At 41.5% G+C, this 144179-nt stretch overlaps 2 protein-coding genes across 7 annotated transcripts in view; both read right to left on the bottom strand.

The window, feature by feature from the left end:
- Positions 1-44024, bottom strand: part of LOC128572417 (zinc finger protein 267-like) — a 50084-nt gene extending 6060 nt beyond the window's left edge. The window contains exons 1-3 of one of the 3 annotated variants that reach the window (XM_053572398.1): positions 42231-44024; positions 8919-9045; positions 8333-8431 (exon numbers count right to left, since the gene is read on the bottom strand). In XM_053572398.1, the coding sequence (XP_053428373.1) occupies positions 8333-8431; positions 8919-8952 (133 nt within the window). In that variant the 5' untranslated portion in view covers positions 8953-9045; positions 42231-44024. Of the gene's footprint in view, positions 1-8332; positions 8432-8918; positions 9046-29623; positions 29800-42230 lie in introns of those variants that run through there. The other 2 variants (XM_053572396.1, XM_053572397.1) reach the window with 2 other exon arrangements.
- A 7013-nt stretch (positions 44025-51037) lies between these two features.
- Positions 51038-91868, bottom strand: LOC128572416 (zinc finger protein 678-like). Of its 4 annotated transcripts, none has more exons than XM_053572391.1 (4): positions 91691-91868; positions 81042-81168; positions 79241-79336; positions 51038-56227 (listed from the first exon to the last, which is right to left on the bottom strand). In XM_053572391.1, exons 1-4 carry the CDS (start codon positions 91691-91693, stop codon positions 53922-53924), a joined length of 2532 nt encoding a protein of 843 aa, XP_053428366.1. In that variant the 5' UTR covers positions 91694-91868; the 3' UTR covers positions 51038-53921. The 4 variants fall into 4 exon arrangements, with proteins under 4 accessions (XP_053428366.1, XP_053428367.1, XP_053428370.1 ...); XM_053572392.1 differs by lacking the exon at positions 91691-91868 and adding an exon at positions 80725-80796 and having other exon boundaries at positions 81042-81085; XM_053572395.1 differs by lacking the exon at positions 91691-91868 and adding an exon at positions 77610-77679 and having other exon boundaries at positions 81042-81069.
- Between the last annotated feature and the right edge of the window lie 52311 nt (positions 91869-144179).

Genomic DNA, 144179 nt, shown 5'->3' with positions numbered 1-144179 from the left:
TCCTAGCACTCTGGGAGGCTGAGGCAGGTGGATTGCCTAAGCTCACAGGTTCAAGATCAGTGTGATAAAGAGTGAGATCCCCATCATCCTTAATCATCAGGGAAATGCAAATCAAAACTACTTTGAGATATCATCTAACTCCAGTAACAGTAGCCCACATCGTAAAATCCCAAAACCAGAGATGTTGGTGTGGATGTGGAGAAAAGGGAACATTTCTACACTGCTGGTGGGAATGCAAACTAATACGTTCCTTTTGGAAAGATGTTTGGAGAACACTTAGGGATCTAAAACTAGACCTGCCATTCAATCCTACAATTCCTCTACTAGGTATATATCCAGAAGACCAAAAATCACTTTGTAACAAAGATATCCGCACCAGAATCTTTATTGCAGCCCAACTCTTAATTGCTAAGTCATGGAAGAAGCCCAAGTGCCCATCGACCCACTAATGGATCAATAAATTGTGGTATATGTACACCATGGAATATTATGCAGCCTTAAAGAAAGATGGAGACTTTAACTCTTTCATATTTACATGGATGGAGCTGGAACATATTCTTCTTAGCCAAGTATCTCAAGAATGGAAGAAAAAGTATCCAATGTACTCAGCCCTACTATGAAACCAATTTATAGCTTTTTATGAAAGCTATAATCCAATTATAGCCCAAGAAGAAGGGGAAACGGGAGGGGGGGAGGGGAGGAAGGAGGATGGGTGGAGGGAGGGTAATTGGTGGAACCATACCTATGGTGCATTTTACAAGAGTACATGTAAAATTTACTAAGTGTAGAATATAAATGTCTTAACACAATAACTAAGAAAATGCAGTGGAGGCTATGTTAAACCAGTTTGATGAAAATATTTCAAATTGTGTATAAAACCAGCACATTATATACCCCACGATTGCATTAATGTGCACAGCTATGATTTAATAAAAATAAATAAATAAATAAAAAAGTGAGATGCTTTCTCTTAACAACGACAACAACAACAACAACAAAAAGCTGGGCGTTGTGTCTGGCACCCATAGTCCCAGCTACTTAGGAGGCTAGGCAAGAGGATCACTTGAGCCCAAGAGTTTGAGGTTGCTGTGAGCTATGACACCACAGCACTCTCCTGAGGGTTACAAAGTGAGACTGTCTCAACAACAACAACAACAAAAAATCAACTAAACAGCCAGATGTGGTGGTTCACACCTGTAATCCTAGCACTCTGGGAGGCCAATGTGGATGGATTGCTTGAGCTCAGGAGTTCAAGACCAGCTTGAGCAAAAGTGAGACCCTGTCTCTAAACACAGAAAAACTATCTGGGCATTGTGGTGGGCAACTGTAGTCCAAGCAGCTTAGGAGTCTGAGGTAAGACCATTGCTTGAGCCCAGGAGTTTGAGGTTGCTATGAACTATGACCCATGGCACACAACCATAGGGCGAATGAGTGAGACTCTGTCTTAAAAAAATAATAATTATGGGCGGCACCTGTGGCTCAGTTAGTAGGGCACTGGCTCCATATACCGAGGGTGGTGCGTTCAAACATGGCCCTGGCCAAACTGCAACAAAAAAATAGCTGGGCGTTGTGGCGGGCGCCTGTAGTCCCAGCTACTCGGGAGGCTGAGGCAAGAAAATCACCTAAGCCCAAGAGCTGGATGTTGCTGTGAGCTGTGACATAACAGCACTCTACAGAGGGTAACAAAGTGAGACTCTTATCTCTCTAAAAAAAAAAAATTATATAGAATCAGTGAACTTGAGAAAAAACAATTATTATAAATTTAATTAATTAAAAATAAAGAATTTCTAAAATCAAACAAAAACCTTAATAAATTTATATCCAAAATACATACCCTACATGAAATGCCAAAGAGTCAGTTCTTCACACTGAAAAGTAAAATATGACCTACATAGTTAAGGTAAATATATAAAGTTCCATGGTAAAGACGATTATATCCGGCCGAGCTTGGTGGTTCCCACCTGTAATCCTAGCATTCTGGGTAGCCAAGGTGGATGGATTAATTGAGCTCAGGAGTTGGAGACCAGCCTGAGCAAGAGCAAGACCCGATATCTACAATCTACTAATACAGAAAAATTATAGCAGGGCATTGTGGCAGGTACCTGTAGTCCTAGTACTCAGGAAACTGAGGCAAGAGGATCTCTTGAGCCTAAGAGACTGAGGTTGCTATGAGCTATGACACCACAGCCCTCTCCCCAGGATGACAGTGAGACTGTCTCAAAAAAGAAAAGATGACTATCTCCATACATACACTATACTCTGTGTTATCACAATGATACATAAAATACTTTCAGTTCTGCTGTATATTTGAAAAGACAAACTTTAATTAACCATACATTTCTGTTTATGAATATATTATTCAAAAAGATGTACTTTCTGCCATCAAAGTATGTACTGGGGATGTACAAAGGCAGGGCTTTGTATAAAATTAAAGTTCTCAGCTTAAAATAGTTGGTTATAACTTTTAGATGTTTTACGCAGTATCTATGCTAACCACAAAGAAAATATCTATAGTAGATAAATATCCCAATGCCCCTGGCATTTGTAAGATAAAAATTAATAAAAAATATAGTAGATACACAAAAGAAATGAGAAAAAAATCAAAACATCACTATAAAAACCAACAAAATACAAAGGAAAATTAAAAAAGAAAATTAACAATAAAAACAAAATACCCAGAAGATCTATAGACATAAATAAAATGCAATAATGAATTATTCTTTTTAGTAATTATTTTCTATGTAAATAAATTCAATCCAAAAAAATTTTTGGAATTAATGCAACAAATAAGATCTAACTACACCTTCCACAAAAGACCACTTTAGAAATAAGAACACAACAGGGGCTGAAAGTAAAAGAAGAAAATTTATTGAATTCAATGTCAAATAATCTCACATTGACAAAGTAAATATTACATGAGAAATTGTCAAGAGGGGCAACAAAGACTATTCCACAATGATAAAATGGTTCATTAGTCACGCAGCTATATAAGTATTAATACACATAGACCTACTACTGTATCACCCAGATACTTGAGTGTGAAGCCACCTTCCACAGATCTGAAGCACGAGGCAGACAGTACAGTAATAGTGGAAGAATTTGATACCCCACATTCAATATTGAAATGAAAGAAACAGAAGACTTGGACAACACTATATATTATATACACCTAAAAGTCATGTTCTGAAGTTGCCACCCAAGAACGCGAGTATACACATTATTCTTTTTTTTAGGGATAGAGTCTCACTTTGTTGCCCTTGGTAGAGTGCTGTTGCATCACAGCTCACAACAACCTCCAGCTCCTGGGCTTAGGCGACTCTCTTGCCTCAGCCTCCAGAGTAGCTGGGACTACAGGCGCCTACCCCAACGCCTGGCTATTTTTTTGTCGCAGTTTGGCTGGGGCCAGGTTCGAACCCGCCACCGTCAGTATATGGGGCCAGTACCCTACTCACTGAGCCACAGGTGCCGCCGGAATAAACACACTATTCTTAAGCACACATAGCACATTGTGCAAGACAGAAAACATGTTAAGGCACAAAATGAGTCTCAACAAATTTAAGGAAGTAAAAATCACACAAAGTATATTTCAGACTACAATAAAATAAAATTAAACTAAAACCAAAAAAAAAAAAAGTGATACATCTAGAATGTTGTGAAAATTAAGCAAAAACTACTGAAAATACTCTTGTTCAAGAGTTAAGACTCTACCTGGCCTGGGCTTGCTAAACAACAATGACAACAACAAAAACATTGGCATTGTGGCAGGAACCTACCTATATAGTCCCAGCTACTTGGGAGGCTGAGGCAAGAGAACCACTTGAGCCCAAGAGTTAGAAGCTTGCTCTGAGTTGTGAATGTGGCCAAGACCAGTATTTCTCAATCTGAGATAGGTCTGGGAACACACTTCTATATCCATGGAGGCAGACCTGCTAACATGACCCTCACAGTGAATCTTAAAATTACCCTGTTACCAAGCAGGGTCCTGTCAGCCAGGGTCGGGAACAGTGCTACTGACCTCAAAGACCTCAAGGGAGAAATGCTGTGAACCCAGACACAGACATGAAGACTTTTCTCCTAGCTGTGTATCCTGTAGCAGGCATATACATCAGTTCCAGCCCCTCTCAAGCATAATCAGGGGTCAGTCCCACCCATCCAACGACCTGTCCAATAACTGAGAGCATTCCAGAGACCCAGAAAGAGCCACACCTGTCCACAACCATTGTAACTGTGCTTGAGAATAAGTAGAAACACCACAGTGAAAGCTTCTGGGATAAAATGAAAGCAGCATTAAGATAAGTTTATAATGATAAGTTTTTGACATTTAGAGGAAAAAGAAAGATCTTAAATAAACCTAACTTCAATCCCCAAGGAACTTAAAAAGAAAGGACAAAATAATCCCAATATTTTCATAATGAATAAGTAATAAATGTTAGATTTAAAAACTTAAATAAAGGATAGAAAGACAAGAGGAAAGAGCAAAGTAACTAAAAGTTGAGTTTTTTTTCCTTGTTTGTTTGTTTTTGAGACAGAGCCTCAAGCTATCACCCTGGGTAGAGTGCTGTGGCATCACAGCTCACAGCAATCTCCAACTCCTGGGCTCAAGCGAGTCTCCTGCCTCCACCTCCCAAGTAGCTGGGACTACAGGCGCCTGCCACAACACCTGGCTATTTTTTGGTTGCAGTCGTCATTGTTGTTTGGTGGATTCGAACCTGCCAGCTCAGGTGTATGTGGCTGGCGCCTTAGCTGCTTGAGCCACGGGTGCAGAGCCAAAAGTTGAATTTTTAATTTTCTTTTTTGTGCATTTTTTGTTTTGTTTTGTTTTGTTTTGCAGTTTTTGGCCAGGGCTGGGTTTGAACCCACCATCTCTGGGATATGAGGCTGGCGCCCTACTCCTTTCAGCCACAGGCACCGCCCCGCCAAAAGTTGAGTTTTTAAAAGAAAACAAAATTGAGAAACATCTCACTAGAATAACCAAGGAAAAAATAAAAAGAGAAGACTGAAAGAAATTATAAATGAATGGCTCATGCCTGTAATCCTAGCACTTTGGGGAGCCTAGATGGGCGGATTACTTGAGCTCAGGATTTCCAGACCAGTCTGAGCAAGAGTGAGATCTTGTCTCTAAAAATAGCTGGGTGTTGTGGCAACTTGGGAGGCTGAGACCAGTGAATTGCTTAAGCCCAGGAGTTTGAGATTGCTGTGAGCTATGAAGCCACAGCACTCTACCCAGGACAAGATAGTGAGACTCTGTCTCAAAAAAAAAGAAAAGAAATTATAAATGAAGGGAAGACATTAAAACCAAGATCACAGAAATACAAAAGATGATAAGGCACTACTGTAAACAAACATATGATAATAAATCAGATGTATCAGAAAAAATAAATTCCTCAAAACAAACACAACAAAAACTCCAGCAAGATTAAATCACGAAGAATCAGAAATACTGAACAGACCAATGATGAGCACGGACGACTTCACAGGTGAATTCGATTAACCACTTAAAGAAGAATGTCAATCCTTTTCAAACTCTTTCAAAAAACTGAAAGGGGCAGACCCTTCAAAACTCATGTTACAAGGCCATCATTATCCTCATACTGAAGACAAATAAGGCCACTATAAGAAAGAAAACCAAGGCTGGGCAGGGTGGCTCACCCCTGCAATCCTAGCACTCTGAGAGGCCAAGGCAGGTGAATCACTTGAGCTTTGAGTTCGAGACTAGCCTGAGCAAGAGTGAGACCCTGTCTCTGCTAAAAATAAAAAATTGAGGGGCGGCACCTGTGGCTCAAGGGAGTAGGGTGCCGGCCCCATATCCAGAGGTGGCGAGTTCAAACCCACCCTGGCCAGAAACTGCAAAAAAAAAAAAAAAAAAGAAAGAAAAATTGGGGCAAGGGAATCATCCAATCCCCCAAGAGTTTGAGGTTGCTGTGAGCGATGATGACATCGTACTCTACGGAGAGTGACAAAATGAGACGGAAGGGAGGGTTGGAGGGAGAGAGGGAAGAAGGAATGAAGGAAGGAAGGAAACCAAAAACTATTACTCAGACAAAGATACATGCAGAAATTCTCAACAAAATACTAGAAAGCAAATTCATAAACACATAAGGATTATACACCATGAACAAGCAGGAATTCTACTTGGGATGCAGGGATGCTGCACTGTACAAATCAATAACACAATAAACTACAATAACTGTATAAAAGATATCCATCACATGATCATCTTAAAAGATCTGTTTGAAGCATATGATGACATTTAATACACTTTTTTTTTTCTGTCTCATTTTGTCGCCCTTGGTAGAGTGCTGTGCCATCACAGCTCACAGCAACCTCTAGCTCTTGGGCTTAGGCAATTCTTTTGCCTCAGCCTCCCAAGTAGCTGGGACTACAGGCACCCAACACAATGCCCGGCTATTTTTTTGCTGCAATTTGGCCGGGGCCGGGTTCAAGCCCGCCACCTTCAGTATATAGGACTAGCATCCTACTCACTGAGCCATGGCGCCACCCAACATTTAATACACTTTGATAATAAAAACTTGAAACAATGTATGTACAAAGATAATGATGATCATGTATAACAAGTCCTCGGTTATCATTATATTCACCAGTAAAATGATAAAGGTTTTTTCTCTAGCACCAACAACAAAACAAAGATGCTCCATCTTGCCACTTCCATTCAGCATAACACCGTAAAATCAAGACAGAGTAATTAAGAAAAAGAAACAAAAAGTATTCAAAATTGAAACAAAGGAGTTAAAGTGATGTGAGCTATGACAACACAGTACTGTACCCAGGGTGACTGAGACTCTGTCTCAAAAACAAAACAAAACAAACAAACAAAAAGGATTAACAGTAAATGTAATACCAGAAACTATATAACTTCAAAGTGATAGCTTAGGGAACAATCCCTTTGACATTAGCCTTGGAAATAATTTTGTCGATCACACCAAAATAGCATAAGCAACAAAACAAAAAACAAGTCAGGCACAGTGGCTCACTCCTATAATACTAGCACTCTAGGAGGGCAAGGCAGGTAGAGACCAGCCTGAGCAAGAGCAAGAACCCCGTCTCTAAAAAATATTAGGACATTGTGGAAAGTGCCTGTAGTCTCAGCTACTGGGGAGGCAAGAGGATTGCTTGAGCCCACAAGTTTGAGGTTGTTGTGAGCTAAGATGCCAGGGCCCTCTACTGAGGGCGACAAAGCTATACTCTGTCTCAAAAAAATAAAATAAAAACTCTGTATGGAAAGTAGTACATTGAACTATTTTACACATGTACAAACTATGCAGGTACAATCTAAATTTCTTTTTTTGTTTTTAATTTCAGGTTAATGTTGAGGGTGCAATTTTTTTTTACAATCTAAATTTCTGATCTTAGTTCAAGCTAGGGAAAAAAATGAAGTAAAATACATAATTACATCTTTACAATAAATATTTTTAAATTAAATACATATATCTAATATGTCATATGTAATTTAGTATTTAATTAAAAAAGGATTTCAGCCAGGCATGGTGGCTCCTGCCTGTAGTCCCAGCTATTCAGGAGGCTGAGGCATAAGGATCCCCTGAGCCTAAGAGTTGGAGGTTGCTGTCTTACTCTACCCAGGGCAAGTGTTAGATTTTGTCTCAAAGGAAAAAAAAAAAGAGAGAGAGAATTTGTACTCCATTAAAATTACAGAGTCTCAATTTCTGTAAAAAGAATTGCCTCTGAAACATCCATAAGATTGGAAATTAATAAAACAAAAAATATTTGACATCTATCTATCTACAGTATTTCTGAAATTTCTGAACAAATATCATTATGTTCACTCCTACATCCACACACTTCTGGCATGAGACAAAAACAAAACTTAGTAAGTGGTGGAACATAGAGGTAGTCAGAAATATGCACAGAATTTCTCCCAACCCCCAAAGGAAAGGAAGAGCAGGCAGATCACACAAGCCCTCAAGGCCAAGGGCAGGACTTTAGCTCTCACTGTGAATTTGACTGAAGATCACTAAAGCATAAAGGGAATCCTCAGATAATTTTTTTCACAATCTTAAGAAGAATCAGTCCTCAGATAATTTAAGAGCATAAGAAAGATGTCCTTCTATGACAGCAACACAAATAAACCTTGACTTACCAAAATAAGCTTCGGGGCAGTGCCTGTGGCTCAAAGGAATAGGGCGCTGGCCCTATATGTTGGAGGTGGCGGGTACAACCCAGCCCCGGCCAAAAAAAAAAAAGAATGTATAGCTTCGTATCACAAGAGCTTCTCAACCCACATTTTAAGGTCTGGCTTTCTCCTTGATCTTTAGACATCTCACCTGCATTATCTGCTTCATTCGCTCCCACCTACCTGAGTGTCTGGCTACTGTCTCCTCTCTCTTCACATTCCAGGGCTCTTCAATTTGTGTCAAAAAGGTTACCAGGTCCAGCTTAGAGATGGCAAGTTCTACTTTATTAGAAAAAGACACATGAACATTGCTTGTTCTTCAATTTCTAACTTAGTATTATACTCAGAAAAGGACATATTATAGAAGATTCTAGAAAACTATTTTCCAAAATACTATTTCTTGACAGCCCCAGTAGAATATTTAGAAGGCATTTTAATTTTGTGGATACAGTACTTCACTTTTAAGTATGACTGAATCAAACATAAAAAGAAGGCTTTAGATTTTAAGGTGTAGACAATAATATTTTATGTCACTGAATATCCAGAATCACCACTAAACTAGAGTAAAACTTGCAAAACACCACCAAAAAGAAGGTAAATATCAAGGTCAAACAGAAGATTTCTTTTGTACATCAACAAACCCCCAATTTTTTTGAAAGCAGGAATATAAAATTCATACAAAGCACAAGCTCCCATGAGACAGTCTACAAAGGAAACACTGTAAAACACTTTTGGTATAGCAAATATTATGGAGATCAGTTATTCTCACCCAGAGAGACCAGGTTTCTGTAGTTCTCTAACATCACATCCCTATACAAATTCTGCTGAGCAGGGTCCAGGTATTCCCACTCCTCTGGAGAGAATTCTATGGCCACATCCCTGAATGTCAACAGTCCCTGAAATGAAAATAAATACATAAATAACACATTGACCACATGGCCTTGGGCAGAGTTCTTAGAGTCTAGGTATTCTCACTCCTCTAGAGAGAAACATATGGCCACATCACTAAATGTGAACTGTCCCTGAAAAAATAAATAAGTATTGGCCTTGTGACCAAGGGCAGAGCACTTAATTTGATCTAGAATAATATGAGAGGTTTAAGAATCCTTGCACAGAGACATGAGTGACCTGAATTACATAAGTAGATACATTCTAACACACTGATATTCCTTGAGATAGTCTCCACTTCTGTGGAAATAATATATCATCCACAAAATTAATACAGATACCATGCTTATATAGAATATAAAATACATCTAATATTAAAGCATCAACACAGAAATATCCATCTGTGAGAGCTATATGTACATCATACAGAATCAGTTGTGTATATTCCTTAGATGGAAAAGTCATAATGAGTTAGAAGCATGATGTCAAATTTTATTGTGTACAACAATAAACTGGAGATCTTGGGGGATTTTTTTTTTGTTTGTTGGTGTTTTTTGTTTTTTTTGCAGTTTTTGCCCGGGGCTGGGTTTGAACCCACTACCTCCAACATATGGGGCCGGCGCCCTACCCCTTTGAGCCACAGGCACCACTCGGTGTTTTTTTGTTTGTTTGTTTGTTTTTTAAGACAGAGTCTCACTTTATCACCCTGAATAGAGTGCCGTGTTGTCACAGCTCACAGCAACCTCAAACTCTTGGGCTCAAGAGATCCTCTTGCCACAGTTATCACTGAAGCAATGAAAAGTGCTTGCTCAGCGTGGTCTTAAACTTCTGAGCTCAAGCGATCCATGTGCCTCGGCCTCCCAGAGTGCTAGTGTTACAGGCATGAGCCACCATGCCCAGCCTCCACCTCAAATTCTGAAGATGCCAGGAGCACTGACAGAAAGAGCTGAAATGACTGACTTGAGGTCCTGTGAAGTTACTTTTTATAGAAATCTGCTCTAAATGTTCTAAAAGAGACTGTGGATCCCAAATAGGCAGAGAGACAATTCTGTCTTCAGAATTTGAGGCATCAAATAATATGGGATCTGGAACAGCTGCTCACTCCTAAAAGAGCATTTGAACTTTATGAGAAAGGCTGAGTGTGGTCAGGCATGCAACCATTACTGTGAATAAGTTGATTTAATATAGTTAGATTAAATATCTTTTAAATTTCAATCTATTCCATGGTTCTGATCTAAAATAATTATTTTGCTTAATTTAAACTATTAGATCTTTATAAATAAACCTCTTTCAGAATAAAAAAAAAAAAAAGAAGAAGCACTTTGCTACACAACTGTGGGCTGTGAGTGGAAGCCCCAGAGGAAAAGATCCCTCCAAAGTAGTTAATCTTCAACTGGGATGTGGTGTGAAATTTATTTTTATTTTTTTATTTTTTGAGACAGAGTCTCACTTTGTTGCCCTAGGTAGAGTGCTGTGGCATCATAGTGGCTTGAAAATTTTTAAAGATCATTAATTAGGGCCGGGAACTGTGGCTCACACCTGTAATCCTAGCATTCTAGGAGGCCAAGGTGGGTGGACTGCATGAGCTCACAAGTTCCAGACCTAGCCTAAGCCACAGCAAGATGCCATCTCTAAAAATAGTCAGACACTGTGGCAGATGCCTGTCGTCCCAGCTACTCGGGAGGCTAAGGCAAGAGAATCACTTGAGCCCAAGAGTTTGAGGTTGCTGTGAGCTATGACACCATAGCACTCTACTGAGGAGACAAAAAGAGAGACTCTGTCTCAAAAAATAAAATTAAAAATAAATAAAGATTATCAATTAAATTCTTTTCGAAAGAAGTTCAAAGCACAGTAAGTATATTCTTTTTTTACCCTTTTTTTCTGATCAACATAATTTAAGTATGCCACAGTTTACCTATCATGGCTCTAAAGTGAAGCCTGGCAGGAAACTTATGTTTATATCCCTATATATAAACTCTGGACAGTACTTCAGAAATAAAAACGAGAAAATTACCTCCAGTCCCCTGAAAACTGTAAAACTATCCACATTGTAAGAAAGAAGACTGTTTTATCACATAACTAAACCAGAATGTGATGTACATCATAGGCAATGTGCTAAGAGATTGGGAAATAGGAAAAAAGTCACCATAATTACTCTTCAAGCAGCACTTGTCATATGTATAATAAATCTTGAATTCATCTGGTAATTGGAGAGCTCTTTCTGTTTTGGCTATTTTGAAAAGAAATTTGAATTTGCTATATTCAAAGAGAAAATACACTTCTCTTGTCTTTATGACAAGATGTGGATTTGCCACTTGGAGCTGGGTGCCTACTGAAGGTGGGCTCCTACTTTCGTACAAGAACTGTTGGATAGGGCTCTATCTTCCTGGCTATTTAAATTTCAAGGCATGAGATCCCAGATTCTAGGAAAAGATACTCCTGAATCAAAAGAATGACAAAATCCCTATTTATGTGCTAAAATAATTTGCATATATTTTGAAGAGGCATAGAAAGAATTTTAGTCAGAGAGGAGCAAAATTCCTTCTCACATTTTTAGTTTTCAGAATTAAGTCTCAGATTTTTTTTTGAGACAGTCTTACTTAGTTGCCCTGGGTCGAGTGCCACAGTGTCATCATAGCTCACAGCAACCTCAAACTCTTGGGGTCAAGTTATCTCCTTGCTTCAGCCTCCCAAGTCGCTGGAGCTATAAATGCAGGCCACAATGCCTACCTAGTTTTTCTATTTTTAGTAGAGACAAGTCTCGCTCTTGTTTAGGTTGGTCTCAAACTTCTGAGCTCAAGCAATCAACCCACCTCAGCCTCCCAGAGTGCAAGGATTACAGGGGTGAACCACCGTGCCCAGCAAGCCCAAATGTTTTTTTCATTTTTTAATTTTTTTGTAGAGACAGAGTCTCACTTTACCACTCTCGGTAGAGTGCCGTGGTGTCACACGACTCACAGCAACCTCCAACTCCTGTGCTTACGCAATTCTCTTGCCTCGGCCTCCCCAGCACCTGGGACTACAGGCGCCTGCCACAACGCCTGGCTTTTTTGTTGTTGTTGTTGTTGTTGTTGCAGTTTGGCCGGGGCCGGGTTCGAACCCACCGTCCTGGGTATATGGGGCCGGCACCCTACTCACTGAGCCACAGGTGCTGCCCAAGCCCAAATGTTTTTGAAGTTTATGTGACTTGAGAAAACCTTTCTGAAAATATGACTAGTTTAATATTATTGGTTTAATAAAAGCAATGTCTTCTGAATGATCAGCAAAATAATTAAGCCTAGGTAGAGTGCCATGGCGTTATAGCTCACAACCTCCAACTCTTAGACTCAAGCAATCCTCTTGCCTCAGTTCCTTCTATTTTTTTAGTAGAAATGAGGTCTTACTTTTTGCTCAGGCTGGTCTTGAATTGGAGCTATCCACCCACCTTGGCCTTCCAGAGTGCTAGGATTACATGTGTGAGCCACCATGCCAGGCTGGGATAATTTCTGAATAACATCTAACGCAAAAACATTAATTACTAAGAATGAGTTTGTTTATTTATTTATTTATTCATTTATTTAGAGACAGGGTCTAACTATGTCGCCCTTGGTAGAATGCCATGGCGTCACAGCTCACAGTAACCTTCAACTCTTATGCTTCGCAATTCTCTTGCCTCGGCCTCCCAAGTACTTAGGACCACAGGCGCCAGCCACAACACCGGCTATTTTTTTGTTGCTATTTTTTTGTTGTCAATGTTGTTTAGCAGGCCCAGCCAGGTCTGAACCCGCCAGCCCAGTGTATGTGGCTGGCGCCCTAACCACTGAGCTATGGGCACCAAGCCTGAGTTTAATCTTATATACTTCTGGCATCTTATTTCTGAGAAAAAATAGTTAGATTTATTAATAAATACGTCTTGTTGCACACTGAAAATTAGTTCCATTAGAGTGCCTATGTTTCTAAAAATTACAAACATGGATTCATAAATTCTTACTGTGTAACAGATGGTTAAAGTTTTTTAGTTCTTAGATTTTTCACCATGAATTAAGGTTACTCAGACTTAGGATTCTGACTAACATATGGTAACTAAACCGAGAAACAATTCTATAAACAGAATGTATGAAGAAAAAAATGTGGGTTTTGGTGAAAAAAGTTATAAAAATAGACATTCGGATGTCTGACATACAACTCACAAATGGAGGCTATCACAGGCAATAACTAAAAATGTAGTTGTTCCAACTTACAAACACGTAAGAACAAACCTGCAGAACCTATCTTGTTTGTAACTCGGAACTACCTGTACATGAATAGTTTCTGTGACACAGAAACTAATCTAAGAAAAATTAGGAGAGAAGCCACTTACTTGGTTAAAAGGTTCTAAAGATGAACATGGATTTAATTTTCTTTATGATGTTTTAAGTTGGCTCTTTAATGGAATAGGGATTTTTGTTGTTCTGGCATACAAGTTCTCTTTTTATAATTTTTTTTTAATAATTTTTTATTTATTTATTTATTTTTGTAGTTTTTGGCTGGGGCTGGGTTTGAACCCACCACCTACAACATATGGGGCCAGTGCCTTATTCCTTTGAGCCACAGGCGCTGCCCTCTTTTTATAATCTTTATGTGCACTATATTTCTACTATTAGAATTATTAATGCCATGTGTCTCTCTTGTCTCACTTCTTCAAAGAAAATTAAAGTCATGATATTATGAAGACTAAAGATAATATATGACAAGTGATGGCAGCCAGGTAAACCAATAACTTAAGTCTCATTTTTGCCACTCTGTAATACCATTCTGATGTAGCTTTGGGGCACTCAAAATTCCTCACTTAGGACATCTCCCCTCTCCCCGTCACCCCAAATGGGACAGGACTGTGTGAGAAAAAGCCCGCTCAGTAACAGTGGACACCTTGACACTCAGGCAGTAATCATCAGTGCTTTCAAAAAGAATTTTGGTCAAAATGGGAAAATTGAAAGAAAATGAACCTTTTTATTTGAGAAATACACACCTCCTCTAAATTATCAGGCCCAGAGAGTCACTGGAATGAGGCAGCAGTCCTGTCCCACTCCATCCCTTGACCCTCAAGCTAAGTAACCATGTCTTGAAACTGCTTACTATGTGGACTCTAGACTTACTGACACCAGAGGTAACAATGCCATACCCTGGACACCGTAACTTATACCCTATAGGTCAATCAGTAATCAATGTTTGAGTAAATCAATGAGAATTCTGGACAAACTTTTATCAGCCCAATCCTTTTCTCTTTTTTCTTTTTCTTTTTTGAGACAGTTTTACCTTCGCCCTCAGTAGAGTGCTGTAGCATCACAGCTCACAGCAACCTCAAACTCTTGGGCGTAAGTGATTCTCTTGCCTCAGCCTCCCAAGTAGCTGGGACTACAGACACCCTCCAGAATGCCCGGCTATTTTTTTGTTACAGTTGTCATTGTTATTTAGCTGGCCCAGGCCAGGTTCAAACCTGCCAGCTTCTGTGTATGTGGCTGGTGCTGTAACAACTGTGCTACGGGCGCCGAGCCTCCTTTTCTCTTTTTTGCCTTAAAAACAGGCTTGTAAAAAAAAAAAAAAAAATGGAGCTCATATCCAGGATTACTTGGGTCTCAGTATTCCAGGCAGCTGTCCTAAACTTAGCTCAAGTAAACTCTTTAAAATTTCATTTTGTGCCTAAGTTTCTTCTTTAGGTTGATGGAATTTATGAAGTGATAGGACTTGAAAACAAACAGGAATGATATTGTCAACAATATCATAAAATAAACTTGAAATCACATCTCCAAGTAAACTGGGGAGTAAACTGGGTGACCAACAGATTCAGACAGCAGTGTGTGCCCCACAGACTAAGGCCAGAAAACATGAAAAACATTTTGAACATAAATTTAACAGTATATTAATGGTAACTTAAGTTAATAAAAACTTAAAAAAGGAAAAACCCAGGAATACTCCGCTGCATGACAAATAGATGGTTGAGCCACAAAGAACAATAAAAAGATGTTTGGTCACCTCTAAGGCAATACACCAGAATTGACTACAGCTTATTTCTTCATGTGGATGGTGAGTCTATTAGAGATTATGTTACCTTTTTTTTTTTTTTTTTGAGACAGAGCCTCAAGCTGTCACCCTGGGTAGAGTGCCGTAGCATCACAGCTCACAGCAACCCCCAACTCCTGGCTCAAGCGATTCTCCTGCCTCTGCCTCCCAAGTAGCTGGGATTACAGGCATCCGCCACAACGCCCAGCTATTTTTTGGTTGCAGCCATCATTGATGTTTGGAGGGTCCAGGCTGGATTTGAAACAGCCAGCTCAGGTGTATGTGGCTGGTGCCTTAGCCACTTGAGCCATAGGCACCAAGCCGATGATGTTACTTTTTAAATTCAGCAAATAGCAAGGCATTTTGGCATGCTCCTGTAGTCCCAGCTACTCAAGAGGCTGAGGAGGCAAGAGGATCGTTTGAGCCCAATTCTTTGAGGTTGCTGTGAGCTAAGACACCTTGGCATTCCACCCAGGACGACAGAGAGACTCTGTCTCAAAAAAGAAAGAAAGAAACAAACAAACAAAAATAACAACCCAGCATAAAACAACCAACATACTTCAAAAATCATCTCCACTTCTTCAGACCATAACACTCAAGCTACTCATATACAGGGTGGTCATAAAGTTCTTAAATTGCACACAAACTTTATGGCCACCCTGTATTTGTTTTTTTGAGACAGAGTCTCAATATGTCACTCTTGGTAGAGTGCCGTTGCATCAGTGCTTACAGCAACCTCAAATTCTCAGGTTAGCTGGGACTTTAGGTGCCCACCACAATGCCCGGTCATTTTTTGGTTGCAGTTGTCATTGTTCTTTAGCAGGCCCGGACCGGGTTCTAACACGCCACCCTCTGTGTATGTGGCCAGCACCTTGCCAACTGAGTTATGGAGTCTCCCCCCACCCCCTCTTTCTTTTTTTGTTGTTGTTAGTTTTTGGCAGGGGCTGGGTTTGAACCCGCCACCTCCGGCATATGGGGCCGGTGCCCTACTCCTTTGAGCCACAGGTGCCACCTCTTTTTTTTTTAAGACAGAGTCTCACTCTGCCACCCTCAGTGGAGTGTGGTGGTGTCATCTCTCACAGCAATCTCAAATTCTTGGGCTTGAGCAATCCTCTTGCCTTAGCTTCCCATGTAGCTGGATGACAAGCCTCTGCCACCACACTCGGCTAGTTTTTTCTATTTTTAGTAGAGACCTTGTCTCACTCTTGCTTAGGCTGATCTCCACCTCCTGAACTCGAGCGATCCACCCGCCTTGGCCTCTCAGAGAGCTAGGATTACAGACGTGAGCCACTAGGCCTGGCCCTATCTACTCATATTGTCAACCAAGAAAATAAAAAGCTTAAGCTAAAAGCATGGTATAAATTTCTTAAATACTTAGGCAAGCAAAAATTATAGGGCAGAAAACTTTTATAAAATGCTCCTTCCATGGCTGGTGTGAGCAGGTGGAAACCTGCAGTGGAGGCTCCCTGGGAACAAATAACTGGGTCTTAATGACCTCCTATGCTAGGCCCAAGATTAGCCTTAGCTGGGTGGGAGTCACTGGGCTCAGAACTCTGGTTTTGGTCAGGGTTATTTACATAATTTTAAATGAGAAAATGCAGTGTTTAAAATAATCCAGCATAATCACTCAAACTCAGTGTTTATTAGATGAAAATAGATTCTGAAGGGGAAAAAACCTTAAACAGCAAGTGTTTTTCCTCTGTTCTCACATCACAACAGTCAACACAGAAGATGTCTGTGAACAAAGGTGTGAGGACCGTTCCTTACCAAATAAACAAACAAACTAATCAATCTAACCAATTTTGCAGGAAACAGTTGAGTGTCCTCAAACTCAGTCAGTTCCACCACTATCAAACTGCAGATAGGGATGGGTACAAGGTTCATGCTTTTGCCAGAATCACCTTCCAGAACACTCCACATGTTCAGTTCAGCTATCTGGAAACTCCCCAATCACTCTCTCTCTCTTTTTTTTTTTTTTTTGTCGAGGCAGAGTTCTACCCTGTGCCCTGAGCAGAGTGCAGTGGTGTCGTACCTCACTGCAACCTTAGAGTTCAGCTGTGGGCATCCTGCTGCCTCAGCCTCCGAGGCTGCTGGGATTACAGGCACTCGCCGCTGCTGTGCCCAGCTGGGCTGGGTTTTTCCATTTTTTTCATGAGTCGGGGTCTCACTATTGCTCGAACTCCTGAGCTCAAGCAATCCTCCCACCTCAGCCTCCCACAGTGCTGGGATTACAGGAGTGAGCCACCATGCCCGGCTGTTTTTTTTATGGAAGCTTTATTTTATAGGTGTAATTAACAAAACCATAGGTAACTGGTAATCAACTTAACCGTAAGTCTCTTCTCCCCAGATGTTGGAGGTAGGACTGGGAACGTGGCTGGATCCTCTGGCAACCAGACTCCCATGCAGTGGTTTCTAGGGACTTTCCACAAATCCCTTTATTTACACAACCTCATTCTGATTCCACTTGAGGGTTGTATAAACAAAAGAAAAACTAAAACAAAAAGACCCCATAAACTCAAGTGTCTAAAAGGGCTTTTTGTAAATAACACAAGACTTTTTTTTTTTTTTTTTAAGACAGAGTCTCACTATGTTGCCCTCTTTAGAGTGCTGTGACATCCATCATAGCTCACAGCACACTCAAACTCCTGGCCTCAAGTGACTTTCTGGTCTCAGTCCCTCACAGGCAGCTGGGACTATAGGCACCTGCCACAATGCCCAGCTATTTTCAGAGATGGGGTCTCACTCTTGCTCAGGCTGGTCTTGAACCCCTGAGCTCAAGCAATTTGCCCATCTCGGCCTCCCAAAGTGCTAGGATTACAGGCGTGACCCACCACACCCAGCCTAATAACATAAGACTTTTATATTTACTGGTCAGGAGCTACTTCAAAAACAAAGGATATGAAACCAAATAATCTTTTTCTTTTTTTTTTTGAGATAGAGTCTCACTATGTTGCCCTTGGTACAGCTCACAGCAACCTCAAACTTTTGGACTTAAGCGATTCTCTTGCCTCAGCCTCCCAAGTATCTGGGACTACAGGCACCCACCACAATGCCCAGCTATTTTTTTGTTGTAGTTATTGTTGTTTGGCAGGCCTGGGCTGGGTTTGAACCCGCCAGCTCTGGTGTATGTGGCGGATGCCCTAGTCACTGAGCTACAGGTGCCAAGCCAAAACCAAATAATCTAATTAAAGTATTCTTATTGCTCTAATCACTTAGGAAACAGCAAGGCTTACAGGTGCTGAGGGCCAGGAACCATGAAAGAAAAAATATATATCTATCATGGCATGACAGAAATTACAAGCTATTGAAATGTCAAAGCCCAAAAGAAAAAAACAAAACTACCAATCTTTCAGACAATAAACAGGTCATTTATTTATTATTTTCCTGATAACAAATCATTTAGTAAAACATCAAGGAGTTGCCAAATTCCATCTTATAGAATTGAATATTAAACTCCAACATACAAATATCAGGACACAAAATAGAATTATCCACTGTCACAAATTCTCCACTCTGCAAAAAAAAGAGAAAAATGGATGTTTTGGTGAAAGTTTTTTCTAACACAGTTTCCTATGGAAATGTATTAATTTTGCTTTAACCAAAATGGAAGAGAGATTTTTTTCTTCTATTTCCTTTCCTGGGTAGTGCTTCCACACCTAAGCTCTGGAATTCCATTTACAGTCACCTCTAAATAAAGAACAGAACTGACAAACATACTACACTCAGTTCAAATTAGAAAAAAGGTAAACAAGAATTTTTAATGAATGTAATATATGACTCAATTGTTTTCTGAAATCTGTATTTCTCTGAAAATCTACATTTTCATATCTTTCAAGCTCTACTACTAAAATTCATTTTAAAGTTGATGAAAATCTCCTTTGAAATAAGTGAACAAATCTTTTCAAGGTGAAAAGCCCAGATTGGGGCAGTGGTAATAAGAATATAGATATCTATGATGTAAGTGCCAGGTCATGCCATCCTATAACTTGAGACATCATTTTACCCTATTCTGCCCTACTGGATGACCACACCCCAGGAGACAACAGGTGAACTGCACTGTGCCCTTGCCCCACTTTGTGCCTGACATGGATTTTGCTTTGCAGGTTCTTTGTTTTGAGGCAGAGTCTCACTCTGTCGCCCTGGATAGAGTGCCGTGGCCTCATAGCTCCCAGCTCTTGAACTCCTGAATTGCCTTAGTGCAGGAGTTCAAGACCAGCCTAAGCAAGAACAAGACCTCAACTATGCTAAAAATAGACAAACTAGCCAGGCATTGTGACAGACATCTGTAGTCCCAGCTACTTGGGAGGCTAAGGCAAGAGGATGGCTTTAGCCCAAGAGTTTGAGGTTGCTATGAACTATGACACCATGGTACTCTACCAAGGGTGACAAAGTAAGATTCTGTCTCACAAAAACAGAAAAAAAGGGAACAGAAGGAGAGGATGGAGGAAAGGGGAGGGAAGGGGGGGAGGGAAAGACAGAAAGAAACCTAAATAAGAGTCACTTAGACTGAACTGACACTAGTGTCTTGGGTCCCTACCTAATAGTATGACTATCTAACCCAGAAGACACCCACCTGTTGTCACCTGTTGTCAAATAAGACAACTACATAACGGTACCTGAGCAATTACAGAATTGGTTTTACTTCCTCAAATACCTTATAAAAACCTTTCCTTTAAGTCCTTCAGGTAGATCACCCAAACAATCACAGTTGAGAGCTCCACATTCATAAATTGCTGTCTTCTCTAATAAACTCTTTATTATTATTTTTGTTGTTGTTGCAGTTGTCATTGTTGTTTAGCAGCCCTGGGCCAGGCTCGAACCTACCTGCCTTGGTGTACTGGCTAACATCCTAACCATTAAGCTACAGGCGCCGAGTCTTTTTTATTTTTTTTGGAGACAGTCTTACTTTGCCATGGTAGAGTACCGTAGCGTCACAGTTCACAGCAACCTCAAACTCTTGGGCTCAAGTGATTCTCTTGCTTCAGCCTCCCTAGTAGCTGGTACTACAGGTGCCCGCCACAACGCTCGGCTATTTTTAGAGATGGGGTTTTGCTCTTGCTCAGTCTGGTCTCCAACTCGTGAACTCAGGCAATCCACCTGCCTCAGCCTCCTAGAGTACTAGGATACAGGCATGAACCACCACTCTCAGCTCTAATAAACACTTTAATAGTTTTGCCAAATTCTTAGTTTAATCTTTACCAGGAGGAAAGACACCCCCCCCCACAGACCCCACGGACCCTAGCTCCTTTCATGCGTGAACCCGTGACACTGAGTTGGCATTCTCCCCTGAGGACCCTGTTGCCATTACCACACAATCTGGGGGAGATGCAAGGCTCTGGGTGCAGAGCAGCACAGAGAGGGTTTTGGTCATGGCCCTGGAGATGGTGTGGCAGAGCCAGGAGGCCTTCCCTGCTTCCTGGAAGGCCCTTGCCGCCAAGACCCAACATTGCCGTACCTGCCCAGATACCATTAGGTATTGAAGGTAGGCATGTTATTGCAAAAAAAAAAAAAAAGAGAGACAGAGTCTCTCTCCATTGCCCTGAGTCACTCTGGATTGAGTGTTTAGGATTATAGGCGTGAGCCACTGCAAAGGACTGTTGCAAAAAATCTCACAGGTGAGGGCGGCACCTATGGCTCAGTGGGTAGGGCGCTGGCCCTATATACCGAGGGAGGCGGCCCTGGCCAAACTGCAACAAAAAAATACCCAGGCATTGTAGCAGGTGCCTGTAGTCCCAGCTGCTGGGGAGGCTTTGTGGCAGGTGCCTGTAGTCTCAGCTGCTCAGGAGGCTAAGGCAGGAGAATCACCTAAGCCCAGGAGTTGGAGGTGCTGTGAGCAATGTGACGCCATGGCCCTCTACCATGGCCCACTACCAAGGGCATAGAGACTCTGTCTCTACAAAAAAAAAAGTAAAAATAAAATAAAAATTTAAAATATTAAAAAAAAAATCTCATAGATGAAGACAGAATAGCCAAGAAAACTCTGAAAAAAAAAAAAAAATGACTGGCCAGCCCTTTGAAATACACTAATTGAAACTAACTAAAGGCAGAATACAAATGTCTACATACAATAACTAAGAAAATGCCATGAAGGCTACGTTGAACAGTTTGATGAGAATATTTCAGATTGTATATGAAACCAGCACACTGTACCCCTTGATTGCACTAATGTACACAGCTATGATTTAACAATAAAAAAAAAGTTATTACTAAGACATATTTACAAAGAAAAAAAAAGAAAAATTGAGATCAGCAAAGCTAAAATTTCAGAACTAGACCAAAGTGCATAAGACAGTGTCTTTTTTGGCTTGGCGCTGTAGCTCAGTGGTTATGGTACTGCTAGGGCTGGCAGGTGCAAACCCTGCCCGGGCCGGATAAACAACAATGACAACTGCAACAACAACAACCAAACAGCCAGGCATTGTGGCGGGTATCTGTAGTCCCAGCTACTTTGGAGGCTGAGGCTGAGGCTGAGGCAAGAGAATCGCTTAAGCTCAAGAGTTTGAGGTTGCTGTGAGCTATGACATTACAGTACTCTACAGAGGGCGACATAGTGAGACTGTCTCAAAAAAAGGTGTCTTTTCGTTGTAAAGAAGTATATTTTCTAATACATTACATATTTTTGGTTGGATTTACAAATGTTCAATCATATTAGATGGAGAATATATGAAACAGAATCATATGTAAATATAATTGTGAGAATGGGAAAATTAAGTCTGCATAAACACTTTCTCAGACTTAAATAGAAGAAAGGGAAGGCAGGTATTAAGCCTGTAGCCAGGGAACACAGGCCCTCCTTCAACTTTGGTTCTTCAGTGAGTCCTAGTTCTAACATCACCTTTATCCAGTGTAACTGTTAAAATTTCATTCAGGCTGCAAGAGACAGAGAAGGAGAGAATACTTCATACTGGATACTGTATAAACAACAGAAATCTGTTGCTCAGAGTTGAGTAATCTGCAAAGTCCAAGATAAAGGCACTAGCAAACCTGGTGTCAGGTGAAGGGCACGTCCCTCTTGCTGTGTCCTCACATGGCAGAAGGAACAAGGATGCTACCTTCAACTTTGTTCACAAGGGCACTAATTCTATTTGAGGACAGTCTTTCTGGCTTAACTACTTCCTCCAAAGGCCCACCACTTAACACTGTCACACTGGGAATTAAGTTTCCCCATATGAATTCAGAGGGGGGAGAATAAGAACATTCAGCCCACATCAGGAAGTTGATAAGCAATAAAAAGTATAAGCATGGTACCATTAATATTTGGGATGTGGAATTTCATTTTCCTACCACAGAGGGAAAAAAAAAAAAAAGATTCATTCTTCACAACCTAAAACAAAATTAAGTTTTGTTTATTTAGCTTTTTTTTTTTTTTCTTAAGACAGAGTCTCACTTTGTCACCCTTGGTAGGGTGCCATGGTGTCATAGCTCATAGCAACCTCAAACTATTGGGATCAAGCAATCCTCTTGTCTCAGCCTCCCGAGTAGCTGGGACTACAGGAACCCACCACAACGCCTGGCTATTTTTAGAGAAAAGGTCCTGCTCTTGCTCAGGCTCATCTGGAACTCCCGAGGTCAAGCAATCCACCCACCTCAGCCTCCAAGAGTCCTAGGATTATAGGCATGAGCCATCACACCTGGCCAAAAACATCAAGTTTGATAAGGTTAATTCTAGCAGGTTATATCAGAATTTTTGAGATTTCTGGGGTAGAGGGCCCCAGAGTTCCTTCCTATGACATTTTCACACAAATTACTCCTGCTCAGACACAATTTGGAAGTGGATAAAATGTTTTGAAAATAAAGAAGGCTGATTTATGCATATTAATGAACAATTACTCAAACAATTGCTAAATCAGTAGTGCTCTGCTGAGGAAGGGAAAATAATCTCAAATCCACAGAAGCATAATTTTCCCTCAGACAGGAGACTCCTCCCTGAGCCATTTTCATCTCTTATTCATCATCAGAGTCCAGCAAAGGCACACACTGCTCTGCAGCCCTACCACACAGGCTTAACTCGAGAGTCTGACCTCAGAAGGTGACAGATGAGCACACTCTGATCAACAGAAACCCTGCCTATTTTAATAATCCCTTATGGGGTCTAAAATATTTCCTGAATCCATCTACCAGATACAGATAAACTGGAAAATGTGGACAGAAGCTTTGATTCTCAGTGGGACCTCTGCCCTGTACCACAAGCTTCTCTAGAAATACAGTATTTTCATCTCTCCCGAGAGATCTCAATCTCAGGGTATTTCTCCAACATTTTCATAACTAGTCCTACTCATTCTAACTTAAATGTAGTTCATACTTTATATACTAAGTCCTCTTCTTATATTTTATTGTTTACTCTTTGACTTCTTTCTTTCTTTTTTAGACAGTGTCTTACTATGTCCCCCTTGGTGTAGAGTGCTATAGCATCACAGCTCACAGTAATCTCCAACTCTTGGGCTTAAGCAATTCTCTGGCCTCAGCCTCCTGAGTAGCTGGGACTACAGGCACCCAGCACAACACCTGGCTATTTTTTGGCTGCAGCTGTCATTGTTTGGCAGGCCCCGGCCGGGTTCTATCCTGCCAGCTCCGGTGTACGTAGCTGGCGTCCTACCCACTGAACTACGGGCACCGAGCCTCTTTGGCTTATTTCTTTTTTTTTTCTTTTTGAGACAGAACCTCAAGCTGTTGCCCTGGTAGAGTGCTGTTGCATCACAGCTCACAGCAACCTCCAACTTCTGGGCTTAAGCGATTCTCAGCCTCAGCCTCCCACGTAGCTGGGACTACAGGCACCCGCCACAATGCCTGGCTACTTTTTGGCTGTAGTTGTCATTGTTGTTTGGTGGGCTTAGGCTGGATTCGAACCCGCCAAGGTGTATATGTCTGGCACCTTAGCCGCTTGAGCTACAGGCGCCGAGCCTCTTCGGCTTATTTCTAAATATGACTCTTCAAACTTAGTGTTTCATGTTTTTCTGACATTATTTTGATTTTTTATTTTCCCTACTGTATTTATTTATCACACAATTCCAACATCTGAATTTTATATGAATCTATTTTCTTCTAACCTTTCATCCAGTAGCTTATACCACATTTGTGATGTCTCCAGTCAGTTTATTTCTGTTTCTTCTTCTTTTTTTTTTTTTTTCAAATTAAGTTTTATTTGTTCTGTTTTGAGAAATCTCAGAATCACAGAGGATACATATCAATTGAAACAGGTAGGCTCTGTTGTATTTCTGTTTCTTCTAATGCCTGCTGCAAGCTGGATAGAACCCATGTGAATGTGACATAATTGTGATTTGTCAGGGAATGAAGGAAGTACTTGGTTTATAGTCTGATTACACCTCTCAATTGCTTCCTTTATGTAATTTTGTTCCTAAGAAGTACAGTAGAACCTCTGTAGGTTGACCACCCAAGAAACTATAACAAACTAGTCAACATACAGAGGTGGTCAACATGAGGAACTAGGCCTAACGTACTGATACATACATGTGGAACAGGTCCAGTCTAGGAAATTAAGGAGGTGGTCAACTATGGAAATTCTACTATATATAATTTTTTTCTGTCAACACAGATATCCACAGTGTACACACGAGTAGAATATTTTACATGGACATTTCCTGGCGGACTACAGCACCTCATAAAACACTGCAATTTTTTTCATTTGGAACATTTCTTTCCTTCATATATACCATATATAGTAATAATAATTTGTAGAGCAGCAGTTCTCAACCTGTGGGTCACAACCCCTTTGGACTGTATTAAAGGTTCATGACATTAGGAAGGTTGAGAACCACTACTGTAGAGGGTAATTACTTTTCACAAGTAAAATTTTAGGTTATAGTGTATGCAAATTTTAGACAGATACATTCCATTTCAGTAGATGGCCAGAATTATGGTCTTTATATCACCATGAGCTAATAGGGTATAATCATTTTTTTTTTTTTTTTTTTTTTATGTCTAGCAGGCTGGGCCAGGTTCAAAGCCACCAGCCCCGGAGTATGTGGCTGGCGCCCTAACCATTGTGCTACGGTTGCTCCCATACCAGGGTATAATCATACGTGGAAAGATATTACTAAATGATCACATCAATCCACAATTTATATACTCATTTCACAAAACCTAAAAAGTAATACATTTTGATATTTGCTTTAAAAAAGTTAATGACATTTTAAGCCAACAACATTACCAGTTTAAATAATTTTCTATCTACTAAAAAATAATATATATCTCATGTTTTCTGAAGAATAATGCTGTCCATTTATCTGTTTAATGAGACTAACTTTCTAATAAAATTATTTGATAGTTTATGTTCATTTACTTACCAAATATTTTATTTCTATAACTATTTTAGCATCACCTAACATTATAAATGTATCAATATATCACTGTCAGGGCCGGGTGCACAAGGAGGCTGCAGCAAGAAGATCTCTTGAGCCCTAGAGTAAGAGGTTGCTGTGAGCTATGACACCATAGCCCTCTAATGATGGCGAGTGTGAGATTCTGTCTCAAAAAATATATATATACATATATATCATTGTCTAACAATTGTTGTATTACACATTTTAAACTGTTAGTAATTGGGTCTATATATGTAAGTGACTTACAATACTAATCTAGTATATACAAAGCATAATTATTGATCATTCTGATTCATCACATTTTCATTTGTTCATACAGTCATTATTTACTATTTATTTAGTATTTGTCTTCTTAAAATTTATGCTTTATCCTACAACAGAGATGATTTTGGATCATTCTATTACATTGTACTCCCTCTATTTTCAGGTTTAACTGTGTAGAAAAATCTAAAAACATAAAATACTACAAATTTGAAATGAATACGTTGATACTGGTAGGCACAAATTATCCAAGTAAATTCAAAAAGAATAATTAAGTTAAAATCTTTCCACAAAAAGAAGACTAGAGTCACTTTCCATGACAGGTAAATTCTACTATGTATTTAGTGAAGAATTAATGCCAACTCTTCTCAAACCTCTCCAAAAAATAAAAGAATATTATTGGCATACTTTCCAGCTCATCCTATGAAGTCTATATTACACCAATACTAAAGCCAGACAAAAGCATTCAAGTAAAGATGACTATGGAATAATATCCAGGATGAACATGCACACAGAAGCCCCCCTCCCAAAAAACTTGGTAAATTTAATCTAGCCACACATAAGAATGATTATATATCATTACCAAATTGAATTAATTCACAAATGGAATGTTGCCTAAAAATTCAAAACTCGGGGGCGGCGCCTGTGGCTCAGTCGGTGGGGCGCCGGCCCCATATACCGAGGGTGGCGGGTTCAAGCCCGGCCCCGGCCAAACTGCAGCCAAGGAATAGCCGGGCGTTGTGGCGGGCGCCTGTAGTCCCAGCTACTTGGGAGGCTGAGGCAAGAGAATCGCTTGGGCCCAGGAGTTGGAGGTTGCTGTGAGCTGTGTGAGGCCATGGCACTCTACCGAGGGCCATAAAGTGAGACTCTGCCTCTACAAAATAAAAAAGAAAAAAAAAATTCAAAACTCGGGCTCGATGTCATAACTCAGTGGATAGGATGCCGGCCACAGACACCAGAGCTGGTGGGTTTAAACCCAGCAAGGTCCTGCTAAACCACAAGGACAATTACAACAAAAAAATATCCAGGTGTCGTGGCAGGCGCCTGTAGTTCCAGCTACTTGGGAGGCTGAGGCAAGAGAATTGCTTAAGCCCAAGAGTTTGAGGTTGCTGTGAGCTGTGATGCCAAGGCACTCTACCAAGGGCGACATAGTGACACTCTGTCTCACAAAAAAAAAAAAAAAAAGAAGAAGAAGAAAAAAATGGCTCAGCACCCATACCACAGTGATTAGGGCACCAGCCATATACACCGAGGCTGGTGGGTTGGAACCTGGCCCGGGCCAGCTAAATGACAATGACAACTACAACAAAAATACAGCCGGGCATTGTGGCAGGTGCCAGTAATCCCAGCTACTTGGGAGGTTGAGGCAAGAGAATCACTTAAGCCCAAGAGTTTGAGGTTTCTGTTAGGGCGACACAGTGAGACTCAGAGTGAGACTTGAGTGAGACTCGAAAAAAATTCAAAAATCAATCAATGCAATACACAAACAGAAGAAAGAACAAAGACACTTTTAATAGGCACAGAAGACTATGTGTCGAATCCAGTACCTATTTATGACTAAACTCCTGCAAACCACCAATAGAAACCTTTCTAGACCTGCTAAAGGGAAACTATAAGAAATTTAAAGCTCGGGTGGCGCCTGTGGATCAGTGGGCAGGGTGCCGGCCCCACAAGCTGAGGGTGGTCGGTTCAAACCCAGTCCCGCCCCAATTGCAACAAAAAAATAGCCGGGCATTGTGGGTGGCGCCTGTAGTCCCAGCTACTCAGGAGGCTGAGGCAAGACAATCGCCTAAGCCCAAGAGCTGGAGGTTGCTGTGAGCTGTGACACCATAGCACTCTACCGAGGGCGATAAAATAAGACTCTGTCTCTACGAGAAAAAAAAAAAAAAGAAAGGAAGAAATTACAGCTAACACCATAATTTATAAAGACTTTATAATAGTTTTGGAACAAGAATGTTCATTTTCCCACCCTATTTATCATAGTGATGGAAATATTTTACTCAGGAATTACATAAGAAAATTTTTTTTTTTTTTTGAGACAGAGTCTCAAGCTGTCGCCCTGGGTACAGTGCCATGACATCACAGCTCACAGCAACCTCCAACTCCTGGGCTTAAGTGATTCTCTTGCCTCAGTTTCCCAAGTAGCTGAGACTACAGGTACCGGCCACAACGCCCTGCTATTTTGTTTTGGTTGTAGTTGTCATTGTTGTTTGGCAGGCCTGGGCTGGATTCAAACCCACCAGCTCTGGTGTATGTGGCTGGCGCCTTGGCCACTTGAGCTACAGGCGCCAAGCCAATAAAATTTTTTATAGGAGAAACGAAGAGATGGAATTGTTTTGTATTTCAGATTACATAAACTTTCATATGTAAGTCTATAAGAAATCCACTACAACTCAACAAAACAAATAAATGAGTTTAGAACTCACAAAAGATTAACACAAAAAACACAACTATACTACATATCAGCAATAAGCACCATGACAAGGGAAATTAAGGAAACAATTCCACTCATTATAGCATAAAAAAGAAACATTTAGAAACACTTAAAACAAAAGAAGTGCTAGGCTTTTGCATTGAACTTTTTAAATTTTTGATGAAAGAAATGAACTGAATAAACAGGCAGTGAAACAACAAATTACTAACTTACAGTTTTTTCAGTAAGGACTAAGATCTGTCTCTACTTCCTCCCTTGTAGATTTGTTTTCAAAAACCAGTGAGGAGCCCAGCAGACCAAAAGGAAATGTAAATATTCTTTACAATCACTAGACCCACTTACTAAATCAGCCTTTTAGACTTTGTTCCTAAAAAGTTCCCAGTGAAGGCCCACAAGATCAAAAACACCTGCAAAAATGTTTTTGACTTTGCCAGAGGTAAAACCGGCTCAGCACTCACATTCACAATACCTTGTGAATTCAGCAGCAATTCTCTTTTTGCCCCTCCTCCCCTTAAATTCAAGGGACTTCAGGGTGGGCGTTCTTCCCGTTTTTGCAGTGCCACGCCATTTCTCACATGTTTTCTCTCTTCATCCTCACTCCCTCTCTTTCTAAAATATAAAATAAGCTTATATTTTCATAGCCTGATCTTAGCCTAAAAAAATTCTTTGCTCGCTGGGGAAGCAACATCTACTGAGCTTTTTCCCACTCTAAGGAAGAGAGGTATGTAATGTTCAAAGGATAATACATAATATAGTTAAGATGTCAGTATTCCACAAATTTATCTAAAATCCATCTGTGGAGTGTTTATAGGAGGCTATCAGACTGAACTGACTCTAGTACTCCTGGGTTCCTACCTAATAATAGCAATATTGAACTCAAATGCATTTTTTGTAAATTACTAACTTAAAACAAAATTCAGGCTTAAGCACATAAACCACCAATTAACTTCTGATTATATAACCAGAAAATAACCCCCTGGATAGTCCGCAGGCGACTTCATAACTGTAACCACTTACCGAATTTCATTTGCTTCCTGAAATACCTTGTAAAAGTCTTTCCTGTAAGCCCCTCCAAGAACCCCAAATAACGCATGGTTGGATGCTCCTCATCTCATAAACTGTTCTTGGCTCAAAAAGACTGTAATGTTTTAACGGTGCCTCGTTTAATTTTCAACAGGAGCAAGGAGGGACCCGAGACCTCACGGATCACAGCCCTACGCACGAACGAGCGTACCAAGTACAGGTCCACCCCCGGTGACACTCCCGTCATCACCGCACAATCTAGGGAAGACCCAGGGCTCCGGACTTCGGCCAAAGTCACCGGCAGAGGCCAGGACAGCCGGGTCCCAGAGGCCAGCCCAGCCACACCCTGCAGCTACAGGGGACTGAGGGCCGAGCTATGCCACTGGCCAGAGAAGAATGAGGTCTACTGGCCCCAGAACTGACTACAGGGAGGCCCAGGTCCCGCACAGCCGGGTCTGGAGGGTTCCAACCTACCCCTTTCCCGTCTCCGGACACGCGCCACACACTCACCATTTCCTGATTTCCGGGGTGTCCCGGCATCCTTCTACGAATCTCCCAGTTCCTGCTGGTCACAAGGTGACAGAAGCTGCGATAGAGCCACCTGGGCCTTCCAGTGAAAAGAAGTGAAAACGCACCTCGGCAGTAGACACACAGACCCCAGCGTGGACACGAGGACCCAAGCGACAAAGGCCCAGCCAGATCCCGGAAGCAAACTCCTCCTTTCCGGCTTAACGATATTGGGCGGGTCCCACCCCCGGGGCCTCTCATTGGGTAAGGGCTCTAGACCCCCGCCCCTGATGGCCTGAGTGACAGAAGATGTGATCCCAAGCAAAGCTGAAAGGGACCCAAATGACAGGTTCTTAACTTGGGAGTTCTTTCCCTATTCAGGCCTTTTTAAGTCAGGACGTCTTCCCGGCTCTGGAAACTAGAACCATCCGAGAGACACTGCTATTTAACCTAGCATAATAAGGTTATATCCATTCATGAGTAATAGATGTATGTAATATTAAAAAAAAAATAAATAAAATAAATTTGGAAACAATGTAATTACAATTATTTTAATTTTTTTCTTTTTCTTATGAGACAGAGTCTCACTCGGTCGCCCTCAGTAGAGTGCCGTAGCGTCACAGTTCACAGCAACCTCCACATCTTGGGCTTAGGCGATTCTCTTGCCTCAGCCTCCTGAGTTGCTGGGACTACAGGTGCCCACCACAAAGCCCCACTATTTTTTGTTGCAGTTTGGCCGGGGCCAGGTTCAAATCCACCACCGTTGGTATATGGGGCCTGCGCCCTACTCACTGAGCCACAGGCGCTGGCCAATTATTTTAATTTTAAGATTACATGATCTCCGGGCGGCGCCTGTGGCTCAGTTGGTAGGGCGCCAGCCCCATGTGCCGAGGGTGACGGGTTCAAGCTCGGCCCCGGTCAAACTGCAACCAAAAAATAGCCGGGCATTGTGGCGGGTGCCTGTAGTCCCAGCTACTTGGGAGGCTGAGGCAAGAGAATCGCTTGAGCCCAGGAGTTGGAGGTTGCTGTGAGCTGTGTGAGGCCACCGCACGCTGCTGAGGGCCATAGAGTGAGACTCTGTCTCTACGAAAAAAAAAAAAAAAAATTACATAATCTTCATGGCCTCTAGTTTTTTATGGAGGCAGCCTGAGCTTTGAAAAGGCCATCATCTCAGCAATGTACAATGCAAATAAAATGTGAGCCACGTCATTTTAAGTTTCCTAGTAACCACATAAAACACACAATTGTAATATTTTATTTAACCCGGTATTTTCAAAATATTATCATTTAAATATATGATCAATATAACATCATTAACAAAGTTTTTGTAGTAGTAAACCTTTCAAAGTCACTGTGTATTCTAAGCCTCTAGCACATCCCAATTCAGATCAGCCACATTCTAGTTCCTCAGCAGCCAGAGGCTGCCACACAGAAGTGCAGCCCTGAGGTCTGACTCCTCTGACCTCAGAGAAATGAGGGGTCTGACCTCCACCCCCTTTCTTGTATATTTAAAGAAACACCCTCTAATTTATGTATTTATTTATTTGATTTAAAGAGTCTCACTCCATCACGCTGAGTTGAGTGCCTGGCATCATAACTCACTGAAACCTCAAACTCATGGACTTAAGCAATCCTCCTGCTTCAGCCTCCCAAGTAGCTGGGTTTTCTATTTTTAGTAGAGAAAAGGTCTAGCTCTTCCTCAGGCTGGTCCCAAACTCTTAAGTTCAAAGGATCCACCTGCCTCGGCCTCCCAGAGTACTGGGATTACAGGCATGAGCCACCCTCTTTCTGCCAACATCTCTTCTCAGGTCCAAGTGTGGGGAAGAGAGTGCCCAGAAGAGCAGAGCCCTCAAGCAGGTAGTGTCCACAAATACACAACTGCTGCTTGGCAGGGGCAAAGGCCACTTCCAAAGATCAGACATTGAAGGAAGAGAAGACTGTGAGGCCCCAGGAGGAGGGAACCCCTATCTTCAGATCTACCCACAGCCTTAGATGTGGAGGGAATAGATTAAAGGAAAACTTATTTTTATTTTTATTTATTTATTTATTGACACAGAATCTCAGTATGTCACCCTCGGTAGAGTGCTATGGCGTCACAGCTCACAGCAACCTCAAACTCTTGGGCTTAAATGATTCTCTTATCTCAGTCTCTCAAGTAGCTGGGACTACAGGTGCCTGCCACAATGCCTGGCTATTTTTTTTGTTGTTGTTGTTGTTATAGTTGTCATTGTTTGGCAGGCCCAGGCTGGGTTCGAACCCGCCAGCTCCGGTGTATGTGGCTGAGGAAAACTTACTGTTTTAAGATTTGGCCTAGGCCCTAGTCAGGCTATGGTTGTTTCCTCCTGGGGTGTGGGGTACTGTGTGAATTTAAGCACAATCAGATGAACACATGTCTACATGCATTCCTGTATAACTCAGCACTATATAACCAGAGATCCAACTTTAAATAAACAGAAAGGGAAATCTCAGTTACCTATAGGTGCCTCTGTTTCTCAGGTAACTAGTAATCAACCTGTCATTTAATCCTAGCATCTTATCTGCACTGCGTGTGTATGTTAGCTAGTGCTACATGACAACCCCAAACTTAGCTTATTATTGAGCTGTCAGCCACTTAGGCTAGATACACCTAAGCCACTCTTCAGGTCTCAGTAGGGCTCCTTCAGTGTTCTGCAGTCAGCTGCTGGTTGTCTAGGTATCTCTGCTTCTTGGAGTGAGCTGGCTGTCAACTCAGGCACTTTAGTTCCTTTCCCTGTGGCAGCTCAGGATCCATCAGGATAACATGGGCTTATTTTCATGGAGATGGCAGTGTAAGAACTTTTGTCTTGGACAAAAACTGGCACACTGTCATACTCACAGCTTTCTATTGGCCTGAGTGAATAAGGTCAACCAGATTCAAGGTTCCAAAACATTCTGTGATGGGAGACAATGACAAAAGGTGAATGGATACAAGAAGGGATGAAAGATTGTTGCCATTTTGGGGCTCAAGCAATTCTCTTGTCTCAGCCTTCCAAGTAGCTGGGACTACAGGTGCTTGCCACAAAGCTGGGCTAGTTTTTAGAGACGGGAGTGGGGTGAGGGGGGGGCGTTCTCACTCTTGCTCAGGCTGGTCTCAAAACCCCAGGGTGCTAGGATTACAGGCATGAGCCACCATGCCCGGCCAGGGCAGAACTATTTTCTTTCTTTTTTTTTTTTTTTTAGAGACAGTCTCACTTTATTGCTCTCGGTAGAGTGATGTGAAATCACTGCTCACAGCAACCTCCACCTCCTGGGCTTAGGCGATTATCTTGCCTAAGCCTCCCGAGTAGCTGGGACTACAGGCGCCTGCCACAAAGCCCGGCTATTTTCTTGTTGCAATTTGGCTGGTGCCGGGTTTGAACCCGCCACACTCAGTATGGGGCTGGCGCCCTACCCACTGAGCCACAGGTGCCCCCAGAACTATTTTCCAAGATGCGAACATATCGTATAAATTATAAGGTAATGACATCATCTCAGAAGATTGACCAAATAAATTATACGTCTGGGGATAGGATAATAAGTGGGCTGAAACCAGGAAATGAGCCGCTATAGCCCCATAAGAGCCATTTCAGGCTAGGCACGGTGGCTCACGCCTATAATCCTAGCATTCTGGGAAGCCAACGCGGATGGATTGCCTGAGGTCACAGGTTGAAGACTAGCCTGAGCAAAAGTGAGATTCCCATCTCTAAAAATAACCAGGTGTTGTGGTGGTGCTTATAGTCCCAGCTACTCAAGAGGCTAAGGCAAGAGAATCACTTGAACCTAAGAGTTGGAAGTTGCTGTGAGCTATGATGCCACAGCATTCTACCGAGGGTGACAAAGTGAGACTCGGTCTCAAAAAAAAAAAAAGAAAGAGCCATTTCAGATGGGGTGTTTTATGTTCTGATGTATATTTAAAAAGTAACATGTATATTTCTATAGTAAATTATGTAACATTAAAAATAATGCATCTGTACATTAAGCATGTCAATAATTACAATTACTATTTAATTTATTGTTACTATAATTATCATCATTATAATACCACTATTAGAAGTAGTGGTTGTTGCTGCTGCTGTTGCTGTTTTAGAAATGGTGATAAAAGCTCTCAGCTCCTGAAGCACAGTGGTTACGGCGCCAGCCACATACACTGGAGCCGGCAGGTTCGAACCCAGCCAGGGCTGCTAAACAACCATGGCAACTACAACAAAAAAATAGCTGGGTGTTGCTATAGTCCCAACTACTTGGGAGGCTGAGGCAAGAGAATCGCTTAAGCCCGGGAGTTTGAGGTTGCTGTAAGCTGTGACACTACAGCACTCTAGGGCAACATAGTGATACTCTGTCTCAAAAAAAAAAAAAAAAAAGGAAAGAAAGAAAAAAAATGGTGATTAAAAACACCCAGGAAAGCTCTGCTGCCTCTTTCTCCTGCCACTTCTGGTGCTGCTGGCTTGCTAGTTTGGTGCAAATTACAGATCTCTTTTGCAAAGCTGCTACGGACAAAGAAGAGCCTGAATCAAGACTGAGAATAATGATCCTGTGAACTTGCAAGTGGAGGGTAGGATGGTTGTGGGTACAGTCGAGAGGAAGGAGGCACATGCCACTTAGCTAGTGAAGGGCAAATTGGTGACTCACAGAGGCAGATCAGATTCTAGAAAATCAATGAAACAGACTCACCTGCACATCTGAAAAGTAGAACAAAGATCTAATTGATGTGTTCTAGCAGCAGACAAGAATGTCTACTACAAAATAAACCTGCTATTATACCTCAGATCTCTGTTTCTACAGACCCAGCAGACATTCTCACAAGAAAAAATTCAATACAATCCCACCACATCCATTCCTTTACTGTACAGAAATATCTAATGTAGGTGCACATGCAGATACCTGTTTTTCTTTTTTTTTCCAGATAGAGTCTCACTCTGTTTGTGGTGGCTAAAGTGCAGTGGCATCACAGCAACCTGAAACTCCTGGGTTCGAGCAATCCTCCTATCTTAGCCTCCAAGTAGCCACAACACCCAGCCACAACACCCAAATTTTTTCTATTTTCAGTAGAGACAAGGTCTCACAGATACCAGACACAACACTCAGTTATTTTTTTTCTATTTTTAGTAGTCATGGGGTCTCACTCTTGTTCAGACTAATCTCAAACTCCTAAGCTCAACCGATCCTCCCATATTGGCCTGCCAGAGTGTTGTACCAAATGAGAAATGGTAAGTGGTGGTGAACATTCACAGGAGATGGAGTGGGTAAAATGCTGATTCTGTGAAGAGTTCCTTCCTCCAGCAGCTGCTCACACATCTCTTACCTCTATATTTCAGGACTTTAACAAAAATAACGAAACACAATAATCCTTGCATTTATTGTTTAACTGGAAATGTTTTCACATATCATTATAAAGTCAAGAATAATTTCCTAACTTTTTTCTTTTTTTGAGAGTTTCAAACTGTGACTCTGGGTAGAGTGCCTTGGCATCACAGCTCACAGCAACTTAAACAATTCTCTTGCCTCAGCCTCCCAAGTAGCTAGGACTACAGGCGCCCACAACACCGGGCTTCTTTTTTTTTTTTTTTTTTTTTTGTTATTGTTGCAGTTGTCATTGTTGTTTAGCTGGCCTGGGCCAGGTTCAAATCCACCAGTCTCCGTGCATGTGGCTGGTGCCCTATGCACTGAGCTACCGGCACTGCCCTTCATAACTTTTTTCTATGTTGTTGTTACACATAGGGTATATTTGTCTTTATACAGGGCTGAATAATACTTAAAAGAAAAAAAAAAAAGGGGCCAGGCATGGTGGCTCGTGCCTGTAATCCCAGCACTCTGGAAGGCCAAGGTGGGTGGACTGCTTGAGCTCACAGGTTCGAGACCAGTCTGAGCAAAAGTGAGACCCTGTCTCTAAAAATAGCTGGGCGTTGTGGTGGGAAGTGGTAGTCCCAGCTACTTGGGAGGCTGAAGCAAGAGAATCACTCAAGCCCAAGAGTTTGAGGTTGCTGTGAACTGTGATGTCACAGCACTCTACTGAGGATGACAAAGTGAGACTCTGTCTCAAAAAAAAAACAAAAACAAAAACAACAATTTCCACATACTTTCTCTTTAAAATCAGGCATCTGGTTATTTAAATATACATCTTGTGCAAAATGAACAAACTAACACACACAAAGTTTCTTTTGCCAACAAGTGTGTCGCTGTGGCTGAATATAGAGGGGTTTCTGTCTACAGAAAGTTCTAAATTTTTCTGGGAGCCTAGAAACCACTGGCACCTTCCATGGGCTTATTCCCTCCTTCAGCTTCTGCCCTAGCAGGGTTTCCTAGTGAGATTTCCAAGTCTTGGCCCAGGAGCCACATAGAAGGGGGAGAAATTGGCTGCCTCATACCCAGGCCAACACAGTTGGCCTAGGACTCTCTGGAAGAATATTTCCAGGATCCCCTTCAACTTCCAGGTTCGATCCCTTCGAGAAAAAATGTGGGGATAAGCTGTTCTTGGGAGTGAATCTGTGTTCAAAATTGCCTCCTGGACAGACAGCAACACATCTGATGTAACCAGGAAGCTGCATCAGCTACATTAAAGTTGCTACTGTAAAGCTGTATCAGCTTACAAAATACAAGTGAAAAAAGATAAAGGACATCCTCCCAGATGCTCAGAAGGGAAGAACCTACTGGAAGTGGGGAGAGTCACCTGTTCTGACTGTCATTGTCAGGTTAGTTGAGACTTGCAGGAGCTCATAAAGTATTGTGCAACACAATTAGCTGTAGGGTGGGGACAGAAGGCTATAAATGGAAACTGTGAAGTTAGAGGAAGTTCACTTCATGAAAACATAGAACTTTCCTTTTCCTCAAAAGTGAAAGAAAAAGAAAAAAAAAGAAACCTGGCCGGGTGCCTGTAATCCTAGTACTGTTGAAGACCAAAGCAAGTGGATGTCCTGAGCTCAGGAGTTCAAGACCAGCCTAAGCAAGAGTGAGACCCGGTCTCTACTAAAACAGAAAAACTGAAAAACTAGCCAGGCATACTGGTGGGCATCTGTAGTCCCAGCTACTCAGGAGGGTGAGGGAAGAGGATTGCTCAAACCCAAGAGTTTGAGGTTGCTGTGAGCTATGATACCACATCACTCTATCCACAGCAACAGAGTGAGACTCTGTCTCAAAAACAAACAAAAAAAAAACTAAAGATACCTGTTTCTATTTAAAAAGATAAAAGAGGCTTGGTGCCTGTAGTTCAGCAGCTAGGGCGCCAGCCATGTACACTGGAGCTCGTGGGTTTGAACCCAGCCTGGGCCTGCCAAACAACAATGACAACTACAACCAAAAAATAGCCGGGTGTTGTGGCGGGCGCCTGTAGTCCCAGCTACTTGGGAGGCTGAACAAGAGAATCGCTTAAGCCCACGAGTTTGAGCACTCTACCAAGGGTGATGGTTTGAGACTCGTCTCAAAAAAAAAAAGATAAAAGAAACATCCCATAATGAAGTCCTAATTAGGGTGTGGAGTCACATGTGTGCTTTCAAGCAATGACTAGATGAAAACTGCTACCAGTAAATTATTCCTATCGAGTTCAGGGTTCCAGAAAATTAAGAAAAAGATAACATGGCATGTATTCTTGTCACAACACACCTCTAAATAAAATATAGACTTGCAGTAGATACACAACTAAGAACTAACCTGATCACCCATACCCCACCTCCCCATAGTTACAACTTGCTCTCTAGCTCCTTTCCTTATAGTTGCTTTCTGCCTTTTAGACCTTGTCACAAGGCACTAACATTCCTTAATAGTTTCTATAACAACTTGAATGACAGGAGATCCAAGGTTTCCATCTGAGATGTTTTCTATTATTTATTTAATTTTTTGTTGTTGCATTTGACATTGTTCAGCTGGCCTGGGCCGAGTTTGAACCCGCCACCCATGGTGCATGTGGCCTAAGCTGCAACCACTGTGCTACAGGCACCGAGCCTATTATTTATATTTTATTTTTTGACACGGTCTCAAGCTGTCACCCTGTAGAGTGCGGTTACATCACAGCTCACAGCAACCTCCAACTCAAGCTCAAGCAAACCTCTTGCCTCAGTTTTTCTATTTTTAGTAGTAGAGATGGGGTCTTGCTTTTTTTGCTCAGGCTCATCTCAAACTCATGAGCTCAAGCAATCCACACGCCTCGGCCTCCCAGAGTGCTAGGGTTATATAAGCGTGAACCACCACGCCCAGCTGAGATGTTTTCTAGATCCTGGATTCCTGTGTGTCTACTGATGTCAGCCAGTCTGAAGACATCAGCCAGTCTGAAGACCCCCTCTGAGGAAATGACTTGGAGAAAGACTGTGGTTTTCATACCCTCATGATTTTTCTCTCCCATGCTCCAACCAATCACCCACCACAATTCCCTCAAAACCTCAGTCCAAGGCTCAGTGCCCATAGCTCAGTGACTAGGGTGCCAGCCACATACACCAAGGCGGGCGAGTTCAAGCCTGGCCCAGGCTTGCTAAACAGCTATGACAACTGCAACCAAAAAACAGCCAGGCATTGTGGTGGGAACCTACAGTCCCAGCTTCTCGGGAGGCTGAGGCAAGAGAATTGCTGAAGACCAAGAATTGGAGGTTGCTGTGAGCTGTGATGCCACAGCATTCTACTGAAGGCAACATAGTAAGACTCTGTCTCAAAAAAAAAAAAAAAAAAAACAACACTTCAGTCCAAGACCCCCTGGGAGGTGTGAGGTTCCCTCCCACCTCATCAGTTGGCAGACATCCAATTATTAAACTCTTTTTCTGCTGTATCAGTGTATTGGGATTGATACTGTACAGAGGGCAAGAACCTGGTGGGTGTATAACAGTGACATCATGCACTAAGTATTTCTGTGACTGCTTTATTTCACTTAGGCTCCTCTTCCTAAGTTCACAGAGAGTCAGTTGTGCAGCCTGGAAACAGGTGTCCTTTGTCCAAATGTAGAAGTAATGCCACTTCATCTGGATGTTTCAGCCTCTTACCTAGAGATACCACTTCACTCTAATAAAACCACGTATTAGGTCTACCCCCACGTCCAAGGAGGAGGAGAAGCTGAAGTTTAAGCTAAGCATCCACAGAGAATGATTTGATCAATTCTGCCTGCCTAATGAAGCTTCAATAAATACCCATAGGACTGGGTTTCTAGAGCTTCTGCATAGGAGGATCCACAGAGGTTCCTGGAGAGTGGGGTCCCCATAATAAGAGAAGGCACTGGAGCTCCAGGTGAAGAGTGTTAGGATGGACCTGAATCACCCAGCTGGTGTCTGCTGCAGAAATGGTTGTTGATGGGGAGAAATCTCCAAACATTTTGGTCATATATGTATAACCTCAAACTCCTGGGCTTAAGTGATTCTCCTGCTTCAGCCTCCCAAGTCGGTGGGAACACAGGCACCTCCCACAACACCCGGCTATTTTTTGTTACAGTTGTCATTGTTGTTTAGCTGGCCTGGGCTGGATTAGAACCCACTACCCTCAGTGCATGTGGCTGGCACCATAAACCCTGTGTTATGGGCCTGAGCCTGGTTTGTTGTTTTTGAGACAGAGTCTCACCTGGTAGCCTTCAGTAGAGTGCCATGGCATCACAGTTCACGGCAACCTCAAGCTGTTGGGCTTAAGCAATTCTCTTGCCTCAGCCTCCCAAGTAACTGGGACTACAGGCGCTCACCACAATGCCCCTCTATTTTTTTAGAGATGGGGTCTTGCTCTTGCTCAGGCTGGTCTCAAATTCCTGAGCTCAAGCAATCCACCCTTTAGTCTCCCAGAGTGCTAAGATTACAGGCATGAGCCACCATGCCCAGCCCAGGTGAATTTGTTTATAATTGTTATATATGAATGTTTCTTCTTCTTCTTTTTCTTTCCTTTGGAGACAGAATCTCACTTTGTTGCCCTGGGTAGAGGGCTGTGCCATCACAGCTCACAGTAGCCTCCAAATCGTGAGCTCAAGAGATCCTCTTGCCTCAGCCTCCCAAGTAGCTGCAACTATAGGCACCCACGACAACATCTCTATTTTTAGAGATAGGGGTCTCCATCTCGCTTGAGCTGGTCTCGAACCTGTGAGCTCAGGGGAACCACACACCTTGGCCTCCTGGAGTGCTTGGATTACAGGCGTGAGCCACCATGCCTAGTCCTGGTGGATTTGTTTAAAATAGTTATACTATGGCTTGGCGCCTGTGGCTCAAATGCCAGCCACATACACCTGAGCTAGTGGGTTTGAATCCAGCCCAGGCCCGCCAAACAACAATGATGGCTGCAACCAAAAAATAGCCGGGCGTTGTGGCGGGCGCCTGTAGTCCCAACTACTTGGGAGGCAGAGGCAGGACAATCGCTTGAGCCCAGAAGTTTGAGGTTGCTGTGAGCTGTGATGCCATGGCACTCTACCCAGGGCAACAACTTGAAGCTCTGTCTCAAAAAAAATAAAATAAAATAAAACAAAATTGTTACATATGAATGCTTCCTATTATGTAATAGCATATATGAGTTTCTGATAAAAGCTTCAAAACATTTTATTTAGATCCAACTGCATTAAGAGTAAAAGCAAATGAAGAACCATCACCCCGGGTGGCACCTGTGGCTCAAGAAGTAGGGCGCCAGCCCCATATATGGGAGGTGGTGGGTTCAAACCTGGCCCTGGCCAAAAACTCAAAAACAAAAACAAACAAACAAAAAAAAAACTAGCCAGGTGTTGTGACAGGCGCCCGTAGTCCCAGCTACTAGGGAGGCTGAAGTAAGAGAATTGCTTGAGCCCAGGAGTTTGAGGTTGCTGTGAGCTGTGATGTCACAACACTCTACCAAGGGCAACACAGTGAGACTCTGTCTCAAAAAAAAACAAAAACAAAAAACCATCATCCCATAGTCTATCCACTGTCAATTCACACACTTAATAAAGTACCATGGAACTCAATGCAAATATCTTGTTTTTGTTTGTTTGAGACACAGTCTCACTCTGTTCCTCAGGCTAGAGTTCTGTGGCATCAGCAAAGCTCACAGCAACCTCAAACTCCTGGGTTCAACCAATCTTTCTGCCTCAACCTTCCAAACAGCCGGACCTACATGCACCTGCCACAAGGCCCAGCCAAGGTTTTTTTTTTTTTTTTTTTTTTTGAGACAGTCTCACTATGTTGCCCTTGGTAGAGTGTGCTGTGGCGTCACAACTCACAGCAACCTCAAACTCTTAGGCTTTAGTGATTCTCTTGCCTCAGCCTCCCAAGTAGCTGGGACTACAGGTGCCACCACAATGCCTGGTTATTTTTTTTTTTTTTTATTGCAGTTGTCATAGTTGTTTAGCAGGCCCAGGCAGGCTCAAACCCGCCAGCTTCAGTGTATGTGGCTGGCACCCTAACCACTGAGCCACGGGTACCAAGGTGACCCAGTCAAGTTTTCTCTAATTTTAGTAGAGACAGGATCTTCTCTGGTTCAGGCTGGTCTAAAACTCCTAAGCTCAAAGGATCCTCTTGCCTTGGCCACCAAGAGTGCTGGGATTATAGGCATAAGAAACCATGCGCGCCTATGTCTTGCTTTCATACCAAATTTAATCTTGGCTTTTCTGCATCTTTATTTTTGATGCAAAAACATAAAAACAAGCTGGGCATGGTGGCTCATGCTTGTAATTCTAGCACTCTGGGAGGCCAAGGGGAGGGGATTGCCTGAGCTCATGGGTCAAGACCAGCTGAGACAGAGTGAGACCTCCATCTCTAAAAAAAAATAGCCGGTCATTGTAGCAGGCGCCTGTGGTCCCAGCTACATGGGAAGCTGAGGCAGGAGAATCACTTAAGCCCAAGAAGTGAAGGTTACAGTGAGCTGTCCTGCCATGGCACTCTACCAAGAGCTACAAAGTGAAACTCTGTCTCAAAAAATAAAATAAAAATAACAGAAGTGTCAGGAGGACCCCCCCTCCCCACCCTGGACAATTGAAGGAACACCAAAAATCTACTACTGGGATCTGATCAAACTAGAAAGCTTTTGCACAGCCAAGAACACTGTAAGTAAAGTAAACAGACAACCTTCAGAATGGGAGATTTTTGCAGGTTATGCTTCCGATAAAGGTCTGATAACTAGAATCCACAGAGAACTCAAACTAATCAATAAGAGAAGAATAAATAACCCCATTTCTATGTGGGCAAGAGACTTGAACAGAAACTTCTCTGCAGACAGGCACATGGCCTACAAACACATGAAAAAAAAGCTCATCATCTTTAATCATCAGAGAAAGGCAAATTAAAACCACTTTGAGATATCTAACTCCAATACGGTTAATAGCCCACATCACAAAATCCCAAAACTACAGATGTTGGTGTGTATGCGGAGAGAAGGGAACACTTTTACACTGCTGGTGGGTATGCAAGCTAATACAACCTTTTTGGAAAGAAGTTTGGAGAACACTCAAGGAACTAAAAGTAGACCTACCATTCGATCCTGCAATTCTTCTACTAGGTATATACCCAGATGATCAAAAATTATTTTACAACAAAGACATTTGCACTAGAATGTTTACTGCAGCCCTATTCAGAATAACCAAGACATGGAAACAGCCCAAGTGCCCATCAACCCATGAATGTATTAACAAATTGTGGTATATGTACACCATGGTATACTATGCAGCCATAAAAAAGATGGCGACTTCACATCTTTTGTTTACCTGGATGGAGCTGGAACATATTCTTCTTAGTAAAGTATCTCAAGAATGGAGAAAAAGTATCCAATATACTCCATACTACTATGAAATCAATACATAAAGCCAGGTGCAGTGGCTCACGCCTGTAATCCTAGCACTCTGAAAAGCCGAGATGGGTGGATTGCTTGAACTCACAGGTTCAAGACCAGCCTGATCAAAAAGTGAGACTCCGTCTCTATTAAAAATAGAAAAATTGAGGCAAGAGGATAGCTTGAGCCCAAGAGTTGGAGGTTGCTGTGAGCTATGATGCTATGGCACTGTATCCAGGGCAATAGTTCAAGACTCTGTATCAAAAAAAAAAAATCAATATATAATCATCTACACATTCATATGAATGGTAAAACATAACTATAGTCCAGAAAGCAGAAGGGAAGAGGAGAGAGAGGGAAGGGGAGGGAGTGGAGGGAAGAGGTGGGAGGAGGGAGGGTATTTGGGGGACCTCACCTAATATGCATGATGCAATGGTACATTTCAAATCTATTAAGAAAATAGTATAATTGTGATGGATGTGTTAATCAGTGCAATGTAAGCATTTCACATTGCATGTCAAATCAGTATACTGAACCCCACAAATGCATCAATGTACACAGTTATGATTTAATAAAACAAAAAAATAAATTTTAAAAAGAAAAAAATAGCAGAAGTGCTATGAAGTTTTCAAGCTTAGCTTCAATAGGAAACATTAGAATATTAATAAATTCTGGGCACCGGTCCCTATACCAAAGGTGGTGAGTTCAAACCCGGCCCTGGCCAAACTGTACAAAAAAATAGCCGGGAATTGTGGCGGGTGCCTGTAGTCCCAGCTACTCAGGAGGCTGAGGCAAGAGAATCACCTAAGCCCAGGAGTTTGCAGTTGCTGTCAGCTGTGACACCACCATACTCTACTGAGGGCGATAAACTGAGATATATACCTGTACCAAAACAAAAAAAAAAGTTAAGGAATTTTAAAAATTAGTATATCACCACTGCACCAGAATTTCTTAAACATTCCAGTGATTATAGGAAATGTTTACTTTCTTTTTTTTGAGACAGAGTTGCACTATGTCGCCCTCAATAGAGTGCTGTTCCATCACAGTTCACAGCAACCTCAAACTCTTGGGCTTAAAAGCGATTCTCCTGCCTCAACCTCTCAAATAGCTGGGACTATAGGCACTCACCACAACACCAGGCTATTTTGTTGTTGTTGTTGCAGTTATCATTGTTGTTTAGCTGGCCCAGGCTGGGTTTGAACCCACCAGCCTTGGTATATGTGGATAGTGCCGTAACCACTGTGTTACGGGTGCTGCGCTAGGGATGCTTACTTTTTTAAACAAAATTTTACTGGGCCGGGTGTGGTGGCTCATGCTTGTAATTCCAACACTTGGGAGGTCAAGGTGGGTGGATTGCCTGAGCTCACAAGTTCAAGACCAGCCTGAGCCAGAGCTAGACCCTGTCTCTAAAAAATAGCCCGGCACTGTGGTGGGCACCTGTAGTCCTAGCTACTTGGGAGGCTGAGGCAAGAGGATCATTTTGAACCCAAGAGTTTGAGGTTGCTGTCAGCTAAGACACTACAGACATTCTACCAAGGGTGACAAAGTGAGACTGTCTCAAAAAAAAATTTTTTAATGCAACTAAAGTTTAACAAAATAATAGATTTACCAAGTACAGGAAGAGGAGAAATATTTAGCCAGAGATATAAGTTCCTCTAGAAAAAGAATATGTACCTCCTCTGACTGAAATTTTTCTGAACCATCTTAATGACTTCAGATAGAATTTTAAATTTGCCTATAGCTCAGGAGCTAGGGCTCCAGCCACATATACCTGGGCTGGCGGGTTTGAACCCAGCCCGGGACTGCCAAACAATGACAACTATAACAACAACAACAAAAAAGGTCATTGTTTGGCAGGCCCAGGCAGGGTTCAAACCCACCAGCCCAGGTATATGTGGCTAGAGCCCTAACTGCTGAGCTATAGGCGCTGGGCCTACACTTTGGTCTTGAGTGTTCTGAGCCCCTCCTTTTAGTTTTTACCTATCATATTATACCCATTATTCTGTCAGTACATTTGGGCACATTTTTATTAGTTACTATTTAACTAGTTCTTTTGTTTCTATTTTTAAGGCAAATTTAATTAAAGGAAATAAGAAAAAATGTAATTACAAAGCCAATCCTTACTGCAGGGAAACAAAGGGCCACTTTTGGCAAATCATTCTCCATAAAATACACACACCCTTGACCCCAAATGTCCACCAGGAAAAGCATGTCCCCCAGCAACAGCAAGCTAGAGCCAGCAGTCTGAGCGAGGCCTTGGGCACCTGCGGTCCACTCTCCACACCTGAGGTCTCCACCTGGAGGGACCCCACATGCTCTGGGGCCTGCGGTAGCCAGGTCAGGACAAGGGCAGGGAGGGCACACCAAGGGGCCTGGACACTCCAGCTGACAGAGGCACGGGGACCAGAACAGGCACCTGGTAAGGAGGAATCTCCAGGCTGGTAAGGAGGAATCTCCAGGTGTTAAGTGGCACCACAGGGCCAGTGACCACATGCCTGCTGCTCCCACTCCCTGATAATCGCAGCCAGAGACTGTGTGTGTCACCTTCAGCCTCAAGACCACCACCCAAGTGCCAAGCCACAGCTGGAAAACCAGCCTTGGAGTGGCCTCCATAGCTCCTACCTTGTGCCCCAATTCCAGGCCAGGTTTGGCCAAAGCCACAGGGTGGTCTTTGGAGGGTGGGTGTGAATGCATCAGCTGAAGCTGGCCCCTGAACCCCAGAGGTCCTCAAGATGAGGTGACACTATCTGGTGCCACTATTGACCCCAACACTGCTTTAGGGTTCTGTCCATAAAGGTGTGTGGTCAATGCCAGGCCAGGGTAAGAAGGCAAATGTCCCAAGGGGGTGGAGCCACTGAAGGATGAGGTCCAACAGGAAGTCAAGGACCTAGAGGAGGCCACAGGGCCCATGTTGCACTAGTACTAGGGACCTAAGCCAAATGGGACAAGCGCTCAGGGTGTCCAAATAGCACATGTGCTGTTAGGGTCAGCAGGCAGGCAGACAGAGGGTGGGCTGGAGGGTAGCTACACGGAGCGCCTTCCTTGGGAACGGGTAGCTCCTAGTGTGGGAAAGGGGGCTTCAGGCACTTTTATCTCCAGCCTGCAAGCAGCACTCAGGGACGCCAAGGCCTGTGAGCAGGGGATGGGGCAGGGTAGACTGAGATTTATACAGGAATGAGCTGGGAGAGGAACCACCTTTGCTAGGGGCTTGAGGTTCTGCCTAAAACCTTTGGGGATCCAGGCTGCCAGCTGCCCACCCAGGCTCTGGATGCCTTCCTCCAACCTCAGTTTCCTCAGCTGAGAGGGTTGTTGTAATCATTAGACTAATATTCTTAGTAAGCCCTCAGACTGCCTGGCCTCTGAATCTCTCTCTCCTTCTCTGTGCCCCTCTTTGTTAAAAACCTGCTAACATCTCTTAACTGGGGAGACAAGTAGGGAGGAAGACTGCTGGAGTTTCACTTTGGCTTCAGGGGCCCTTCCAGTTGGCTCCCTACCCCCATCTTAGGCTCTTTGAAAGCATGTATCTGGCAACAGGGACTGTACCTCCATGAGCTGCAAGAAATTTCATGCCCGTCCAAAACCAGAAAACTTTGTTCCCTGACACTCGGCCCTCATCTCACCCCAAAACTCAAATCCCTTGGGTGGCCAGCTTCAGACACGAGTCTGAATTTGCTACTCATCCTCTGGGGTTGACCCAAGGTCCTTTAAATGGAGCTTTGCTCCTCCTCCATCCCACCCCTGGGCCTCAACTCTAGTGACCCACAACTGGGAGCAAAGTTCCCTAGAAAGGGCACATGGCCCTCCCCAGCACCCTGGCTGTGGCCTAATGAACATCTATCCCTGGGCAAGAGACCCAGGACAGGGAATGTCTCTCACTCCCACTTTCACATGCTGTAGCCACTTAACCTGGTGTGGTGGCCTCCCTGGGCCTGATGGACTTCAGGCTAGGATTTTTACCTTGGGCCGCAGTGGGGGAAACTGAGGCATGGGGCCAGGAAGTGGCAAAGTCAGAAAGACTGTGACTGGGGAATGGCTACCTGGCTCAGCAAGCCCCCCTGTATGACTCAGCACCCTTTGGGCTGCACCAGTGGGCTGTCTTGGCATGAGGTGCCCTGGTTGAGATCTGCACCTTGTTGGGGTGGAGGTGCTGAAATCCAAGATGTAGTGAAATCCAAGGAGGGAAAGGAAATTTCCCACAAACTTGTGCCACCTCCTACATTGCAAGTGTGCCATTCTCAGGAGGCGGGAAGATAGGAGGACAAGACTAAAGACAAAGGTGAGACCAGATTCTAGGCATTCAGGGATGGCCGGGGTGGTTCTTCTTTTTTAATTTTTTCGACACAGAGTTTCAAGCTGTCACCCTGGGTAGAGTACCATAGCATCATAGTTCATAGCAACCTCAAACTCTTACGCTTAAGTGATCCTCTTGCCTCAGTTTTTCTATTTTTAGTAGAGATGGGGGTCTCTCTTTTGCTCAGGCTGGTCATGAACTCGTGAGCTCAAGCAATCCACCTGCCTCAACCTCCCAGTGTGCTAGGATTACAGGCATAAGCCACCACAACCACCCTTTCAAGCCCTGTCCTCAACAGGCAGAAGAGGGACCAAGGCCTGGGGGATGACTTCTATGGTATCACACATGAGGGTTCCCTCATGGCCCAGGAGAGGCTGCAAAATGGCTCTGAGTGCCTGAGCCTGCACTCTGAGTGGTACCAAGAATAGTGAGGAGGCCAGGGTGTCCCTGTAGGGACTATGGTGCTGGCCCTGAATGAAATGGCCACCACAGGTGTAAGTACAACAGGTGACAGAGGCTAACAGGGTTGAAGATACCAGCAGGAGGGAAGCTGGCTATGGGGTTGTAAAGGGACAGTGGGTAGCTATTTGGGGGTACATGAGCTACAGTGTGAGAGAACAGGCAGGGGGAAAATGCCTGGGGGTCTTAGCCTACAACAGTGGCAAAGGCACTTTGCCCAGCCATGGAGTGGCTGGTGTGGGAGACAGGGCTTCTGGTTTGGACGAGCTGAGAGATGTGTATGTGCAGATGAGGGTCTCTGTGGCCTGTACTGGGGGGACAGCTATACCCTAGGGACCCAAGGTGTGCAGACTGAGCCCCTATACACTGTGGGGTGAGTAGACAGAAGAAAACAAGTTCTCATTGAACTTATGCAAATACCTATATTGCCATAAATTAAGAATACTTACAGTTTTCAAATTCTGGAGAAATCAAGGAGAGAAAAATGTTTCGAATTTTGCTTATAATATATACATTACTGAAGGCAATAAATAGCTCAAGAGATGTAAAAAGAGTTTTCTTGACTTCTGGAAAACACAACACAGAAAGAATCAGCAATGTTTCATTAAAAAGTCATAAAAATTAGCTCAGTTTCATATAATTAATTTCTGTTCTGTTTGAGGTTAGGTTAGCAATATATGGACATGTTATCTTTCTAATTGAAGTCCTAGAAGTTTGCTTTTAGTCTAATGATATATAGTCTCCAAAGCTATTAAAAATTTGTATTTGAGAGAATTTACCTGCTTTTTCTTTCTTTTTTTTGAAAGAGTTTTACTTCGTTCCCCTTGGTAGAGTGCTGTAGTGTCACAGCTCACAGCAACCTCAAACCCTTGGGCTCAACTGATCCTCTTGTCTCAACCTGCTAAGTAGCTGGGACTACAGGCACCCACCACAATGCCCAGCTATTTTTAGAGATGGGGGTCTCACTCTGGCTCAGGCTGGTCTTCAACTCCTGAGCTCAGGCAATCCACCTGCCTCGGCCTCCCAGAGTACTAGGATTACAGGCGTGAGCCACTGTACTCACCCCCTATCAGCTTTTTCACTACTTTCCTTGAAAAACAAACTTTGGGCTTAGTCAGTTAAAACACTCTCGGAGGTGAATCAAAATAAAATAATTGTATATGGAAGACAAAGGTCTTAGGATAGCCATGGTTAAAAAGACGATCAACAAAGTTCATTGTTTCTGTGGCATACAAGAATTTAACACAGGCTGGGCCCAGTGGCTCATGCTCATTTTGGTCAGAGGACATCCAAAACCAAAGAACAAATTATGTACATTGCCCCCAAATAGGAAAATTTGTTTGAGGTTAGGTTAACCTCAGAAGCTCCCAAGAGAGAAAAAGTTTTCTTTTGTCTAAGACTTAAACATTGAAGGAGGGGGCTAGAGCCCCCTTGCCTCCAAATATCCCCAAAGGAACCCCGGGAAAGATTGAGAAAGGGGAAAAGATTGGTGCCAAGCCCATGGACAGAGGCAGTCTGGGGGTAGCCCTTCCCCCAGATGCCACCAGGACCTGGGCACCAGCCATGCCTGCACCCAGTGCTCTGTGCACCAGGCAGGGGTGGCAGAAGAGCTGGGCTGTAGGGAGACAGCCATGGGCAGCCACAGGACTGTGGCAGTGGGCCTAGGTAGCGCATCTGGGTAAATACCAGACCTAATGGAATTGTTTCAGTAGACCAGACTCTGCCTCAGGGAACACAGTCAAACTCCTGCTGGGTAAATACTAGGGCCTAGTAAGGCACACAGCTGTTGGGCTTTAAAGTTTGGGCCTCAGCAGGCCTACATATTACTGCATTTGCAAGAAAACAAAAGGTACAGAAAGTGAGTAAAGCCACATAGGCTCAGGGGACCCTGGGACATACTGAGAGAATTTAAATCCCCACACCAATAAGTCTATACTCAGGGCTCAAGAGATCCTACTGCCTCAGCCTCCCAAGTACCTGGGACTACAGGTGCTCACCATTACACCCAGTTTTCTTTTTCCCCCTAATTTAACTTAGAATTTTTACCTTTTTTAATTTTAATTTTTTTACTTTTTTAAATTTTTACTTAGAATTTTTACTTTTTTGTTTTTCTAATTTTACACTCTTGCTCAAGTTAGTCTCCAACTCCTGAACTCAGGCAATCCATCCACGCTGTAGAAGAGAAGGGCTTGGCAGCTGAGCCTGGGCTAACATGAGAAGTAAGCTCCCTACTGCATCTCCCCAAAAGCCTGGAGAAAGGTCCTTGCCAACACCATGGACCAGCACTGGAGCCAGAGACCTGCTCATTCTGCCAGTTAACCCCTGCTGAACAGTACAGGGGCCACCACCACATTCTATTTCTAGAATCTCTTGTCTCCACATTTCTAGGCAGAAATGGACAAACATCTCTCTTCCTGGTAACCCAGAGTAGACATGACTGATGCTGTATTTTCCCAGTAAATGTTCAGTAAGAAACTAAACACACACCTGACCTCTTCCTACCTTGCCCTCTTTTGTGTTCCCCCCAAATGCTTGTTCCTCATTTCCCAGGCACCACTTTCTGTTGATGAGCAGACCTTACTTATTTTGTTTTCTTTTGTGAAGATTTTTAAAATTTTCTGTAACTTTTTTTGTGGTGAGGAAAAAGAATAAATATGGGCATAATGGGGAGATATGCAAATTCCCATTTGAGAACCAAATGGATCCCAACTGCCTGGATGAGTTTCTTTTGGTCCCACGGAACTGGAAAAGGAGCTTTGAGAAGGCTATAGGAACTTTTTCTTGGACATTAAAATGCTATGTTGACTTGTGATTAACCCCTGCTGTACATGTTTCTCAGATTCTTACATTATCAACTGTTCCTTATGTGAGAGCACATAATCACATAAACTCTGCCCTTAGGTCAAAACTGTAATTTCTTCTCACAAATTACAGGCTGATGTACACAGCGTTGGCATTTTTGTCTTCTGGAAGGCCAACTTTAATTGTCCCACACAGTAACACGCATACCCTTTTCCTATAGCATCTAAGCCTCATTATGGGGGGGGGGGTGTGTAACAGCAAGGAGACCCACCTGTCTTGTTGTCACCGTCACCCATGACTATGTACCTGCCCATAAATTCCCCAATAAATGTACTGACAGTAGATTTGTCTTTGTTTTGGGGGGTTTTGGCACCTTCTGCATTTGGGCATCCTTTGCATTTATGGACATTTTACAAAACAACTGGCAAGCTAGCCAGCACAAGCCCAGGAGCCAAAGCATGGGCAAAGAGAAGAAAAGACTGGAGAGGAAAATCTGGGTTGTACTTCATCTGTTCGGAGCACTGTTGCCCACATTTTAGATGCCAGTGGACTACTGAATAAGTACAGGGATGCCTCTAAACTCCCTGGGAGCCCAGAGAACTTGTCACTGGAAAATTGCATTACCCCCTAGGGTAAGGAAAGTCACCATGTGGCATCACTAGGGGATTGGCCATTACTAGGGGCTTTGCAGGTGGCTAACACAACCACAGTTGTCAGCTGAAGGGTAAGAAAGCTAGATGAAGAATTATGGTCATAAAGGGAAATGAAAGCCTCCACATGTATGTTAGTAGTTGGCTTTGTGTATAAGTTTGAAACTAAGGAAATGCAGGTGAAAAATCTGTTTTGTGCAACTTGAAGGGAATAAGCTGTCTCAACCAAAAATCTGAGTGTGCGGCACAGCACGTGGTAGTCCATCTGTATTCAACAATTAGAAGGACAATAAAATCATAAAATTACTCTAACTGAACAGGCAGAAAATAAGGAGGACAGTATTTGTATGGGAAGATTCTGAACCCTGGAAAATGAGATTTGTAAAAAATAAATTTAATGTACAACAGAGAAACCAAGTTTGCCTTGAGAATTTATAAGATCTACTTGGCTTGCAAATGATCAACTATTCTGTAAATTATCTGTTTTGATCCACTATTTCCATTTCTTTCCAAAAACAGGCACACACACACTTCTCACTTTATACTTTTCTTGCACGATGTTTATTTTTTACTTGATATATTGCATATTGCAGTCAATATTAATCAAAACAAAACCATCTCCAAACATCACTGGCCCAGAAAAGTGCCATGTGCAAAGAAAAATATTGGGTAAAATTCTATTAATAGTGATTTAGGATTTAAAGATACGGATTTAAATGATATACTCTTACATAACCTTTATTATAACCATCAAAGTATTTCCATAGCTACAAAAAGGAGAAATATATACAAAACAGTTAACTATGACAACATTCTTAAAATTATTGAAACTTTAGTCTTCAGAAACAGATTGCCAGAAAACTCATTCCACTTTGCTACCCAATAATACATGATTTTATTTTTTAACTACAGTATCTTTTTTTTTTTTTGAAACAGAGTCTCACTTGGTCACCCTTGGTAGAGTGCCATGGTGTCTTAGCTCACAGCAACCTCAAACTCTTGGGTCCAAGTGATCCTCTTGCCTCAGCCTCCCAAGTAGCTGGGACTAAAGGCACCCGCCACAACACCTGGCTATTTTTTAAGAGACAGGGTCTTACTCTGGCTCAGGCTGGTCTCAAACCTATGGGCTCAGGCAATCCACCCGCCTCATCCTCCCAAGTGCTGGGATTACAGGCGTGAGCCACCATGCCCAGCTTTGTTTAACTACAATCCTGATAAGATAGTTTAACATTGTTAGCAGGGTAACATTTCATTCATTGTACACTAGTGTCAAAACATTAAAAAGTGCCGGATGCAGTGGCTCACATCTATAATCCCAGCACTGTGAGAGGCTGAGGCGGGAAGACAGCTTGAGCTCAGGAGTTCGAGGCTTATCTGAGCAAGAGTGAAACTCTGACTCATGAAAAAAAAACTGAAAAACCCAGCCGGGCGCCACTGCGAGCACCTGTAATCCCAGCGGCTTTAGAGGCTAAGGCAGCTGGATACCCAAAGCCTGAGTCTGAGGTTACAGTGAGCTACCACACCATTGCACTCTACTCAGGGCATAGAGTAAGAACTCTCTCTCAACAAAAAGAAAAAAAAAATTAAGAACCATTTAGTTTTATTAATCAAAACAAACAACTCATAGGCTAAATAAAGCACTTTAAAATCCACTTTATGCTCTCTGGTCACAAGCAGTTAAGAAAATTATGTTTTCTCTAAGATAGTAAACCTAGAGTTATGCTTTCTTTAATTTTAAAAAGTGAGGCTAATTATTTAGTGCACATGGATTTAAAAATATATACAAACTTTTAAACAGGAGTTTTTGTCCCTTCCCTCTAATAACTGTGAAGATGTTTTTATTTCAAACAAAATTCAAAATTCCTGGCTTAGCACCAGCCACATACACTGAAGTTGGTGGATTCAAACCTAGCCAGGGCCAGCTAAAATAACAATGACAACTGCAATAAAAAATAGCTGGGCATTGCAGTAGGCATCTGAAGTCCCAGCTACTTGGGAGGCTGAGGCAAGAGAATCGCTTACGCCCAAAAGTTTGAGGTTGCTATGAGCTGTGATGTCACAGCACTCTACCTAGGGTGACATACTGAAACTCTGTCTCAAAAAAAAAAAAAAAAAACAAAATTCAAAATTTCTATTTCCTATAATACATAAAATATACTCAAAACTTCTATTTTATTCTACCATAACGATTTCTCAGTATTTTAACTAATCATATTTTACTACATAAGGAGCAACTGATAAAATGATTTATGTTGAAATTTCAGAATGTTTCCCTTTTATATAGAAATGCCGTCAGTATGATGCTGTATGCTTATATGTACCATTTTTTAACTCAAGTACACATACCATGTTTCTTTAGATTTTCTTAATGTATATTACATTTGCCATTAAAATTTTGAAGAAAAATTGTTATTAATCACATTCACATAATTTTGAATGGCCTTTCATACCTCTTATGGAGAAACAAGAGGAACCTATTTTCCTATATATACTACAGATTAAAGTACAACATTGCATAATTTGAGAACACAATAATATTTACATTTGAAAAATTTCAAGTATTATCCATTGGATATAATTATACCTGTCAAAACATCAATGTTCTTGCCCTTTTTAAAAATATAATCAAATAAATTATCTAAATGTTTCAATTTCACACCATTTTCTAAATAGTCCGGGGAAATCTGAATGTCTGGTTTAGTTTTTACTTGTGCTGAACCCTCTGATACACAGACTAAAGTTTATTTCCTATGAACTCTATAGTGATTCCCCTCCACCCCCAATGGTGATTTCTAACTTATACTTTTTAGACAGAACTCCTTCTGTAATTATTTTATATATATATATATATATTTTTTTTTTTTTAAAGACAGAGCCTCAAGCTGTCACCCTGGGTAGAGTGCCGTGGCATCACAGCTCACAGCACCCTCCAACTCCTGGGCTCAAGCACTTCTCTTGCCTCAGCCTTCCAAGTGGCTGGGACTACAGGCACCTGCCACAACACCTAGCTATTTTTTGGTTGTAGCCATCGTTGTTTGGCGAGCCCAGGCTGGATTTGAACCTGCCAGGTCAGGTGTATGTGGCTGGCACCTTAGCCACTTGAGCCAGAGGCACCGAGCTTTTATTTTATATTTTTGAGACAGAGTCTCACTATGTCGTCACCCCCTGTAGAGTGCTGTGACATCACAGCTCACAGAAACCTCAAACTCTTCGGCTCAGGCTATTCTCTTGCCTCATCCTCCCAAGTAGCTGGTACTACAGGGGCTCACCACAGTGCCTGGCTATTTTTTGTTACAGTTGTCACTGTTGTTTAGCTGGCCTGGGCCGGGTTCAAATCCACCAGCCTGGATGTATGTGGCCGGCACCATAACCACTGGGCTACTGGTACCAAGCCTAGACATAACTCTTTTGACATGTATTATATTTACAGAGTTTCTGTAGCATGGATTCTCTGATGTTGAGTAAGATGTGAACTACAATAAAAGATTCTGTCACATACTTTACACTTGTAGGGTTTCAATCCAGTGTGAATTCTCTGATGTTGAGTAAGGATCGAAAACCTACTAAAGGATATGCCACATTCTTCACATTTGTAGGGTTTCACTCCAGAATGTTTTCGCTGATGCAGTCTAAGGCCTGAAGACTGGGTAAAGGATTTACCACACTCTTTACATTTGTAGGGTTTCCCTCCAGTATGAACTATCTGATGTCGAGTGAGGTGTGAACTACAGTTAAAGGCTTTGTCACATTCATTGCATTTGTAAGGTTTCACTCCATTATGAATTCTCTGATGTTGTGTAAGATGTGAACTACGGTTAAAGCATTTGCCACATTCTTTACATTTGTAGGGTTTCAACCCGGTATGAATTCTCTGATGTTGGGTAAGGCTAGAACCACAGTTAAAGGCTTTGCCACACTCTGAACATTTGTAGGGCTTTTCCCCAGTATGAGTTCTCTGATGTTGCCTAAGGATTGAAGTCCTACTAAAGGATATGCCACATTCTTCACATTTGTAGGGTTTCACTCCAGTATGAATTTGCTGATGTTGCCTAAGGCTTCCCAGTTGAGTAAAGGATGTGCCACATTTTTCACACTTATAGGGTTTTACTCCAGTATGAATCTGCTGGTGTAGTCTAAGGCTTCCCAGCTGAGTAAAGGATATGCCACATTCTTCACATTTGTGGGGTTTCAATCCACTATGAATTCTCTGGTGTTGAGTAAGGTTTGAACTACAGTTAAAAGCTTTGCCACACTCTGAACATTTGTAGGGCTTTTCCCCAGTATGAATTCTCTGATGTTGTCTAAGGACTGAAAGCTTAGTGAAGGATGTGCCACATTCTTCACATTTATGGGGTTTCACTCCAGTATGAACTTGCTGATGTTGTCTTAGTCTTTCCATCTGAGTAAAGGAAATGCTGCATTCTTCACATTTGTGTGGTTTCAATCCAGTATGAATTTTCTGATGTTGTCTAAGGCTTCTCAAATGAGTAAAGGATATTCCACATTTTTTACACTTGTAAGTTTTCACTCCAGTATGAACTTGCTGATGTTGTCTAAGGCTTCCCAACTGAGTAAACGACATGTCACATTCTTTACATTTGTAGGGTTTTTCTCCAGAATGAATTCTCTGATGTTGAGTAAGATTTGAACTACAGTTAAAGGCTTTGCCACAGTGTTTACATTTGTAGGGTTTTACTCCAGTATGAATTCTCTCATGCTGAGTAAGGTTTGAACTACAGTTAAACCCCTTCCCACATTCCTTACACTTGTAAGGCTTTTCTCCAGAATGAATTCTCTGATGTTGAATAAGCCCAGAATTATGGTTAAAGGCTTTGCCACATTCTTTACATTTGTAGCATTTCTCCCCAGTAAAAATTCTTCGGTGCACAGTAAGATTTGAGGAACGATTACAGAATTCACTACCTTCTTTACCTTTAGTACAAATTTTCTGATGTTTTTGAAGCTGTGAACTCTGGTTAAAAGTTTTGCCACACTGCTTACATTTGCACATATTTTCTTCAGAACAAATTATGTTACATTTTCTTAGATTGGATGACTGGGTAAAAAAGTTGTTACATTTATTACATCCATCTGAGTTTTCTCTACTATGAATTTCCTGATTTTGAGAATGTTTCTCTGAAGAGGAAAAAGCTTCTACATATTCATTACTTTTGTAAGAATACTCCTGAATATGGGTATTCTCATCATTAACAAGCCTTAAATCTTGATTAAAGACTTTGTCACATTTTTTATATTTGTACTGAATCACTGGATATTGAGATTTCTGATATTTTCTTGAGCAAGAGTCTTGGTTCAAGGTCTTTTCAGATTCACTGCATTTATGATTGCTTTCATCAATATGTATATCTTGGTAATTATTTAGCAAAGTGCCCTTGATAAAGGACATCAAAGTTTTATTGGGTATGTTATGTTTTCCCCAATTATCCATTCCTTGATATTGATTAAGCAATGACAATTGGGTAAACACCTTATTATACTGATCAAAGTTGTTGATTCTGGCACAAAATTGTATTATTTGTTGGTGGAGGAATACCAAACTTTTAACAAAGGACCCATCAAATTGATCACATTTAGAAATATTCTCTACAATTTCAAATTTCTGCTCTTCAGAAATATTTGACTGAACATTTAATCCAATTCTATATGCAATGTCGTGGGTTTCTCTGGGGCTTTCCAAAGACTGGTTATTGCTTCTGTTCATATGTAGTGCTGGAAAAAAAATGCGGATATACTTTAAATGATATATTCAGTCTAGTGAGAAAAAACATGGGTAATTACTACAGCAAATGAGAGACTGTAGAACATATATATCATGAAAGGTAAAGATTATGTGTTAAGAATAAACAAAATTTTTCTTTTTTACTTTTATTTATTTATTTAGAGACAGAGTCTCACTTTGTCACCCTTGACAGAGTTCAGTGGCATCATAGCTCACAGCAACCTCAAATTCTTGGGCTCAAGAAATTCTCTTGCCTCAGCCTCACAAGTAGCTAGAACTACAGGTGGCTGCCACAATGCCCAGCTATTTTAGAGACGGGGTTGTGCTCTGTCTCACGATGGTCTCCAATCAGTGAGCTCAGGCAATCCACCCACCTCAGCCTCACAGAGTGCTAGGATTACAAGTGTGAGCCACCTCACCAGGCCTCAGTGGCTGTCTTTTAAATGACATAAATCTTAACAAAAAAAGACACAACATCAAAAAACGAAGTAATACAGTCCAATGAAAAAACAAAAATAAATATTCAAGTGATCCTAAAGAAATCAAAGTCTATGAAGTACCTTTAAAAGAATTTAAAATAGGCTCAGCACCCATAGCTCAGTGGTTAGGACACTAGCTACATGCACCAGGGGCTAGCAGATTCAAACCTGGCCCGGGGCCTGCTAAAACAACAATGACAACTACAGCAAAAAAATAGCCAGGCACGGTGGCAGGTACCTACAGTCCCAGCTACTCAGGAGGCTGAGGCAAAAGAATCGTTGAAGCCTAAGAATTTGAGGTTGCTGTGAGCTGTGATGCCACCACACTTCACCAAGGGCAACATAGTGAAACTCTGTCTCAAAAAAAAAAAAAAAAAAAGATTTAAAATATCTACCTTAAAGATTCTTCATAAGCTAAATGGGAACACAACAACTAATAATGCATAAAATAGTTGTTAATAAAGAAGTTTTTAAAACTCACCAATATAAAGCACAGAGCGGAAAAATAAAATAACCAAATTTAAAGATTCACTAGATAGTGTTGATAGTGGACTTGATTTAGAAGGAAAAAAACCAGCAAGCTTGATAATAGGTTGTTTGAAATTAAGTCAAGTGAGAGAGAAAAAAAAAAGTGAATAGAGATTAAAGGATTTATTACTATCTAGCAAGCCAAAATAGTTATAATATGAGTTCTATATTGAAGTAAGCGAGAAAAATGGGGAGGGAGCTTACAGGAATAAATAATGCCTGACAACTTTCCAATTTGAGGAAGAAAAACGGCATAAAATTTAAAAGTTAATCTAACCAGGAACACAAAGAGACTAAAAACAGGATATATCATAATAAACTATTCAAAATTTGCAAAACAAGAGAATCTTGAAATCAGCAGGAAAAATGTGACATGTCATGCACTCTTACAGGATGACAAACATATTTTCTTTTCGGTAATAAATCTTGTACACCAGAAAGGTGTAGGATGATATACACAAAAAAATACTGATAAAATGACAACTACCAACCATGAACACTGCCAAAACTGCCCTTCAAAATCTAGGTAGGCTGGGTCTGGTGGCTCACACCTATAATCCTAGCAGTCTGGGAGGCCAAGGCAGGTGGATTACCTGAGCTGACAAGGAGAGGCCAGCCTGAGCTAGAGCAAGATCATGTCTCTAAAAATGGCTAGGCGTTGTTGCGGGAGGCTGTAGTCCCAGCTACTTGGGAAGCTGAGTCAAGAGAATCGCTTAAGCCCAAGAGTTTGAGGTTTCTGTGAGCTATAACGCCACGGCACTCTACCAAGGGTAACAAAGTGAGACTGCATCTCAAAAAAAAAAAATTAAAGCACTTCTAAGCCCAAAAGGTTAACAGATTCATATTCCAAAGACAAACCAAAAAGAAACAGAAGACACAAACAACACTACAGAACATTTACACATAAAAGTCATGTACTGAATTTTCCACCAAGAACAGCAGGATGCCACTATTCTTAAGTACACATGGCAAATAATGCTAGATACAACCTGTTAAGCCAAAAAATGAGTCTCAACAAAAATAAATAATAAAAACCAAAGTATTATTTCTGACTAAAATTAAAAAAAATGTTAGAAGTAAACACCAAAATATAAGTAATATGTTCCTGTGGTGTAAAAATAAAACAAAAAGACTATCAAACTTTTTTTTTTTTTTGCAGTTTTTGACCAGGGATGGGTTTGAATCCGCCACCTCCAGTATATTGGGCCACCTCTGGTATATAGGGCTGGGGCCTACTCCTTTGAGCCACAGGGGCTGCCCTCAAACATATTCTTATTCAAGAATAAAAACACCCATTGTTAAAATGTTAATACTAAACAAAGGGACGTAGAGATTTGACAAAACCTCTATCAAAATATCAATAGAAGTTTATGTACCCATGTTAAAATATTCTAAAATATCCACATAATCTCAAAAGTTAAAAAAGAATTGAAATAAAAATACATTAGTACCATCATACTTTCTGATTTCAAAATATATTTAAAATGGTGTAGTAATGGCATAAAAACAGAAAAATGGATGAGGACACAGAATAGAAAGCCTAGAAATAAACGCTCATGTATATAGTCAACATATCTTCAACCTGGGCACAGAAATACCACGTGGGAAGAACAGCCTTTTAACAAATTAAGTTGGGAATACTGGAAGTACAAATAAAAGAAACTGAAGCTGGACTTTACCTTGTACTATGTACAAACATGAATGCAGAATGGACTGACTTATTTTGTAGTAGCTATTCTAAATGGAATTTGAAATTTCTTTTTCAATACACTGTTGCAGAAGAGAAAAGGTATTAATTCCTTTTTTTAATTTTGCTTTCAATTGTCTTAGTTTAAAGTTTTTTTTAATTTTCTTTTTTTCTTTCTTTTATTTATTTGTTTTATTTTTATTGAGACAGATTTTCACTTTGTGGCCTTCAGTAGAGTACTGTGGCATCATAGCTCACAGCAACCTCCAACTCTTGGGCTTAAGCAATTCTCTTGCCTCAGCCTCCCAAGGAGCTCGACTACAGGCACCGGCTACAATGCCCAGCTATTTTTTTGTTGCAGTTGTCATTCTTGTTCAGCTGGCTTGGGCGGGTTCGAACCCACCAGCCTCAGTGCACATGGCTGGCACTGTAATCACTATGCTACGGGCGTCAAGCCCCTTTACTGATTTTTTTCATAGCTTGTGTGCAATGTAGTTTTTAGGTTTTTATGAATAAAAGAACATTTGGCTGCAGACAATCTGACTCCCTATTTTGCAACTGCAATGACTTTCATTCTTTCTCTGATTGTTTTCATGCTGACTTCTAGTACTTTGCTGAATAAGAGTGTTAAAAACAGGTATCTTTACTCAAGAAAAACCTTTAGCATTTCTCTGTTCACTATAATGTTAATATTGCATTGCCACACATGTGCTTTATTATGGTGACATATAAACCTTCTATATCTAACTTGTTGAGTGTTTTTAATCATAAAGAAATGCTGTCAAATATTTTTTCTGCATCTACAATAGTGCTAAAAATTAAGATATCTAGAAATAAACTTAATTAAAAAGGCAAAAGATAGGTACACTGACAACTAAAAAATGTGGATGAAATACAAGTGAATAAATGGAAAGTTACATGGTGCTTATAGATGGGAAAAATAATTTTAATTTTTTTATTTTTTCTTTTTTTGGCCGGGGCTGGGTTTGAACCCGCCACCTCCGGCATAGGAAAAATAATTTTTAAATGGCCATGCTACCCAAAGTGATGTACACATTCTTTCATTGAAGTTTCTATGAAAATATCAATGACATTCTTCACAAACACTTAAAAAAACCCTAAAATTTGAATGAAACTTGAAAAGACCCCAAACAGACAAGGAGGGCATCATAGTACCTGACTCCAAAATTTATCAGAAGTTACGGTATACAAAAAAAGAAATAAAAATAAAAAATAAATAAATAAAAGAACTTACGGTATTCAGACATAAATGGATCTGAAGAACATAATGTTAAGCGAAAAAAGCCAGATTACAAAAATACTATGTGATTTTACTCATGCATAGAATCTTAAGAAAAAGTTGATATCATAGAAGCAGAGAGTAGAATAATGGTATCACAGAAAGACTGAGGAGAGGGAGGATGAAGTGAGGTTTATTAACAAGTACAAAATTACAATTAGCAAGAAACAATTTTGATTTTCTATTGTACAGCAAGATAACAGGGTTCAGACTAACATATTGCATTCTACAAAATAGGTGAAAGAGTTGCTAGTGGATGTTCTCATTACAAATTACAAATAAATACATAAGGAAATGGATAAAAGGAAACACTAAATATAACTTCATCATCATATAACAAATATATTAAACATCAAATTGCACCCCCTAAATAATGTGCAATCACCATGTGTCAATTAAAAACCACTGAATATGCTGGGGCGGAGCAAGATGGCAGCCGAGTAACAGCTTCCTTGCATCTGGGCACCGTGAGTCTGGGGAGATAGGACTCCAGGCATCTCTGGCTGGTGGGAACTGCCTATCATCACTCCTATGAAGATACAGGGAGTCAGCGAGAGACTTCTGGACCCCAAGAGGAGGACTAAAACAGTGGAAAACCGGCAAGTGGTCGCGTGTGTTCAATCCGTCTAAACCGGCCAACAACTGTAAGTTCAGTAGCAGCGAGACTGCAAACCAGAAAGGCCTTACCTGTGAACTGTTTTGATGTCCTTGGACTTGGCACTGAGTTGAACTGCCTTGGGGAAGGCCTGAGCGGGAGTGCTGAGAACTTTGGCCGTTGTCTAGGGCCCCAGTCTGAGCCGCTGAGCCAGACGGAGCTAATAGTGTTTGGTGGTGGGTCACACGGATCCATTGTCAGTGATCTGCCCCGGCAAGCTCCGCCCTCAGGGTCGCAGAGCTAGAAACGGGTGGGAGCTGGTAACCCAGCAACCAAGTACCCTAAGGGTGGGGTTTGAGCCGCCTTGCAGCCCTAACCCTCAGGGGCAGACTGAGACCGGTTTTGGCACACTGAGTAAGTGGATAGCCACTTCAGCAGTGATTCCAGCGAGAAAGCTAGGAAAGCTTCTGCTCAGCAAGTTTACAAGTTCAAAGTGCCTTTTAAGTAGGCTGAAGAGAGATTTAGGGTGTCTACCTGCTGGGGTTTGAGAAATCAGCAGCCTCCAGTCGTATCAGAACTGTGACTAACATCTCATACCCCAGAAGGCCACGTGTTGCCCAGACAATATTCAATAACATATACAAACTGCTTTTTTTTTGGTTGTGTATTTTTTTCTTCCTTTTTTTTTGGTTTGGTTCTTTTTTTTGTTTGTTTATTTTGACGTTGCTGATGTTCTTTTGTTTTTTTTAATTTCAATCTTTTCCACACAGATCCCTTTCTCTTTCTCAATTTTCCTAGTTTAATTATAATTTCCCATTGCTGCCTTTTTTAATAACTTCAACTTCATTTTTGCTAGTGTTTCTACCGATATAATTTGGTTTTTCACCCAATTTTATCCCCGTAAAGTTTTCTGTTTGCTTCTTTTGGTTTGATTTATACCATTTTTGTCTTTCCTCTCTACTTGGTGGAGGTGGGGTACTGTGTCTGATCAGGTTAGCAAAGAGATGCTGACCTCAAGGGAACCACCCAACTGGGCACCCCCAGAAGGTGGGGTTTTTTAAGGTTGTGTCAAAGTACCCTACTGTACACCTATATTGCCCTGTCTCCCTCTTTCTGTGCCTCTCCTCTTTTTGTCAATATTCCTTATACTCACCCCCTCTCCTTTCTCTATCTTTCTTTTCTTCTTATCACTCGGTCCTCCTTTCTTTCATCCCCTTTTTTTTCCTCTTCAACCTTCTCACCCCTCTGTTCCTGTAACCCTTAGTCCACAGGCACAAGAACTTAAAGAGCAAGAGGAAGTGAAAGGAAAATTAGGGCAAGGAAACAGATAAAAGAAATCACTCATGAGGAAGAATCAGCAGAAAACTCCAGGCAACATGAAGAACCAGTCTAGAACAACCCCACTAAGGGACCATGAGGTAGCTACTGCAGATCATTCCACCAGTATAGAAATGTTAGGAACGACAGAAAGGGAATTTAGAATACACATGTTGAAAACAATGAAAGAAATGATGGAAACAATGAAGGAAACTGCTAATAAAGTGGAAAATAACCAAAAGGAAATCCAAAAACAGAATCAAATAAGAGATGAACGATATGAAGAATATAAAAAGGATATAGCGGACCTGAAGGAACTGAAACAGTCAATTAGGGAACTTAAAGATACAATGGAAAGTATCAGCAACAGGTTAGACCATGCAGAAGAAAGAATTTCAGAGGTAGAAGACAAAGTTCTTGAGATAACTCAGACAGTAAAAGAGGCAGAAAAGAAGAGAGAGAAAGCAGAACGTTCACTGTCAGAATTATGGGACTTTATGAAGCGTTCCAACATACAAGTTATAGGAATTCCAGAAGGGGAAGAAGAATGCCCCAGAGGAATGGAAGCCATACTAGAGAATATTATAAAAGAAAATTTCCCAAACATCACCAAAGATTCTGACACACTGCTTTCAGAGGGATATCGGACTCCAGGTCGCCTCAACTCTAACCGAGCTTCTCCAAGACACATTGTGATGACCCTGTCCAAAGTCAAGACAAAAGAAAAGATTCTGCAAGCTGCCAGGAGTAAGCGCCAGTTGACCTACAGGGGCAAATCCATCAGAGTTACCGCAGACTTCTCTAATGAAACTTTCTAAGCAAGAAGACAATGGTCATCTACCTTTAATCTACTTAAACAGAACAATTTTCAGGCCAGAATTCTGTACCCTGCTAAGCTAAGCTTCAAAATTGACGGAGAAATCAAATCATTTACGGATATACAAACATTGAGGAAATTCGCCACAACAAGACCAGCTCTACAGGAAATACTTCAACCTGTTCTGCACACTGACCACCACAATGGATCAGCAGCAAAGTAAGAACTCAGAAATCAAAGGACAAAACCTAACCTCCACACTGATGCAAAAGATAAAACTAAGCAATGGACTCTGACCAAATAAGACGAATAGAATACTACCACACTTATCAATTATCTCAATAAATGTTAATGGCTTGAATTCCCCACTGAAGAGACACAGATTGGCTGACTGGATTAAAAAACACAAGCCATCCATTTGCTGTCTGCAAGAAACACACCTGGCTTCAAAAGACAAATTAAAGCTCCGAGTCAAGGGTTGGAAGACAATTTTTCAGGCAAACGGAATTCAGAAGAAAAGAGGAGTTGCAATCTTATTTTCAGATACATGTGGATTTAAAGCAACTAAAGTCAAAAAAGATAAAGATGGTCACTTTATATTGGTCAAGGGAAAACTACAACAAGAAGACATTTCCATTCTAAATATTTATGCACCCAATTTAAATGCTCCCAGATTCTTGAAGCACACCTTACTCAGTCTGAGCAATATGATATCTGATAATACCATCATAACAGGGGACTTTAACACACCTCTTACAGAGCTGGACAGATCCTCTAAACAGAAATTAAACAAAGATGTAACAGATTTAAATGAGACCCTAGAACAACTATGCTTGATAGATGCATATAGAATACTCCACCCCAAAGATAAAGAATATACATTCTTCTCATCACCCCATGGAACATTCTCCAAAATTGATCATATCCTGGGACACAAAACAAATATCAACAGAATCAAAAGAATTGAAATTTTACCTTGTATCTTTTCAGACCATAAGGCACTAAAGGTGGAACTCAACTCTAACAAAAATGCTCAAGCCCACCCAAAGGCATGGAAATTAAACAATCTTCTGTGGAATAACAGATGGGTGAAGGAAGAAATAAAACAGGAAATCATTAACTTCCTTGAGCATAGCAACAATGAAGACACAAGCTACCAAAACCTCTGGGATACTGCAAAAGCAGTTTTGAGAGGAAAATTCATCGCTTTAGATGCCTACATTCGAAAAACAGAAAGAGAGCACATCAACAATCTCACAAGAGATCTTATGGAATTGGAAAAAGAAGAACAATCTAAGCCTAAACTCAGTAGAAGAAAAGAAATCTCCAAAATCAAATCAGAGATCAATGAAATTGAAAACAAAAGAATCATTCAGAAAATTAATGAAACAAGGAGTTGGTTTTTTGAAAAAATAAATAAAATAGATAAACCATTAGCCAGACTAACTAGAAATAGAAAAGTTAAATCTCTAATAACCTCAATCAGAAACGATAAAGGGGAAATAACAACTGATCCCACAGAGATACAAGAGATCATCTCTGAATACTACCAGAAACTCTATGCCCAGAAATTTGACAATGTGAAGGAAATGAATCAATATTTGGAATCACACCCTCTCCCTAGACTTAGCCAGGATGAAATAGACCTCCTGAACAGACCAATTTCAAGCACTGAGATCAAAGAAACAATAAAAAAGCTTCCAACTAAAAAATGCCCTGGTCCAGATGGCTTCACTCCAGAATTCTATCAAACCTTCAAGGAAGAGCTTATTCCTGTACTGCAGAAATTATTCCAAAAAACTGAGGAAGAAGGAATCTTCCCCAACACATTCTATGAAGCAAACATCACCCTGATACCAAAACCAGGAAAAGACCCAAACAAAAAGGAGAATTTCAGACCAATCTCACTCATGAACATAGACGCAAAAATTCTCAACAAAATCCTAGCCAATAGATTACAGCTTATCATCAAAAAAGTCATTCATCATGATCAAGTACGCTTCATCCCAGGGATGCAAGCCTGGTTTAACATACGCAAGTCTATAAACGTTATCCACCATATTAACAGAGGCAAAAATAAAGATCACATGATCCTCTCAACAGATGCAGAAAAAGCATTTGATAAAATCCAGCATCCTTTTCTAATTAGAACTCTGAAGAGTATAGGCATAGGTGGCACATTTCTAAAACTGATTGAAGCTATCTATGACAAGCCCACAGCCAATATTTTACTGAATGGAGTAAAACTGAAAGCTTTTCCTCTTAGAACTGGAACCAGACAAGGTTGTCCTCTGTCACCTTTACTATTCAACGTAGTGCTGGAAGTTCTAGCCAATACAATTAGGCAAGACAAGGAAATAAAGGGAATCCAAATGGGAGCAGAGGAGGTCAAACTCTCCCTCTTTGCTGACGACATGATCTTATACTTAGAGAATCCCAAAGACACAACCACAAGACTCCTAGAAGTCATCAAAAAATACAGTAATGTTTCAGGATATAAAATCAATGTCCACAAGTCAGTAGCCTTTGTATACACCAATAACAGTCAAGATGAGAAGCTAATTAAGGACACAACTCCCTTCACCATAGTTTCAAAGAAAATGAAATACCTAGGAATATACCTAACGAAGGAGGTGAGGACCTCTACAAAGAAAACTATGAAATCCTCAGAAAGGAAATAGCAGAGGATATTAACAAATGGAAGAACATACCATGCTCATGGATGGGAAGAATCAACATTGTTAAAATGTCTATACTTCCCAAAGCTATCTACCTATTCAACGCCATTCCTATCAAAGTACCTACATCGTACTTTCAAGATTTGGAAAAAATGATTCTGCGTTTTGTATGGAACCGGAAAAAACCCCGTATAGCTAAGGCAGTTCTTAGTAACAAAAATAAAGCTGGGGGCATCAGCATACCAGATTTTAGTCTGTACTACAAAGCCATAGTGGTCAAGACAGCATGGTACTGGCACAAAAACGGAGACATAGACACTTGGAATCGAATTGAACACCAAGAAATGAAACTAACATTTTACAACCACCTAATCTTTGATAAACCAAACAAGAACTTACCTTGGGGGAAAGACTCCCTATTCAATAAATGGTGTTGGGAGAACTGGATGTCTACATGTAAAAGACTGAAACTGGACCCACACCTTTCCCCACTCACAAAAATTGATTCAAGATGGATAAAGGACTTAAATTTAAGGCATGAAACAATAAAAATCCTCAAAGAAAGCATAGGAAAAACACTGGAAGATATTGGCCTGGGGAAAGACTTCATGAAGAAGACTGCCATGGCAATTGCAACAACAACAAAAATAAACAAATGGGACTTCATTAAACTGAAAAGCTTCTGTACAGCTAAGGAGACAATAACCAAAGCAAAGAGACAACCTACACAATGGGAAAGGATATTTGCATATTTTCAATCAGATAAAAGCTTGATAACCAGGATCTATAGAGAACTCAAATTAATCCACATGAAAAAAGCCAACAATCCCTTATATCAATGGGCAAGAGACATGAATAGAACTTTCTCTAAAGATGACAGACGAATGGCTAACAAACACATGAAAAAATGTTCATCATCTCTATATATTAGAGAAATGCAAATCAAAACAACCCTGAGATATCATCTAACCCCAGTGAGAATGGCCCACATCACAAAATCTCAAAACTGCAGATGCTGGCGTGGATGTGGAGAGAAGGGAACACTTTTACACTGCTGGTGGGACTGCAAACTAGTACAACCTTTCTGGAAGGAAGTATGGAGAAACCTCAAAGCACTCAACCTAGACCTCCCATTCGATCCTGCAATCCCATTACTGGGCATCTACCCAGAAGGAAAAAACTCCTTTTATCATAAGGACACTTGTACTTGACTGTTTATGGCAGCTCAATTTACCATTGCCAAAATGTGGAAACAGCCTAAATGCCCACCAACCCAGGAATGGATTAACAAGCTGTGGTCTATGTATACCATGGAATACTATTCAGCTATTAAAAAAAATGGACTTTACATCCTTCGTATTAACCTGGATGGAAGTGGAAGACATTATTCTTAGTAAAGCATCACAAAAATGGAGAAGCATGAATCCTATGTACTCAATCTTGATATGAGGACAATTAATGACAATTAAGTTTATGGGGGGGGAAGCAGAAAGAGGGATGGAGGGAGGAGGGTGGGGCCTTAGTGTGTGTCACACTTTATGGGGGCAAGACATGATTGCAAGAGGGACTTTACCTAACAATTGCAATCAGTGTAACTGGCTTATTGTACCCTCAATGAATCCCCAACAATAAAAAAAAAAAAAAAAAAAAAAACATTGAATATGGCTCAGCACCTGTAGCTCAAGCAGCTAAGGTACCAGCCACATACATCGGAGCTGGCAGGTTCGAAGCCAGCCCATGCCTGCCAAACAACAATGATAACTACCACCAAAAAATAGCCGGGTATTGTGGTGGGTACCTGTAATTCTAGCTACTTAGGAGGCTGAGGCAAGAGAACCACTTAAGCCCAAGAGTTGGAGATTGCTGTGACCTGTGACACCATGGCACTCTACCCAGGGTAACAGCCTGAAACTGTCTCAAAAATAAAAAATAAAAATAAAAAACATTGAATAAGGCCAGGTAAGGCGGCTCACACCTGTAATCTTAGCTCTGGGAGACCAAAAGGGTCAGGACTGCTTGAGCTCAGGAGTACACCAGCCTGAGCAGCTCTATTTTTAGAGAGCTGGGCATTGTGGTGGACACCTGTAGCTCCAGATACCAGGGAAGCTAAAGAATGAGGATTGCTTTAGCCCAAGAATTTTGAGGTTGCCGTGAGCAATGACGATGCCTCAGCACTCAACCCCAGTGTGATAAGAGTCAGCAAAACAAACAAACAAACCCAAAAGCACTAAGACTTCAATATAAGACTTAATAATTATTAAATCCCTAGAAGAATATAAAAAGAGGAAGCTTTGACAGGAGTAATAGTTCATGCCTATAATCCCAACACTCTGGGAGGCCAAAAAGGATGGATTGCTTGAGTTCTGAAGTTCGAGACCAACTTGAGCAAGAACAAGACCTTGTCTCTACTAAAAATAGAAAAACCAAGGGCTGGATGCAGTGGCTTATAACTATAATCCTACCACTCTGGGAGACCAAAACTATAATCCTACCACTCTGGGAGACCAAGGCTAGTGGATTGCTGGAGCTCCCCACTTCAAGACCAGCAAAACCAAGACCCTGTCTCTAAAAATAGCTGGGGATTGTTGATGGGTGCCCGTAGTCCCAGCTACTTGGAAGCTGAGGCAAGAGGATCCCTTGAATCAAAGTTTGAGGTGGCTGTGAGCTATGACACCACAGGGGAACAGAACGAGACTCTGTCTCAAAAAAAAAAAAAAAAAAGGCATGAACATAACATGTTATTAAATTAGCATATCCAAAATATCTCAAGGCATGGAAAATCAAACATGAATGAGATTTGTGCACATTGATGTACATTTCAGCATTATTCTTAAAAGATTACTTGGAATACCACAAATGTCCTTTTATAGATGAGTAGATAAATGTAGCATATGCATGCAATGGAATATTATTTAGACTCAAAAAGGTCATCTTGCCACATATTATACTAAGAACAAACCCCAAAGATGTAATGCTAAATAAAATAGGACAGTAAAAAAAAAAAAAAAAGAAAGAAAAATATGCTGCTTATCTTATTATATAAAAGGAATTAAAATTGTTCTTATTTTTATTTTCAAGTCCATATTGCTGTGTTTCTTTCTTGGTTATATATGTTTCCGCAGATGAGTTGATTGTATTTTTTATTTTTAACCTTAACATTATAAGTTGAATGATCGTTTAAGTCTGTACACTTGAAGCTGGTGTGGCGTATCTAACACAGTGAAAGAGAAGGTAGAATGATGTTCTTCAGGAAGCAGAGAGAAGTGAAAAGACAACTTGTTTAATGAGTATTCATTCTTACTTTTAAAAGATAAAAATGATCTAAAAATCTGTTGAAAATCTATGTAAATATAATTAAGACTACAAAACTGTACACTTCACTGGGCAAGTGGCTCATGCCCGTAATCCTAGCACTCAGGGACGCCGAGGTGAGTGAGCTGCTTGAGCTCACGAGTTCGAGACCAGCCTGAGCAAGAGCGAGACCGCATCTCTAAAAACAGCCAGGCGTTGTGGCGGGTGCGTGTAGTCCCAGCTACTCAGGAGGCTGAGGCAAGAAAATCACTTGGGCCCAAGAGTTTGAGGTTGCTGTGAGCTGTGATGCTGTACCACTCAACCGGGACTCACAAAGTGAGACTCTGTCTCAACAAAACAAAACAAACAAACAAAAGAAGGTATAGATTAGTAAAGATTAGTTTTTATTTATTATAGGAAAGGAGTTTTTTAGTTGCCACTAGCATAGGTCTCTCATTTACAAACAACCTCTGTGTACTGCATGCTCTCTCTCTTCCTCACCTCTTTGGCCTTCCTTCATGTTATGTTACAGTAAAAAGTTATGTTACGTTCTTGGCCTGCCAGGCATCTAGTATCATGAGCCAAATCTGTGGTTCTGTTCTAGCAGCAGAAAAATGGAAGGAAAAAGAGGTGGCTGAATATATTTTTTCTAAAAACCCAAACCCAATATAGTGCTTATATAAAACTAACTTTTGATACAAACACAACCAGGCTAAAAGTGAAAAAAATGGATAAGGATATTCCATGCAAATTGTATTATACTGGACAAAAATAGGCTTCTAGCCAAAATCTTTCACAAAAGTAAAACTATATAACAACAAACAGGTTAATTTGTCAAGAGTATATACAATAGGCTCAGCGCCCATAGCTCAGTGGTTACGGCACTAGCCATATACACTGGGGCTGGAGGGTTCAAACCCAGCCCAGGCCACCTAAAACAGCAATGATAACTACAAAAAAAAAAGTCAGGCATTGTGGTGGGCGCCTATAGTCCCAGCTACTTGGGAGGCTGAGGCAAAACAATCTCTTAAGTCCAAGAGTTTGAACTTGCTATGAGCTGTGACACCATAACACTCTACAGAGGGCAACACCGTGAGACTCTGTCTCATAAATAAATAAAATGGGGATTTCACTACTGTTGGACCCTGCCATGTGCCTGAGGCCTAGTGCAACTTCCCGAGCTTGACTAGAAGTAGATCCATCGAGCTACTTCCGCGTAGCAATGACTCAGCAAGGCCCGGCCTGAAACTGCCTCTACCTAAATACAGCCAACGTGGTACCATGCCATTGGCCCAACCCTGTTATACCACCCATCACACCATTTCACGTACCTCATCCCCCTCTTCCTTTCCCCACCCCTTCCCCACGCCCTATATAAGCCAGCTGCTTGAGGCAATAAAGTGTGTTCCTGCTTCAACAGACTCCCGGCTCCGTGTGTCCCTGTTCGGGCTGCCGACGCTCACCATCCCGCTCAGTCCCGGGGACAGAATCAGGCTGGCCCTACTCTCCCCTCTTCTGGACCTGTGGGACAGCCCGGCACACTACCCTATTGAAAACAATAGATAGATTATTCAGACAGAAAGCTATTGAGTACACTTGCAAAATGCTATAGACCAAATGAACCTAACAGACATACATATAACATTCCATCTAACATTATGAGAATACATATTCTTCTCCAGAACACATAGAATATTCCCCAAGACTAATCATATGTTGGGCCAAAAAAGCCTTTACAAATTTAAGAAAATTAAAAGCATATCAGATGCGATCAGATTTGATCAGATGTTTCCTTCTGATCACAATGGTATAAACCTGGAAATCAGTAGCAGAAGGAAAACTGGGAAACTCAAAAATATCTGGATAGTAAAAAACACATCCCTATATAACCATTGGGTCAATGAAGACATCCACAGAAAAACCAAAATGTATTTTGAGACAAATGAAATTGGAAATACTACAAATGAAAACTTCTGGGATACAAGAAAAGCAGTACTAAGAAAGACAAGTTTATAATGGTAAGTTTTGACATTTAGAGAATAAAAGAAAGATCTTAAATATAAAACCTAACTTTAATCCCAAAGGAAGTGAATGAGAAAGAACAAAATAATCCCAATGTTCACATAATAAAGAAAATAATACAAATTAGATCACAAAATATATAGGCTACCCAGCTCAGCGCCCATAGTTCAGTGGTTAGGGTGCTGGCCACATACACCAAGGCTGGGGTTCGAACCCAGCCTGGGCCTGCTAAAAACAATGACAACTGCAACAAAACAATAGCTGGGCGTTGTAGTGGGCACCTATAGTCCCAGCTACTTAAGAGGCTGAGGCAAGACAATTGCTTAAACCCAAGAGTTTGAGGTTGCTGTGACGCCACAGCACTCTACCAAGGGGGACATAGTGAGTCTCTGTCTCAAAATAAATACATAAATAAAGGCTACAAAGCCAATAGAAAAGATCAAAGTAACTAATAGTTGAATTATATAAAAAAGAAAAAACTGAAAATCTTTTGGCTAGATTAACCAAGAAAGTAAAATAACAAGAGAAGATTGAAAAAAGTATAAATCAAAGAAAAAATATTGAAATTAGTATCACGGAAATTAAAAGAAAAAAAAAATAGTCTGGGTATGGTGGCTCACGCTTGTAATCCCAGCACTCTGGGAGGCTGAGGCAGGCAGACTGCTTGAGCTCATGAGCGCGAGACCAGCCTGAGCAAAAAGCAAAACCCCGTCTCTACTAAAAATAGAAAAACTGAGATAAGAGGATCGCTTGGGCCTGAGTTAAAGGTTACTGTAAGCTGTGATGCCACGGTACTTTACCCAGGGTGGCTGCTTAAGACTTTGTCTCAAAAAAACAAGAAAAAGAAAAAGAAATTTAAAAAAATAATAAGACACTACTATGAACACCATGACGACAAACTAGATAAATTGGAATAAATAAATGTCTTAAAACAAAACACCAAACAATATTAAATTATGAAAAACTGGAAATGGTGAACAGACCAAAATTGAGCAATGACATTTAAGCAATAATGAAAAATCTCCCAAGAAAATGAAACCCATGATTGGATAATTTCACAGGTGAATTCTATCAAACATTTTAGTAGAATTACTGTCAATCCTTCACAAACCCCTGTGGCTCAAAGGAGTAGGGCGCTGGCCCCATATGCCTGAGGTGGCAAGTTCAAGCCCAGCCCTGGCCAAAAACTGCAAAAAAAAAAAAAAAAAAAAAAAAAAAAAAATTTAAAGTGGGAGACATTTCCAAACTTATGTTCTAAGGCTGTCAATTCTCTCATACTGAACCCAGACAGACAAGGTCACTACAAGAAAAAAAAACCACAAACCATTATCTCTGATGAAGAAAGTAGGAAATTCTCTACAAAATAATCAAATCAAATTATTTAATATCTTAAAAGAACCATATACCACAAACAGGTAGAATCTATCCCGGGCCTACCGAACAACGACTACTATCAAAAAATAGCAGGGCATTGTGCCGGGCGCCTGTAGTCCCAGCTACTTGGGAGGGTGAGGCAAGAGGATCGCTTAAGTCCAAGAGTTTGAGGTTGCTGTGAGCTGTGACACCACGCACTCTACCGAGGGGGACAGACTGAGATGCTATCTTCAAAAAAAAAAATAATAATAATATACACACACACACACAAGATCTCAAACACCTCAATAGCAAAAAAAAAAAAAAAAAGTGTATCTAACTTTAAAATGTTCAAAGGACTTGAGTAGATATTTCTCCAAACACAGAGTGACAAAAGATGTTTATAAAAAAAGCATTACTCATCAGGGAAATGTAAGTCAAAAGACAATAAATGTTGGCAAAGTTAAGGGAAAAACTCCTGTACAACTTCAGAAGGAAAGTGTACTGATCACATCATTATAAAATGCACTATGGAGACTTCTTGAAAATTAAAAACAGAAGTATATATAATCCTTCAATCTCACTTCTGGGCATATATCCGAAGGAGATCAAATCAGTAATACAAAGACATTCGTATTACTCCAATATTAATAGCAGATAATTGATAACACAGTATTTTTCAGCAATAAGAAAAAAAATTAATCCTATCACTTGTGACAAAACAGATGAACCTAGTGAAAATTATAGTCACTAAAATAAAAGAGAAACACAAGTACTATATATGATATGAACTACCTGTGGAATCTAAAAGTAGAGATAATAAAACCAGAAAGTAGGGGCGGCGCCCATAGTTAGTTGGCAAGGGCGCCGGCCACCTACACCTAGGGTGGTGGGTTGGAGCCCGGCCTGGGTCAGCTAAGCAACAATGACAACTGCAACCAAAAAATAGCAGGGTGTTGTGGCGGGCACTATCGTCCCAGCTACTTGGGAGGCTAAGGCAAGAGAATAGCTTAAGCCCAAGAGTTGGAGGTTGCTGTGAGCTGTGATGCCATAGCACTCTACCCAGGGCAACAGCTTGAGACTCTGTCTCAAAAAACAAACAAACGAACAAAAAAACAGAGAGTAGAATATTGGGGACCAATGGTAGGATATGGTAAAAATGGGGAGATATTTGTCAAAAATATAAACTTCCATCTCCAATATGAATAATTCCAAGGCATGAATAAATTCTAATGCAAGCACTACAAATATAGCCAATGATTCCATATTATATACTTGAGGTTACATAATCCTATTAAGAACAGAGATTAAGAAAATAGCTTTTGATACTATCCAGTACCCTTTCATGATCAGAACACTTAGGAAAATGGGTATAGAAGGCACATTTCTTAAACTGATAGAGGCCATCTACAGCAAACCTACAGCCAATATCATATTGAATGGAGATAAATTGAAATCATTTCCACTCAGATCAGGAACCAGGCAAGGTTGCCCACTGTCTCCACTCCTTTTTAACTATGTAATGGAAGTCTTAGCCATCACAATTAGGCAAGAAAAGATGATAAAGGGTATCCACATAGGGTCAGAAGAGATCAAACTTTCACTTTTTGCAGATGACATGATGGTATATCTCGAAAACACCAGGAATTCTTCTACAAAACTCTTAGAAATGATCAAGGACTACAGTAGCGCCTCAGGTTACAAAATCAACACTCATAAATCTGTAGCCTTTATATATACCAACAATAGTCATGCTGAAAAAATAGTCAAAGACTCTATTCCATTCACAGTAGTGCCAAAGAAGATGAAATATTTGGGAGTTTACCTAACAAAGGATGTGAAAGATCTCCGTAAAGAGAACTATGAAACTCTAAGAAAAGAAATAGCTGAAGATGTTAACAAATGGAAAACATACCATGCTCATGGCTGGGAAGACTCAACATACCCAAAGCAATATACAATTTTAATGCAATCCCTATTAAAGCTCTGCTGTCATACTTTAAAGATCTCGAAAAAAATAATACTTTGTTTTATATGAAATCAGAAAAAACCTCAAATAGCCAAGACATTACTCAGAAATAAAAATAAAGCAGAGGAATCATGCTACCAGACCTCAGACTATACTATAAATCAACAGTGATCAAAACAGCATGGTATTGGCACAAAAACAGACAGGAAGAAGTATGGAACAGAATAGAGAACCAAGAGATGAACTCAGCTACTTACAGTTATTTGATCTTTGACAAGCCAATTAAAAACATTCAGTGGGAAAAACATTCCCTATTTAACAAATGGTACTGGGTGAACTGGCTGGCAACCTGTAGAAGACTGAAACTGGACCCACACCTTTCACCACTAAGATAGACTCTCAGTGGATTAAAGATTTATACTTAAGACATGAAACTATAAAAATACTAGAAGAGGGCAGCACCAGCCCCACATACCCAGGGTGGTGGGTTCAAACCCGGCCCCAGCCAAATTGCAACAAAAAATAGCCAGGCGTTGTGGCGCCAAGTTGCTGTGAGCTGTGATGCTACAGCACTCTACTGCGGGCAACAAAGTGAGCCTCTGTCTCTTAAAAGAAAAAATACTAGAAAAAAGTGCAGAGAAAACACTTGAAGAAATCGGCCTGGGCGAGTATTTTATGAGGAGGATCCCCAGGGCAATTGAAGCAACCCCAAAAATACATTACTGGGACCTGATCAAACTAAAAAGCTTTTGCACAGCCAAGAACACAGTAAGTAAAGCAAGCAGACAACCCTCAGAATGGGAGAAGATATTTGCAGGTTATGTCTCCAACAAAGGTTTAATAACCAGAATCCACAGAGAACTCAAACATATTAGCAAGAAAAGAACAAGTGATCCCATCTCAGGGTGGGCAAGGGACTTGAAGAGAAACTTCTCTAAAGAAGACAGGTGCACAGCCTACAGACACATGAAAAAATGCTCATCATCCTTAATCATCAAATGCAAATCAAAACTACTTTGAGCTATGATCTAACTCCAGTAAGATTAGCCCACATCACAAAATCCCAAAATCAGAGATGTTAGCATGGATGTCGAGAAAAGGGAACACTTCTACACTCCTGGTGGGAATGCAAACTACTATGCTCCCCTTTTGGAAAGATGTTTGGAGAACATTTAGGGATCTAAAAATAGACCTGCCATTCGATCCTATAATTCCTCTACTAGGTATATATCCAGAAGACCAAAAATCACATTATAACAAAGATATTTGTACCAGAATGTTTATTACAGCCCAAATCATAATTGCTAAGTCATGGAAGAAGCCCAAGTGCCCATCGACCCACAAATGGATTAATAAATTGTGGTATATGTACACCATGGAATATTATGCAGCCTTAAAAAAGATGGAGACTTTACCTCTTTCATGTTTACATGGATGAAGCTGGAACGTAATATTCTTCTTAGCAAAGTATCTCAAGAATGGAAGGAAAAGTATCCAATGTACTCAGCCCTACTATGAAACCAAGTTATAGCTTTCACCCAGTTATAGCCCAAGAAGAAGGGGCAAGGGGACAAAGAGAGAAAGGGAGAAGGGGAGGATGGGTGGAGGGAGGGTGATTGGTGGACTATACCTACAGTGTATCTTACAAGGGTACATGTGAAATTTACTAAATGTAGAATATAAATGTCTTAACATAATAACTAAGAAAATACCCTGAAGGCTATGTTAACCAGTTAGATGAAAATATTTCAAATTGCATATAAAACCAGCACATTGTACCCCACGATTGCATTAATGTACACAGCTATGATTTAATAACAACAATAAAAAGAACATAGACCTAACTATTCTCACCATCACTCCCCAGATTTGGCAACTATGTGAGATAATGGACGTGTTAAGTTCATTGTGTTAATCTTTGCATAATATATACATATTAAATTATCAAGATGTATACCTCAAAAACATAAAATTTGTATTTGTAAAACTACCCACATATCAGGAAGAACAAATGAACAAACCAACACAGAAGGCACATTCTCAGTGAGCTGCATACTTAACCCAGCAAAATTATAAAATGATAATTTTTTTGTTTTTGAGATAGTATCACTTTGTCACCCTCAGTGGAGTGCCATAGCATCCTACCTCACAGCAACCTCAAACTCTTGGGCTCAAGTGATTCTCCTGTCTCAGCCTGGCTAGTAGCTGGGACTACAGGCACCACCACAACGCAGCTAGTTTTTTTTTCTTTTTTTTTTTTTTTGTAGAGACAGTCTCACCGTACCGCCCTTGGGTAGAGTGCCGTGGCGTCACACAGCTCACAGCAACCTCTAACTCTTGGGCTTCCGCGGTTCTCCTGCCTCAGCCTCCCGAGCAGCTGGGACTACAGGTGCCCGCCACAACGCCTGGCTATTTTTTTTTTGTTGTTGCAGTTTGGCCGGGGCTGGGTTTGAACCCGCCGCCCTTGGCATATGGGGCCGGCGCCCTACTCACTGAGCTACAGGTGCCGCCCCTAGTTTTTTTTTTTTTAAAGAGACAGGGTCTTGTTCTGGCTCAGGTTGGTCTCCAACTCCTGAGCTCAGGAAATCCACCTGCCTTGGCCTCCCAGAGTGCTAAGATTACAGGCATGAGCCACTGAGCCCAGCCTTAAAATGATAATTATTAAAATATAAAGTGACAGTTAAGGCTCGGTGCCTGTGGCTCAAGTGACTAAGGTGCTAGACACATAGACCTGAGCTGTTGGGTCGAATCTAGCCTGGGCCCGCCAAACAACAATGACAGTTGCAACCAAAAAGTATCTGGGCATTGTAGCGGGTGCCTGTAGTCCCAGCTGCTTGGGAGGTGGAGGCAGGAGAATCGCTTGAGCCCAGGAGTTAGAGGTTGCTGTGAGCTGTGATGCCACAGCACTCTATCCAGGGCGACAGCTTGAGACTGTCTCAAAAAAAAAAAAAAAGTAAATAAAGTGACAGTTAAAAGTTCACTATACACTGGGCAATGTTCTAAGCTCCCTATAGACTTTTAGTTAACAATTCTATATGTAGGGTGGCTGTGGTTCAGGGAGGAGGGCATCGGCCTCATATACCTAGGGTGGCGGGTTTGAAACCGGCCCTGGCAAAACTGCAACAAAAAAATAGCCAGGCGTTATGGCAGGCACCTGTAGTCCCAGCTAACTTGGGACACTGAGGCCAGAGAACCGCCTAAGCCCAGGAGCTGAAAGTTGCTGTGAGCTGTGACAAAGTGAGGACGACACTCTACCAAGGACAACAAAGTCAGACTCTTATCTCTTAAAAAAAAAAAAAAAGAAAGAAAGAAAAGAAGAGAAAAAAAGGGCAGCACCTGGCTGAAGGAGTGGGGCACTGGCCCCATACACTGGAGGTGGCGGGTTCAAACCCAGTTCCAGCCAAAACTGCAAAAAAAAGAAAAATTCTACATGGAAAGTAGTACATTAAACTATTTTACACAAGTGGAAACTATGCATATACAAATTAAATTTCTAATCTTAGTTCTGACTAGGAAAAAGAAATTATTGATATAAAATATATAGATTTTTATTGTATTTATTTATTTTTTTGATACAGAGTCTCACTTTGTCACTCTGGTAGAGTGCTATGGAGTCACAGCTCACAGCTACGTCAAACTCTTGGGCTCAAAGTAATCCTCTGGTTTCAGCCTCCCGAGTAGCTGGGACTGCAAGTGCTACCCACATGCCCGGCTATTTTTAGAGGCAGGGTCTTGCTCTTGCACAGGCTGGTGTTGAACTTCAGAGCTTAAGTAATCCAACGCCTCTGCCTCTCAGAGTACTAGGATTATAGGCCTGACCCACTGCACCTGGCCCAAAATACATATATTTTTAAAGTAAATATTTTATAATTAAATATATAATTAAGTATCTAACATGTAATTCAGTATTTAATTAAGAGGAGAGGATCTGAGGCTAGGAAAGGTAGCTTACATCTGTAATCCTAGCACTCTGGGAGGCCAGGAGGGAGGACCCCTTGAGCTCAGGAGTTCTGAGACCAGACTGCAGAAAAGCCAAGACTCGGTCTCTATTAAAAAATAAAAATATTAGCCGAGTGTTGTGGTGGGTGCCTATAGTCTCATCTAGTTAGGAAGCTGGAGTAGAAGGACTGCTTGAACCCTAGAGTCTGAGGTTGCTGTGAGCTATGATGCCACAGTATTCTAGTCTGGGCAATAGAGTGAGACTCAGTCTCTAAGGGGGGTGGGGGGAGAGGATTTGTATGCTGATGAACTTATAATCTTTTTTTTTTTTGAACTTATAATCTTAATATCTGTAGAACTGCCCTTAAAACCTCTGTAAGGTTGGAAATTAGTAAAACAAAATATTTAATATCTGTCTATAGCAGTGGTTCTCAACCTTCCTAATGCCGCGACCCTTTAATACAGTCCCTCATATTGGGGTGACTCCCCCGACCATAAAATTGTTTTCGTTGCTACTTCATAACTGTATTTTGCTATTGTTACAAATCATAATGTAAACATCTGATATGCAGGATGTATTTTCATTGTTCGCAATCCACAGGTTGAGAACCGCTGGTTTACAGTATTCATGAAATTTCTGAACCAAATATCACTCCACCATCACACTTCTAACATTTGGCATAAACAGAAATTAAGAAATGGTTGAACACAGAAGTAGTTGAAAACACTCACAGATTGGAAGAATGTCGCATTACACAGGCCCTCACAGGCCAAGGGGAAGGCTTTGGCTCTAACTCTGAATTAAATCTTTAGGTAAATAAATTTTCAAATATTCAGAAGAATCAATCATCAGATAATTTGACAGCATGAAAAAGAAGATGTCCTTCGATGACAGCAAGAGAAATAAACTTAGGCTTCTCAATAATTAATTTCATTTCACCAAAGCTTCTTAATCCACAATTTAAGTCTAGCTTCCTCCCTGACCTCTGACCTCTCCCGTCTCACCTGTTTCATTCACTCCCACCTACCTGGGTGTGTGGCTACTGAATCTCCTCTTGTCACATTCCAGTGTCCTTCCATGTGTTTCAAAAAGGTGATCAGGTTCAGCTTAGACACAGCAAGTTCTAGTTTATTAAAGAAAAAAAGTGAGTATTTCTTGGGGCTCTTCAGCTTTCACCTTAACATTGTATTCAGATTCTGAAATATTGTTTTCTAAAATGCTATCCCCCTGAGAGCCTCTGTAGGATATTCAGAAAGAATTTTAAATTTATGGGGATCCTGTGTTTCACTTTAAGTACAAATGAATCAAAAATTAAAAAAAAAAATTAGATTTTAAGGTGCAGACAATATTTTATGTCACTGAATTTCTAGAATTACCATTAAACTGGAGAGAAACTTGCAATGGATACCAATAAAGAAGGTAAATATCAAGGTCAAACATAAAGTTTTTTTTTTTTTTTTTAGAAAAAGAGTCTCACTTTGTCACTCTTGGTAGAGTGCTGTAGCATCACAGCTCACAGCAACCTCTAGCTCTTGGGCTTCGGCGATTCTCTTGCCTTGGCTTCCCAAGTAGCCAGGACTACAGGAGCCTGCCACAATGCCCGGCTATTTTTTTTTTGCAATTTGGCCAGGGCCAGATTCAAACCTGCCACCCTTGGAAAATGGGGCCAGCACCCTACTCACTGAGCCATAGGCGCTACCCAAACATAAAGATTATTTTAAACAATAAGAAAAGTGCAGACAACCCCCTCTATAAGTGGGCAAGAGATTTGAACAGAAACTTCTCTGAGGATGACAGACAAATGGCCAACGAAACATGCAAAAATGCTCATCGTCTTTAATCTTCAGAGAAATGCAAATCAAAACCACTCTAAGCTATCACCTAACCCCAGCAAGATTAGCCCACATCATAAAGTCACAAAACACCAGATACTGGCATGAATGTGGAGAGAAGGGAACACTTCTACACTGCTGGTAGGATTGCAAACTAATACGGCCTTTTTACAGAGAAGTATGGAGAATCCTCAAAGATCTAAAAGCAGACTTTCCATTTGATCCTGCAATCCCATTACTAGGTATCTACCCAGAAGAACAAAAATTATTTTACCACAAAGACATTTGCACAAGAATGTTTATTGTGTCTCAATTCATAATTGCCAAGTCGTGGAAGCAACCTAATTGCCCATCAATCCATGAATGGATCATCAAACTGTGGTACATGTGTACCATGGAATATTATTCAGCCATTAAAAACGATGGAGACTGTACATCTTTTACATTTACCTGGATGAAGCTGAAATATATTCTTCTTAGTAATGTATCTCAAGAATGGAAAAATAAATATCCAATGTACTCCATACTAATATGAAATCAATATATAAACAATTGCATGCTCATAAGAACAACAAAACACAAACATAGTCAAGTATGGGGGTAAAGGTAGGTGGAAGGAAGAGTGGGGAGGGAGAAGGACGATTGACAGAAGAAGGGAGAGCATGAGGCGGGATCTCACCTAATATGCACATTGTGAGGGTATATAGCAGGTCCCCTGGGTGAGGGGCTCTTTTACAAATGGAACTTTACCCTGGAAGTGAGAACAATGTAACCTAAAAATCCGTACCCTCATAGTAATTTAAAATAAAAAATAAATTAAAAAAAAAAAACAACAAAGATTTTTTAGCATACCTCCCAACCCCTCAATTTTTTCTCCTGAAAGCAGGAATCTGAAACTCATTCATACAAAGTGCAAGTTCCCATGAGACAGTCTACATAGAAAAGAAATAAAACACTTTGGGCATATTAAATATTCCAGAGGTAAATAATTCTCACCCAGAGAGACCAAGTTGCTGTAGTTCTCTAACATCACATCCCTATACAAATTCTGCTGAGCAGGGTCCAGGTATTCCCACTCCTCTGGAGAGAATTCTATGGCCACATCCCTGAATGTCAACCGTCCCTGAAATAAAAATAAATAAATACACTAGTATTCCTTAAGATATTTTCCACTTCTAAGGAAAGAGAATGGGGCGGCGCCTGTGGCTCAGTCGGTAAGGCGCCGGCCCCATATACCGAGGGTGGCGGGTTCAAACCTGGCCCTGGCCAAACTGCAACCAAAAAATAGCCGGGCGTTGTGGCAGGCGCCTGTAGTCCCAGCTACTTGGGAGGCTGAGGCAAGAGAATCGCTTAATTAAGCCCAGGAGTTGGAGGTTGCTGTAAGCTGTGTGAGGCCACGGCACTCTACCGAGGGCCATAAAGTGAGACTCTGTCTCTACAAAAAAAAAAAGAGAATGATACATGATCTATAAAATTAATATAGATACTGTTTATATAGAATATAAAATGTAAAACTAAAGGATCAACACAGAAATTGGCATTGGTGAGTGCTACATTTACATCACACAGTATCAGTCATTACATATATCCCTCAGATAAAAATTCATGGTGAATTAGAAGCAAGCATATTTTCTCAATTTTACTGTGTACAAAAATAAACTGGAGATCTTCTTATAATGCAGGATTCTGATCAGGAGATCTGGATAAGGCCTGAGATTCTGTATCTCTAACAAGCTCACCAGTGAAGCCAAAGCATAAAGTCTACTTATTTATTTACTTATGTTTTGAGACAGAGTCTCACTGGGGCCCTCAGTAGAGTGCCGTGGAGTTATAGCTTACAGCAATATAAAACTCTTGGGTTCAAGCAATCCTCTTGCCTCAGCCTCCCAAGTAGCTGTGACTACAGGCACCCACCACAACACCTGGCTAATTTTACTATTTTTAGTAGAGACGGGGTCTTGTTTTTTGATCGGGCTGGTCTTGAACCTGTGAGCTCAAGCCATTCACCCACCTCGGCCTCCCAGAGTGCTATGATGGATTACAGGTATGAGCCACTACACCCAGACAAAGCATCAGGTCTAAAGCCACATTTGTGAACAGCAGACAGGTAGAACACTGAGGGAAGAATTCATGGATGACATAGAATTGAGTTTTGTGAAATACATAGGTTATAACATTATAGGAAGAATAGCAGGGGTGGCACCTGTGGCTCAAGGAGTAGGGCGCCAGCTCCATATATCAGGGGTGGCGGGTTGGAGCCTGGCCCTGGCCAAAACTACAAAAAAAAAAAAAGAATAGCAGCAATCCTTTCTGAACAATGACTATATACTACATGTCATTCTAGCAGCTTTCATATATTAATTCTTAAAATCACTAAAATAATTTATGAAAAACATAATAGTATTCTTCCTCTTTTACATGTGTGAGATATTTTGTCAGTAAACAGCAGAGCATGGATTACCCCAGTTTATCTGACTTAGAATTTATCTCAAAGGGATATACAAGTCAATATACAGAAACAACCCCAAAGGGGTGTTCCCAGCAGGTGTCATAATAGTAATGAAAACAAAATGGCAACACAGAATTGATCAAATAATGGTTACACTACATGCAGATAAATACATATAAAAATCTGTTGATTTGACCAGGCACAGTGGCTCACGCCTGTAATCCTAGTACTCTGGGAGGCTGAGGCAGGTGGATTGCTTGAGCTCAGGAGTTCGAAACCAGTCTGAACAAAAGTGAGACCCCCATCTCTACTAAAAATAGAAAAACTGAGGCAAGAGGATCACTTGAGCCCAAGTTGGAGGTTGCTGTGAGCACAATGATATAATCAAAACTAAGAACCTTTGTGTTTTTTTTTTTTAGCTTTTTGTTTTATTGTTCTACGTGTCTTGTATTTCAGAGTTTTAAGATGCTTAAATGTATTACTTTTATATTAACTCTTGTTTCCTTTCTCTGAAAATACAGAGAATAAAGACGCATATGTTTGTGACATGAGGGTAAAATAAAATGGAGACCCATAGATAGGACTGAGGCCTGTTTTAAGTCTACCAATTTCAAAAGCAGTATCTCGCCCAGTGTGGTGGTTCATGCCTTTAATCCTAGCACTCTGGAAGGACAAGACAGGCGGATCCCTGAGCTCAGGAGTTTGAGACCAAGAAAGACTCCATCTCTACTAAAAATAGAAAACCTAGGTGTTGTGGTAGGTCTCTATAGTCCTAGCTACTCGAGAGGCTGAGGCAAGAGGATTGCTTGAGCCTGAGTTTGAGGTTGCTGTGAGGTATGCCACCCTGGCACTCTACCCAGGGTAACAGAGGGACATTCTGCCTCAAAAAAAAAAAAAAGACCAGGGCCATGTGAGGTGGCTCATGCTGAGATAAGCAGATTGCCTGAGCTCACAGGATTGAGACTTGCCTGAGCCAGAGTGAGACCTCATCTCTAAAAATAGCCAGGCATTGTGGCAGACACCTGTAGTCCCAGGTACTTGGGAGTCTGAGGCAAAAGAACTGCTTGAGCCCAAGAGTTTGGGGTTGCTATGAGCTATGATGTCACAGCACTCCACCAAGGGCAACAAAGTGAGACATTGTCTCAAAAAAATTTAAAAAAACAAAAACAAAAATAGTATCTCCAATCAACAATATGAGAGCCTTTATTTTCCAAAGCAAGCTACAAGAAAATGGACACTATAAAGATAGGGGAATTTTTCTATTAAATGTAATTATTTATCCATATCACTTGGTAAATTCCCCCAAGATGGCATTAATGACAAAGAGAAAAATAATAAACTTTATAGTGAAGGATTTTGCAGAGAGCGCCTTCACTAAATGAATGAAGTTACCATCAGCTGTAATGGGACAAATTGGTATTAGAATGTCACTGAATACAGACTGAGCACAGTCACCACGGTGATGTGACAAGGAAAATGAAATCATAATCTGAATCTAATCACGGAAAACAATAAGTAGGGGAGGGCAAAGTGGCGGGATGTCTTGAAATTGGCCACATGATCCTAACTGGAAGCCTGGACTGAAAACCACTTAGGTAATTCTTGCCTCTCAAGCTTCTGTGTACATATAAATCACTTGGTATTTCATGCCCCATTCTAAGTAATGTGGTTCAATAGGTCTATGAATGCAGATAAGGCTCTCCCTAGACCCACTGTTGGTAGCACTCAGCTAGAGACAGTAGGCACAGCACAGAGTCCCTCACACCCAACACTTTTATCACAACACAAATACTGCCTTGAAAGATCACATTCTTTGCTGGCCATTTAAAGTTTACAAATTGCTGGAGAAGGCAGCAATGTCTGGTGAGTCTACATCTCTAAAACACCACGTACCCATACATTAATACCACATTTACTGAGCAGCACCATATGCTCACAAGGATGTTCAGAGCACTGTGCCAGGAGCATCACAGTGTGTTAGTCTTCACAATAACAGCAAGAGTCAGGTACTAAGTGTCCCCAAATTCTAACCAGATTTCAAATGAAAGTACCATTCTATTTCTCTTCTCACTCCCTTTCACTCCTTTTAAGAAACTTTTTTTTTTTTTTTTTTTTAAAGAAGCTAAACATAGGCCAGGCATAATGGCTCACACCCATAATCCTACCACTCTGGGAGGTCAAGGAGGGTAGCTTGAGCTCAGAAGTTCAAAACCAGCCTGAGCAAGAACAAGACCCCATCTATACTAAAAACAGAGAAACTAGCCAGGCCTTGTGGCAGGCACCTATAATCCCAGCTTTTGGGGGGCTGAAGCAAGAGAATTGCTCAAGCCCAAGAGTTTGAGGTTGCTGTGAACTCCTATGATGCCATGGCACTCTACCCAGGAAAACAAACAAGTAAGCAAACAAAAAAACCTGTTTTAGGCCGAGCCCCAGAATATCTCAAAGACCCCCAAGTTCTGGTGAAAGGGTCCCTAGTAACAGTAGGCTGATACTCCATAGTGATCCCATAGTTATCCATGCAGGACACACTCAAAGTGACTCTGGATCAGAATAATAAGCCTACCCTGGTAAATGAAGCAACTGACCCATAATCAGCAGTGTGCTGTTACCTATCCATGATTATCTAACTCTGACATAAGAAAAAAGACAAGAATACACTAGTACTAGTAACATAGCAGGCAGGTATAGTGTGGTCATGTCTGTTTATTTTGTACCCTTGACCTCTCACTGCTGTGGTGCTTGTTTACATTTGCAGATTCTGCTACCAGATTCTGTTTACACCAGTAGCCCTCACACAACTGCAGCAGCACCAGGGTTTTATAACATCTAGGTGATTTCTCGCAATGCCGAAAATGTTTCCCCTATATTTTCTGTAATCCTCAGTTCAAAGTCTAGCCCTGTCTTGTGAATCCAAGGTGGGAGCCTGATTTCATATGCAGATTCTAGGTGGGGATCAACCTGGCTCTGTGTTCTTGGGTGTTATCATGAGGGATGCAAAGCTGGAGGAGAGACCCCCTCATGGAAAGGCTCTAACATGTCCTGAAGAACCCCAGGACCTGGATTTATAATTTGGAGCTATAGATGTAGGTCATGGAGAGGTGGGAATTAGCAGGTTGCTTCTGTACATCCATGAATATTTGTGGAAGAGGAGGAGGTCCCTCTAGAAGGAAGCCTGGTGGGCACGTAATATATTTATATCATGTCTGGAAACTGCAGATAGCATTTTAGAAATATTATAAAATAAGCAAGAAAATTATCTCTAGCCCCAGAAAAATTGCAAAAATATCCACAATGGTAAAAAAGAAAGAAAATGATTGTATTACATAATTAAATCAGAATGTGATGTGCATCACAACAGATTTGCTAAGGGATTGCAAAAACAAAGAAAAGTCACCATAAGGAGTCTTTCAAGCAGAAGACCTGACAGCTTCACTTGTCATATATAGTAAATCCTGAATTCACCCAGTAATTGGCACATTCTCTCTGTTTTGAATATTTTGAAAGGAGGGACCTCTTTCTGTGGGTATTCTAGTCAATAGCCCACAGTTGTGTAGCAAAGTGTGCATTGCCTCAAAATCTGGAGGCAGAATTATCTCTCTGCCTATTGGGGATCTACCATCTCTTCTAAAAGAGTTAAAGCAGATTTCTACAAAAAGTAACTTCACAGGGCAGCAGTCATTCGTTTCAGCTCTTCCTGTTGGTGCTCTTAGCATCTTCCAAACTTGAAGTGGAGCCAGAGTCCACGGAGCGGCAAAACTCAGGCTTACACATGCACATTGAGTACGCCTCAGAATCTCAACTTCTCCATCCTCCTCAAGCTGTTGCCCTGGGTAGAGTGCTGTGGCATCACAGCTCACAGCAACCTCCAACTCCTGGGCTCAAGTGATTCTCCTGCCTCCACCTCCCAAGTAGCTGGGACTACAGGCACCCACCACAACACCTGGCTGTTTTTTGGTTGCAGCTGTCATTGTTGTTTGGCAGGCCCGGGCTGGATTCAAACCCATCAGCTCAGGTGTATGTAGCTGGCACCTTAGCCACTTGAGCCACAGGCGCTGAGCCGTACTTCACCATTTCTTTCTGCCTCCTTCTCTTCTACCTATATTCAGTTACTATTACATATGAGATGTTTTAAATAAAAAAAAATTAAAAAAAACAGCAGAGTGTCCATTCCTCTAGGAAGGCAAAGACAGCATAAAAATCCTCCTGGAAAAGATGGGATATATCATACCCAACTAACAGCATGTTAGGATTAATTCATATAATGTCTGTGGTTTCTAGCACCGTGAGCTGCAAATACATTTGAGCCCACAGAATGCTCACTAAATACTGGCTTAACAAATGCATGCATATAGTTTTCCCAGTACAACCTACATCAAATAGTACTGCATTTGCTAGGATTTTTGTGGCAAAAGGGCACAAAAATTTCAGAAAATTCTCAGGTAGATTTCCCTAAGAAGGAGCAATGTGAAGAGATTAAACAACTACTTTTTGTGAGATTTTTTAGGAGTGAGTTGGTCCAGAAAACATCTCTGTGGCTTAGTCTACAATCTCTTTTTACTTGCAATAATTTATGAATTTTATTTCTACATTTTTTTATCTTTTTAAGGTGTTGCATAATTATTTATTTTCCAAAGTGTACATTTTCATTTTTTTATTTTGAAATAACTTAATTCTGGCTCGGCGTCTGTGGCTCAAGCGACTAAGGCGCCACCTGAGCTGGCGGGTTCGAATCCAGCCTGGGCCCACCAAACAACAATGACAGCTGCAACCAAAAGATAGCTGGGCATTGTGGCGGGCGCTGCAGTCCCAGCTACTTGGGAGGCAGAGGCAGGAGAATCCCTTGAGCCCAAGAGTTGGAGGTTGCTGTGAGCTATTACGCCACAGCACTCTACCTCGGGCAACAGCTTGAGGCTGATAAAAAAAAAAAAAAGAAATAATTTACTTCTTACAGAACCATTTGCAACAACAATAAAAGAACCCCCAGATACCTTTCAGCCAGGTCCCTTATGTTAACTATTCTTTTGCTCTGTTTCTATTACATGTATGGAAATACCTCTAACTTCTTTCAGAATGCTTAGAGAAAAAGTTAAAGATATAATGCCACATGATTCCTAAATACTTCCTCACAGTAATTTTTTTTTTTTTTTGAGACAAGCCTCAAGCTGTCACCCTGGTTAGAGTGCAGTGACATCACAGCTCACAGCAACCTCAAACTCTTGGGCTTAAGCAATTCTCTTGTCTCAGCCTACCAAGTAGCTGGGACTTACAGGCACCTGCCACAACACCCCACTATTTTGTTGTTGTTGCAGTTGTCATTGTTTTAACTGGCCCGGGCCAGGTTCGAACCCACCAGCCGATGCCCTACCCACTGAGCTATGGATGCCACCATATGAAGTATTATTATATTGGAAATATCTTCATTAAAACTTGAAGGGAAGCATCTACTGTTGAAAATCTAACTAGTTTTCAAGGTATGGTAGGCTAATTCTACACAAGTGAAACATCAATATAAGGACCACCACATGATCGCTTTCATGCAACCTCATGATTGACATATACTATCAATAATATAGTTTTTGGTCTTCTGGTAATTGAGATCTGGACTTTAGCAGATCTCTTATAAGGAAAAGAGAGTTTGCCTGTAGGACTTCTGGATTGGAAACTAAACTTGAAGATGGTGAACACCACTTGAGAAAATACTCTTAAAGGGAAAGGTGGTTGGTATAACGTTCCCCAAAGATGTTTATATCCTAATTCTCTAAACCCTAGATTTTAGGAATATGTTAAGTTTCATGACAAAAGGAGAATAAGGTTGCAGACGGAATCAAGTTTGCTAGTCTGCAGATATAGAAATAGGAAATCTAGATAATCTTATCTAGATTATCAGAAAGTATAATGTGATTTCTGTAAACACGGAAGAGAGATGAAAAATAGAAAATGTAAAAGTGAAGTGATGTGTAAAACTCAACTGGATTTATTCTAGTTATTTGTCTTTTTTTGAGACAAAATCTCATTCTGTCACCCTGCATAGAGTGCCGTCATATCATAGCTCACAGCAACATCAAACTCTTGGGCTTGAGCAATCCTCTTGCTTCAGCCTCCCAAGTACCTGGGACTATAGGTGTGCTCCACAACACCCAACTATATTCGTTTTCTTGAATATTTTTTATTTATTTATTTATTTATTTATTTTTGAGACAGTCTTACTATGTCGCCCTCGGCAGAGTGCCATGGTGGCACAGCTCACAGCAACCTCAAACTCTTGGGCTTAAGCAATTCTCTTGCCTCAGCCTCCCAAGTAGCTGGGACCACAGACCCCCACCACAATGCCCATTTCTTTTTTAAGCATGGTTGGGGCCGGATTTGAACCCGCCACCTTCAGTATATGGGGCCGGCGCCCTACTCCTTGAGCCATAGGCACTGCCCCCAACTACTTTTTTGTTGCAGTTGTCATTGTTGTTTAGCAGGCCCAGGCCGGGTTCAAACCCGCCAGCCCCAGTATATGTGGCTGGAGCCCTAGCCGTTGAGCTACAGGTGCTGAGTCTCTTGAATCTTTTTTTATTAGCATAAAACTTTGTTCATTTACAAATACAATGGAGCAATTTTATATGCCTATTCCTCTTTTGAGTACTAAATAGTAAATAAAGGAATTTAGAATAGAAAGTTTTCTAAAGAGAGGAAGGTGCCAGTCAAATAGAAGTGTAGCAAGTGTTAGGTACAGGCAATAGCATGGATTTCTGTTTGATGTGTGTATGTGTGTCACATTAGGTAAAAATTAATATGTAGGCTGTATTTTCAGTAACTGTGCTAGTCAGAGTTATTCTAAACAATTAGGTGAAGTACATATGATGGCAGTGGGAGACAATTTTGACTACTGAAAGAAAGAACATTAAAAAAAAAAAGAATAAAGAAAGAAAGAACATTGGCTCAGCGCCTATAGCTCAAGTGGTTAAAGGGCCAGCCACATACATCAGAGCTGGCGGGTTCGAATCCGGCCAGGGCCTGCCAAACAACAATGACAACTACAACCAAAAAATAGCCAGGTGTTGTGGTGGGCGCCTATAGTCCCAGCTACTTGGGAGGCTGAAGCAAGAGAACTGCTTAAGCCCAGGAGTTGGAGGTTGCTGTGAGCTGTGATGTCACTGCACTCTACCTAGAGCAACAGCTTGAGGCTCTGTCTCAAAAAAAGAAAAAGAAGAAGAAAGAAAGAACATCCATGAGAGAAAGTCTATTGATCTTTCTTCCATTAGTTGAACACACCGCTTACTTAAGTTACTACCACTGAAAACTACCTTTCTCTTCCTAGTTGGTATTAGAATCTCACCCAGCATGTTCATTCTCTACCTAGGGCAACAGAGTGTGACTCTGTCTAAAAAATAAATAAATAAATGATTGTACATAGTTGCCAATTGGATTAATTCACAATGGAATGTTGACTTAAAGTCCAAAATCAACCCATGCAATACACAAACAGAATAAAGGACAAAAAAAAGACACTTTTCAGAATATTTGGCAAAACTTAATACCTATTTATGACTAAATTCCTAGCAAACTAATAATATGCAGGAACTTTTCTAGACCTACAAAGGAGAAACTGAAAAATCACAACATGATTATAAAATAATTTATATTTAAACTTTCAAACAAAAATGCCCCCTTTGTAACTATATTCATCACAGGACTGAAAATATTCTCCACAGAAATTATGTAAGAAAAATAAGATTCTCCACAGGAGAAAAATAGAGGTAGAATTATTTTAATTGTCGATAACATAAACTTGCATATTTAAGGTTGTAAGAAATTCACTACAACTCACCAGAACAAATAAATGAGTTCAGTGGTCACAAGATTTAAGATCAAAACAAAAAAAAGTCTGTAGCTTTCTTTATGTACCAGCAATGACTAATATAATTAAGAAAACAATTCCACTCCTTATGGCAAAAAAAGGAACATTGAGAACGAAACCTAACAAAAGAAGTGTCAGGCTTCAACACTGAGAATTATTTTTTTTAATTTTTGATGAAAGAAATCAAAGTATTGAATACACAGAAACATACCTAATGTTCAAGGATAACAATATGCAATACAGTTAAGGTATCAACGGTACAAAACTGATCAAGTCCTCCCTGGTGTGTTAAAATAACAAAATAGGAGGCAATCATATTGAACTGGACTCTAGTATCCGCAGTTCCTACCTAATAATACCAACATCTAATTCAAATGCATTTTTTGTAAATTACTAACTTAGAAACAAAATTTAGGCTTAACCAACCACAAACCACCAATTAACTTCTGATCACATAACCAGAAAATAGCCACCTGGATAGAACTATAAAACGACGACATAACTATGACCAATTATTGAATTTGGTTTGCTTCCTCAGGAGCCTTGTAAAAGCCTTTCCTGGACGGTGTGGTGGTAATCCTACTACTGTAATACCAGGACTCTGGGAGGCCGAGGCAGGCCAATGACTTGAGCTCAGGAGTTCTAGACCAGCCTGACCAAGAGCGAGACAGGTCACTTTTAAAAATAGACAAACTAGCCGGGTGTTGTGGCAGGCGCCTGTAGTCCTAGGTACTAGGGAAACTGAGGCAAGAGCATCACTTGAGCCCAGGAGGTTGAGGTTTGCTGCAAGCTATGAGCTACGGCACTCTACCAAGGTGGACAAAGCGTCTCCAAAAAATAAAACAAAAAAAAATTTAAAACGTTTCCTGCAAGCGCCTCTGGGAACCCCATATAACAAAGCATGGCTGGATGTTCCTCCGATTCATCAGCTACTGTTTTGCTCAAATAAACTCTTCAATGTTTTAATGGCGCCTCAGTTTAACTCTTAACAGGATAAAGAGACCGGGAACTTCAGGTTTCACAGCCCCCCCGCCCCACGCACAGAACTCGCACACTAAGTCGTCCTCCTCTGGTGGCCCACCCAGCATCACTGCACAACCCGGGGCAGAGTCGCAGGGCTGCAGGCAGTGACCGTGCACGGACAACATAGGGCGTCCGGCGTCCCAGCTGCCAGCCCTTTACTCTGCGGGTAAAGGGGACTGAGGGCCAAGTCGTGCCATTACCCAGTGAAGGCTGAGGCCCACTCACCCCCAGAGCTGACCACGGGGAGGCCCAGGTTCCGCCACAGCCGGTTTTGGCGGTTCCCACAAGCCCTTTCCCCATCTCCGGACACTCAGCCCGCAAACTCACCATTTCCTGATTTCTGCGGCGTCCTGGCGTCCTCCCTACAAACCTCTCAGTACTTGCTGGTCACAGGGTGACAGAGACTGTGGTACAGCCACCTGGACTTCCCAGCGAAAAGGAGAAGGAGCTGTGAAAACCAACCTCACCCCAGAACAAACAGGAAAGACACAAAGGCCCAGTCAGATCCCGGAAGCAGCCCCCTCCTTTCCGGCTTCGCGCGAGATTAGGCAGGCCCCACCCCCGCACCTCTGATTGGGTAGGGCGACAGAACCCGCCCCCTCTGCCCTGAGTGACAGCAGATGCGATCCCAGCCGCTAGTGAATGAAGCCAGAAATACCCGCTCTTAGCTTTCAAGTCCTGTTTCTTTTCCAGTCTCTTTTTACCTTTTATGTTATTCCTTTATTTATTTTTTTGAGACAGAGTCTCAATCTGTCGCCCTGGGTAGAGTGCCATGGCGTCATCATAGCTCACAGCAACCTCCAGCTCTTAGGCTCAAGCGATCCTCTCGCCTCAGTTTTTCTGTTTTTAGTAGAGACGTAGTCTAACTATTACTCAGGCTGGTCTTGAACTCCTGAGCTCAAGCAATTTACCTGTCTCGGCCTCTCAAAGTGCTATGATTACAGGCGTGAGCCATCGCTCACCCCACCCACGCCAAGTCTCTTTTTAGTGGGGACTTTCTCCCTGCACTGGAACCTAGCGCCACCAGAGGGACATTCCCATTTAACCTTGTAAGTTAAGTTACATTCATTCATAAATAATGTATTTTTTTTTTTTTTTTGGCCGGGGCTGGGTTTGAACCCGCCACCTCCGGCATATGGGACCGGCGCCCTACTCCTTGAGCCACAGGCACCGCCCCTATGGCTCTGCGTCTGTGGCTCCAGCGGCTGAGACGCCAGCCACATACACCTGAGCTGGAGGGTTCGAATCCAGCCCAGGCCTACCAAACAACAATGACGGCTGCAACCAAAAAATAGCCAGGCTTTGTGGCGGGCGCCTGTAGTCCCAGCTCCTTGGGAGGCGGAGGCAGAAGAATTGCTTGAGCCCAGGAGTTGGAGGATGCTGTGAGCTGTGATGGTACAGCACTCTACCCAGGGTGACAGCTTAAGGCTCTGTCTCAAATAATAATAATAATAATAATGTATATAACATTTAAAATTGGAAACAATATAATGACAATTATTTCAAATTTCAGGGCGGCGCCGGTGGCTCAGTGAGTAGGGCACCCGCCTCATACAGGGAGGGTGGCAGGTTCGAACCCGGCCCCGGCCAAACTGCAACAAAAAATAGCAGGGCGTTGCCGGTGGGCACCTGTAGTCCCAGCTACTTGGGAGGCTGAGGCAGGAGAATCGCCTAAGCCCAGAAGTGTGAGCTGTGATGCCACAGCACTATACCAAGGGCGACAAAGTGAAACGCCATCTCTAAAATAAATAAGTAAATAAATAAATAAATTTAAGATTGCATAACCTTTATGGCCTTTGGTCTTTTGTGAAGGACCTGAGCTTTGAAAAGTGAGGCCATCCTCTCAGGAAGCAAAAATATGTGAGCCACATGTCATTTTAAGTTTTCTAGTAATCACATAAAAGAAAACAAAACAGATAAAACTAATTGTAATACTTTATTTAACCTAATATATTCTAACTATGATCATTTAAGTGTGTGAACAATAAAATATTATTATTTTGAGACAGAGTCTCACTATGTCACCCTCAGTAGAGTACTATGGCATCACAGCTCACAGCAACCTCGAACTCTTGGGCTTAAGCGATCCTCTTGCCTCAGCCTCCCGAGTAGCTGGGACTACAGGTGCCCGCCACCACAGCCACTATTGTTTGGTTGTAGTTGTCATTATTGTTTGGCAGGCCTGAGCTGGATTCGAACCCACCAGCTCCAGTGTATGTGGCTAGTACCCTAGCCACTGATCTATAGGTACCTAGAATGTTATCAATAAAGTTTTTTGTGGGTGGCTCCATGGCTCAGTGGGTAGGGCGCCTGCCACATGCACCGAAGCTGGTGTGTTGGAACCGGCCAGGGCCAGCTAAAACAACAATGGCAACTGCAACAACAACGACAAAAAAAAAAACAGCCGCAGCATTGTGGCGAGCACCTGTGGTCCCAGCTGCTTGCAAGGCTGAGGCAAAATAATCGTTTAAGCCCAGGAGTTTGAGATTGCTGTGAGTTGTGACACCCCCGCACTCTACCCAGGGCGATAGCTTGAGACTCTGTCTCAAAAAAATAAAGTAAAATAAAAAAAGTTTTTTGTGTGGTACTAAATCAATGTCACTGTGTTTTTTTGTTTGTTTTGAGACAGAGTCTCACTTTGTCACGCTCTGTAGAGTGCAGTACATCATAGCTCACAGCAACTTCAAACTCTTGGGCTCAAGTGATTCTTTTGCCTCAGCCTCCCAAGTAGCTGGGACTCAAGGCACGCTACAACGCCCATCAATGTTTTTTTTTTTTAGAGACAGGGTCTTGCTCTTGCTCAGGCTGGTCTCGAACCTGTGAGCTCAGGTCAATCACCCGCCTTGGCCTCCCAGAGCTAAGATTACGGGTGTGACCCACCTAGTCCCACCTGTCACTGTGTATTTTAAGCTTCTAGTGTATCCCAGTTCAGACCTGCCACATTCCATGGGCTCATCAGCCAGTGGCTGCTACATGGAAATAGAGTTCTGAGGTCTCTGACTCCTCTGACCTCAGAGAAATGAAGAGTCTGTCACCCATCAACTTCCAGATAATGAGTAGACACCCACTTCTCACCAACATCTCTCCTCAGGCCCAAGTATGGGAGAGAGCATGCCCAGAAAAAAAAGCAGTGCCTAAAAGTATGTATTTGTCTATAGACCTCTGTGCCCACCTGCTGCTTGGCAGGGGCAAATGCCATTTGCAAGATTAGACAGCAAGACATGTGTTGAGACAGCAAGACTTGAGTAGCCAGGGGGGAAAACACATGTCTTCATAGGTATCCACAGCCTTGACCTCCATGGCATACATTTGGAGGGAATAGATTAAAGGCCATCTTTTTAGTTTACAATTTGGCCTTGGCGGTAATGCTGAGGCTGTCATTGTCTGTTCCTTCCTGGGGTGTGGGGCACTATTTGAGTTTAAGCACTAATCACATGTGCTCATGTTTACATACTCAACACCATAGAACATAGAACGAGCGATCCAAATTTAAGTAAAGAAAAAAGAAAATCAAAACATACAGGCTCAACAACTGTGGCTCAAGTGGCTAAAGTGCCAGCCACATACACCTGAGCTGGTGGGTTCGAATCCAGCCCGGGTGCGCCAAAAAACAACAATGACGGCTGCAACCAAAAAACAGGCAGGTGTTGTGGCAGGTGCCTGCTGTCCCAGCTACTTGGGAGGCAGAGTCAGGAGAATCGCTGAAGCCCAGGAGTTGGAGGTTGCTGTGAGCTGTGATGCCACAGCACTCTACCCAGGGCGACAGCTTGAGGCTCTGTCTCAAAAAACAAAAACAAAAACAAAAAACATATAGAGTGCCTTCTGTTTACTCAGGTAACTAGTAATCAATCTGTTATTTAATCCTAGCATAGTACCTATAACTGGGTGTATATGTTAGTTAACTAGTACTACAAAACAAACTGTAAAGTATCATTGAATTAATAGGTTTATATTTCTATTCTGTCTTTGAACCATTTCTCCCCATTTCTATTGGCATTCTGTTTCCTTTTGTTGATAATCATGTCTATGAGTAAAATAAATGTTATTTGGGGATAATCCAAACCTTGACTAAGTCTGGGTGCCAGAGACTGATAAGGGTATGATGGTCAGTATTTATTGCTACCTTTGGAGAAATAGAAAATAGAAAAGGCAAATGAGCATGATCATAGGGAAACTTAAATGAGCTATATCAAGCTATTTTTCCAACAAACTCTTTGAAGCATATCTTGCTGTAATATTCCAGATGAAAGATTCTAGCTTACTAGATGGCCAACTGTTACAGCAATAATGCAGGCTCATTTAACAATATTAAACCCAAATGGCTACCAATGCTCAGTGTTCCTCTTTGTCACAGTGAGAGACGATACCAGGAAAAAGTGAGTCTAAGAGAACAGAGGTCTTCTCAAGGAGACTCCAAAGATACACCTGCAAAGTCCAGCTCTGGTGGTGACTCAGCTCTTTGGAATTTGCAGATACTTAATTTCCCGGGACCTAGAAACTAATGCTTGCTTGTGAAGGACCTATGGAAATTTTGCCTCCAAATATGACTCCTTGGTATAAAGAATATTCATAATCAAGAAGCACTGAAGGAGGTATTTCCTCTATCTACATAAAACCTGAATAACCTGATTTAGAATCAGAAGGGGCTGACTCGGCGCCAATATCTCAGTGGTTAGGGCCCTGGCCACGTACACTGGGGCTAGAGGGTTTGAACCAGGTCCAGGCCTACCAAATAACAGTGACAACTACAACACCACCAAAATAAATAGCTGGGCATTGTGGTGGGTGCCTGTAGTCCCAGCTACTTGGGAGGCTGAGGCAAGAGAATTGCTTAAGCCCAAGAGTTTGAGGTTGCTGTGAGCTGTGATGCCATTGCACTCTACTGTCTACCAAGGGCGACATAATGAGACAATGTCTCAAAAAAAAGAATCAGAAGGGGCTGCTAGCTTCCTTATTGCAGACTAATAGACCGAGCCCTAAGGTCATTTGAAGCACATGACCTGTCTCTCAGGTTAATCTACAAATCAATCTCTTTCCACACATCTACACTCAACCCCCGTAGCAACAACTTGCTGCATGTATACTATTATACGGAGCCCCCAGAAAAGCCCCTTCCCCAGTAAGCCCCTTCCTGCTTTCAAGAGACCAAGACTAGCTGTCTCACTCTTAAAGTTACATCCCTCACCAATAAAGACCTTTCATACAAGCCTTGGTGGTCTGTGAGATCTCTGCCGGTTGAGGGCTACCCTTTCATATACTTCTCACACTCTCCCCCCTCCCTCCCAAAAGGCATCTTTAAAAGTCTCTGACCATCAGTGGACTTTGGGTAATCATTCTTGTGATTCCCCCCATGCACATGGTATTCACATGGTATTCAGAAATAAACCTTTCTCTTATTAATCTACCGTAATTGTGAGTTGATCTTTCAGCAAACCGACCAAAAGGGAAAAGGGCAAGTTTGGCGAGATCCCTACTTTTCTGCTTCCGTAAAAGCTGAAGCTGCTTCTCCAGCTTGACTCAAACTGACCAATGAGAAAGGTATCTGTGGGTCAGAACTTTTTGACTGGGGATAAAAACAAGACTGAGCCAGTTGGGCAGCCTGGCCACTTTGGGACTCTGGGTCTGCTGCTTCTCCACCGGCTAAAATAAAGCTCTTCCTCTTTAAAACATGGTGTTTGGGTGTTCATTCTCTCTGTTGGGCCTCATCTTCCTGCAACAACAGTAATCTTTATTTCACATTTTAATGTTTTCTCAATGACAATGACCTAAAGAATTGATTTAAAACAGGAGTGTCCAACCCAGGGCCTGCAGGCCACATGCTGCCCAGAATGGCTGTGAATGCAGCCCAACACAAAATCATAAACTTAAAACCTTGTGAGATATTTTTGAGATTTTTCTTGATGAAACTCTCCAGCATACACTTTGTAGAGGGCAAGGTCATGTCACAATATTGAAAAAGCTAAGGAAATTTTACCTCAAAATATGACTACTTGACATAAAGAATATTTTGACTTAATGGCCATTCACAACCAGAAAGCATTGGAAGGGGCTTTCCTTCTATCCGCATAAAACCAGACTGACCTGATTGAGGAATGAAAGGGCTGGCTTTCTTTGGGCCAGGTCTGCTAGCATTCAGGGGAAGGAAAGAAAGTCTGAATGCTAGCAGACCTGGCCCAAATCATTTAAAACACAATACCTATCTCTCAAGTTAATTTATAAATCAATCTGTTTCCCAAGGAGGCAGGAGAGTGAAGCAGAACTAGACTCTGCCCCAGTAACTCTGTGCAGGCATTATCCAGGCAGTCTGAGATCAGAATGAAGCTACTAATACAACCCCCGCTGCAGCAGATGTTCCTGTTATCCATATGCCCTTCAGAGGATGCATGTTGAACCCAGGTAGTAAACTTGTAACTGCCTTGACCTTCTGTTGTCTTTGAGAATGGGCAGCCATGCACCAAGGGCATTGGGCCCGCCTAACCTTCCCTGAATCATGAGATTTCCATGTGCACATAAGCCCAAAGATTGTATAAAAGGAAGGCCAGAAAGTGAGTCGGTGGGCTTGGTTGTTGGGACACTAGTCCACTGAGTCTCCCGGTGAATAAAGCCACTTCCTCTTTCAACTGATGCCTGGGAGTCTTTTGTCTGCGTCAGCTCCTGCTATACCCCATTTATTCATCCTCCCTGGCAACCCCTTACTGCACCCATACTCCACATTCTCTCCCTTCCCTTTAAAAAGACATTTATAAAGGTATCTGACAATGGGTAATCATTCTTGTGGTTTTTTCCGCATGCGCCTGGTATTTAGAAATAAGCATTTCTCTTATTATTAATCTACCTTAGCTGTGACTTTATCTTTCAGTGAACTTTCAGGGGAAAAAGAGTGAGTTTCCCCAGGATCCCTACAATAACATGTAAAACAAACATACCTATTCTCTCACTATTTGTACACATTCATGGCTTCTGTTAGGTAATTGCCCCAGAGAAAGCCCCTCCCCCAGAAAAGCCCCTTCCTACTTTCTACAGACCAAGATTAGCTGTCTCACTCTTAAAGTTATAGCTACCCACTGAAAATTTCAAACTTATGTCCCCTAACAGCCCTTCCAGCCAGAGCAGTATCTCCTTATTGGCTATTCTACCATCCCGTCACCATTCTAAGACTTCCCCTAACCGAACCTACATAGGTCTCTCTCACATGTGTGCTCTCTCTCCTCCTCTCTCCTCCTCTTTTCTCTCTCTTCTCTCTCTGTCTCTGTCTCTCTCGGTCTCTCCTTTCTCTGTCCCCCTCTCTCCCCCCTTTCCTCTCTCTCTCCCCCCCTTTTCTCTCCTCCTTGGTGCTGCTCTGCTAATGAAAACCTTTCCTACAAGCTAATGAAAACCTTTCCTACAAGCCTTGGTGATCTGTGAGATCTCTGCCGGTCGAGTGCCACCCCAGCCCCGCCTTTCAGCTTCAGTTTAATGGTGGTGTAGAGCTTCCCCTGTGTTAACTTCCAAGTGCAGACAGTAGAATTGACACCATCAGGCATTACATGTACCCATGCTGACTTGGTCAGGTTGCATTATCAAAAATATTTCAACATACTGTTGCAACATTAGACATCAATTTTTATTTAGAAGTCAGATAAACATTCTCATTTGATTATAAAGGATCCTTCCTACCTTGCCAGTGCCTTACACATTGTCCACAACATTTCACAATTGGCCCTCCATCTCATTGTGCATTGGCAGCTAAGATGTGAAAACTCAAACTTTCATGTCTATTTTCCTATCAACTAATTTTCATAATAAAAGGAAAGACAGTGTTTTATCTATTATGATTTTTTAATCCCAGCATGGCTTCTACAACATCTCAAAAGAAAACAGAACCCTCCCACCCCCGACCCAGGGCGGTGCCTGTGGCTCAGTGGGCAGGGCGCCGGCCCCACATACCAAGGGCGAGGGTGGCGGGTTCAAACCCGGCCCCCCGCCAAACTGCAAAAAAAATAAAAAAGAAAATAGCCGGGTGTTGTGGCAGGTGCCTTTAGTCCCAGCTACTTGGGAGGCTGAGGGAAGAGAATCACCTAAGCCCAGGAGTTGGATGTTGCTGTGAGCTGTGTGACACCAGGGCACTCTACCGTGGGCAGTAAAGTGAAACTTTTTTTTTTTTTTGTAGAGACAAGAGTCTCACTTTATGGCCCTTGGTAGAGTGCCATGGCCTCCCACAGCTCACAGCAACCTCCAACTCCTGGGCTTAAGCAATTCTCTTGCCTCAGCCTCCTGAGTAGCTGGGACTACAGGCGCCCGCCACAACGCCCGGCTATTTTTTGGTTGCAGTTTGGCAGGGGCTGGGTTTGAACCCACCACCCTCAGTACATGGGGCCGGAGTCTTACCAACTGAGCCACAGGTGCCTCCCGGTAAAGTGAAACTTTGTCTCTACAAAAAAAAAAAAAAAAAGAAAGAAAGAAAAGAAAACAGAACCCCCAAAAAGAAAAATTACAGGTGAAGGAAGATTGTTCAAGCAAAAGTGGGCAAATGACTACTTTTTTGTCAAGCCAAATAGTAAGGCGCTCTGCTTAATCTGGAAGGAATTTATGCAAGTTTTCAAAGGCTATAATTTGCAAAGCCATTATATACAAAAACATGCTGCTAAATTCAATGCATATTAAGTATTGTGTTGCAAGGACAAAATAGTGAAACTGAAAAGAAGTCTGTCTTATTTTATTTTATTTTATGTTTTTTGAGACAGAGTTTCATTATGTCCCTTGGATAGAATGCCATGGTGTCACAGCTCACAGCAACCATCAAGCTCTTGGGCTTAAGCAATTCTCTTGCTTCAGCCTCCCAAGTAGCTAGGACTACAGGCACCCACCATAACGCCTGGCTATGTTTTTCTCGTTGTTGTTGTTGCAGTTATTGTTGTTTAGCTGGCCCGGGCCGGGTTCGAACACACCAGCCTGGGTGTATGTGGTCGGTGCCCTACCCACTGAGCAACAGGCACTGCCATAAGTGTGTCTTTTAAACAAAAAATTTTTAAAGTTACAAATCGAGGGCCAGGTGCGGTGGCTCATGCCTGTAATCCTAGCACTCTGGGAGGCTGGGGTGGGTGGATTGCTTGAGCTCATGAGTTCAAGACCAGCCTCAGCAAGAGCAAGACCTTGTTTGAGCTGGTAACCAGGTTATCCTCAGGACGTGGAGGGATAAACCTGACATACTCAAAGAAAAGTGGACTAGCTTCTGGGACATCTTATTTACTACCCCTACAGTGGTCAAGCTGTCTAAATTACATCATTCCCGCATCTACCCTTAACCTCCTAAGAAAAACCAGTGAACTCAAGCTAGACCAGTAGACTACAAAGCTATACAGAGATGAAAGGTAAAAACTTCAATTGTCTGGCCAGGCACAGTGGCTCACTCCTATAATCCTAGCACTCTGCAAGACCGAGGCAGGTGGATTGCTTAAGCTCATGAGTTCAAGACCAACCTGAGAAAAAGTGAGACCTTGTCTCTACTAAAAATAGAAAAACTGAGACAAGAAGATCGCTTGAGCCCTAGTGGAGGTTGCTGTGAGTTATGAGGCTATGGCACTCTACCCAGGGCAACAGCTTGAAACTCTGTCTCAAAAAAAGTTCAGTTTTCTGAATGAGAAGTATATTATTCTCAGACATCTTTGTTTGTTGCTGTATTTAATATGTCCCTTGTTATCTTTTATTAATTCTTCTATATGTTGTTCCCAGTGTAACTTTAAACTTATCCCTTGCCTGAATAAATTCAATCCCAGAATAAGTATAGTAAATTATAGTCATTATTTCCATTTAAAATCTATTTCTTAGATATGAAATATAGTAATCAAAATAAAAAATAAAATAAAGTTTGTCAAACTAACAAACTGGTCTGTTTAAGTCCTGCCTGACCTTCACCTCCGTCTCCCTTTTTTTTTTTTTTTTAAAGACAGAGTCTCACTTTATCACCCTTGTTAGAGTGCTGTAGTGTCACAGCTCACAGCAACCTCCAACTCCTGGGCTTAGGAGATTCTCTTGCCTCAGCCTCCCAAGTAGCTGGGACCACAATGCCCGGCTATTTTTGTTGCAGTTTGGCTGAGGCCAGGTTTGAACCCGCCACCCTTGATATGTGGGGCTGGCGCCCTACCCACTGAACCACAGGCCCCACCCCTGTCTCCCATTCTTACTGTATTCTTACATAAATTTAACTCCCACCCTAAAGATGCCTATTGATACAATAAAATAAAACTGATGAGGTGGCACCTGTGGCTCAGTGGGTAGGGTGCCGACCCCACATACTGAGGGTAGCGGGTTCAAACCCAGCCCCGGCTGGGCATTGTGGTGGGCACCTGTAGTCCCAGCTACTCGGGAGGCTGAGGAAAGAGAATCGCCTAAGCCCAGGAGTTGGAAGTTGCTGTGAGCTGTGACATCACAGCACTCTACCAAGGGCTACAAAGTGAGACTCTGTCTCAAAAAAAAAAAAAAAAAAAACTGAGCTGCACAAATAGAACTGACCCAACTAGGAAGAAATGAATATATGAATGTCCCATCCAGGAAAGAGTGAATGTGCCAGTTGTGCCAGTCCCCATCCCTCTGACCCTTTACATTTCCATACACCTTAACCCATGTGCTGACTTCCTTCTTGAACTCACCTCACTCACACTCAGGTGGAAATAAAGACCGATGTTGCCTACACAGAACCTGGACTCTGTCTCCTTTCATTCATGTTTCAGAATAATCTTTTATTTTCGGTCTTTGACCTCTCATGTTGGTGCCAAGAACCCGGGACAAGGAAAAGGCCCCTGGTGGGGGGCAAAATACAGCCTGTTGGACCCAACTAGATGGACTCTTGCTCTGATGAGATGATGGGAAACAGGGGGGCCCCTCCAACTCCCACCCAAAATTCATCCATTTAATGGTGAAATGAGCATTTGTCTAGAATCCCTTTCAGAACTTCTTTAAAAACTTCTTTCCTTTTCCCCACTCCAACTCCTCCTTCCCTCTCCTTCCATTGATGGGCCTCTGAAGCAGTTATACACAGCCCCTCTCTCAGCTTTTTTTTTTTTTTTTGAGACAAGAGTCTCACTGTCGCCCTTGGTAGAGTGCTGTGGTGTCACAGCTCACAGCAACATCAAACTCTTGGGCTTAAGGGATTCTCTTGTCTCAGCCTCCCAAGTATCTGGGACTACAGGTGCCAGCTATTTTTTGGTTGTAGTTGTCATTGTTGTTTGGTAGGTCTATGCAGGGCTTGAACCTGCCAGCTTTGGTATATGTGACCAGCGTCCTACTCACTGAGTTATGGACACCGAGCCCTCTCTCAGCATTTTTAACTTTTCTTCTCTTTTCCCACTCTGAGCTGGAAAATTCCAGTGGTCCGTTCCTAACCCTGTGAGTCAGACATGCCTGTCCAGTGCCTCGTGTGTGGGGATGCCCTCCCGAGGGCCTGGGCCACTCTTCCAGCAGGTTAAAGGTCAAATGCAGAGGCCTGGTGACCTCCCTGACCTCAACCACTTTTCTCCAGCTGGTTAAAGGTCACACAAAGGGGCCAGGTAACATCCTTGACCCCAGCCTTGTCCACTTCCTTCCTCCTCCTCCTTGCAGCTCTCTTTACATTCTTGAGCCTTATTTATTTTTTACCTCCCGTTTCCAATATGGGGACTGCTCAGTCACGGATTCCCCCTTCTTCACCTTTACACTGACTTTTAAATCACCTCAAACCTCTACAGCTCTATCCTGACCTTAAATGTAAACGCCTAGTCTTTTTCTGTAATACTGCTTGGCCTACATACAAACTAGACAATGGCTCACAGTGGCCTGAAAATGGCACCTTTGACCTCTCAATCTTCACTGATCTCATTAATCACTGTCAGAAATTAGGCAAATTGCCAGAGAGTCCCTACATCCAGGCCTTTCTCTTCTTCCAAAACATTCCTTCTCTGTGTTTGTCTTGTGAACCCTCTCAGATTTTCCTTCCACAGGTCAAACTGGCTCCCCCCACCCATCTGAAACTCCATTGTTTTCTTTCAACCTGGCAGACAACACTCCCCCTTCTGACCCTCTACAGCCCCTCCTCCTGTAATAACGTACCCAGCAAAAAGACCCCTAAAGGCCCCTAACTGTTTCAGCCTGAGTCCCCACACATCTCAAACCGCTCCCCCCCCCCCAGCAAAATCCAGGAACAGGTTTCAGAATAGAATAAGGAAGTTCTCTGAGTTCCCAAAGACTCCTAGCCACAGGTAAAATAATGGTGAAAACTTACTCAAGCAGAGTTTCCCAAGCTACTGAGTCTCCTAAGTTTGTCCCCATGCCAACTGCCATGATGTAACCCCCTGAGCCAACTCACTATAACCCCCACCCCGAGCAAACTGCTGAGCCAACTACCTGACTATAACTCCGCCCTGAGCTAACTGTCACATTCTGCTTCTGTGCTCGCTTGCCTGCTTGCCAACACAGAACAAAAATGGTATAAAAAATCAGCCTGCTCCTCATTTTGGGGCTGGCTGCCCTTTGGGCAGTGGCCCCCTGCACAGGTGGAATAAATCACCATCTGATTATACCTAAAATGGGGGCTGAGTTTTTCTTACAGGTGGCAAATAGGTACAACATTTCTGGAGGCCCAGCGAGATTGCAACCCCAGACCCCCACCTAAGCCCACGGCTGCCCAAAGGCTCTAGGGGAAGGCCTCGGAAAAGATATTCCTCCACCCTGGAGTCCTCAGACGTGTGGAGCCAGGGCATAGGTTTCCAAAAACTTCTGCAATTGGTGATAAACAACTCCTGGGTAAGTCAGTCTGGTCTCTAGAGGGTTTGGAGCGGTAAACCGGGCCGGCCAGATGCAGCCATATGATCGTTTCCCCAGGTGGGGGAAGATGTTTCCCTGTCTCTGGTGGGACTTAGGTCACAGGGCTTGGGGGACTCACATGGTAGAGAGCCCAGGTCTCTAGTGGGACATATGTCCCAGGTCTTGGGGGGCTCACAGGGTGGTGAGCCCCAGGTCTCTGGTGGGATGTAGGTCCCAGGTCTTGGAGGGCTTACAAGGTGGTGAGCCCTAGGTCTCTGAGTGAATAAATGAATGTGTGTAAAATTTGTCAGTCTTTTCATGCCCAGTCTGTTAGTTTCTCTTCTCTAGACTCACAGAGTGTGGGTCTGTTGGTCTCTCTTCTCTGAACTCAGAGTGTGGGTCTGCTGGTCTCTTCTCTTCTTAGGACTCACAGAGAGTGGGCCTTCAGTTTGTTTAGCCCATGTGTGTGAGTTGTTTGTCAAATTTGTGTTTGCTGTTTCCAATGGTTTGTCAGAATTCCTTTCAAAGATTGGTCAATTCCAAGTTTGGGTGTCAACATCTCTGTTTTCTTGTTGTCTGTCAACATGTCAATTTACAATTTGTTTCAACCCAGCCACTGTTTGTGGCTAAGGCACAAGAGCTGATTTTCACCTAGGGGATGGCCACTGAGAATTTCTCAGCCCCTAGTGAAAGACCGACGCTGTCCCCCTGCCTCACCCTGCCAACTAGAGTTTTTACCTTCTCTCTTATATTCCCTATGTCTCCCACTGCCCTTGACATGGCTTTCCAGGTGAGACATTGTAGTATAAGTAACCCACTTGCAGTTGAGACCCTCTCCTTCCAGCAATTAAAGAGTTACTAGAAAGTTTAGTAAAACTATTCCTCTTATTGGCTGCCAAAAAAACTGTGATTGCTATGTTACAAATAGTCTTAGAGATAAGGTGCTGGCATTCAGCAAAGACCCAAGGTCAAGTACTCATTTAGAACAACAACAACAACAACAAAAAAAATTCTCTTTACTTAAAAAAAAAAAAAAGGGTGGCACCTGTGGCTCAGTGAGTAGGGCACCAGCCCCATATACCAAGGGTGGCAGGTTCAAACCCAGCCCCAGCTGAACTGCAACCAAAAAATAGGGTGTTGTGGCGGGTGCCTGTAGTCCCAGCTGCTCGGGAGGCTGAGGCAGGAGAATCACGGAAGCCCAAGAGCTAGAGGTTGCTGTGAGTCCTGTGACATCATGGCACTCTACCAAAGGCAGTAAAGTGAGACTCTGTCTCTACAAAAAAAAAAAAAAAAAAAAAGGACAAAACAAAACAAACAAACAAAAAAACAGCAGCCACTTGGCATTACTCTGGTTGGCATGCATTCTGCTGATCCTTAGGCAGCCTCCGGGAGGGGGACAGGCTGTGTCTCTCTGAGGGGAGACACCCCCTGTAAAACATCCCAGGGTCTCCGGAGAACTTGGAGCCTTCATGAGACCAGCTAACAATCACTCCTAAATTCACCTGTGAGTCCACCTCCGGAGGTAAGCCACTTTAACATCTAATTTTGGCTCGTGTCTACAGACATTAATATAATTATTCATGGTAATTTTGTGCTTATTTGCAATAAATTGTTAAAAAAGTATGCAACTGTTTGTTAAATTCAATTGTTGTAATTTGTGTAGAGCCTCTGAGGGAAGGCCAAAGAGTTAGGGACCTCAGGTTGCCAGGCTATTGGCCTGTCAGAAACTTTTGGAGGCATGAAAAGCTTCAACCCTACTGGCCAGTAGGGGGCTCCCAGAAATGTATGTTCACACCTGTCACCAGAAACACCATTAAAATGAAAGTGGGCATCCAGGGCGGCACCTGTGGCTCAGTCAGTAAGGCGCCAGCCCCATATACCGAGGGTGGTTGGTTCAAACCGGGCCCCAGCCAAACTGCAACCAAAAAAAAATAGCTGGGCATTGTGGTGGGCACCTGTAGTTGGGAGGCGCTACATGGGAGGCTGAGGCAAGAGAATCGCTTAAGCCCAGGAGTTGGAGGTTGCTGTGAGCTGTGTGAGGCCATGGCACTCTACCGAGGGCCATAAAAAGTGAGACTCCATTTCTACAAAAAAAAAAAAAAAAAGTGGGCATCCAATCAACCCCTGGGGTGTTAAATCACCCACAGGCCTGTTCAAAACTACATGAGGTGTTCTAGTTCTGGTTTTGAGAACATTGTTCATATCATGGCCGTGTCTGCCATGTTATTTTATGTCATTTGTTCACTGTTTATTAAAAGATTAGTCTTGGCCTGAAACAATCTTGCATTGAACTGAAGAGAAAATAAAAAATAAGAGTTTTTAAAAGTTCCCTAGAACTCAGCATTTTATGCTTTGAGACACCTGAGTTCTAGTTCTTGTCAGCAATTAGAGGTTTCTTCCTCTATATTGTTAGTATAAATATCTGTCTTTTTTAACTCACTGTTTTCCTGCAACATTCTGGTTCCCTGATGAGAGTGCTCCCCAGCACCCTGACTGATGCCATTCCCTAAAATCCATCCCATACTAATTACACGGAGAGGAGGGCCCCAGCAGGGTGACAGGAAGGTCCCACGGTAGTCATCTGTGACAGAAGCCCACCAATAGAGAACTGAACATGCAGGGGAAGAGCAGGTTCTAAGGTAAAATACAACCCCCTGTGTATTCCACAACTTCCTTGCATCTGGAAAATAAAGTTTAACAACTCTCCCCCACTATTCGTATAGAATCTTAAGGTTAAGTTAACTCCTTTAACATCACAGACTTTTAGAGAAACTTTACTGAAACTTTGTATACAATTTTCCTTTTCTAAGTTTAAAATTAAAAATAAAAGGAATCAGTAAATAGGGGAGAGAAAAATGTGTAAAAAGATATGAGTATAAAAATATGGTTTTAGTAAAAAAGGATAAAAGAAGAAAATAATTTCATGTAAAAAATTTTATTTCATAAATTTGTCCTGAAAAAAAATAATTGTATAGAAAAATGAAAGGCAAGACAAAAATTTAAAAGGTCTAAAATATTTGTAAAATGTCTGTGCAGGTTAAATACAACTTATGAAGAAATTTGCCTGCAATCCAGTTAACTATGTATTTCCTTTAACTTTCATTGGAAAGATAACATGTCTATGAGTATTGCTAACCTAACTTCAAACAAAACAGAAATCGGTTACATAGAACTAGAGTAGTTTGTAATGGCTTTTTGTTTAAAATATTGTTGGTTCTTTCTGTGCTCTGTTTTCCAGAAGTCAAGAAAATAATTTCTGTCTTTTAAGCTATTTATAGCTTTTCATGTATGTACTTATGAACAGAATCTGAAATATGTATTTTTCTCTCTCCTTAATTTCTCTAAAATATAAAAACCATGTGTAAGTATTCTTAATTCCTGACAGTACAGTTATTTGCATAAGTTCAATAAGAATCTGTTTTGTTCTATAGAATAATAAAAGCACTAGTTACCAAGGCATTGTCTGGAATAGCATTTCCAGGTTTGTCCAGACTGCACTAAGGAATTGAGGTTGACTTTATAAAGCCAATAAAAAGCCTTTTGGAAAACTAGCCAGATACCCATCAGTAACATTTCCTGATCTGTGGTAGTAATGAAGGTCGCTTGCTGATGGGTCCGGGAATCAAAATATGTTTGGGGACCCCAAGAGAAGAGGAATTTACCCAATGCATACAAGTATCTAATAGCACAGATGAAACCTGGGCTTGTGAAGGGCTTTCAATTAAGTCCAGCCTGAGATTCCTTATAAAAAGTTCCAGCAAAGTCAATTTTAAAAGGAAAGAAGTGCCTAGATGGCCAATAATTCTTACTGCACGTTATGCAAATAATCAGACCCAGTATACTGAAAGTCCAGTTTATTTGGCAACTAAGTTAATTCTGCTATAATTTGTCTTTAGTAGAGAAAAATGGTTCAAAGAGAAAAAAGGCTGTGATCCACCTATGTTAAATCCCAGCCTTGTCTGTAATGTCAACTCATAAAATGAAGCAACTGTTTTACTAAACTAATCTTAGGTGGGGCTAAGAGACTGGTCAAAAAAGTGTAGAATTATATATAGTAGTTATATTTAACTGTAACACTTTATTCTACTGTGCCTAATCCATATACTCTGCTGAGTCTGCTGCTGACAGAAGCCAAGTAGCCCACCTGCCTAGACTTAAAGGATGACGTCTAGAGATAGTCAACATGCCCTGCTCTGGCCACATAGCTGGCTGGTCAACGCACGGCTGAAGCCTGAGGAAATTCCTTGAGAGACTTGTCTTAATTAGACTTTTGGACTTTGGGAAAAAGAGGGAAATGTCACAGGGAAAAGTAAAAACTCATATGTATGTAATCAAGTCCTTAGACAGAGGACCTCAAACTTTTTAAACAAGGAGCCAGTTCACTGTCCCTTAGACCATTGGAGGACTGGACTATAGTTTTTTTTAAAAAACTATGAACAAATTCCTATGTACAATGCACATATCTTATTTTGAAGTAAAAAAACTTTGAAGTAAAAAAAAAAAAACAGGAACAAATACAATCACACCACCTCATGTGGCCCACGGGCCGCAGTTTGAGGATACCTGCCTTAGACATTAGATCACCAACAAGTCTGTTAAAAAGTGTGTAAAAGGGTGGCACTTGTGGCTCAGTGAGTAGGGCATCAACCCCATATACCCAGGGTGGCAGGTTCAAACCTGGCTCCAACCAAACTGCAACAAAAAACAGCCGGGTGTTGTGGCAGGTGCCTGTAGTCCCAGCTACTGGGGAGGCTGAGGCAAGAGAATCACTTAAGCCCAGGAGCTGGAGGTTGCTGTGAGCTGTGATGCCACAACACTCTACCAAGGGCAATAAAGTGGACTCTGTCTCTACAAAAAAAAAAAAAAAAAAGTGTGTAAAAGTGTATAGGTGTAATGTGACTGAAAATACTCTGAGAGTAAAGTTAGACCTCCCTTCACAGGGTCTAGAAAAGTGTTAGTTTGCCTCCTATAACTAAATAACAGCTCAAGTAGAAAATTGAGACTGCCCTACTTAAAAAATAAGTTAAAATTGTATACATAGAAGTACTTAAAAAATGACTAAGTAAAGTAACAATAAGTGGGGCTTCGCCCACTACCCCCTTCCCCCCGCCATTCACAGAGTGAAACAAATGTGTAAATGTGCCCTTCTTCCCTGCTCCAACTTTGTCCCCTGGCTATTCTAAATGTTTAAACTGCTTTGTTCATGACCTTGCTGAGGCTCAGAAGGTTTGTACCTAAAGATAGGAGTCTAATGTCTAAGCTCAACTGAACCTAAAAAATGAGGGTTCTCTGTCCAGCCCTGAGTAAAATAATTAATAGTATTACATACCCATTATCAGCCCCTTCCCAGCAACACAGATAAATCAATGATTTATTCTGCAAAAGACCACTGGGGAATGTAATAACTGACCCAGCAAAAAGACCCGTAAAGGCCCCTAACTGTTTCAGCCTGAGTCCCTGCATGTCTCAAACCCACCCGCCCCCCAGCAGAATCCAGGAACAGGTTTCAGAATAGAATAAGGAAGTTCCCTGAGTTCCCAAAGACTCCTAGCCACAGATAAAACAATGGTGAAAACTTACTCAAGCAGAGTTTCCCAAGCTACTGAGTCTCCTAAGTTTGTCCCCATGCCAACTGCCATGATGTAACCCCCTGAGCCAACTCACTATAACCCCTGCCCCAAGCTACCTGCTGAGCCAACTACCTGACTGTAACTCTGCCCTGAGCTAACCGTCACGTTCTGCTTCTGTGCTCGCTTGCCTGCTTGTCAAAACAGCACAAAAATGGTATAAAAATCAGCCTGCTCCTCATTTGGGGGCTGCCTGCCCTTTGGGCAGCGGCCCCCTCTGCAGGTGTAATAAATCACCATCTGATTTATAACTGAAGTGGGGTACGAGTTTTTCTTACAGGTAGCATGAGTACAACACTCCCTCAACCTCAATGCTATTCACAGCATTCCTACACACAGAATTCCACCCCATGCCCCCTCTCTTCACCCCCGCCACCATTCAACTTCTGCCACCCACCTTCTTCTCTTTCCATGGTAGAGAGAGAAAAGATGGTGGAACCAGGAGAGAAAAAAAACATGGCAGACCCAATTTCCCCACCCCATACTAGGTGTGGCCATACATTTGGGCCTTCCATTCCAGACCACCACAACCTCTATACCCTCACCCAGAGGTTGTCGGAACAGATGGCATCATCAGGGTTACATCCCTTTTTCTCTCTCAGACCTCTCCCATATAAGTTAGGGACTAGGTTTGTTCTCTACAGATCCCACAAAATACTCTCGAGAATTTAGATATCTAACCTCCTTACATGCTTTAACCTGGCATGATTTATATGTCATCCTCACCTCCACTCTAATTTCAGAGGAGAGGGAGCAGGTCCAAACCCAGGCCCGGGTCCATGCTGAAGATCTACAGAGAAGAGACCAAACCCTGCCAGAGGGTGCTAGAGGCATTCCTGGAAGGACCCCAATTGGAATTACCAAACTGATGCTCCTGGGGTCCACCTCCATAACCACATGCTCCAGTGTCTCTTAGAGGGACTAAACAAAGCAGCCCATAAGGCCATCAATTTTGATAAATTAAAAGAAATAACACAAGCTGACACAGTGGCTCATGTCTGTAATCCCAGCACTTGGGAGGCTGAGCCAGGTGGATTGTCTGAGCTCACAGGTTCAAGACCAGACTGAGCCAGATCGAGACCCCCCATCTCTAAAAAACAGCCAGACATTATGGCAGGCACCTGTTGTCCCCAGGTACTTGGGAGGCTGAGGTAAGAGGATCACTTGAACCCAAGAGTTTGAGGTTGCCATGAGCTAAGACGCCACAGCACTCTACCAAGGCTGACTAAGTGAGACTCTGCCTCAAAAGAAAAAAAAATACCCAGAAGCAGGATAAAAATCCTGCCCAGTTTTTAGCACATCTTAATGAAGCTCCCCACTGCTCTACTACTTTATCACAGGAGAGTAATGAGGGCAGACTCATTATTAACATGCATTTTATCTCTCAGTCTGCACCTGATACCCAAAAATAAACCTCCAAAAGTCCTTCCAGGGCCCTCAGAACCCCCAACGGGATCTCATTGACTTTGCATTCAATACATCGATACTCAACCACTCATATCCTCACCTTCAATAACCGACAAGAGGCCTGTAAGCAACAGCACCTTTCAGAGCTCCAATTATTGGCTTTTACCAATATACAAAACCCAGCTACCTCTCAAAACTCCTCAGGGCACTCTGAAAAAAACGAAATCTCCTCCAGGACCAGATGTCAGTGGTGGGAATTGACGGTAATTTATTACGCCCTAAGGCTACTCCACCCTGTGGTGCTTGAATTATCACCTCCTTGGTTATTGTCTATTTTTTTTTTTTTTTTTGCAGTTTTTGGCCTGGGCTGGGTTCGAACCCGCCATGACTAGCATATGGGGCCAGCACCCTATTCCTTTGAGCCACAGGCACCCGCCCCTAGGTATTGTCTATGATAGGGTCACTAATTATGATCTTTCTCATTCTCAGTTTTGAAACCTCATCTCCTGATGTATTGACCTGGGAAACAACCACTCATCCTCGCCTTACGTGGATATCAAACAGTTCAGACTGAAGACTCAAGAATGTTCCTGTAAACATCACTCCTGTCCCCCTCTGATTTTCCTTACAGGCAGCCCACACTGCCCCTCATCCTGCAGGAAGCAGTCAAAGAGATACCATGCCTATCATCCTGCCTCATTATAATAGACTAAAAAGACTGGGATGATAGAGTCAAATAGAACCAACCTGCCCAGGAAGAAATGAATACATGCACGGCGCCTGTGGCTCAAGGAGTAGGGTGCTGGCTCCATAACCCAGAGGTGACAGGTTCAAACCCAACCCCAGCCAAAAACTGCAAAAAAAAGAAAAGAAAGGAATACATGAAAGTCCCACCCAGGAAAGAGTGAATGTGCCAAACCCTACTCCTCCAACCCTTTACATTTCTATCCACCTTAACCCACATACTGACTTCTTCTCAAACTCACCTCACCCGCACCAGCATGGAAATAAAGGCTGACATTGCCCACCCAGAACCTGGACTCTGTTACCTTTCATTCATGTTTCAGAATAATCTCTTATTTTCAGTCTTTCACCTCTCACCTATCTTGAGTAGGTTAGGTAGATTAATTTTGCAGATTAACTTTTAAATTACAATTTTGTTAATTGTTTATAAGTCAAAAGTTCTCCCAATTATTGTTTGAAAGTAAACAGTCTTCACTTTGAACTCAAATGCATAAAAACTGCCTTGGCTCCTGTGGCTCAAGTGGCTAAGGCACCAGCCACATACACCTGAGCTGGCAGGTTTGAATCTAGCCAGGGCCCGCCAAACAACAATGGCTGCGACCAAAAAATAGCCAGGTGTTGTGGCGAGCACCTGTAGTCCCAGCTACTTGGGAGGCGGAGGCAGGAGAATCACTTGAGCCCAAAAGTTGGAGGTTGCTGTGAGCTGTGATTCCACTGCACTCTACCCAGGGCAACAGCTTGAGGCTCTGTCTCAAAAAGAAAAAAAAAAAAAAGTATAAAACTTTAATGATAGAAATGAAAAATCAGGGCAGCACCTGTGGCTCAGTGAGTAGGGTGCCAGGCACCATACACTGAGGGTGGCAGGTTCAAACCCAGCCCCGGCCAAACTGCAACAACAACAACAAAAACAACAAAATAGCCAGGTATTGTGGTGGGCAAATGTAATCCCAGCTACTCGGGAGGCTGAGGCAAGAGAGTCACTAAGCCCAAGAGCTGGAGGTTGCTATGAGCTGTGATGCCACGCCACACTACTGAGGGCAACAAAAGTGAGACTCTGTCTCAAAAAGAAAGGAAGGAAGGGAAGGGAAGGGAAGGGAGAAAGAAAGAAAGAAAGAAAGAAAGAAAGAAAGAAAGAAAGAAAGAAAGAAAGAAAGAAAGAAAGAAAGAAAGAAAGAAAGAAAGAAAGAAAGAAAGAAAGAAAGAAAGAAAGAAAGAAAGAAAGAAAGAAAGAAAGAAAGAAAGAAAGAAAGAAAGAAAGAAAGAAAGAAAGAAAGAAAGAAAGAAAGAAAGAAAGAAAGAAAGAAAGAAAGAAAGAAAGAAAAATTCAAAACAGTCTTAGAGAGGCTATTCTCACTGTTCTTCAGAATCCTGGCCTTCTGACAAAGTTTGGTGGGCCGTGGAGATCATGGCAAACCTCCCCTTTTCCCTTGATTGGTTCGCTGAAAGATTAACTCACAACTATGATAGATTAATAAAAAGAAAGTTTTAGTTACAAATACCAGGCACATGGGGAGAACCATAAGAATGATTAACCAATGTCTCAGTGATGGTCAGAGACTTTTATGGATGTCTTTTAGAAGGGTGGGGGGCGAATGTGGAAAGTATAGGTGCAGCAAGTAGTTTCTAGGAAGGGTGTGGAGATGGGTGGGAACAGATTGATTTGTAAATTAACCTGAGACAGCTATTGTGTTTCAAATGACCTTGGGGCCAGGTCTATTAGCATGTAAAACGGAAGTCAGCATCCCCTTTTGATTCCAAATCAGGTTACTCAGATTTTATGTTCATAGAGTAAAGACCTCTTTCAATGTTTCCTGGTCATGAATGGCCTTTAATTCAAAATATTCTTTACAGGGCGGCGCCTGTGGCTCAAGGAGTAGGGCGCTGGTCCCATATGCTGGAGGTGGCGGGTTCAAACCCAGCCCTGGCCACAAAAAAAAAAAAAAAAAAAACCCACAAAATATTCTTTACACTAAAGAGTCCTATTTGGGGGCTAATTTCCTTAGCTCTTCCAAGGCCTATCCCCATCTCTGCATATTGGCTGACAGTGACAGGTGGCCAGACCCTCTTTGTCAGGTAATATTAGATGCCATAGAAGCCTAGTAGGGAAGAGCTTCTGTGATTATTCATAAAAATGCTTGCTACTCAGTACAAATAGAGACTGTGATCTACCCTTCTTAAAAGACAATATAAATATTCTCCATCAGATTAATGAAGACCTATTTCTAAAAATAGCAAGCTAGTTTAATAAAATGCAAAGAAATGTGCTCAGATTCTCATTTATGTTCTTTTCTCTCATTTAAAATTTCTTCTTACCAGACTACTAATCCAAGCTCTTTTCTCCACAGCTTTTAATGCATGGAACTCCTAGGGAAGTTCCAGACAAGAGATTGAAGGAGCTAAGGAAATTTTACCCCCCCCCAATATGACTACTTAACATAAAGAATATTTTAAATTAAAAGCCATTTACAATCAGAAAGCATTGTCAAGGGCTGTCCCTCTGTTTGCATAAAACCAAAATGACCTAATCAGAGATCAAATGGTGCCAACAGACTTCCTTTCCTCCCCCTGAAGGCTGGCAGACTTGGACCAAATCATTTAAGATAAAATACCTGTCTCTCAGGTTAATTTATAAGTCTATCTTAAATGAAAACAAAATACAGATTTAACCTACCATAATCCTCCAATTATCCTCTAATTAAATAACCAGAAAATTGCTACCTGGATAGTCGAAATAAAGTGATGACAGAACTAATCACCAGATTTGGTTTGCTTCCTCATGTATTTTATAAAAGGGGTTTGCAGTGTACTCAGAGAGGAGGTTAAGAGAGGTTCAGGCTGAGTTTAATGAAAGGGAAATGAAACCTGCGTAGGCAAAGATAGAGACTGCACAGAATGTGGTTGGGGGCTTGTTTTTATAGGATGTAGGGGGAGGAAGATTCCACAGGTTGCTGGAAGACTTTGATGGGCTAGGGTCTTTCAGGCAGAACGCTTGGGGTGGGATCAGGTAGGCCTTTTGTTCTGGGAGGGGAGGGGAGGAAATGATTTAGGCCCTTAACACTTTATAGAAGTTTTTTGTTTTTTTTTTCTTCAAACCTTCTATTAGGGGACTTGTACCATGGATTGAGAAAGAATCTTTGAATCAAAGATTAAGACAGATTTTGAACAAGAAGTCAAATTTACCTTACAGGGAGAAAGGGAGATGGCACAAAGGAGAGAAGAAATGCCATCTGTGAGGATGAGTGGCAGGGGCTTTTTGTTGGGATTAAAGAGAACAGAGAAGTTCTTGTCCTAAAATAATAATAAAAGGTGGTTTCTTTTCCCCCAGAGCATTTGTTGATGTGAAATGATAGCAGAAAAGTGGCAATTTTCCACAACTGTGTTCTTTAGAACTTGCTTTATATGATTTCTTGGAATGCAGTCTGGAAGATGCTGAGGGGCTATGTGCACGTTTCTGTATGTTCAGTACACTTCTAGATCTGCAAAACAAATTTTTTGTTTTCTGTTTTTTAAGCTAAACTATAGGTAGTCAAGCAGGAAGCAAGCAATTGAGGCTAGCATGCAGCAGGATGCAGTGTTTCTCCCTCTCCAGGGTACCAAAGAGAGAGTTTATTTAGGAAGAACAAAGAGAAAGTTTAGAGCACTTCAAGAAAGAGTTGGAATTAGACCTTTCTCATGGAGAAGAAAAGGTGAGAGAGACCTGCACTGTTGTCTTTATGTTAGATGATTGAGTATCAGTGGTGGTCTTTCAGTCCCCCATTTTTTGGCTAGATTTTTTATTCTTATCAATGGACTTAGATTTCAGTGTTTGGGTTATGATCAGATTTTCTCTATTTCCATCTTAAAAAAAAAAAAATACCTAGGGGTGTCTCCACCCATGAATCACTGTTTACTCAAAACTATTTTAGGTTTTAATAGAACACCACTTTAATTTTATTATTATTATTTTTTTTATTGTTGGGGATTCATTGAGGGGTACAATAAGCCAGATTACATGATTACATTTGTTAGGTAAAGTCCCTCTTGCAATCATGTCTTGCCTCCAAAAGGGGTGGCACACACCAAGGCCCCACCCCCTCCTTCCTTCCCTCTCTCTGCTTTTCCTCCACCCCTACCATGACCTTAATTGTCATTAATTGTCCTCATATCAAAATTGAGTACATAGGATTCATGCTTCTCCATTCTTGTGATGCTTTACTAAGAATAATGTCTTCCACTTCCATCCAGGTTAATACAAAGGATGTAAAGTCTCCATTTTTATTTTATTTTTTTTTAAGTCTCCATTTTTTTTTTTTAATGGCTGAATAGTATTCCATGGTATACATATACCACAGCTTGTTAATCCATTCCTGGGTTGGTGGGCATTTAGGCTGTTTCCACATTTTGGCGATTGTAAATTGAGCTGCAATAAACAGTCTAGTGCAAGTGTCCTTAGGATAAAAGGGTATTTTTCCTTCTGGGTAGATGCCCAGTAATGGGATTGCAGGATCAAATGGGAGGTCTAGCTTGAATGCTTTGAGGTTTCTCCATACTTTCTTCCAAAAAGGCTGTACTAGTTTGCAGTCCCACCAGCAGTGTAAAAGTGTTCCCTTCTCTCCACATCCACGCCAGCATCTGCAGTTTTGAGATTTTGTGATGTGGGCCATTCTCGCTGGGGTTAGATGGTATCTCAGGGTGGTTTTGATTTGCATTTTGCTACTAGATAGGGATGATGAACATTTTTACATATGTTTGTTAGCCATTCATGTGTCTTCTTTAGAGAAGGTTCTATTCATGACTCTTGCCCATTGTTATATGGGATTGTTGGCTTTTTTTATGTGGATTAATTTGAATTCTCTATAGATCCTAGTTATCAAGCTTTTGTCTGATTGAAAATATGCAAATATCCTTTCCCATTGTGTAGGTTGTCTCTTTGCTTTGGTTGTTGTCTCCTTAGCTGTACAGAAGCTTTTCAGTTTAATGAAGTCCCATTTGTTTATTTTTGTTGTTGTTGCAATTGCCATGGCAGTCTTCTTCATGAAGTCTTTCCCCAGGCCAATATCTTCCAGTGTTTTTCCTATGCTTTCTTTGAGGATTTTTATTGTTTCATGCCTTAAGTTTAAGTCCTTTATCCATCTTGAATCAATTTTTGTGAGTGGGGAAATGTGTGGGTCCAGTTTCAGTCTTTTACATGTGGATACCCAGTTCTCCCAACATTATTCTCCCAATTATTGAATAGGGAGTCTTTTCCCCAAGGTATGTTCTTGTTTGGTTTATCAAAGATTAGGTGGTAGTAAGATGTTAGTTTCATTTCTTGTTTTTCTATTCAATTCCAAGTGTCTATGTCTCTATTTTTGTGCCAGTACCATGCTGTCTTGACCACTATGGCTTTGTAGTACAGCCTAAAATCTGGTATGCTGATCCCCCAGCTTTATTTTTATTACTAAGAACTGCCTTAGCTATACAAGGTTTTTTCTGCTTCCATACAAAATGCAGAATCATTTTTTCCAAATCTTGAAAGTACGATGTTGTTATTTTGATAGGAATGGCATTGAATAGGTAGGTTGCTTAGGGAAGTATAGACATTTTAACAATGTTGATTCTTCCCATCCATGACCATGATGTGTTCTTCCATTTGTTAATATCCTCTGCTATTTCCTTTCTGAGGACTTCATAATTTTCTTTTTTTTGTAGAGACAGAGTTTCACTTTATCGCCCTCGGTAGAGTGCTGTGGCATCACACAGCTCACAGCAATCTCCAACTTCTGGGCTTGGGCGATTCTCCTGCCTCAGCCTCCCGAGTAGCTGGGACTACAGGCACCTGCCACAACGCCTGGCTATTTTTTTGTTGCAGTTTGGTCGGAGCCGGGTTTGAACCCGCCACCCTCGGTATATGGGGCCAGCGCCCTGCTCACTGAGCCACAGGTGCCGCCCCATAGTTTTCTTTATAGAGGTCCTTCACCTCTTTCATTAGGTATATTCCTAGGTATTTCATTTTCTTTGAAACTATGGTGAAGGGAGTTGTGTCCTTAATTATCTTCTCATCTTGACTGTTATTGGCATATACAAAGGCTACTGACTTGTGGACATTGATTTTATATCCTGAAACATTACTGTATTTTTTGATGACCCTGGTTGAGTCTTTGGGATTCTCTAAGTATAAGATCATGTCATCAGCAAAGAGGGAGAGTTTGACCTCCTCTGCTCCCATTTGGATTCCCTTTATTTCCTTGTCTTGCCTAATTGTATTGGCTAGAACTCCCAGCACTAAGTTGAATAGTAAAGATGACAGAGGACAACCTTGTCTGGTTGAGGAAAAGACAGAGGAAAAGCTTTCAGTTTTACTCCATTCAGTAAAAGATTAGCTGTGGTTTTGTCGTAGATAGCTTCAATCAGTTTTAGAAATGTGCCACCTATGCCTATACTCTTTAGTGTTCTAATTAGAAAAGGATGCTGAATTTTATCGAATGCTTTTTCTGCATCTATTGGGAGGATCATATGATCTTTATTTTTGCCTCTGTTAATACGGTGGATAACATTTATGGACTTGAGTATGTTAAACCAGCCTTGCATCTCTGGAATGACTTTTTTGATGAAAGCTGTAATCTATTGGCGAGGATTTTCTTGAGAATTTTTGGATCTATATTCAGGAGTGAAATTGGTCTGAAATTCTCCTTTTTGGTTGGGTCTTTTCTGGTTTTGGTATCAGGGTGATGTTTGCTTCATAGAATGTGTTGGGGAAGATTCCTTCCTCCTCAATTTTTTGGAATAATTTCTGCGGTATGGGAATAAGCTCTTCCTTGAAGGTTTGATAGAATTCTGGTGTGAAGCCATCTGGACCAGGGCATTTTTTGGTTGGAAGCTTTTTTATTATTTTATTATTATTATTTTTAATTTATCTCAGTGCTTGAAATTGGTCTGTTCAGGAGCTCAATTTCTTCCTGGCTAAGTCTATGGAGAGGGTGTGATTCCAAATATTGATCCATTTCCTTCACATTGTCAGATTTCTGTGCATAGAGTTTCTGGTAGTATTCAGAGATGATCTCTCGTGTCTCTGTGGGATCAGTTCTTATTTCCCCTTTATCATTTCTGATTGAGGTTACTAGAGATTTTACTTTTCTATTTCTCATTAGTCTGGCCAATGTTTTATCTATTTTATTTATTTTTTTAAAAAAACAACTCCTCGTTTCATGAATTTTCTGAATGATCCTTTTGTTTTCAATTTCATTGATCTCTGATTTGATTTTGGATGTTTCTTTTCTTCTACTGGGTTTGGGCTTAGATTGCTTTTTTCTTTTTCCAATTCCATAAGATGGCTTGTGAGTTTGTTGATGCATTCTCTTTCTGTTTTTGAATGTAGGCATCTAAAGCAATAAATTTTCCTCTAAAAACTGCTTTTGCAGTATCCCACAGGTTTTGGTAGCTTGTATTTTCATTGTTGTTATGCTCAAGGAAGTTAATTATTTCCTGTTTTATATCTTCCTGTACCCATCTGTTATTCAACAGAAGGTTGTTTAATTTCTATGCCTTTGTATGGGGTTGAATGTTTTTGTTAGTGTTGAGTTCCACCTTTAGTGCCTTATGATCTGAGAAGATACAAGGTAAAATTTCATTTCTCTTGATTCTGTTGATATTTGTTTTATGTCCCAGGATATGATCAATTTTGGAGAATATTCCATGGGGTAATGAGAAGAATGTATATTTTTTATCTTTGGGATGGAGTGTTCTATACGCATCTATCAAGCACGGTTGTTCTAGGGTCTCATTGAAATCTCTTATATCTTTGTTTAATTTCTGTTTAGAGGATCTGTCCAGCTCTGTAAGAGGAGTGTTAAGACCCTGTTATTATGTTATTATCAGATATTATATTGCTCAGACTGAGTAAGGTCTGTTTCAAGAATCTGGGAGCATTTAAATTGGTGCATAAATATTTAGAATTGAAACATCTTCTTGTATTTTTCCCTTGACCAATATAAAGTGACCATCTTTGTCTTTTTTTATTTTAGTTGCTTTAAATCCACATGTATCTGAAAAAGAAATTGCAACTCCTCTTTTTTTCTGAATTCCATTTGCCTGAAAATTTGTCTTCCAACCCTTGACTCTGAGTTTTAATTTGTCTTTTGAAGCCAGGTGTGTTTCTTACAGACAGCAAATGGATGGCTTGTGTTTTGTAATCCAGTGAGCCAATCTATGTCTCTTCAGTGGGGAATTCAAGCCATTAACATTTACTGAGATAATTGATAAGTGTGGTAGTATTCTATTCGTCTTATTTTGTGAGAGTCCATTGCTTAGTTTTATCTTTTGCATCAGTGTGGAAGTTAGGTTCTGTCCTTTAATTTCTGAGTTCTTACTTTGCTGCTAATCCATTGTGATGGGCAGTTGTAGAACAGGTTGAAGTATTTCCTGTAGAGCTGGTCTTGTGTTGAATTTCCTTAATGTTTGTGTATCCATAAATGATTTGATTTCTCCATCAATTTTAAAGCTTAGCTTAGCAGAGTATAGAATTCTAGGGTATAGAATTCTGGGCTAGAAATTGTTCTGTTTAAGTAGATTAAAGTTAGATGAACATTGTGTTCTAGCTTAGAAACTTTCATTAGATAAGTCTGCAGTCACTCTGATGGATTTGCCCCTCTAGGTCAACTGGCACTTATCCCTGGTAGCTTGCAGAATCTTTTCTTTTGTCTTGACTTTGGACAGGTTCATCACAATGTGTCTTGGAGAAGCTCTGTTAGAGTTGAGGTGACCTGGGGTCCGATATCCCTCTGAAAGCAGTGTGTCAGAATCTTTCATATTATTTGGGAAATTTTCATTTATAATATTCTCTAGATGGCTTCCATTCCTCTGGCGCATTCTTCTTCCCCTTCTGGAATTCCTATAACTCATATGTTGGAGTGCTTCATAAAGTCCCATAATTCTGACAGTGAATGTTTTGCTTTCTCTCTCTTCTTTTCTGCCTCTTTATCTATCTGAGTTATGTCAAGAACTTTGTCCTCTACCTCCAAAATTCTTTCTTCTGCATGGTCAAACCTGTTTCTCATACTTTCTATTGCATCTTTAAGTTCCCTAATAGACTGCTTCAGTTCCTTCAGCTCCACTATATCCTTTCTATATTCTTCATATTGTTCATCTCTTATTTGAATCTGTTTTTGAATTTCATTTTGGTTATCTTCCACTTTATTAGCAGTTTCCTTCATTGTTTCCATCATTTCCTTCATTGCTTTCATCATGTGTATTCTAAATTCCCTTTCTGTCATTCCTAACATTTTTTTATAGGTGGAATCCTCTGCAGTAGCTACCTCATGGTCCCTTGGAGGGGTTGCTCTGGACCAATTCCTCATGTTGCCAGGAGTTTTCTGCTGATTCTTCCTCATGAGTGATTTCTTTTATCTGTTTCCTTGTCCTAATTTTCTTTTCACTTCCTCCTGCTCTTTAAGTTCCCATGCCTGTGGATTAAGGTTTCGATGAGTCCTTTTGGTACAGGACCAGAAGGATGAGAATGTTGAAGAGCAAGAAGGGATAAGAGAAAGAAAAAGAAAGAAAGAAAAGAAAAAAGAGAAAGTAGAGGGGGTGGGTAAAATGGAATATTGACAAAAAGAAGAGAGGCACAGAAAGAGGGAGACTGAGCAATACAAGTGTACAGTAGGGTACTTTGACAGAACCTTAGAAAAAGCCCCAACCACTGGGGGTGCCCGGTTGGGTGGATCCCTTGAGGTCAGCAGCTCTTTGCTAACCTGATCAGACACAGTACCCCACCTCCACCAAGTAGACAAGAAAGACAAAAATGCTATAAATCAAACCAAAACAAGCAAACAGAAAACTTTACGGGATAAAATTGGGTGAAAAGCCAAATAATAGGGGTAGAAATGCTAGCAAATCTAATTATTGAAAAAGGAAGCAATGGGAAATTGTATTTAAACTAGAAAAATGGAGAAAGAAGAGAAATGGAAAAGTTTGAAATTAAAAAACAAAACAACAAGAACAACATAAACAAAAATAACAAACAAAAACAAAGCAGTATATATATCTCGTTGAATATTGTCTGCGCAACAGGTGGTCTTCTGGGGTATGAGATGTTAATCACAATGCTTATATGACTGGAGGCCTCCGCTGATTTCTCAAACCCCACAGGGTGGAGACCCTACATCTCTCTTCAGCCCTCTTAAAAGGCACTTTAAACTTCTAAACTTGGCTAAGCAGAAGCTTTCCCAGGAACATGCTTTTCGCTGGGATCACTGTTGAAGTGGCTATCCACTTACCCAGTGTGCCAAAACCGGTCTCACTCTGCCCCTGAGGGTTAAGGCTGTAAGGTGGCTCAGTCCCTGCCTTTAGGCTGCTCAGTCATTAGGTTACTGGATCTCACCAGATCCTTGCTCTGTGTCCCTGAGGGCAGAGCTTGCAGGGTCAGTTCTCTCACAATGGCTCCCTGCGACCCACAGCCGAATACTATTAGCTCCCTCTGGCTCAGCAGCTTAGTCTGGGTCCCTAGACAATGCCCAAAGTTCACCACTTTAATTTCTAACAGGAGAAAAGAAGAATGGGAACCACATGGGTCATAGCTCCTTCCATGTAAGAACCCACACACTGAGTTGGGATCCTTCCCAAAGACTTTCTTATTGTCAATGCACAATCCCCATGTTGCAGGTGCACAGCTGCCCAGACAGTGCTCCACCTGGGTGACATATGCCTCAAATTATGGGCCAAAACACTCAGTCCTGGCTGCCAGTCTGGAATACCTCTGCAGCCACAGGGGACTTAAAGCACACATGAAACTCACCATACCAATGCAGGTATCTCCCTGAACCAGTGCCTTTCACCATCACTACAAATTAGAATCAGCTGGGGTAGGGATCAGGTTAAAATCCTTTAAACCCACGTTACACCAGACCAATTAAGTTAGAATTCCTGGAGCAGAACCTGGGCAATGGTGTGGTATAAAGCTCTCTTAATTATTACAGTGTGCAGCCAGCCCTAACAAAAAACCTACTGCTTCAACCAACACCTCTCATTGAATATGTTGGAAAAATTTCTCAAATGAATGTAAATGATCTTAGAAATATAAGGTCTGATAATTACGTATGTGAATTTCCCTCTGTGGGCTTTGGTTGGCAGAACTGTATAAACAATTCAGCAAGGATTCATGACCTTGGTATATCAGTGTCTCACAACTGGATTCATTTTGACATGTGGTGGTGTCTTCTGAGTGACATTCATTATTGTTGTTTTGTTCTCTTGCTGAAAGACATTCATTATTGTTGTGTTTCTTTTTTTTTTTAAGACAGAGTCTCACTTTGTCACCCTTGGTAGAGTGCCATGGCATCATAGCTCAGAGTAACCTCCAAGTCTTGGGCTCAAGTGGTTCTTTTGCCTCAGCCTCCCAGGTAGTTGGGACTACAGATGTCCGCCACATCACCCAGCTATTTTTTTTTACAGACAGGGTCTCGCTCTTGCTCCTCCCACCTTGGCCTCCCAGACTGCTAGGATTATAGGTGTGGTCCACCACATCCAGCCCATTATAGTTGTGTTTCTGTGTGCTGTGACCACGATGTCACAGCTTCAATTACAACAACAAATAAACATTAAATTTCTTATTAAATTCGGCAAGAATGAAAGTGAAATAAGAGACATATTAGCCCAAGTTTATGGGAATAATGCCATGAAGAATACAACACTGTATAAATAGATTAAATGTTCTGAGTAAAGAGAATATGTCACTGACGAAGAGAAGTCAGGTCAGCCAGTAACAAGGAGAATTAATGAAAATGTTGCAAAAATTGATTGAATTGTGCAACAAAATTATCAGCTGGTTGTGAGAAGCATAGCAAACCAAGTAAACATGAGTAGAGAAACAGGAAAATCTTAACTTAAAATCCCTTCCCTTCCTCCTTCCTTCCTTCCCTTCTTTCCTTCCTTCCCTCCTGCCTTCTTTCTTTTTTTTGACAGAGTCTCACTTTGTTACCCTTGGTAGAGTGCTGGTGTCATAGCGCTCATAGCAACCTCAAAATTTTGGGCTCAAGCAACTCTCTTGCCTCAGCCTCCCAAGTAGCTGAGACTATAGGCACCCACCACAATGCCAGGCTATTTTTTAAAGGTAGAAGCTTGCCCTTGCTCTGGCTGGTCTCAAACTCCTGAGCTTAAGCAATCCACTTACCTCACCCTCCTAGAGTGCTAAGACTACAGGTGTGAACCACTGTGCCCAGCCAAAAGTAGAGTATTTATTTGTCTTTTAGAAATTCAGGATTTTTTTTTCTTTGAGACAGAGTCTCACTATGACATCCACAGTAGAGTGCTTTGGCGTCACAGGTCACAGCAACCTCAAACTCTTGGGTTCAAGCAATTCTCTTGCTTCAACCTCCCAAGTAGCTGGGACTATAGGTGCAAAAAATTGCCTGGCAATTTTTTGTTGCAGTTGTCATTGTTGGTTAGCTGGCCTGGGCTGATGCCATAACCACTGTGCCATGGGCACTGAGCCCAGAATTCACTTTTGATAAAAATTAAATTTAACGAAGTTCAATTCAGTAAAGAGTAATTTAGAAACTTAGTTGATCTAGAAGTATCTCAGAGAGACTCTAATGTGAGAGGATTTAGAAATAGAAGAGAAAGTGAAGTATAAAAACAGTTGGATTGGTTACAGCTCAGTATTTGCCTTACTTAAATATAGTTAGACCAGCTGGTCACCTTTGATTGGCCACAATTCTATGATCCACAGAGAGGAAAGAATAGAAAGGAGTGAAGATGAATGGAGTACATTTTAGTGAGGACAAACAATTGACATTTTTTGCTTTTGGCCTTTTAAACTAAAGAAACTTTTAAAAGTAAAACTAATAAATTTTAACAAGAGGTAGAGAACAGTTTTGTTTTGTTTTGGTTTTGGCACTCTCCTGAGGGCAACACAGTGAGACTCTGTAAAAAAAAAAAAAAAAAGAAAGAAAACATGATTGCAAGAGGGACTTTACCTAACAATTGCAATCAGTGTAACCTGGCTTATTGTACCCTCAATGAATCCCCAACAATAAAAAAAAAAAAGAAGAAGAAAGAAAGAAAGAAGAAAGGAAAGTCTAATAGCTCACAGCAACCTCAAACTCTTGGGCTCAAGAGATTCTCTTGCCTCAGTCTCCCAAGTAGCTGGCACTACAGGCAACCACCACAATGCCATGATTAAAAATTATAATAATAAAATAATGGTAAACATTAAAAAAAGTCTCACTAGTCATGAAGATGTAATCTATAATTTTGTCCAGTTATATTTTTTAGGGTCCTAGCTTTTTAGCTGATCATTCATACATACATATTTAAAAGCCTTATATGTCTTTACAGAATGAAGGAAAGCAAAAGTTGTTGAAAGGAAAAAATTAATAAATGTTTACAAATATTAAACAAAAAACAGGCTCATTCCTTGTCTAAGAATGAAACCTAGGGCTGCTAAGAATGAAAATATGAACATTAACTATTAGGTTATGAGTAAACTGTCCTCTGATTATTTCTATAGTGCCAATCTTCAAAAGATTTTTTAAAATCTTGTTTTATTTTTATTTATTTATTTATTTTTGAGACAGAGTTTCACTATGCAGTAGAGTGCTGTCGCTTCACAGCTCGCAGCAACCTCCAGCTCTTGGGTTTAGGCAATTCTCTTACCTCAGCTTCCTGAGTAGCTGGGACCATAGGTGCCCGCCACAATACTGGCTATTTTTTGTTGCAGTTTGGCCAGGGCTGGGTTTGAACCTGCCACCCTTGGTATATGGGGCTGGCACCCTACTCACTGAGCCACAGGCACCACCCAATGCTACCGTTATGGTTCATAATGTAAATATCTGATATGCAGGATGTATTTTAATTGTCACGACCCCTAGGTTGAGAACCACTGCTTTAGAGGATCCATCTTTTGGCCACTAGTCAACTCAATCAAATGTCTTTCTGAAATAGACAAGATACTAATACCAAAGTCATTCATAAGAATAGTCATTTTTCTTTCATTAATCTTACATTTGGAAAGAATGATGATCTTTACCATCTGCTCAATCAGAACCCACAAAGAGGAAAATTGGGCTTAAGCTATTCTCTTGCCTCAGTCTCCTGAGTAGCTGGGACTACAGTTACCCACCACAATGCCCAGCTATTTTTTTTGTTTTAGTTGTTGTTTGGCAGGCCTGGGCCATGTTTGAACCTGCCAGCTCTGGTGTATGTGGCTGGCATCCTAGCTGCTGAGCTACAGGTGCCGAGCCTCATAACTTAGCTTTTTCAAAGCCACCTTTCCCTTTAGGCCTCTGGGCTATCAGATAACCCTTTGCACCGCCAGAGCACCCTTTGGACGTCCAGGTGGCCTGCATAGTCCACACCTGGGTCAGGCCTCTCAGAGGGATTCACTTGCTTTATATAGTTAGGACACTCAGCCACTCAGGGAAGGGACCCCATAACATGCTTTGAGAGTCAAATCCATCACTTCTTTGACTGACACCCAGGCTGGTTTTCAGGACCTGGGTGTCTCACTCTTGACTTCTCGGTCATAATTGACATAGGCCAACAGGACCAATAGTGTCTCTTAGTCCTTCTCCAAACATCTGAAAAGTATACCTACTGGGTAATACAACAATGTCTGCGCACTGGCCAGGCGAGGAGGCTCAGCCTGTAATCCTGGCACTCTTAGGGCTTAGGGGCTGAGGTGGGCAGATCACTTGAGCTCAGGAGTTCCAAATGAGCCTGAATAGGAGTGAGACTCTGTCTCTACTAAAAAATAGGAAAAAACTTGGCTCGGTGCCTGTGCTCAGTGGTTAGGGCACCAGCCACATGCACCGGGGCTGGCAGGTTCGAGCCCAGCCAGGGCCTGCTAAACAACAATGGCAACAATAATAAAATAGCTGGGCATTGTGGTGGGAGCCTGTAATCCCAGCTACTCGGGAGACTGGGGCAAGAAAGTCATTTAAGCCCAAGAGTTTGAGGTTGCTGTTTGAGCTGTGACGCCATAGCTATGGTGACCCAGTGAGACTGTCTCACAGGCAACATAGTGAGACTCTGTCTCCAAACAAAACAAAACAAAACAAAAACAAAAAAACTAGTGTGGTGTTGTGGCAGGTGCCTGTAGCCCCTGCTACTCAGGAAGCTGAAGCATGAAGATTGCGTGAGCCCAGGAGCTATGACGCCATGGCACTCTACCCAGGGCGACAAAGTGAGACTCTCTCAAAAAAACAAACAAACAAACCAAAAAAACCCAAAATAAAAAACAGTGTCTGCATGTGTCTGCATATCTGCCCTAAATAAGGCTTTCTTAGAAACACTTTGGAGATCTTGGTGACAATATTCCTTTGGAGCCACTTTTAACAGTTTCTTTTTGAAACTTAACAGTGATCATTCTCTTAATTTGTTTTCCCATTAAGTTAAGTAGTACAATAAATGCTTCTAAAACTGGAGTAATCCCAGCCTCTGTGCAGGGAGGATGCACAAAACCAGAATACCTGCTGCACATCATTCTGGAGCATCAATTTTACTGCAACATTTGAAAGAAACACAGAGATTTCCCAAGTAAAAAATTAAAACTTTATTTTTATTTCCGATTCACATGAGTTTATAAACAATTTTATAAATACAATATTTGCATTTCCTGGGTAAAGTCCCTGTTGTGGTTGTGTCCCACATCCAAGTGTGCCATATACCCTTACATTATGCCCATTAGGTGAGAGCACACACCAATTCCCCTCCCCTCCCGCAACTTGAATTGAATTTTTTTTCTCTTGTGTGGGCCATGTATTAGTAGTGAGTACATTGGATAATCACTTTTCCATTTTTGTGATACTTTACTGAGAAGAATGTGTTTCAACTCCATCCAGAAAGACTAAAACTTTAACACATGACAGTAATTTGTGTCTGATATGTTACTTTTTTTTTTGTTTTTTGAGACAGAGTCTCACTTTGTCACACTCAGTAGAGTGCTGCGGCATCATAGCTCACAGCAACCTCCAATTCTTGGGCTCAAGTAATCCTCTTGTCTCAGCCTCCCAAGTAACTGGGACTACAGGCGCCTGCCACAACACTGGGCTATTTTTTTTTATTTTTGGAGACAGAGTCTCACTTTGTCACCATCGGTAGAGTGCAGTGGTGTCACAGCTCACATCAACTTCCAGCTCTTGGGCTAAGGCGATTCTCTTGCCTCAGCCTCTCAAGTAGCTGGGACTACAGGTGCCCACCACCACAGCCAGCTATTATTTTTTGTTGTTGTTGCTGTTTGGCCAGGGCAATGTTTGAACCCACTACCCTCGATACATGGGGCCGGCACCCTACTCATTGAGCCACAGGCACTGCCCAACACTGGGTTATTTTTAGAGATGGGGTCTCACTCTTGCTCAGGCTGGTCTTGAACTCCTGAGCTCAAGCAATCCACCCTCCTCAGCCTCTCAGAGTGCTAGGATGATAGGCGTGAGCCATTGTGCCCAGCCTTGATACGTTAGACTTTCACCAAGGAAAAAAAAAAAACCCTAAGGATAACATATTTTCCATTATAAACAATACAAATTAAAAATCATAGCAAGTCAATCAAAAACCATGCCATGTCCACTTGTACTCCCAGATACTTGGGAGGTTGAGGCAGGGGGAATACTTCAGCCCAGAAGTTAGAGGCTTTGGTGATCTATGACCATATCACTGCAATCCAGTTGGGTGACAGAGCAAGATCCTATTTATTGGTAGGAAGGAAAGGAAGGAGGAATGGAGGGAGGGAGGAAAGGGAGGGAGAACCATGGGTTCTCTTATAATGTTTTAAAGGGTATTATTATTTTTTCAAGAGGGAGTTAATTTGGCTCAAATTCCTTTTTTTTTTTTTTGAGACAGAGCCTCAAGCTGTCACCCTGGGTAGAGTGCCGTGGTGTCATAGCTCACAGCAACCTCCAACTCCTGGGCTCAAGCGATTCTCCTGCCTCAGCCTCCCAAGTAGCTGGGACTATAGGCACCCAACACAGTGCCCAGCTATTTTTTTTTGGTTGCAGCCATCATTGTTGTTTGGAGGGCCTGGGCTGGCTTTGAACCCGCCAGCTCAGGTGTATGTGGCTGGCGCCTTAGCTGCTTGAGCCACAGGTGCCAAGCCTAGCTCAAATTCTAACACCTATATTTTCTACAGTAGGTACAGCGGAAGTCCTCATTTAGTTCTTATGCATACATTCATACATACATATAATATATACACACATAAAGATATATGCTGTCCAAAAGGTATCCAGCATTGTATGTCCTGAATTATCATATAACATGGTTGGATACTTTCTCAAAAGCCTCTCATATATGATAAATTTAGATGTGTGCATATACATATTATTATTATTATTATTTTGAGACAGAATCTCAAGCTGTCACCCTGGGTGCTATGGTGACATCATAGCTCATAGCAACCTCCAACTCTTGGGCACAAGAGTTACTCTTATCTCAAGTTTTTGTATTTTTAGTAGACACAAGGTCTCACTCTGGCGCAGGCTAGTCTCAAAGCTGCAAGCTCAAGCAATTTACCCACCTCGGCCTTCTAGAGTACTAGGATTACAGGTGTGAGCCACCATGCCCAGCCATATTTTTATTATTTTTGTGAATGGTAGTTCAACAAGCTACTCCATCATTACTGAAACCCAGAACCTGTTTTTTTTCTATTTTACATAAATTAAACTACCTTCACTTTTACATCTTCTCTCCTTTATGCTGCATTCTATTTGTGATATTAATCCATGCTAGTCCAGACTGCTATATTTGGTTAATTTAATTTTTTTCACTTCGTGTTAAAATATAATAAGTAAAATTATTTAACCATTTTAAACTGTTCAGTTTAGAGGAATTAAGTACATTTAGATTGTTTTGCAATGATCATCCCCATACATAGGGAACTTTTTTTTTCATCATTCAAAACTGAAGCTTTGTATCCATTAAACAACAGCTCCTGTTTTCTTTCCTTTAGACAGCCATTGGGAATCCCTTGTCTAGTTTGTTTTTCTATTACTTTTTTTTTGGTAGAGACAGAGTCTCACTTTATTGCCCTTGGTAGAGTGCCGTGGTGTCACACAGCTCACAGCAACCTCCAACTCCTGAGCTTAGGCAATTCTTTTACCTCAGTCTCCAAAGTAGCTGGGACTACAGGCACCTGCCGTAGTGCCCAGCTATTTTTTATTTTGTTGCAGTTTGGCCGGGGCCAGGTTTGAACCTGCCACTCTCAGTATATGGGGCTGGCACCCTATCCACTGAGCCACAGCTGCCGCCCTACTTTAACTATTTTTTTTTGCAGTTTTTGGCCAGGGCTGGGTTTGAACCCGCCACCTCTGGCATATGGGGCCTGTGCCCTACTCCTTTGAGCCACAGGTGCTGCCCTAATTTAACTATTTTAAGGAGTGGAATCATACAGTAGAGCAAAGAAACCCATGAGGAAAAATGATACCCAGTAGAACGTACGTCTATTAAATTGAATAAAATCACTAACAGAAATCAGAAGTACATAATGATAATAGATAAACACAGATGAAGGAGAAAAAGAGATTGGAAGCGTACATTAAATATATGATAATGGTGTCTGAATTTCCACAGCAGGAAGGCCCTAAGCCCAGCCACAGGGCTGGTGAGTGGTGAAGACAGGAGCGCAGAGTAGCTGTTTGACTATACCCCACAGATGTCCTATGTCCTATGGGTTACACCTCAGGGGTCTTGATGCTTGCCTAATTCACACATCCAGCTTTGTTGGAGAGGAACAAAGTATACTGGGAGGCCTAGCTGGTTGGCTCCTGCCTGTTCCAGCCCCAGTGTTATCTCTACACGCAAGCTGAGTTTAAGTCCATTCACAATTCCAATGAAGGGAGTTTACAAAGAATTGCCTCTTTCTCCATTCAGGAAGTGGTCACCCAACAGGACATCTCTGACTAACAATACAACGTCTTCTTGGGATAATTGACACTGTTTCCTGGTTTACATGGCGATTCAGAAAGATCCACTAGGAATGCAGAGTCCCCAGATCCTTTTCATAAGCCACCTGGAGCACGTGTCACTGCTAATTGGGTGCTGGGCTAAGAATCCTGTGACCCATTAGCATTGTCTGCTAAGGAGTGGAGGAGTCACAGCAAACACATGTCTGTCCAATGTATGCACATTGGAATCCAAAGATAGGCAGACCATCTGCCCACAATGGCCCATGGGGATTCTCTGCCAATCCTGTCCCTAGTGTAGGAAGAGAGCCCTTCCCTAAGCAGTGCAGACAGAAGCAGCAGAAAAAAATTTGGCTTCCTGAAGAACTGTTGGGCTGATCTGGGTAGGAAGCAAGCCCTACTCTACTGCTATTCAACAGCCTGGAGAAAGCTGCCTGTATAGGCAAAAGGCCTATATGCTTCTGTGCCCACCATTCTGAGAGTGAGCAGAGACAAATTCTTGTGCACAGTCAGGCCGAAACCTAGGCTGAACCCTAACTAGACTGTTAAGCCTGAGTGCTTTAGAGGTGAAAGTCCAGTACTCAGAAGCTGGCCATGGGGCTGGGGTGTGCAAGCACGTCATCAATAAGTCCTAGGAATTTCTGGGCTGTGGTTTTGTAAGATAAGGTCTCGGCCTCCAGGTGATTTGGGCTTTCAGAGAGCAGGAGAACAAGCAACCTTTTCCCCGCAGCGGTCTTGTGACTTAGCGGCTTACGGGAAAAATGGCTAATGGTATGTTTTTCTGGGACTACTAATTTTAAATATAAGAGAAATAATGAATATCAATTGATCAGTAGATTAGCAGATTCCAGGAAAGGGTTAATTTGTCTTTACAATATGCATATGAATTGATTGTGTGATTGTTGACTAACAGTGTGCACGTGCAGAATTGGCTGTTTAAGCTGGTCAGAAATAAAGAAGTTTGCTACATGCCACCAGAGCTGGTAGCCCCCTTTGCCTCATACTATTTCAATAAGCAGGTCTAACCTCTGTGTCATCGTCCATCCTAACAGCCCTCACACAACATACTTGCAACAGGATTGATCAGCCTTGGAGTCAGAGACCTGTTAATTGTGCCAGGTCACCCCCACATTTACAGGGCCTCCTGTCTCCACTCCTCTGACAAACACATCTTTCTTCCAGTTAACCTTAATTGGACATGGCTGGTGACTTACATTTTCAAGTAAACTTTCAGTGAGAAAGCAAAACACAAACACACATACACAATCCTGACCCATTACTTCTTCCAACCTTGCCCTGTTCTTTGCCCACCACTCAAATGCTTACTCCCCACCTCACTTTTCTTTGATAAGAAGACTACTTAGTGTGTTTTCCTTTGTGAATATTTTAAACATTTCTGTAACTTTTTCTCTGGAGATGAAAAAGGAAGAATAAATATAGTAATCACAAAAAAGTGTCCACATTCAATTACCTTTTATTTGAGAACCAAATGAATCCAAACTGCCTGAAGGGTGTTTCCACTGTGTTCCTCTGAACTGAAAGGGCTTCATGGAACTGGAAAGGAAACTTTGTGGAGGCGAAAGAAACTCCTTCTTGGATGCTAACATGCCATGTTAACTTCTAGTTAACCTGTGATCTGTGAATTCCTCTCACATTTTTACTTTACCAATTGTTTCTTAGTTTGCATGTATGGATATTTTAAAAAACAAGTGATCAGCTAGCCAGCACAAGCTCAGTAGCCAAAGCATGGCAAAGGGAAAATGTATTGGAGTGGAAAATCCTCATATATTTTGATGTGGTGCTGCTCATTTGTTAGATGCCTAACGAATACAGAGATGCCCCTAAAATGCCTGAGGGCTTAGAGAACCTGTTAATAGAAAACTGCACTGTGACCTAAGGAAGGTCACCATGTGCCGTCAACAGTGAATTGGCCATTTTTACTAACAGCTTTGCAAGAGGCCACAGAAGCACAGTATTTATAAGCTGTGGTGAGGGTAAAAAAGTTAGATTAAAAATTACAGCTAGAAAAGGATATAAAGGCCTAACACATACATGTTAGCAGTTTTAGTTTTCTGGATAAGTCTGAAACAGGAGATGCAGTTGAAAATCTATCCTGTTATTTTGTGCAGCTTGAAGGGTGAAAACCGTCCCAACCCAAAGTGTGTGCGTATGATAGTCCATCTGTGTTCAACAATTTGAAGAGCAATTATATCATATAATTAACGATATAGTTGAATGGGCAGCAAGTAAAAACGATAAGCTTTCTTTGCGGGAGATTCTATACCCCAGGGAAATGAGATGAGAAACTAAGTTTGTTTTGAGAATTTGTAAGGTCTAATTTGCTTGAAATTGTCAACTCTTTTGAAATTATTTATTTTGATCCACTATTTCCATTTCATTCTGAAGATAGGAACACATGCATTTCTTTTTTTATTTTTGTTTTTATTTTATTTTATTTTATTTTTTATTTCATTTTTTTAAATTTATTTATTTTTATTGTTAAATCATAGCTGTGTCCATTAAGATGCACCATAGATGTGGCCCCACCCATTACCGTCCCTCCACCAAAACCTCCCCCCTCCCATCCCCTTCCTTGGACCTTTCCTGTCGCGGACCGCCGGTCGATGGGCCTCAGTCCGAGGGTGCTCAGGGTGAACGGCACAGGTTGGTTGAAAAGGTCGACGCAGGATGAAATGACAAACTGCCACACACCACGAGTGATGAAGAAAGCAGTTGTACTTTACTGATTTTTAAGTCTGGTATTTATACATTTTCTTCTCAGGGTTTAAACAATGTAATCATTATTTTGCTTATGCTTGTAAATTATCTTTGTGTCTCCATATGTGGTTTATCATGCACTATATGTTTTCAAGGTTTTGCTCTAGGGAGGTGGTTTTATCAGTAACACCTGGTTGCTTCCCCTTATCTAGGAATGTCAAGGTTTGTGACTTCTCTTAGTTCTGTAATTGGTCTCAGTTTCTTATGATCTCTTTTAAAAACAGCTGAACATATTCTTTTATGTATAATGCTTGACTACTTCTATATATATTTTCTATGTATTTTTACTCTTATTAGTAACTATATTTTGATTTATTGTTTGTTAAACATTAAACTACTCTATTGGTTTGTGTTACATATGAAAATTAGTGAAGTAAGATGTTTTTCTAAGTAAAGTTTTACTAATTAGTGAAGTAAGATGTTTTTCTAAGTAAAGTTTTACTGCAGGAGGTGATAGTATATGTCATGTTGGAACATCTTGTTTGCCGTGCCTGCATTGTCTCAAGTCACTGACATTTATGGTAGGGACGTGCTGTTGTGCAGGCTCTCTTGGAGCCACTGAGTTCGGCACAGCCATTCTTGCTGTGTTTAATTGTGGATCAGTAAGTCATTATGTTTATTCTTAGTTTCTCAAAACAATCAGGCAACAATCAGGCATTCAACTGAACAGACAGGTTTCAGAGCAAAGGTTTTTTAGGCTTTTATGCCGCACCTCGTGAGTCATTACGTTCAAACAAAGGCATGCTAGGCAACTTATGCGCTGCTGTCGCAAACCAGGGGTGCTGGGGGTTTCGCTCCGGGGAGCACATACCACCTACTCACGCATTTTATAATGCGGACAGCGCCACTTCACCCCGGCTAGATGCCGGGGGTGCGGCATTTCCCCCTTTTTTGTTTATGAAGCGTAATTCAAAGAGGTCTTGGCGAACAGCCTTTATGGAGGAAAACACACAACGAAGAAGACATGGTAACAGTAAGACAACACAGAATATCAGACATCCAATGATGACTATAAACACAATGTACTGAATCCAGGTTACAGGATTTAAGGCTTTAAGATTATCAGTCAGTGATTGAGCTAATGCATCCAGGGACGTAATAGGTAGATGAGCTTCACTTATAGCTGAGATGTCTTTTTGTAGGGTGTGTAAATTGTGTGTTATGTCATTGTCTTTCCATACACCCTGTAAATGTGCCTTTGTTTTCTCCCATGATGTAGAAAGATTGTAAGGTAACGGTGTAACACAGATAGCTTGAAAGGCTGAGTGACACTTAGTCCGTAGTTTATGTTGTATGAACTTAATATCTTGTCCTAAAGCTAATACTACTTCTTCTAAAATATTTAATTTTGCTTCAAGTTTATTATCTATGATGGCTTGTGTCATTAAGGCCAAAGTAATGTTGCTGCTTAAAGAGTTGACAAAGTGAGCTGTATGTATTTCTTGTACCAAGGCAGTTGTAGTCACTGCAAATGTAGTGACTATAGAAATTAAAGCTAAAATTCCTAAAATTAATGTTGCTATAAATCTCTTAGGTCTAATTAATTCATTAACAGTATGTAAAACTTGTAAGGCAGAGTTATCATACCAAGGATCATTTTGCAAGTCTACAGGTAACAGTACATAAGACGGTCTTTTCACAATTAATACAGAATTAAACAGTCTGTCATTAAACAAATCAGTAGAAGTAAGACAATTGGTTACTTTACAAGCAGTACAGGTTATATGATAGGAATTTTTCAACTGTGTAATAGTTAAGTACTTATTAGGAGCTAGAAGCAAAGCATATGGATATCCAACACAAGTTCTCACTGATATTGCTGTAGGTTTAGTCATACCGGGTTTCTTCTCTAATAGTAAGTTGGATGCAGCAACAAGTCTGAATAAATCATAATGTATTTGAGTTTTATTCTTTTCCTGGGCAACCCATATGGGTTCAACTAAACCAGGTGTAAACCATCGTTGTATAGGTTGAGGGGTACCAGACCATTGGTATTGATGGTATTTATCTAACTGTTTTGATAAATATTTATCATGATCATAACAAGAAGTAGGGGAATAGTCCCAGATGATTGTTTCTGAATTCATAGGAAAATGTTTGTTGGCTGCATCTGGGAATCCACAAGAAAGCCAGGTAGGTGTTTTAGTTAAAGATGATTCCCAGAATTGGTTCTTATCTTTATATTTTTCTTTACAATTAGGAATAGGCAGCCAGTTCACTGCCAAGCAGGTTTCATTATAATTAAATGTTCCAATAGTTTGTAGCTCATATTCCCAAACATAACGTTTTTCTGCATCATTAGGATCTGGAGCATCAGTTAAGAATACTCTATAACTCGTAGGTAAACAAAAGGGAGGTGCTTTGCCTCTCAGGGTAAAGCAAATAGGTATTGAGTCGGCTCTACCAGTGAAGTTAATTAACGCCGCAGCATGGTTTCTAGACTCTGAGTCTTGTAAGCCTCCCAGCCGGAGGGAATCATTAGTTAGAATTTTAACAGGATCTTGATCTAACCAGCCCACTGGGTGGAGTAGTGGCGGGTTAGGAATGTATGACCAATAAGCTGCACTTTCTACTTTAGGAGTAGATATAAGAGATAGGAAAGCTACAAAATACATGGAAGGAGTCAAAGGATTGTTTTGTGTCAAAATAAGTTGTTTAGCTTGTTTCACCAAGGTTCGAATCTGTGTCCATGTGATTGTAGGATGTCTCGGCAGGACTTTCACTTTCTTCATTTGTGTCATTAGGCTCTTCATCTGTTGCAGGCGATGTCTCCTGCGTCTGATTCTCCAGGGGAGCCGGTTTGATGAGCCGGTCCGGAATCCAGATGGGGGTTTCGGCATCCTGGGGAAACACACAAGCATAGCCTCGTCCCGAGGTTAGCAATATATCGGGGCCCTTCCATTGACCTGATAACAGGTCCTTCCACAGCACTCTTGGGAATGTAGCAGCTGATTTCGGCTGCCAGTGAGTTAAAGCTGGTGTTTGATTATTAGAGTTAACATTTAGATGATTTAAAACAAATAAAGCATGAGTTAAAATATGATGAGGAGAAAAATATTTATGAGCCTTTTGTAGGCGTTCAATCTGTAGTTTTAATATTTGATTAGTTCTTTCTACAATACCTTGACCTTGAGGATTATAAGGAATCCCTGTAGAATGGGCAATTTTCCATTGTACACAAAACTGTTCAAATGCTCGCGAGGTATAAGCTGGAGCATTATCTGTTTTTAGTTGAAGAGGGACACCTAGCTGCTGAAAGCAGCCAAACAGGTGTTGCACAACATCTTTATAAGCCTCGCCAGTTCTTGCAGAGGCACAAATATAATGAGAGAAAGTATCCACAGTGACATGTACATATGTCAATTTTCCAAAACTTGGTACATGTGTAACATCCATTTGCCACAATACATTGGGGCGTAGACCCCGAGGATTGACACCAAATTTTAAAGGATGATGAGTAATAGGACAGGCTTTGCATTTCAAGACTATTTGTCTTGCCTGCTCTCTGGTAATCTGAAACATTTTTCTTAATGCATTAGCATTTTGATGATGCAAAGCATGGCTTTCCTCAGCCTCAGTTACTGAAGCCACAATAGTACGGGTTAATAGATCTGCAGTGGCATTTCCTTGGGCCAAAGGGCCAGGTAAGTTAGTGTGTCCTCTTATGTGACCAATATAAAATTGATTATTCCTTTGTTGAATTAAAGTTTGTAGTTTCTTCAACAAAGGTAAAATAGTTGAGGTTCCTGTTAGGAGAGCAGTTTCGAGGGCTGGAAAAAGGGAAGCAACATACTTAGAGTCTGTGTATAAGTTAAACCTCTGTTTGAAATTATTAAAAGCCGAAATTAAAGCCCACAATTCTGTTTGCTGAGCAGAAGCCTGCGTTATTTCCTTAACGAGAGGAGACAGACCTGGGCTGAAAACCACAGCTCTTCCTGTAGAGGAGCCATCTGTGAATAAAGTTATTGCATCAGACAGTGGCTGTCTGGAACACATAAGAGGAAACACAAGTGAAACTGTTTTTGTAAATTCAATTAAAGGATGTTTCGGAAAGTGATATAAAATTTGACCTGTATAGCCTTGTAAGGCTAATACCCAATCTTCATTATTTTGAAATAGTTGTTCTACTTGAGTTTTATTATAAGCAGTTACAATTACATGAGGTTCTTTACCAAACAATTCTCGTGATCTTTTTCTTCCTTTGTCTATCAGTAATGAAACTAAGTACGGATAATCTGCAACAATTTTTGCTTGAACATGTGGTAAATGGATCCATTCTAAAATACCTTCCTGCCACAGGCAGGCTGTAGGAGTATATTCAGTAGAAAAAATTAGTAAAGACCATGGGTTTTGATAATTAATTTGTTTAACCCTAGCTTGAGTCAAAGCCTGTTCAACGACTTCTAAAGCCTGTAAAGCCTCTTGAGTTAAATGTCTTGGGGAACGCGGATTTGAGTCTCCCTGTAAGATAGCAAACAAAGGGCTAAGAGTTCCTGTAGTAATTTTTAAGAAAGGTCGAATCCAATTTATTTCCCCTAATAACTTTTGATAATCATTAAGTGTCTGTAGCTTATCTCTCCGTATTTGTACTTTCTGTGGTGTGATGTAATCTGAATGAATCCATTGTCCCAGGTAACTAAGTGGTTTATCTCTTTGAACTTTTTCTAGGGCAATAACCAAGCCAAACTTAGTTAGTTGCTCTATAGCTCTTTCTAAAATAAACTGCACCTGTGACAGCTGAGGATGAGCTAGTAGAATATCATCCATATAATGAATAATGTAAGCACCAGGAAATTGTTTTCGTAGCGCTGCCAATGCAGCTGCCACAAATTTTTGACATAATGTAGGACTATTTTTCATGCCCTGTGGTAAAGTTTTCCACTGATATCTTTTAAATGGTTCCCGTAGGTTAAGAGAAGGAACACTAAATGCAAAGCGAGGACAGTCATCAGGGTGTAAGTTAATAGTAAAAAAGCAGTCTTGCAAATCAATAATTATAAGTGACCATTGTTCAGGTACTGCTACAGGAGATGGGAGCCCAGGTTGAAGGGCACCCATGTCTTCCATAATGGCATTCACTGCTCTTAAATCTTGTAAAAGTCTCCATTTGCCAGACTTTTTCTTAATGACAAACACAGGAGTATTCCACGGACTAGTGGACTCCTCCAAATGTCCTTTATCTAATTGTTCTTGTACTAAAATTTGTAATGCCTGTAATTTTTCCGTTGTTAGGGGCCACTGACTAACCCACACAGGAGTGTCTGTTAACCATTTTATTTTACAGGCATAGTTTTCTGCAGTGGCCCCTATGAAAAACATTGATCATTTAATTGATCAGCAGTAACTAACTTCATGTCCATAACATGTAAAAGATCTCTGCCCCACAAGGTATAGGGTAGAGAGGGCAACACATATGGTTGAATGTAGCCTTTCTTGTCTTTGTATTCCCATGCTACAAAAGATGTGCTGCGCATAACACCAGAAACTGAACCCAAACCAATCAATGAAGAACCCGTCCGATGGACTGGCCAGGATCTTGGCCAGTCAGAGGCCGCAATACAAGTTACATCAGCTCCTGTGTCCATCAATCCTTTAATAGGCCTGCCTTCTATCTTTATTTTTAACATTGGTCGATCATACAAGTCATGAATAAGAGCCACACAGTCCTGATCAGTGGATCCAAATTGACCTTCTCCCCTTGCATCATGTAGGTGATAGTTAGGGAGTGGCACATATGGTAACAACAGTAATTGAGCAATTCTCTGCCCTTTATGAATCTGTGTAGTTTCCACCAGGGCTTTCACCATAACTTTAATGGTGTTTTCAGTATCTGAGTCAATTACTCCCGGAACAACTTCAAAATGTTTAGTATAATTAGAACTGCATCCTAATATAACACCAACCGTGCCTGGTAATAATTTACCTTTAACACCAGTGGGAATGAGAGTGACACCATCCCATTTAGATAAAATCACATCTTTAGAGCTGGCAAGATCTAAACCTGCGCTGCCAGGAGTTCCTCGTGGGAGGTCATGAATAGTAAATTCAGGGGGTAGACAATTTAATGTAGATGTAGGCTGTAGGACAGGCTGCACTTCGGTGAGTGCAGCCAATTCTCCCTTGGGGTTAGGGCTGGGAGAATGCCCCACATCTAGTTTTTTGGCTTGTTGCCTTCATTAAAATTAGCACCCTTGTCTGACAAGAGGGTTCCATCCTTATGAAATTTAGATTTACACTCATTTTTCCAGTGTCTGCCCTTCTTACAACGAGGGCATGGACTCGGGGGAATTCCACGGGTCTTGTTACCATTATTATTATTAGTAAATTTTTTACAATCCTTTTGCATGTGACCCGGTTTTCCACAATTGTAACAGGTGGGCACAGCGTGCGGGGGGTCACAGCTGAAACATGTATTACTAGGGTCTCTATTAAAAGCATTTTTAACATATGAACTGAATTTCTGACCCTGCATTGCTGCAGCAAACGCCATCCCCTGTACGATTGCTGGTGAGGCATCCATGCATGCTTTAATATAATCCTGTAATGTGCCCGTTTTCCTGAGTGGACGTATTAAGTCCTGACACAGCGTGTTAGCATTTTCCCAAGCCAGTTGCTTGAGCAATAATGTTGTACCCTCAGATGGCGGGAGCATTCTGTTAATGGCTTCTTCTAAGCGAGAAATAAAGTCAGGATAAGATTCCTCCATACCTTGCTTTATTCCTGCTAGAGTGGTACTCTTGGTTCCTGGAGGAGGCAGTTTGCGCCAAGCGGCAACCGCATTGTGACTAACTATCTCCAAAAATTGTCGGGGCAATGCAGTTTGACTTTCTGTAGAGGCAAACTCATCCGTCCCTAGGAGCATTGACATAGTTGGCTGTGCTTTCTTACCCTTGTGCTGCTTAATGCTTTCTCTTGATCTATCTTCATACTCTGTTCTCCATAAGATATAATCCCCTGGAGAAAGTGTGGCTTTGGCTGTTTGTTGCCAATCATAGGGAGTAAGCCACAAGCTACCTATTGATTCTACAATTTGCAAAGTATAAGGAGCAGAGGCACCTGAAGTACGAACAGCCTGCTGCAATTCCTTTAGTGTTTTTAACGACAAAGGTTCCCAGACCGGCGGCGTTCTTTCATCAGTAGGAAAACGTACTGGGAAAGCGAAAGTAAAATCTCCCTGCTGACGGGCTTCACGTACTGCCGCCTGAAAACCCGCGGCCGGCGCGGGGGGGGGCAAGGAGGCACACGAGAATGTGGAGCCCGTAAAGCCGGTCTGGGTGTTGTCATAGGAATGCGAACTGCTGGGTAAGCGCGGCGGTGATCAATAAAATTATCCTCCTCATTCTCCTCATCCTCTTTGGCCAATTCATCAACCACATCCCATTCATCACTGTCAGAAAGATTATCCTTAACTGGTGGAGGCGGCGGCAAAAGTTCTTTAAGTGTTGGTGCCGAGGGAATTGCACCTTCGGCAGCCGATGCCGGCTCCGGGTCCTTAAAGGCCTCCGGAGAGACCTCATCATGAATGGGGGCCACTTTAGTGTCGGGGTCTCCCGCCTCCGAAGCAGTCTCTCGTATAAAAGCCTCCAAGAAAGTATTGTCAGCCAAAAGTTCCCTAACCTGTAGCCATAAGGGATAAGCCCGTGGGGGCAAAACCCGCGCTCCATTCTCCTGTACATAAGCTCGCATCTCGCGCCCCACTCTCTTCCAATCGGAGAGAGATAGGGAGCCCTCCTCCAGAAACCAAGGACTAACCAGTTTTATGAAATGCATAAGCTCCTCCAACTTTTTGAGGGACACATGAAAACCATTTTTCTCTAACAAGCGCTGTATCATGACACTGAGCATGCGTTCTTCCTTAACTAATGTGTGCCCCATGAAACCTGCAGATTACTCACGCTTAACCGGTCAGCCTTTACCGGCGGGACTCGAGCTCCCTGGTGAGAGTCGCCTTCAACCTGAAAAGAAGGAAAGAAAGAAAAAGAAAGATCACCTGTCCTTCAAGTCCCTGTTCGAGGGCGCCAGCTGTCGCGGACCGCCGGTCGATGGGCCTCAGTCCGAGGGTGCTCAGGGTGAACGGCACAGGTTGGTTGAAAAGGTCGACGCAGGATGAAATGACAAACTGCCACACACCACGAGTGATGAAGAAAGCAGTTGTACTTTACTGATTTTTAAGTCTGGTATTTATACATTTTCTTCTCAGGGTTTAAACAATGTAATCATTATTTTGCTTATGCTTGTAAATTATCCTTGTGTCTCCATATGTGGTTTATCATGCACTATATGTTTTCAAGGTTTTGCTCTAGGGAGGTGGTTTTATCAGTAACACCTGGTTGCTTCCCCTTATCTAGGAATGTCAAGGTTTGTGACTTCTCTTAGTTCTGTAATTGGTCTCAGTTTCTTATGATCTCTTTTAAAAACAGCTGAACATATTCTTTTACGTATAATGCTTGACTACTTCTATATATATTTTCTATGTATTTTTACTCTTATTAGTAACTATATTTTGATTTATTGTTTGTTAAACATTAAACTACTCTATTGGTTTGTGTTACATATGAAAATTAGTGAAGTAAGATGTTTTTCTAAGTAAAGTTTTACTAATTAGTGAAGTAAGATGTTTTTCTAAGTAAAGTTTTACTGCAGGAGGTGATAGTGTATGTCATGTTGGAACATCTTGTTTGCCGTGCCTGCATTGTCTCAAGTCACTGACATTTATGGTAGGGACGTGCTGTTGTGCAGGCTCTCTTGGAGCCACTGAGTTCGGCACAGCCATTCTTGCTGTGTTTAATTGTGGATCAGTAAGTCATTATGTTTATTCTTAGTTTCTCAAAACAATCAGGCAACAATCAGGCATTCAACTGAACAGACAGGTTTCAGAGCAAAGGTTTTTTAGGCTTTTATGCCGCACCTCGTGAGTCATTACGTTCAAACAAAGGCATGCTAGGCAACTTATGCGCTGCTGTCGCAAACCAGGGGTGCTGGGGGTTTCGCTCCGGGGAGCACATACCACCTACTCACGCATTTTATAATGCGGACAGCGCCACTTCACCCCGGCTAGATGCCGGGGGTGCGGCACTTTCCCCATAGTCTTGTGCCATAGTTGGGTTATAGCCTCCATGCGAAAGCTATAATTTAGCTTCATAGTAGAGCTGAGTACATTGGATACTTTTTCTTGCATTCCTGAGATACTTTGCTAAGAAGAATATGTTCCAGCTCCATCCATGTAAACATGAAAGAGGTAAAGTCTCCATCTTTCTTTAAGGCTGCATAATATTCCATGGTATACAAGTACCACAATTTGCTAGTCCATTCGTGGATCAATGGGCACTTGGGCTTCTTCCATGACTTATCAATTATGAATTGGGCTGCAATAAACATTCTGGTACAGATGTCTTTGTTATATTGTGACTTTTGGTCTTCTGGGTATAAACCTAGTAAAGGAATTATAGGATCAAATGGCAGGTCTATTTTTAGGTCTCTAAGTATTCTCCAAACATCCTTCCAGAAGGAACGTATTAGTGTGCATTCCCACCAGCAGTGTAGAAGTATGCCCTTTTCTCCACATCCACACCAACATCTCTGGTTTTGGGATTTTGTTATGTGGGCTACTCTTACTAGGTTAGGTGATATCGTAGTTTTGATTTGCATTTCTCTGATGATTAAGGATGATGAGCTTTTTTTCATGTGTTTGTAGATTGTGCGTCTGTCTTCTTTAGAGAAGTTTCTCTTCAAGTCCCTTACCCACCCTGAGATGGGGTCACATGTTCTTTTCTTGCTAATATGTTTGAGTTCTCTGTGGATTCTGGTTATAAGACCTGTATCAGAGGTATAACCTGCAAACATTTTCTCCCATTCTGAGAGCTGTCTGCTTGCTTTACTTACTATGTTCTTGGCTGTGCAGAAGCTTTTTAGTTTGATCAGGTCCCAGTAGTGTATTTTTGATACTGCTTCAATTGCCTGGGGAATCCTCCTCATAAAATATTCACCCAGGCCGATTCCTTCAAGAGTTTTCCCTGCACTTTCTTCAAGTATTTTTATAGTTTCATGTCTTAAGTTTAAATCTTTTATCCAGTGAGAGTCTATCTTAGTTAATGGTGAAAGGTGTGGGTCCAGTTTCGATCTTCTACAGGTTGCCAGCCAGTTTACTCAGCACCATTTGTTAAATAGGGAATCTTTTCCTCACTGAATGTTTTTAATTGGCTTGTCAAAGATCAAATAATGGTAAGTAGCTGGATTCATCTCTTGGTTCTCTATTCTGTTCCAGACATCTACTTCTCTGCTTTTGTGCCAGTACCATGCTGTTTTGATCACTATGGATTTATAGTACAGTCTCAGGTCTGGTAGCGTGATTCCTCCTGCTTTGTTTTTATTGCTGAGTAATGTTTTGGCTATTCGAGGTTTTTTCTAATTCCATATAAAACGAAGTATTATTTTTTCAAGATCTTTGAAATATGACAATGGAGCTTTAATAGGAATTGCATTAAAATTATATATTGCTTTGGGTAGTATGGACATTTTAACAGTGTTGATTCTTCCCAGCCATGAGAATGGTATGTTTTTCCATCTGTTAACATCTTCAGCTATTTTTTTTCTTAAAGTTTCACAGTTCTCTTTGTAGGGATCTTTCACGTCCTTTGTTAGGTATACTCCCAAATA

This window comes from Nycticebus coucang, chromosome 20 (assembly GCF_027406575.1).
Source record: "Nycticebus coucang isolate mNycCou1 chromosome 20, mNycCou1.pri, whole genome shotgun sequence".
NCBI classification, from domain to species: domain Eukaryota; kingdom Metazoa; phylum Chordata; class Mammalia; order Primates; family Lorisidae; genus Nycticebus; species Nycticebus coucang.
Note: the sequence above shows the minus strand (reverse complement) of the source record. Positions and strands in the feature narration are given on the sequence as shown.

Coding starts and splice junctions, on each gene's coding strand:
- LOC128572416 (XM_053572391.1), bottom strand. Junction 79,337..81,041: donor CAGCAACTTGGTCTCTCTGG/GTGAGAATTATT, acceptor TTAATAAACTAG/AACTTGCTGTGTCTAAGCTG. Junction 56,228..79,240: donor TTCAGTAGCCACACACCCAG/GTAGGTGGGAGT, acceptor TTTTTTTTCCAG/CACTACATATGAACAGAAGC.